The following is a 103,202-nucleotide window of genomic DNA, read 5'->3' as shown; positions in this document are numbered from 1 at the left end:
TTTCCTCATCTGTAAAGTAGGGAGAAGTACACCTCTAGTATTGCCAGCTGCTAATGGGTTTTCCCAAAGCTCAACAGAGTTAGTTTATGTGAGGAAAGGGATGGAAACTTGGGATTTCAGTGGTCTAAGAAACTCCCAGATGAGGAAACTCCCTCTGCCCAGCAGATTGGCACCTGATTTGCAATTTATAGCCTAAGAGGCTTCCCTGGGACACTAAGAAATTATGGAATTGTTCCTAGTGAGACATCTGATGTCCCTCCCAGGGCAGAATTCGAATTTGGGTCTTCCTGACTCCAATGTTGGCTCTCTATGGACCAGGGGATAATTCTGCTCAATGGCTTTGCAAATCTGACATCTACATAAGGGTCTGCTACTCCTACCACTCTTGTTATCAGGAAGCATTCATTTATCCACTAGAAATCACAAATATACATATATATATACATACATATATACACACATATGTATATTTAACCTCCTTGAAAGAGTCTTGGGACTTGGGTCAGAAAGGTGGCTCAGTGGGTAGAGAGACAGGAGGTCCTGGATTCAAATCTGAACTCAGAAAACTTCCTAGTTGTGTGATCCTGGGCAAGTCATTTAACCCCCTTACTGTTCTTCTGCCTTGGAATCAATACAAAGTAATGAGAGACAGTAAGGGTATAAGAAAAAATAAATCCACAAACAGGAAAGATAAAGATAAAGATAGCCTCTGTTCCTCCAGTCATAGGATTTATAGCTGGAGGATAGGATGTGCTGGTCCATGTTTAACAATTAGCTTGATTTTTTTTTTAGCTCCAAATTCACTGAACAGCCCTAACACATTTTTTTTAAACTCATACCTTCCATCTTAGTATCAATATAGTGTATTGGTTTCAAGGCAGAAGAAGAATAAGGTCTCGCAGTGGGGGTTAAATGACTTGCCCAGGGTCACACAGCTAGAAATATCTGAGTCCAGATTTGAACCCAGACCTCTTGTCTCTAGGTCTTGCTCTCAATCTCCCAAGCCACCCAGCTACCCTCCATGTTGCACTTTTAAGTTTAATCTACATCATAAACATCTTTTTCCATCTCTTTCTTAATTCCAGTTAATAAACAGAGCAATAAATCATATTATTTGTAGCACATGCCAATTTCCAAGGTGCAAAGGCTCACAATGAAATGTTAACAATGGGCTCTAGCCCAGCCAAACTTGCTCCAAGACCCTCTTGGCTGAGAGGGACCTTAAAAGGCATCAGGGGGATGAAGTGGAGTCTGGAGTCAGGAAACCAGCTCCAGTCCTACCTCAGACCTTATTAGCTGTGTAATCCCAGACCCATCATTTAACCTGTCTGCTTCATCTGGGTTTTTTCCTCACCTGTAAAATGGGGAAAATAACAGCATCTATCTCCCAGAGTTGTTGCAAAGATCAAATGAAATATTAGTAAAGTACTTATCCCAGAGTTCCATGGTACAGAGTAAGTGCTTAATAAATGCTCTGTGGTATATACTAGGTGCTTCATAAATGCTTATTTTCTATTTGCCTTCAAAGTCTTGTAGGGTACTAGCTATTCTTAGCAATACAGCGATCCAAGACAATCCTCAAGAACTCAGGATGAAAAATGCATCCGCCTCCAGAGAAAGAACTGATGGAGCCTGAATACAGCCTGAAATGCACTCTATTTCCCTTTCTTTCCTCATTTTTTTTGGTTTGTCTCTTCCAGAAAATGACTAATATGGAAAAATGTTTTACATTATTGCACACGTAAAACCCAGATCAGATTGCTCGCTGCCTTGGGAAGGGAGGGATGAGAGAATTTGGTTCCAAATTTCAAATGAAGGTGAAAAATTGTTTTTCCATGTAATTGAGGGAAAAATAGTCTATAAAAAAAGTCACGTAGTATATATAGTGGTGTCCAAACTTTAGGACTTGGCATTCTGGGGGAAGAGGCCCTGAGGGATGCAGATGGAAATCTACAAATAAGCAAACATGTTTAGAATTAATAACAATCTAATAAATCTTTTAATATATTTATAATTAATAATTTCTAATTGAACATGTAGGAAATACAGTGCCTTCATCGTTCAGTCTCCTATTTATACCAAGTCTGTTTTGTAGGAATATAGTTGTTTACATGTTATCTCCTCCATTATAATTTGAGCTCCTTGAGGACAAGGAATGGGTATTTTAAGGGAAAATGGGTTGCCTTTCTTTAAATCCCCAGCCCCTTAATCTGGCATATAAGAAATGCTAGTTGATTGCCTGATTGATTGACTTGCACTTTTTTTAAACCCTTACCTTCCATCTTGGAATTAATACTATGTATTGATTCCAAGGCAGAAGAGTAGTAGTAGTAGTAGTAGTAGTAGTAGTAGTAGTAGTAGTAGTAGTAGTAATATTAGTAATAGTAGTAGTAGTAACTAACTAAGTAGTTAAGGGCTAGGCAATGGGGGTTAAGTGACTTGTCCAGGGTCATACAGTTAGAATGTCAAATTTGAACTCAGGACATCCCATCTCCAGACCTGGCTTTCTATTCATTGAGCCAACTAGCTTCCCTGACTGACTGACTTCTGAAGACTGATCCGGGAAATCTGTAACCAGAAGAAGAAATGGCCAATCACATAGCAAGAGTCAGGAAGGACAACTAGGTGACTCAGTGGAGACCGGATATCCTGGGTTCCCAAATGTGACCTCAGACACTTCCTAGCTGTGCATGACCCTGGGCAAGTCACTTAACTTCCATTGCCTAGCCCTTATCATTCTGCCTTGGAACCATACACAGTATTGATTCTAAGATGGAAGGTAAGTTTTAAAAAAAAGAGTCGGGAAGTCAGATGGACAGTTCAAGAACCCAGAAGACATTTAGGGACCAGGAAAATCCCCAGACCAGGGTGAGAAAGGCTAGGATTTTCTAGTGTTGGGAGCAGGATGGCCATGATAAGATGAATACAATACAAATTCATTTAAAAGTGTCACTGAATTCATTCTGGTATTTTGTTGGCATCAATCAATGGATATTAAGAGTACTGTTATAGAATAGTCGACATTTTTCTTTTTTGATCATTTTAAAAAGAATTCTTGCCACAGTTAGGTAGCACAGTGGATAGTGTGCCAGGTCTGGAGTTGGGAAGTCCTGGGTTCAAATCTGACCTCAGACACTTCCTAGCTGTGTGACCTTGGGCAAGTCACTTAACCCCCATTGTCTAGCCCTTACCATTCTTCTGCCTTGGAATTAACGTATAGCACTGATTCCAAGACAGAAGAAGTGAGGTTTGCTTATTTTAGGTTTTTAGAAGAAAAATGTCAGTTGATTCCAAAAGAAAGTTTATTGAATACTACAACAGACATTCTCCTTTTGTTCCAGACTCCTTTTCACTGAAGAGCAGGACAGACACCTTTTGGCTGACAAGGTCCAGGCTTGCCCAGAACCAGAGGGATGGTCTAAATAATTTCTAGTAAACCCTCTTAGTTCTGGAATTCCATGTCTCTTAGAACACACACACACACAGAGACACACATCTGACAATCTCTTTTAAAAGGTCCAAACATGGATTATTGCCTCCCACCTCCCCCATCCACACAGAGCTGTGGAAAGTTGTAGACATCATGGGTGGCTTTTCTCTCAAGATGAGTAAAGCAGCCTGTGATGAGCAAACCCTTTTCTCCACCCACAGAAAACCACAGACACCCAGGAGAGAGGCAGAGGCCCGCCAGCTCCAGCCTTGAATAGATCTCAACCACCAAGACTCTCCTGGAGTCTTGAAGCTCATCCCCAGTTTAGGCTCTGAGCCCCCTGAGCTGGTCTGCTCTGCTAATTAGGGACTTGGGGATCTCGGTACCCGAGAGCTCATCAGATACTGATGGAAGACCAGAGCGAGAAATGGTGAGCCATCACTGGCATAATTGGGGGAAAAACAACACTCAGACCCTGCTATTTGAAATGCTTCTTGTGCTTAGCCCGAGACCCTGGCTCTATTGTCTTCCAACTCTCCAAAGCAGGCTTTTTATGTTAGGAAAATCGTTTATCTGCCATCGGATTTGCCAGCCAACTATTTATGTGGCTTTTCTAGCCACTTATTTATTCACTGAATACATTTAAACTTCTGTACTGGTAATACATCGGAGTTATCTTCCCTCTCCCTCACTTCTGTATGATCAATCAGCAGATCTTGTTGATTTCTATTCCACAATCCAAATCTCTAATTCCATTGTTACTATCTTATTAATAGACTGCAACAGCCACCCACTAGAGCCAATTCAGTAGTCAGACTGGAATAGTGGCAAGAATGTTATTTTTCTTCTGTGTTTCCACTCCCCCAGTTCTTCCTCTGGATGTGGAGAGCATCTTTCTCATAAATCCCTCAGAATTGTCCTGGATCATTGCATTGCTGCTAGTAGCAGAGTCCATTACATTGGATAGTTTCACAATGTCTTACTTTCTGTGTACAATGGTCTCCTGGTTCTGTTCATTTCACTCTGCATCAGTTCATTGAGGTTCTTCCAGTTCATATAGAAATCTTCCAGTTCATCATTCCTTACAGCACAATTGCATTCCACTGAGATAATTTTTAAACTCTTATCTTCCATCTTATAATCAATACTCTGTATTGGTTTCCAAGGCAGAAGAGCAGTAAGGACTAGGTAATGATGGGTAAGTGACTTGTCCAGGGTCATTCAGCTAGGAAATGTCTGAAGTCAAATTCAAACTCAAGACCTCCCATTTTGAGACCTGTCTCTCAATCCACTGAGTCGCCTACCTGCCCCCTGAGAGATATTTTTTAAACCCTTACATTCTTGGTATCAATTCTGAGAAAGATCAGCAAGAACTAGATAATAGGGTTAAATGACATGCCCAGGATCACACTGCTAGAAAGTATCTGAGGTCACTTTTGAACTCAGGTCCTCCTGACTCCAGACTTAGGACTCTATCCACTATTCTACCTACCTGCCCTGCCCCACCCCCTCCCCCCCCGATAATATTTGTAAAGAACTTAGCACAGTGCCTGGCATACAGTAGCACTTACTAAAAGCCTATTCTCTCCTCCCTACTCCCTTCTAAATCCATCACTCTTAGGCTGCCAGACTTTATAAGACCATAAGACTTAGACCCCCAAAAGGCCCCCTTCCTCATTTTATGAATAAGGCTTGCCCAGGGCTACATAGTTAGTGAGGCTAGGAGGTAAGATTTGAATCTAATTTTTTCTGACTTTAAGTGCAGTATCTATTTAAATCATCAGGTGGCACAGTTGGTTGACCCTGTTCAGTGTTGAGGGTCAGAGACTGGCAGAACCAAGTCCCATTCATAGTTAGTTATATTCTATACAATGCTAGAGAGTATTCAGGGAAAGACCCCAGGACAACTGCTCTCTATCTCTCTATGGCTCTCAGAGAGCTGACTACCTCTACCTGAACCTTTTGTACCCTTGAAGCCTCTGCCTCTATTGGTTAGTTCTTCCCAGAACCTCCATTTTCAGACAGACTCCCAGACCAGTCATGTTTTTATTCCTTTCTGAGCTACACTTCTGACTCTCCTGCTGGATTTTTCTATCATGTCCCCACATTGAGGACCTTTATTCCCATATACCCCCATCCCCTTCACTTTTATGTATCATCTTTCCTAGTTGGGGAGGATTGTCAAACAGGTGTTAGAATTCAGTCTTGGCACTTGGTGAGTCCAAAACTACTAGTCTATCCTCTATACTTCTTAGCCTTCTTGGTTTCAAGATCCCTTTGTACTCTTAAAAATTATTGAGGATCTCCTCCCCAAAGAACTTTTGTTTTGTGCAATAAATCGATATGCACAATATTAGAAATGAAAACATCTTAGAATTACTATGTACATATTTAAGGGGCTACTAGGTGGTTCAGTAGATTGAGAGCCAGACCTAAAGATGGGAGGTTCAAATCTGGCCTCAGACACTTCCTAGCTGTGTGGTCCTGGGCAAGTCACGTAACCCCATTACCTAGCCCTTATTCATCTTCTGCATTGAAACCAATACATAATATTGATCATAGAAGGAAGGTAAAAGTTAAAAAAAAAGTATATGGTCAATTTTCAAATTTCTGCCACTCCTACTGTAAAATCCACTCTTGTCACAATAGAGAGTGCCATGCCAAACAAATTAGCACATTAGTCTCTTCTAAAAACATAAGCCTCATTCTGACTCTGTACTCTGGCATGTGCTGGTAAATGTTTAACAATCAGATCTCGGGGTGGAAATCTAGGTGAGATACACTTTTAAGTTCAATCTGCATCATTAATAATTTTCTGTTGCTTTAAAAATCTAGGCAATCAACCAAACATTCACTCAAGCTCTGATTTGTTGATTCTGAGCTATAAAGGCTCAGGATATAATTATGAACAATCAGCTCTTCCTAATCTATAAGTGACATGTCTCAAAAACCACAACAGGACGCTGAGGTCCTCCATGTCTCTCAGTAGTTCTCAGGGCTCTGGACATTGCCCCAGGTGTCATCCTTTTCATTTCCCATTGGGCTTCCCTTCTCCGCACTTACCCACCAAGCCCCAGAAATCTTTTCATTCTGCCAAATCACATCAGCCCTCTATCCTCAGCACCTTCTACTGGGAGGGCAAAGACCTTTCCAGCCCATGTTTGCCACCCAGCTGAGTTCCTCTGGTTTTCCCCATCATGCCTCTCCTTTCGTATGTCATCTTCCCCTATTAGATTGGAAGCTTCCTGAGGGCAGACACTATTTTCCCTTTCTTGGTGTTTCAGTACTTCGCACAGCACCTGGTACATGGCAGACTTTTAAATATTGACTTTGGCTAACCTAGGCTCCATGTCTTTTGCCTGCTAACCCGTCAGCTATTCCAGGAGCCCATGGGAGAGAAAACCAAGGAATAGCAGATGCTATCCAAGTCTGGGTCTCCCACTCCATACACTCATACTTTGAATCACCTTCTACTATTAATTGGGAGAAAGAACTCATTAAAAAAGTCTGAGTATGCAATTAGCACATTCTTCCATTAGGACCCTGTTTATACTTCTTGGCACCTCTAATTGTTTGTTTATTTGAAACTAGCTCCAAGCCTTTAGTTTATTTAGAAAGGAGCTGAATTTCCACAATGGTACAATAAAAGAAAGACTAGGTTTTGAGGCTGAGTTCTAATACTGCTTATTTTTTAATTAAAAAGAAAAAACCTTACATTCCATTTTAGAATCAATACTGTGTATTGGTTCCAAGACAGAAGAGCAGTAAGGGGTCACGGTGGGGGTCAAGTGACTTGCCCAGGGTCACACAGCTAGGAAGTGTCTAAGACCACCTTTGAACTGAGGAGCTCCTGCCTCTAGGCATGGTTTTCAATCCACTGAACCACTTGGCTATCCCTTCTAATTCTGTTTATTTCTTACATGACTTTAGATAAGTCACTTCTCTCTGGGGCCGGATTGTGCTTCTCCTCTACCAAATAAAGGTGAGTTATTAGTATGATGACTTCTAAGGTCATTTCCAACTACAAATTTATGAATTTATGTGATACCCAGTGGAATCACTCATCGGCTACTGGGGGTGGGGGGGGTGGGAAAAGAAAATGATCTTTGTCTTTAATGAATAATGCTTGGAAATGATCAAATAAAATATTATAAAATTAAAAAAATATGCAAACGAGAAAAAATTTATGAATTGATTATTAACTTATTTAATTGATAGATGTCAGGAACAGGATTCGAACCCATTTCCCCTTGGTTCCCAAGGCTAGAGCTTGAACTGAGTGATTTCCCTGGGTATGCTGGAACCAGCTTAAAGGGGAACCCATTGTTAAATGACATCTCAGAAATCAGCAATCACTATAAATCAGGGTTTGAGTTATTGTTTAGTTTATTATTGAGTCTTAAGAAAGCGATGGAGAAAATGTAAACTAAACAAATTAAACTTAAGCATGTAGGTTATTTGGGTTTTTTTGGATACCCTCAAATGGGACCAGTTACCTCTTCAGAATATCTAATCCTATAAAATCCTCTAAGCTGACTGCAGCACAAGCACACTGAAGACTATAATATTAGCACACTGAAACATCCATTACCTAGCTCAGTGAAATTGAATATTTTGGACTCCATTTTGGACTGCACCCAACTGGGAAGTTGAGGAGGAAGAGGGAAAGACCATTAATGACTAAGAGGATAGGAGAAGGTTCCTTGTAAGATATGACACATGATCTGAGCCTTGAAGGGGACTGGGGCTTCCAAGAGGCAGAGGGAAGGGGAGAATGCATTCTGGGCATCTGCAAAGGCACACAGATGAGGAAACAGGCTGAAAAGAAGAAATGATCTGTCCAGGGCACACAACTATTCAGTGGCAGAGCCCAAAACTGACTTCAAATCCAGTGAGTTGTCATGATCTTTTGCCTGACATTGGCATCTTGGAGTAGCTCCAGTACTTTGGAGCTGACAATGAGATGATCTGAGTTCAATGTTGATTAAAAAATATACCTTCTGTTTTATAATGGAAACTAAGTATTGATTGGTTCCAAGGCAGAAGAGTAATAGGGATTAAGCACTTGGGACTATGTGGGCTAGGCAGTTGGAGTTAAGTGACTTGCCCAGGGCCACACAGCTAGGAAGTCTCTGAGACTAGATTTGAACCCAGGACCTCCTGTGTCCAGGCCTAGCACTTTATCCACTGAGCCATCCAGCTGCCCCCAGAGAGACTGACCATCTGAAGCTGGATGTTCTCTGAACCTTGGGTGACTGTCTACACCTCATAGAACAATTTGCCATCTGCCTGTGGTCTTTGAAAACTCTGGGAAACAATCTTGCAATAAGATTTGTAACTTCTGCATTCCCTCCTTCCCCTCTTGTCCTATGGTTTCTGAAAGTTTAAACTGAGTAAAAGATTTGGGTCTTTTTGAGGGAATGCAAACTTAGCATTTCTCATGCTTCCCTGGCATAAAAACAGGACATTGACACACAGGTGGATAGCAGGGGGTTCACAGAAAGATTCTGTCATACATACTATAAATTAGACTTCATGTGTTATTTATATACATGTTTCCTGCAACTCAATTGTAAACCATTTTCCATTTTGACTTTTTCTCCTGATACTCATGTCAGTTCTTGGCACATAGTAAGCATTTAAATAGTTGTTGAATGATTGAGGAACATCAGGGATGGCAGTCCGTACCTGAATAAGATATTCCTCCACAGCCTATTTAATCAATGGTTATTCAGCCTCTTCTTGGAGACCTCAAGTGATATGGAACTCACTATCTCCTTTCTGGAGCGAATACTTAGGAATAGTTTTAACCATTGAAAATATCTAGGAATATTTTTAGCCCTGAAAAAATAGTTGAGTAAGGGCAAAGGTATACTGGAGTGCCTATCAGTCTGAGAATTTACATGTCAGAAATCAGTAAAAATTAGGGTTTGACATTGTTTGTTCATTATTTAGATTTAAAGAAAGTGATAGAGGGAAAATGCTAATAATGCAGAATAAACTTAAAAATACAGTATGGAAGTATTGTGTGTATATATACAGATATATGTATATGTACATATATGCACACATCTACACCTACATGTGTGTGCATTAAAAAAATTTTTGGCCAGTTGCTAAACATTTACTAGTACATCCCTGGGTGAGGGGTTGGTAGGGTTTGGTGTGAGTAGTGTCATAAAAGACAATCAAATCCTGGAGACAGTGGGGATAGGAGAGAGGTCTGACTCTCAATGCTTGGAGAGATTGGGGGAGTAAGAGAGGGATGATAGGTCTTCAGGGAGTATCATACAGCTGGCAATGGTGTCACATAGCAGTGCCCTAGGAAGTTAGTCATTATAGGGATAGTGGTTGCCCTGGGGAAGAGTCCTTCTTGGGAGAAAGCCCACAAATTCCAAGAAACATAACCTTCCATGGAAGCACCCTGGATCAGAGTTTGTCTTTTTTTAAAAATTTAAAACCCTCATCCTCTATCTTAGGATCAGTTGGGGGGGGGTATAGTTAGGCAACTAGGTGACTCAATAGATTGAGAGGCAGGCCTAGAGATAGGGGTTCTTGGGTTCAAATCTGATCTCAAACACTTCCTAGCTGTGTGGCCCTGGGCAAGTCACTTAATCCCCATTGCTGCCCTTACCACTCTTCTGCCTTGGAACCATTACATATTATTGATCCTAAAATCGAAGGCTATGTTTGTTTGTTTTTAAAAGCAATATTAAGTATTGATTCCAAGGCAGAAGAGTGTTAAGGGCTAGGCAATGGGGATTAAGTGATTTGCCCAAGGTCACATAGCTAGGAAATGTCTAAGGCCAGATTTGAATTCAGGATTTCTCATTTCCAGGCTTGACTCTCTATCTACTGAGCTACCTACCTACGTCAACAGAGTCCCTCTTGACCCATTCAAGTTACCATTCTGAATCCTAAGGTTGCCCAATCCACTCTGGAACAGCTCTAATAGGAAGTTTTTGCCTTTAATCAAATCTCAAAGATCTTCTACAATTTTTGCTCATTGCTTGGCTAAGACAACATCTTGTTCCTCATGTCTCTGATTGGAGTGCAACTTATTCTGTGAAAGCATAGAAGTAAGAGCTGAGGGGCAAGAAAAGCCCAGAAAGAATGAGGTAGTGGAGTGAGGTGGGGGTGGGGGGGATTGACATCTGCTCTGGAATCCATGAAATCTCAAAGCCTGGCATTCTTGCCATGAATCAATATTTAGCCCGTACAATAAATTCTCAAGAAATCTAGTTTAGCAAGGACTCGAGAACCTCAACCACAGGTATTATTGCTTAGACTTTTACCACTCTAGTACTGGGTTCAAGGGAAGAATACAAAGCCATTTCTTTATTCTAAGCCTCAGTTTTATCACCTGTACAATGAAGAGCCCAGTGCTTGCATGAGTATGTACAGAGGAGGCGACTGTGTTGTATGAGGCTCTCTTGAAAGAATCAGAGCTATTCAGCTGAAGTAGGCATGGGGAAAACACAATATCTTTCTTCAAATGTTTCCAGAGCTGTGATGTGAAAGATGAATTAGCCTTGTTCTGTGTGACCCTAGAAGGCAGAACCAGGAGCGATAGATGGAAGTTACAAAAAGGTGTATGCAATGAAAGAAACATTTATTATGTGAGGAGCACTGGGCTAAGCTCCTTATTTATGTTGCCTTTTTTAATATATATTTGATTTATTTATTCTATTATATTTGATCCTCACAACAACCCTGGGAGATAGGTACTCTTATTATCCCCACTTTTTATAATTGGAGAAACTAAGGCTGAGAGAGGTTAAGCCACTCGTTTATCCAGGGTCACACAGTTAGTGTTTGTTTCAGAATTTAAACTTGGGTCTTCTTGATTCCAGTGCCATTTACTTGCCTCAAGTACTTCAGCTCAGTGCATAGAGTGCTAGAACTGTAGATAGGAGGTCCTGACTTCAAATTGGCCTCAGACACTTCCCAGCTGTGTGACCCTGGGCAAGTCACTTAACCCCATTGCCTAGCCCTTACCTCTCTTCTTTGTTGGAACAAATATTGATTCTAAGACAACAGGTGAGATTTTTTTAAATTGTTTTTTATTTGAGCATTTCCAAACATTATTCACTGGAGATGAGAGTTTTTTATAAAAATTATTTTAAAAAGTATTTCAGATTAATTAATAATTATAGCCATCCCAATGTGTAACGGGTATTTTCTGAGGCAATACAATGTAATTTTCTATTTTTGTGCCTTGCACAAAAATGCATATCCATTTTGTAACAATTTTTGTGCAAGCAGCACAAAACCTATGCTGTGTGTGGGGGAAAAGAATTGGATGCAACTGAAGAAAGAGCCTACTTCAGCCATGGCCTGTCCTATAGCTTCTTATTTTAATGAATTATTCCTGCCAACTGGATGATAAGGTCAGTTATTTCCACACTACTGAAAGTTCTATCAGCACCCTCTAAATTTCAGCACCCTGGAGAAAAGTCCTGGTTGCTATACCTTAGTTGTAGCTCTGGAGGTAGAAGGTTTTCCATCATTGGACCTCTTTAAGCAAAGACTTCTTTGTGATTCACAAGCAGAAGTGATGAAGTTTCTTTCTGGTCCTAAATTGTTTTCTTTGACCCTATAAAGGGTCAAGATGGGTTTGGGGACACCAGTATACAATGAAAGAAAAGAAGGGTCGGGATGGGTCAAAGAGCACCCCTGTCCAATTTTGAGATTGGAGGATGGTCAGAGATCAAACTATAAACCCACAATGCAGGGTCTAGGTTCTAGGTAGACTAGATGGCCCTTGAACTTGGAGAATTTGCTCATGTGTTTATCATTATAGCTTTGCAGAGAGGACATAAGACAGATGATCAAGGCAGAACAAAACCAGAATTAATGTAATAATCTACTAGATGCCAACTCTGGGGGAGCTTTCTTAACTTTCTTAACCCTGACTATAAAGAATTCTAGCTTTAGTGCTATGAGCAATCCCTTAATCTAACTTGCTCATTTTACAGATGAGAAAACTGAGGCCCAGAATGGCAAAAGGACCTAGTAGTAGGCTCAAGGTTCAATTCCAGGTCTTATGACTCTATATCATATCATTTGCAAAGAGGGCTGAACTTGGAGTACAGGATTTGGTATCCTAGGACCAGAATTGAAATTCTGACTTTGCCACTCACTATCTGTGCCATCTTGGGCAAATCACTTAAACATCCCTCTCTGGGTCTCAGTTTTGTCATCTGTAAAATGAAGGAGGTTGGGCTAGATGACCTACAAGGGTCCTTCCAGTTCTAGATCTAGGATCATGTATAACAAACGAGAGATTATTTTTTTTCATTTTTATTTTAAAATATTTTTCCATATTTCCATGATTCATTTTCTTCCCCTCCCCTCTCCCAAGAGATTATTTTAATTATAAATGAATTCATAATTTTATAAAAGGAATCACTATTGAATTGTTTCCCTCTCTTAACTAATGAAAATGAAAAAAAAAGTGAAGGATAGTGGCCTAGAAGTATCAGGTCTTAAATCATCAAAATCGTCTGGTTCTATCTAAGAAATAGAAGGGTAGCTCAATGGAATAGATTAGGGGTGAGTGACCTCAGCAACCTGGTGTTTGATAAACCCAAAGATCTCATCTTTTGGGATAATAACTCACTATTTAACAAAAACTGCTAGGGAAATTGGAAAACAATATGGCAAAGATTATGGTTAGATTAGTATCTCACACCCTATACCTAGGACAAAATGCAAGTGTGATTTAAATATAAAGAGTGATATATATATATACATATATATATTTTTTTTTAAACCCTTGGAGTCAATTCTGTGTATTGGCTCCAAGGCAGATGAGTGGTAAGGGCTAGGCAATGGGGGGTCAAGTGACTTGCCCAGGGTCACACAGCTAGGAAGTGGCTGAGGTCAGCTTTGAACCTAGGACCTCCCATCTCTAGACCTGGCTCTCAATCCACTGAGCCACCCAGCTGCCCCCTAAAGAGTGATATTTTAAGTAAATTAGGGGAATATAGAATAGTTTACCTGTTAGATCTATGGAGAAGGGAATAATTTATGACCAAATGAGATAGAGAACATTACAAGATAGAAAATGAATCATTTTGATTATATTAAATTTAAAAGGTTTTGTACTAAATCCAATGCAACTAAGATTAGAAGAGAAACAACAAACTGGGGGAAAATTTATAACCAATTTATCTAATAAAGATCTAATTTCTTAAACATATAATGAACTATGTCAAATGTATAAGAATCCAAGTCATTCCCCAATTGATAAATGATCAAAGGATATGAATAGGCAATTTTTAGATGAAGAAATCAAAGCTATCAATAATCATATGAATATTCTAAATCCCTCTTGATTAGAGAAATGCAAATTAAAACAACTCTGAGGTGCCACCTCACATCTATCAGACTGACTGTAAATGACAGTAAAGGAAAATGATAAATGTTAGAGAGGATGTGACAAAATCAGGATACTCATGCATTGCTGGTGGAGTGGTGAACTGATTCAGTCATTCTGGAGGACAATTTGGGATTATATCCAAAGGGCTACAAAACAATGCATACCCTTTGATCCAGTAATACCACTGCTAGGTCTGTATTCAAAAGAAATAAAAAAATGGGAAAGGACCTGCTTGTACAAAAATATTTATAACTGCTCTTTTTCTGGTGGCAAAGAATTGGAAACTAATGGCATGTCCCTCTACTGGGGAATGGCTGAACAAATTGCAATATATGATGATGAAGGAATACTATTATGTTATAAAGAATGATGAATAGGATGATCTCAGGAAGAGTTGGAAAGACTTACGTAAACTGATGCAGAGTGAAATAAGCAGAACCAGGCAGGAGAGCTTTATATACAGTAACAGCAATATTGTGATAGGCTTTGCTGGTAACAACAATACAATTATCCAGAACAATTCTTTGTCTAACTCCAGAGAAAGAGCTGTTGGAGTAGGAATGCAGATGAAAACATGATTTATCACTTGTTTATTTGGGTATATATTTTGGGTTTGGGGTTTTATAAGATTGTTTACTTATAAAAATAAATAATATAGAAATATGTTTTTTGTGTGATAATGCATGAATAAGCCAATTTAAATTGCTTGCCAGTTCCAGGAGTGGGGAGAGAAGAAGGGAGGGAGACAATCTGGATCATATAATTTTGGAAAACTTATGTGGAAATTCTTTATTAAAATTTTTTTAAAATTAAGTATTGTTTTCCTCTCCATTCTATCCTTTGGTCAGCTACCTGAATATTTTTCCTAGGGTGTGGCTCTGGGAAATCCTTTTCTAGCTTTAATTGCTTCCCATTCCTTGTAAGATCAGGTACAGTCTCCTTGCCCTAGCATTTAAAACCTCCCATAGACTGATTCCAACCTACCTTTGCAGCATTATTGTCCATTGCTGCCCTTTATATATGCTACCTTCTACCCATGTTGTTCTACTATTTTTTTTTCTAAACTAGATACAATCTACCACCTCCATGCATTTGCAAAGGTATATATAGCCCTACAAGTCTGGAATGGACTCTTAAAAATTTTTCGAACTTTTAATTGCCTTCTGATCCCCCTCCACAACTCTCACCTCTGGTTCCAAGAAACTGTCCCATCCACTGCATTGTGGGCCATCACTAGTCATCTTGGCTTTGACCACTGGACTTCAATAACTGGGAGAGAGAATGAGGTTGATGACTTTGTGCAACTCTGCCTCACTAGAATCCAATTCACGTGCAAACCAAGACATCAGCCCATGACGTCACTGGTCCTCTGAAATGAAGGACGCACCACCACCAACGAGGGACAGGAAAGCTTTTTAGGCAGAGGAGATGGCTAGGGAAAGGCTTCTCGTGTGTAAGGATGAGGAAGTGCCTCTGTGGCTAAATTGTAGAATTTGTGGAGGGGACCAATATGGAGGACTAGCGAGGGAGGAAGAGGCTGAGTTATGAAGAGTTTCCAATATCCAACAGAGACGTTTCTCTCAGATCCTAGACGTAATAGAAAGCCCCTGGAGTTTTTAGCATATGGATCATGGTCAGACCTGCATTTTAGGGAAATCCCCTTGGCAGCATTGGAGAGGAAGGATTGGAGAGACTCAAGGAGGGAGACCATCTGGGAGGCTATTGCAATATACTAGACAAGAATCAAGGAGAGCCCGAACTAGGCCCACATGGCCAATCAGAAATTAGGAAAAGACACTTCTCCAAACATTATGTAACTCATCGGGAAGTACAGGATTTTTATTACGCTAATGAGTTTATGATAACGATTACCAGAAAACTGGTGTTTCGGGAGCCCTACTCAGAAATACATCTAGTTTGGAGAGCAAGGAGTGGCAATAACACCCTCGTGATCACTTCCCCAAGCAGGCACCTACATTCACAAGTTTGGATCTCTAGAGAATGGACTATTACTCTCAGGAGCATTCTAGAGGCACCTTTGAAGGACTGTGCTTTTTGTATTGTTGCTAATAAGCCCCCACTGGTGTGTTCTCCATCGACAATTAACCTGTGGTCCTCAGTAGCTTTTAGAAAAGAGATTTATTGGCAAATATGGAGATATTTTGCATGACACCACATGTATAATCTGTATCAAAGAGCGGGGAGGGGAAGAAAGGAGGGAGAAAATATGGATCTCAGAATAAAAAAGAAAGTGAAATTTTTGGCTTACATGTAGTTGAGAAAATAATAAAATAATAATTAAATGTAAAAAGTGATCATAACTTTTTTTTTGAAAGACAAAGGATTTACTGAGAATCTATAGCAAGAACAGTTGTTACACAACATTTCCCCCAAACCTGGGGTGCATGCGCTCCTTGTACACACATGTGCAGTCCCCGGGGAGAATGGACTCAAGCTTAAAGTACAAAGATAGTGACTTACACAGGTAGAACACATGGACAGAGGGTTACCTTGCAACTCCTGGCACTGGGAATTCTATTCTTCTTCCATAGAATCTTTACCAAGTCCCCCTTTGGGGTGCATAGCCCCAATGAACTCTGAGAATCGTTGCCCAAGTTGAGTCCCTGGCCAGTTATTCTCAAAGGATCACAAGATGTCCCTGAAGCCGTCTCTGTCCCAGTGTCTTTCTCCAACTGTCTGCAGACATTTCTATCTCTGTAGCTACTACTATTCGGATGGTTATGGCTCCTATCACCATTTAGCTCTGTTTGCCTGTGGGATCTGGGACCTCAGGGATTCTGAGAGGACCATTGACCCATCTGACCCAACAAGGTCAACTGGATCCTTTCATGTTATGATGCCCTAATATTAGGGGAAAATAAACACAAGGACACGCACACAGCCGTGTGCCCCCAGTCATTGGGGTCAGGTAGGAGAGAGGCAGGCAGGTACCTTTCCCCCCGCCCTGGTCTCAGGGGGCACCTCAAAGTAATCCTGCCTCCTGGAAACTGCAAAGGAACCGAGGAAAGACAAAGGACAGGTCTTCCTATTTGCATGCCTACTCAGCAATCTCTGAGTCATCATTTTTCTGGCGTGGAGGCCAATTAGAAGACTTTTCTTTTTATTCCATAGTACCAACTCCTGAGTCATCCATTTGGTTGTTTGGCCCGAAACCAGACAGGGGAATATTTGTGCATACTGCAAGGACTGGCCTTCAGAGGCTATTCAACCCACGGAACGTATTACAAATGAACTTTTGACAGCGCCATGTTTCTTCTGATCTCCCCAGTAGAGTACAACTTCTTTAAGGGCAGAGACTGAATCTGATTTGCTTTCTCATCCCTTACCTACATACCTATCATAAATACCTTGGAGAGTGCCAAATTGGTGCAAACAGAGAAAAGATTCCCCCAATCAGATTTAGAATCGGAGGCCCAATTCCCTAGCCATGGTTATTTCTTCACTACTACAGAGCAAGGAAGGCTCCATCATCCCCTCTGGGATCTAGAGGGACCCCTGGGGGCTAAAGGAGTCCCATCACTGACTAAGCCTCAATTCAATTGAACCAGTGAATATCAAGAAGCTTTTCCAAAGGGATGATCTGCTTCTGAGATAGAGCAAGCAGAAAAGGGCACCGATATTCTCACCCAACACCAGGCAGGGGGGACCCATTCTTTTCTAGACCACCTCAGGCTCTGAGGAGAAAGTGATCAAGGTTGATGTAGTTTCTACAATAGCTTTGGTCCTACATAAAGAAAAAGAAACGGAGACCCACAGGGTCAATCATTTCCAACTTCTTTGGCTATTCTGGCTATGCTCAGCTTGGAATCCTTCAGCTTTCCCATCATGCCTCCACTCAATTCATTTCTGGGAAATCCCCATCTTGTAGGAGCCAATAAGGCTTGGTGCTCACCTTTCCTGAGTATCTTCTGCCCCTCTGATTGGAGGATGGAGCGTGAACTGTTCAACTCCATTCAAGGAGGGGAAATGGGAGAAACATCTCATCTCCCACCCTTATGTTCTTATCTTGGGCTTGCTTTGACTTCGTGACCACATCCCCTGGCTGGCACTTTGACCCCTCTCCCTCTCTGCCTCCAACTGCCCTTTTCAGTCTGATCTTTTTTTCCCCATGTATTTTCTCCCATTAGATTGTAAGCTCCCTGAGGGCAAGGATTGTCTTTCCTTTTCACATTTGTATCCCAGTTCTTGGCACAATGCTTGGCATAGGACCTACTCAAAGTTACTCTAGGTGGTGCAGTGGATAGAATGTTGGACCTGGCAGCAGGAAGACTTAAATTCAAATCCACTAGTTGTGTGACCCTGGGCAAGTCACTTCCACCTGTTTGCCTTAGTTTCTTCATCTGTCAAATGAGCTAGAGAAAAAAGTGGCAAACCACTCTGATTTCTTTGCCAAGAAAATCCTAAATGGGGTCACAAGAGTCAGACAGGACTGAAGTGACTGAATAACAACATCAATAAGGTCCGACAGACATGTATTAGACATGGCATTCGAACCCAAGGCCGTGACCCTAAATTCTGCAGTCATTCTACTGATTTGACATGGCATGAACAAGGGGGCACCCTCTCTGTATTTCCAACACTGGAAACCCAGAGAGGAAAGGTGGGAAAAGGTAAAGGAGGTGATGGATTCCACCTAGCTCTGCTCTTCCAGCCTGGGGGATGATGCCAGCCTGAGAGAGGCCCCTTGCTCTAAGGTCTTGGCTCCTCACCAGGACACTGCAGTTCTAGTGTTCAGAAGAGTTGGATGGAGTTTGGGGGTGGGGATGGGAGGATGGAGAATGCCCCCCATCAGAAGCCTTCAGTGGAGAGCAGAGGGGTAGGAAGACAAGGCTAGGCCAGGCTCCCTTCCCCCAAATGCCCTCTCCTTGCTTCAGACTCCTTCTCATCTGCCCTGGGTTCTTTGAGGCCAGTTCTCTCTCACCCAGGCTGTGTGTGTCTCCTCCATTTGGCCTAAAGGAGAGAATGCGGCTTTTTCTTTTGCCAGTGCAGGGATTTCTGGGGTGACTGCCAATACTTTTATCTGTTCATTTCATCTGCAAGCCAATAGCTTTTGCTAGTTCCTTCATCTTGAAGCTTAAGGCAAGAGATGTAGGGTACAGGTGCATCAGCCTGGGGAACGTGCTGGTCCCATCTCCTGGTTCAGCTCCCAGGTCACTTGGTGATAATCTTCCTTCTTCTCCCCCACCCATATTCCTCAAGTAGCCTAAAGCACATTTCTTGTGACTCCCTCTGAGCAGTACTTCCTCTAATATCCCCGAGGCCTTTGCCCCTTTCCTTGGAGGATGCCAAAGTACCTCCCACTGCACCCCCTCAAAACCTAGGGAGATGCTATGACTGCTTCACCTAACATAGGACCTCTCTGTTCGGAGCCACCCACAGAGTGAGTAGTACAACCCAAGGAGGCTCCTCACAGGCCCCCTATTTATTTTATTGTTGAGCAATAAAATCATTTTTCAGTCCTGTTGGTCTCTTCATGACCCTATCTGGGGTTTTCTTGGCAAAGATACTGGAGTGGTTTGCCATTTCCTTCTCCAGCTCATTTTACAGATAAGGAAACTGAGGCAAATAGGATTATGTGACTTGCCCAAGGCCACAAAGCTGTTATATGTCTGAGGCTGGATTTGAACTTGTTAAAATGAGTCTTCCTGACTCCAGGTACCATCTAGCTGCCCCACTCCATTTATTTCAGAACACAAACTCCTTAGCCTAGCATTTAAAGCTTTTCATGGCCTGATGTCAGCTCACCTTTGAAGTTTGTTTTTTTTTTTTCACTATCCTTCCTTTTATGCACTCTGTATGCTAGCAGGTCTACTCGTTGGCCCTCAAACTCAATATTCCATTTCCTTAAGGCTTAAAGCATTATATGAATGCTAAGAGTGATTGATGATGATGGTGAGTGAGAAGAAGGACATTCACATATGGGGGTTCAGGAAAGGCTTGATCAAAAAAGGTTCCTGGGCTGCATCTTAGAGAAGGAAAGGGACTTTGGGAGATAAGATAAGAAGGGAGGGATTCCAGGCATGGGGGACAGCCCAGTGCAAAGGCATGGAGATGGGAACTGTCAGGTTATGCTAGGAATAAGAATAAGGTCAATTTTGCTAGATTGAAAAGTTTGGGAGGGAGAGTAATGTCCAAAGAGGCTGAGAAGAGAGGTGGGCCCTGTCTGGAAGGGCTTTCGGGGCTAAACAGGGTTTATATTTAAGTCTACAGGTGGAGTCATTTGACCAGATTTGTGTTGAATGAAAATCACTTTGGCAATGTAGGATGGACTAGAATGGGGAGAGATATGAGGGAGAGGAAGCCAGTCTGGAGGTTGTTAGAATAATGGAGGGGAGAAATGAAAAGAGCCTGTGTGAGTTGACTGAATAGAGGGAAGAAGTAGGATGAGAGAAGTGTCATGAAGGTAAAAAGGCAAGATTTGGTGACTGATTAGATGGGTGGGGTGAGGGAAAGGGAAGAGACCAAGATAACATCAGGATTAGGAACTTGAGACACTGGAAGGATGCTAGTGCCCTAGACTGAAACAGAAGTTTGGAAGAAGGGAAGATTGAGGGGGAAAGATAGTGAAATCAATTTTGGGGATGTTGAATTAAATTATTTCTGGGCCATCCAGTTTGAAGTGTCTGATGGGCAATTAGTGATTCAAAGTTGAAACGTGGGGCAGAGAATGAGGCTGTCTATCTGTCTATCTATCTACCTCTTTATGTATATTTACCCCATCCATCCATCCATCCATCCATCCATCTATCCATTCATCAATTTATCTACCCATCTATCTAGATATATATATCCATCCATCTCTCTCTCCATTCATCTATTTCTCTATCCATCCATCCATCCATCCATCCATCTATTCTTCTATCTATCTATCCATCCATCTATCTACCTCTTTATGTATATTTACCCATCCATCCATCTATCCATTCATCAATTTATCTACCTATCTATCTAGATATATGTATATCCATCCATCTCTCTCTCCATCCATCTATTTATCTATCCATCCATCCATCCATCTATTCTTCTATCTATCCATCCATCTATCTACCTCTTTATGTATATTTACCCATCCATCCATCTATCCATTCATCAATTTATCCACCCATCTATCTAGATATATGTATATCCATCCATCTCTCTCTCCATCCATCTATCTCTCTATCCTTCCATCCATCCATCTATCTATCTATCTATCTATCTATCTATCTATCTATCTATCTATCTATCTATCTATCCATCCTTCTTTCTGTCCACCCATCTATCTATCTATCTATCTATCTATCTATCTATCTATCTATCTATCTATCTATGAGTCATCTTCACAGAGATGATGGTTAAACTCATGGAAGCTCATGAAGTAAGAGACAGAAGAGAGAAAGACAGACAGACAGACAGACAGATAATAAAGGGAAAGGAGAAGATGGCCTCCATTAGGACCTTAAGGAACACCGGCAGTTAGGAGACATGGTGCCAAGTTGGTTAAAGTGAATTGCCCAGGATGATACAGGTATTACATGGCAGAGCCGGAATCTGAATTGATATCCCATGTCTCCAAGCTCAATCTTGTGTCTGCCGTACCTCATGCCATCCGACCTTGGCTACAGTGTCTCAATCATTGTTGATACACACAGGAATCAAAAACTAGGGAAGTGAGCTTTCTTTATTTCCTCACACAGCTGATCTCAGAACAGTATGGCCGCTGGTTCATCGGTGGCAGTTCTTCTACCTGGGCTATATTTCAAACATTTAAATTTCCCTTACAGGAAGAGGAAAGGAAAAGAAAGTTGGCCCAGGAGCCAGATTGAGATGAACATGAAGATATGGGGAAGTGCTTGTCGAACAGGAGGAAGAAAGAAATGCTGAGAGAAATCAAACCACTAGCCAAACTACCAAATTTGGAGAGTAGAGAAACTAGGCCTACATTGGAACTGTGGGGACATTGAAACAGTGGGGTCACAGAATCTATACATCTAGAGCTGAAAGGAACCTTAGAGTTCATTTAGTCTAATTCCCTCATTTTTACAGATGAGGGAATTGAGATCCAAGTTGTTTCAAGATTTGCACACAAATGGTGCCAAAGGCAAGATTTGAACTCAGGTCTTTTGACTCTATAACCAATACTATTTCTATTGCCTCTGAGTTATTTTAGGTACTGTGAAGAGTTTTTTAGAAAAAGGACCTGGTTTCATTTCATGTTATTTCCCATATCCTTTTGCTCTTTCACTGATTAGTAATTTCATCAATGTGGGTGGGTTCTTCCTGAATGAATGCAAATGATGACCCCTCCAGAAGTGAGGAGAGGGTCCTTTTGAATTGCCATGGATGAATATTTCATTGCACTGTGCCAATCTGACAATGTGGTTTTTCAGACCAGAACTAGGGTGGTGCAACTGGGGCTCTGTCCCAGGTTTCCAAAATTAGGGGGGGCACTTTTGTGGGGGGCACTTTTCCTTCCCTAAGAGGTTTCCAGCTTGCCATTCCCATATTTCATGATCCTCTTCCAACCCCACAGTATGATCTGTCATATTCAAAAGGCACTTGGCCTAATGCCCACCCCTACCTCCCACCGAGGACCCAGCTGCATCATGACTTCTTCACAGAATAGGTAGAAGGAACCTCAGTTGATTGATTCTAACCCGTGCTAGAAAAGGGAACCTCCTTGTAACATACTCTATGAATGTGAATGGACACCCAGCCTGCATTAGAAGACCTTCAATAAGGGGGAAGCTATTGCCTCTGGAGGCAGCCCCTTCCAGTTTGGGAGGTGTCATTTGGAAGATTTTCCTGGCATCAAACCTAAATTTGTTTCTGTAGTTTCCTCTATTGCTTGTGTTTCTAGCCTTTGGGGCCAAATGAAAAAAGGCTGACCCCTCTTCTGCATGACAGCCCTTCAATTGCCTCAGGATGGCTCTCATGTCCCTTAAGTCTTCTGTTCTCTAGGCAGAACATTCCCAGTTCTTTCAACTGATCCCCTTCCCCGTAGGGACCCAGTCTGCATACCTAGCAGTACTGATGTGGACAAATAGTCCTTGGAAGAGGCTGTGGTCAGAAAGGGTCAGGATGTGAAGAGATCGTAATGCCAGATGGAGAAGTTTAGGTCTCTTTGGTAGAACCCCCAGAACTCAGAGGTCATCATCCTTCCACAGTAATACTCTGGAGCACATTCGTGAGGGTGATCTTTGGGTGGGGAGAATTTCCTTTATTTCTTTTTAATCATAGCCAATTAAAACCAACACGATTTTGAGGCAGCCCCGGGTTTTGGTGGGCCCTGCAGAGAGAAGGAGGGATAGGAGAGGGATTATGACCTCTGCCAGCTAGGCCTTTGAGGATCTGACATTCAGGCTGGCATCCAGGAACACACAGCCTGGCCTGGCATAGCCACCTGACCCCTGCTATGGGCCCTCCCTTGGCTAGGGCTCCAGTGTCTGTGTTTGGACAGAATGGCCCCCTGTGAGGGGGTGTGAGGAAATCTGAGAAGTTTCCCAGAGTCCAGAGCGCTTTGCTGGCTGTAGCCTGACTCCCTGACGTCCCCCCAACCCCCCTTTACATTCTCCTCCCAGTTTTCCTGCTCTGATCTGGGAGTATGGCTGGGAAATGATCCACCAGGCTTTGAACCTCCTGGTCCTATGACATATTTGTCAAGCTACAGGACACCTGCTCAACATGGTCCTGAGTTATTTCTCAGAAGGGAACATCTCATGCCGGTGGCCTCCAAGATGGTCCCATTGCCTTGGGAACTGGGGTGTGTGGAGGAGGGGAGCTCTCAACTTGGCACCAATTGCTCCAGAGATCACAGCCTTCCTGGAAACCCCTTGCTTAATCCCCTGTGTGGTAACAACCCCTGGGGAGGGAAGCGGGCAGGGGGGTAGACACTGGGAGGGGAGCAGCTCTGGGGGAGTTGACTTCATCCACCTCTTTTGGCTCTGACGGATGATTTTTCTTGGCTGATTCTTAAATCCTGGGTCTTTTACCCCCACCCTCTTCTCTCCTTCAATAAGTGGGGAGTGGAGGAAAGCTGGCTTCCTGTAACAGAGAAGTCATAGGTCCAGTCCTTGTCCTACCTCCATCAGGAACACTGAGGTTTTAGAATTGAGGACAAGTGGGAAGGCAATGGGAGAATTTTAATAATTTAATAATAATAAAGATAATTTTAAACCAAGGGTAGATTCTCACTAGGGCAGTGGATTGATCACTAGACTTGCAATCAGGAAGACTCATTTTCCTGAGTTCAAATCTGGCCTCAGACATTTACTAGCTGTGCAAGTTACTTAACCCTGTTTGCCTCAATTTCCTTTTCTGTCAAATAATCTGGAGGAGAAAATGCCAAACCACTGCAGCATCTTGGCCATGGAAACCCCCAATGGGGTCACAACTACAGATTCTCCCTGGCTTCAAGTAATAGTCTCAGAGCTGGAAAGAACTGGTTCATTATCCCCAACAAGTGGTTAGTCTAACTTCTGCTTGTATATCTCTGGGTGATGGGGAGCTCACTACTGTCTCTTGAAACAGCCCATTATTTTTAAATTTTGGCAAATTCAAAAGTTAGAGAATTTTCCCCTCCATGGAACACATAAGGGCATAACGGTACCATGGAGAGAGCCCTTGATCTGGAATTAGATGACCTGGGTTCAGATCCTAACAAAACCACTCTAGGTCTCAGTTTCCTTGGAAGTTAGACTCAAAGACCTCTAAGATCTTAAATACAAAAAAGTCCAGCCTCAGGATAGTGCTTGGCACTGCCACCCTTCAAAGTCTTCAATAGCTCCCTGATGTATCTAGGAGCAGAACATAAATTCTTTAATCTGATACGGAGAGCTCTCTGCATACTCTGACCACCCTGTCCTTGCTTTATTTCATATTATTCCAAGTTCAGAATGCTATGTTCCAGCCAAATCAGATTGTTCCTCACGTTATGGCATTTTCATGCCTTTGCTTTTCAGCTGTGCTCAGTTCAAGATATCATTTCTTTGGCAAAACCTTCCCAGAACACACCCTCCCCACTTACCCCTTTCCCCTGCTCTCTTGGGTTTTCCCTTTCTCAAATTGTCTTGCATATATTCTTGGGGTAGAATATAATCTCTTGGAAGTCAGGTAGGGTATTGTTCCCAACACTCAACAAAGTGCCTGATACATATTCATCATTTAAAATGTGTATGGGGGCAGCTGGGTGTCTCAGTGGTTTAAGAGTCAGGCCCAAAGATGGGAGGTCTTGGGTTCAAATTTAACCACAGACACTTCCCAGCTGTGTGACCCTGGACAAGTCACTTCACCCCCATTGCCTAGCCCTGACTACTCTTCTGCTTTGGAACCAATGCACAGGATTGATTCTAAGATGAAATGTAGGTTTTTTAAAAAATGTGTGAAGAAACTGAAGCTTACCAAATTAGAAAGCCCAAGCACAGGAGGAGAGTTCAAAGAAAGCACTGAGCCAGTCCTGGTTTATGCCTCTAATCCCTACTCTTGAAATGAAGGAAGGGTGAGGCTGGTGGGTCTGAAGCATGGGAGTTTCTTAGCTTGCCCTGGACAAATCACTAAACCTGTCAAATAAGCTCGAAAAGGAAACCTGCAAACCATTCCAGAATCTTTGCCAAGGAGACCCCATAGACAATATTGGCATGAGATGGTCCACAGAGTTACAAAGAATCAGGCACAACTGAACAACAAAGAATCAAAGGAGGGTCTCTTGGGGAAGGGAGGAATAGGGGCATCGAGGTGATAAAGTGGTTTGAATACCAGGACTGGAATCAGGAAGACTCTCTTCTTGAGTTCAAATCTGGCCTTTGACACTTAGAGGCTGTGTGACCTTGGGCAAGTCACTTAACCCTGTTTGTTCTGGTTTCCTTTCTATAAAATGAGCTGGAGAAAAAAAATAGCAAACTATTGCAGTATCTCCACCAAGAAAATCCCAAAAAGGAGTCAAGAAGAATTGAATACAACTTAATAGCAATATATTTAAATATATACATACATATATAAATATATACAGATATCTATATTTCTAAATATATTTACAAGGGATGAGTTGCTGGACAGGGGAGGAAAAAGAATATATTCAGAAAGGTAGGTAGTATAAAAACAAAAATATAATATTTAACCTGTCTGGACCTCAGTTTCCTTATCTGTCAAATGAGGCTATTAGACTGGATAACCTCTAAGATCCTTTTTAGTTCTAAAGCTCTGAACTTTCCTCATGATATGCCCCTCTTCCATCTAAAATGACTTTGTTTATATTCTAAATCTATGGGATATATACATGTATTTGTAAGTGTTATTTCTACCTCTCCCTCCCTATCCTCAATCCCACAGCTCCTTAGAAGCCGTTAGATGGTGCAGTGGATAGGGTACTAGGCATGGAGTCAGGTCGACCTATGTTCAAATCCAGTGTTAGGTATGTACTAGCTGTGTGACTCTGGACAAGTCACTAAACCCTTATCTGCCTCAGTTTCCTCAATTGAAAAATGGAGATTATAACAGCCCCTCCTCCTAGAGTTGTTGTGGGGGTCTGCTGAGATAATATTTTTATGGTCTGGCATATAGTATGGCCAACACTTGGTAGGCTCTCTATAAATGCTCCTTCCTCTCTTCCAGAGCAAGGTTTTTCACTTTTCTCTTACTGTCCTCACTACCTGGCACAGTGTTTAGCACTTAGCACTCAATGGGTGTTTAATAAATACTTTCTTATTGGTTGATAAAATGATATTTTAAAAGTGTGTCAGGCAGCTAGGTAGGTCATTGACTAGAGAGCCAGGATGAGAGATGGGAGGTCCCGAGTTCAAATTTGGCCTCAGACATTTCCTAGCTGTGTGACCCTGGGCAAGTCACCTAATCCCAGTTGCCTTACTGCTCTTCTGCCTTGGAACCAATACTTAGTATCGATTCTAAGATAGAAGGTAAGGGTTTAAAAAAAAGTATGTAGAGAGATCAGAGGGGAACAGACTTTTATACTTCGGAGACTTTGCACACGGAGCCTTTATCTAATTGTTTTTCTTCTTCTGGAGGGTGGGAGAGGGGTGCAATGATTTTGATTATTTCAAAAGGCATCAACAATGCACGTAGTTTTGTTTTATTTTTGAAAGTTTTGAACTGAGCCACACCAAGCCACTCTAGAGATCAGTGCACGAAGGAAGCCCAGTTCCAGAAACCCAAATCAACAACTTGTCCAGAAAAAAGATGGGAGCGGGTGCAAAGAGGGGCATGAGCTTATAAGAGAAACTCCTCCCAGTGAGGGGAGAGGAAACACATAGAGGAACACTCAATCCTGCACAGGCTCATACAGCCAATCAGCAATCAATCTGCAATAATTAGGCGACGGATGTGTCTGAGGCAGAACTCTAACCCACGTTTCTCGGGCTCGGAGGCTATAACCCATCTCAGCCCTCGGCGGCAGGCTCTGGAAGGGGGAATAGTGGATGGGAGAGTTCTTAGCTTTCTCTGGTTCTTTCCCACCCGCCCGCTCGGACAAAAAGGGAGTAAGGGAGCCCCTAACCAAAGACTTTACCAGCAAGGCCCGCCCTCTTCTCTGGGGCCACCCGTGAGTGGGCGGGGACAGCCCTACCGGCTGCTGCCGCTGCCTCCACCCCGGGGCCCCAGTGCGCGCCTTGGCCCGGGCTCCCTTGCGCTTCCGCACCCCCAGGGTGAGTACCGCCCCGGGCTGAGCGCATGTACCCTCCCAGAGCTGCGGAGCCCCGAAGATGAGCGCATCCTTAGTGGGGGGAGAGCCGCAAAGGACAGGCTTGGGGAGGACGGCGGGGACGGGTTGGGGGAGCCCTTTATTCCATTCCGGTCCTTCTTGATTTCTCCACACACCCACGCATTGGCAAAATGAAACTGTGCTTGGAGATCTCAGCACCTGCTGGCACCCGCGAGCCCAGGTGCATTGCACCAGGGGCTTGCTTGGCATTTTTGGACTAACCTAGCCCCTGGGCTAGTTCAAAGCTGGCCTGGTGCTGGGGGTAGGCGGTAGCCCCCAGAAGGCAGGCCTGGATTGTCATTTCCAGGGTTGCTGGCCTGGGCCCAGCCTCAGCTCCCAGCAAGTTTCCGCTATCCTTGAACCCAAATGCCCTCCCTGTGACACTGACTGTCCGCAAAATTCCCGGGCTGAGGATCTGTGCGCCCATCTAGGGACTGGAGACCCCCGCGAGAGGCTTTCGGCTCTAGAGCTGAACTGGGAATGAGCGTGTGCGTGCGCGCGTGCGTGTGGATGTGCGGGTGTCCAAGTGTATCGGGAAGGCAGGAACAGTCACGTGGAGAGGGATGGCCACTGGTGCCCGGTTTCCCCTAGGGTTCTGGACTGGAAAAGCCTCTCCGCACCCCACCCCCACCCTCTGCACTGAATCAGCAGAATTTTTGCCTTAACCCTTCAATATTTCCCAAAATCCACCGGCCTTGGCGCGGGTCTGGCTCTGACAGTCTAGCCGCAGTAGGCTGCAGTTTGCCCCGAGGCCCTGCCGTCCCCTTCCCGGGGCTCCTCCCGCCAAAGGTTTTATTTATAAGCTGACTGCATGGGCGTGCTGGAGTGGGGCCGGAGTGGTTGCGCCTCCCAATGATACATGAGCCCATCCACTCCCTGTGATTAAAATGGTCCCTTGGCCGAGTGGAGGAGAGCCTTCCTGTCACATTCCCGGGCCGATGAGCGAATTCTGCAGACTTTAATAAACTGCAACGCCTCCCCCGCCCCCGCACCATTCCCCTCCCCTCACCCTCACCCCGCCACCTCCCGGGCACGTCCCCTTTGGGCTTCCTGTGGCGCAAACTTCGGGCCACCCCAGAAGGAGCAGCATTTTGGTAGAATGTGAAAGCCGTTGGGACTGAGGGGCCTCCCCAAAGCCTAGGGTTCGCCGAGGCCGATCCCAACCCAACAATCCTCTTCCCCGGGGCTACCGATACACCGAAAACCGAAACCGTGTAGAGTTAGAGGAACTTACATTCTGCTTTTGAAAAGAGCCCTCGGAATCCTCGCCTTGACATTGGCTGCCTATGCGACCTTGGGAGCCCCGCAATCTCTAAGGATCTGTTTACTCATCTGTGAAATGGAGAGGTGGGACCAGATGACCTCCAAAGGTTCTTTCTGTTCTTGAGAGCAGGTCCTATGAGGGCTCTGGGGGCTTTGGAGGATCAGGGAAATTGGGTGACTTTCCCAAGGTTGTAGAGGGAAGATTCCTACTCAGATCCTCTGCCTCCAAAGAGTAGAAAGAGCCGACATTGCATGGGTTATTGGATTTTAGTGTTAAGAGATCGTAGAAGTCATAAAATCCAACCCTTTCATTATATAGAAAGCAGCTCAAAGGTCAAGTAATTTGATTGGAATTGCATAACTGGTGTCTGATTGTGGCAGTTTTTGAACTCAGATCCTGACTTGAATGCCACTGCATTTTTTTAACCCTTACCTTCCATCTTAGAAGCAATACTGTGTATTGGTTCCAAGGCAGAAGAGCAGGAAAGGGCTAGGCAATGGGAGTTAAGTGACTTGTCCAAGGTTACACAGCTAGGAAATGTCTGGGGTCAAATTTGAACCCAGGACCTCCTGTCTCTAGATCTGGTTCTCAGTTCTCCTGAGCCACCTATCTTCCCCCACCGATGCACTTTCCATTGTAGGACTTTGACTTTAGATAGCAGGGTTTGGATGTGAACCTGGGGCTCCTGATTCTGAATCCAGGACCCTTTTCCACTGATGGTTAGCATCTTCCTTGTGTCTCTCTTTGGAACCCTGGCACCCAGCTTGGTTAGTGTTTTATATTTTTGTCTTTTTTGGTCTTTGATCACCAGTACAGATCATTGGATCATTAATCCCAGAGACCTCAGAGGTCATCTTACATTTTATGGATGGGGAAACTGAAACCCAGGAAGTGCCTTTCCCAAGGCCACATGGATGTCAAAGGTGGACTTTGAACCCAAGTCTTCTAACTCAAGTCCTTCCTTTTCAAACACACAAGTGGCCTCTATTAACAGCTGTTATAGTTTTTTAATTTAAAAAAGAATTCCTTTTTAACATTTATTTTAAAAATTTGAGTTTCAAATTCTCTTCCACCCATGGGGAAGGCAAGCAATATGATACCCAGTACATAGGTATTAGCAACTGTTGTGCAACTTAATATCATCTTAGGAGCTGTCTGTAGTCCTGAGATGTCACAGAACCAAAATGCTATATGTCAGAGGCAGAGGTAAGACTTGAACTCAGAGCTTCCTAGAAAATGTCTATCCACTATGACATATTGCCTCACATCTTAATATCCATTGATTTAATTGAATTGAATGCCTGGCAGAGCAGATATAATTTTCTGCTTCAAGCACTGGCAGCAGATGCTCGATTTTCCACCATTTTAAGTGCCCCCTTGGCAGGCAGCCGGTTACGAAGTGTCCTCTCCGAGGTTAAAGGCTGATGCAGCTTCCAGAGCCCCATCAGTTACTGCATTGGTGCCCAGATGCCTCTGCGGAGTGGGGAGACCTGCAGTGTTAGCACATGGAGTGATGCCACCTTGTGGCTCCTGTCCTGCTCAGGCCCTGGAACAAGTCAGGGCTTAGGCTTCTTTTTGAGCCTGGGGGGGGGGGGGGAGGTATCCAGATTGTGGGTCTGGTGAGTGCTCCCAGTGTGAAAACTCCCATCTCGATCCCCAAAATGTATTCCCGAAATATTGTCTTATCAGAAACTTGACCGCCAGTAGACCGTAAGCTCCTCGGGGACAGGGGCTTGCTCTTTTTCTCTTTCCATCCCCAGTGCCTCAACTGTGCTCCTTAAATTGAATTGCTAGTCTTAAGGAGTAGATGGGGACCCTGTGAGGTTAAGGGAATCATCTGTGGTCACTTATTTTAATTTATATGTCCAGGCTGAGGCAGGAGTTGAACCCGGGTCTTCTTGATTCCATTGACTATGCCAGTGTCTCCTTTTGGTTCCTCAAACCCCTTTCAGCATCAATGACAAAAATATGTTGTAATCCTCCTGCTCTCCACATTAACCACATTAACTGAATATACTATTCATCCAGTCATTTTTTGTTCATCCATTTTTTTAGACCTATCCAGTTCTCTGTGACCCCATTTGAGGTTTCCTTGGCAAAGATCCTGGAGTGATTTGCCATTTCTTTTTCCAGCTCATTTTACAGATAAGGAAACTGAGGCAAACAGGGTTAAGTAACTTGCTCAGAGTCACACAGCTAATAAATGCCTGAAGCTGGATTTGAACTCGGGTCTTCCTGATACCAGCCCCCTTGCTCTATTCTCTCCCTAGCTGCTCCATTATTTGTGATATTCTGTAATTATTTACTGCTTAAAGTGCCATTGAAGAATTTTTAGCAGGAGTTTGGGAGCCACTAAATGGGCACCACCATATTGTTTCTTATTTGGATCTCTTAGTGGTTTTCCATCAGAAAGGGGTTTTTGAGCTCATCTAGTCCTGCCCTCAGTGAACAGATGAGGAAATCTAGACCTCGAGTGAGAGCAGGGACTCATCCCTAAGGTCACATCAGTATCAAGAAGCAGAGGCAGGATTTGATCTCAGGTCTTCGAAGTCTAAATCAGAATTTGTTACATACTTCATACAGGATGTTTGTTATTTATTAGTGTAGCAGCTGTTGGATCTATGCTAAGAGAGATGCATCAAAACAAGACCTAGGTTGCTGCAGAAAGTCCCTCTCGAGGCTTGCCTCTGCCACCTATTGGATGTGAGACCCAAGGGCATCCTTGGGCTTATCTATGCCCCAGGTCACTCCCTAGAAGCCCCAGAGGGCTATTCTGCTTTAGAAGAGGGAGTTACTGATACCAAGGAAACCACAGGTCCTGTCCAAAGGTCCAAGGCACTACAAGGTTCTGGGGATGTGAAGGCAAAAAGGAAATCATCCTTGCCCTCGGGTGTCTACTAGGGGCATTCAGCATTCATACAAGTACAAAGTATTTTCTGGAGACTAATGGAGCACCTCTAAGTGCTTTAAGACCCGAGTTTAAATCCAGCCTCAGACACTTAGTCACTTAGCCTTGTTTGCCTCAGTTTCCTCATCTGTAAAGTGATAAGTGAGAGGAATAACTGAGAGTTCTGATAACTGAGGGGCTTGGAAAGGGCCCCTTGACTGAGCTTTGAAAAAGAAAGCTGGGGATTCTAAGAGGCTGAGGTGAGGAGGGAGTGCATTCCAGGCGTGGGGAAACCACATCTGCAAAGGCCTGAAGGTAGGAGATAGGTTCCTGTGTTTGGTGGATAAACAGGACTTTATGGTGGCTTAGGCTTTTGGTCTTATCTTTGTGTTGATTGCTCTTTTTATGTTTATTTATATTCTTGTTAAAAGTCAGGTTCACTTCCCAAAGATCTCCTTCCCTCCCCACCCTCACTGATAGGACCTTCCCTTGTCCCAAGCGAGGACAGTTAGACAGAATAAGTCAATGCCCTGTCCACAGCATATGTGTCTTTCTGCGCCCACAGTCCGCCCTCCATCTGCAGGAGGCAGGCCGGTTGGACTGGAATGGGGAACATGGGAGAGAAATGGGAGAGACATCTGGAAAGATAGATGGGAGCCAGGAGATCGAGGGCTTTAAATGCCAGTTTGAGGACTCTGCATGTCATTCCCAGGACAATAGGGAGCTTCTGAAGATACATGAGCTTAGGCAGACCTCAGTTTGAGGGATATCACTTTGGCAGCTGTGGAGAGGATGGATTTGAGACTGAAAGGGTAGAAACTGGAAATGATAAAAACCAGTAAGACGGGAGGGGCAGCTAGGGGGCTCAACGCATAGAAAGCCAGGCCAGGAGACAAGAGGTCCTGGGTTCAAATGGGACTTCCGACAGTTCCTAGCTTTGTGAAGCTGGGCAAATCACTTAATTCCAATTGTCTAGCCCTTTCAGCTCTTCTGCCTTGGAACTGATAGTATTAATTTTAAGGTTATGATTCAGGCCACATTCAGAACATTTGCTCTTATATACACATTTTTAAATTAAGTACAACCTGAAGTGTGTTGTGTTGTTATATACATACAAAAGATAAAGGTTTAAAAAAATTAGTATGATGGTCCAGGCAAGAGATAAAGAGGGTCTAAACCAGGATGCTGTATGTATGTCTGTGTGTGTTTGGAGAGAGAGAGAGAGAGAGAGAGACAGACAGACAGACAGACAGACAGACAGACAGACAGACAGACAGACAGACAGAAGAGAGAGACAGAGACTGAGAAAGACAGAGAGATAGAGGGAGGGGGAAGGAGGAGAGGGAGAGATAGAGGGACAAAGAGAGAGGGAGGGAGGGAAGGGACACAGAGATGGAGAGAAAGAGAGACAAAGATGGTGAGAGAGAGAGAGACTGAGAAAGACAGAGAGATAGAGGGAGGGGGAAGGAAGAGAGGGAGAGATAGAGGGACAAAGAGAGAGAGAGGGAGGGAGGGAAGGGACACAGAGATGGAGAGAAAGAGAGACAAAGATGGTGAGAGAGAGAGAGACTGAGAAAGACAGAGAGATAGAGGGAGGGGGAAGGAAGAGAGGGAGAGATAGAGGGACAAAGAGAGAGGGAGGGAGGGAAGGGACACAGAGATGGAGAGAAAGAGAGACAAAGATGGTGAGAGAGAAAGAGAGACTGAGAAAGACAGAGAGATAGAGGGAGGGGGAAGGAAGAGAGGGAGAGATAGAGGGACAAAGAGAGAGGGAGGGAGGGAGGGAAGGGACACAGAGATGGAAAGAAAGAGAGACAAAGATGGAGAGAGACAGATAGACAGAGAGAGGGAGAGAGAGAAGGGAGAGAGAGAGACAGAGAGAGAGAGGAAGTGCAAGAGATGAAAGGAGGAAAAGAGGAGGACAGACAGAAGGGGGAAAACAGAAGGGGGAGGGACAGAGAGAAAAGGGGTAGGAAGGAAAGGGGGAGAGAGAGTATAATAAAGAGAGAGAGAGAGAGAGAGAGAGAGAGAGAGAGAGAGAGAGAGAGAGAGAGAGAGAGAGAGAGGGAAGGGACTGGGTGCAAAAAAGTTTATAGAGTTGGATTTGACCAAATCAATGAACATTTAGTGCCTACTACCAGGAACTGCGCTATGCAGAAGGGATGCAAAAAGAGATAAAAGACGGTCCCTGTCTTCAAGGAGTTTACAATCTAAAGTAGGAAACATCATGCAAACAAATACAGTATATACAAAGCAAATACTCAACCAGATGATCGGAGGTGATTAACGGAAAGAAGGCACTGAAGTTCCCAGGGTTGGGGAAGGCTTCCTGGAGAGGGTAGGATTTTAGTTGGGACCCAAAGGAAGCCGGGGAGGTCAGTCAGTGAAGAGGAGGTGCCAAGAATGGGGGCTGGCTAGAGAAAATGAGCTCACCTTTGTGTTTGGGCGATGAGAGAAGGGAAGGAGGCAAAGATGACTCCCTGGGTGGCTGGAAGGATGGGGATATCGGGAGGGGAAGGGAAGGCTTCATACTCTGTACAGAACATGCTTAGACTATACCCTCTGCAGCTGTGCTTTGTAGGCACCTTCACTGGTTGGCTTCTAGGGTCTGACTTCAGTTGTGGCCTGAGCAGAGAGGACCCACTGGGGAGGCAGAAGAAGAGCCGAGATGAGCCAGGAGCGAGGCAGTCAGGCAGGTGGTGTTGAGGACATTCTGTACCAGGGAGGGGTGACCTTCCATGCTCTGACTTGGGAATAGATGAGTTACGATGAACATCCACAAGTTTCCGTGGCTGTGGCAGAGAAGTGTTTCTCTGGGGGTAAACTGAGACCTGCGTGTTTCAGGGAGGACTCGGAGCCTCTCCGGGCACACATGGCGATCTCATTTTTGAACAGAAAGGAGCTGTCTGTGATCTGGGCTGGTGCCCAGCGCCTCTGGGCAAATGACCCTTTGGACAAAGCATCTCACATGGACGGGCACGTCCTGTTCAAGGCTGCTTGTCCAAGGTCCGCAGTCATCACTACTCAAATAGACGTGTTTGGCAATTCTCCTCCCCCCAATACCTCTGTCTGTAGGTCATCATGGAGGGAAGCTGGGACATGCCTGCAACTTCTGGGGGCCGATCCTTTCCAGCTCCCTAATGGGGACCTACTAGTGTGGCCCTTCCTAGTTGACTTCTGGCCAAACCCTAAGCCTGGGGACCTTGGCCTCTTATGGCGATATCTGACTCTTTGTGACTCCATTTGGGGTTTTCTTGGCAGAGATACTGGAGCCGTTTGCCATTTTCTTCTCCGGCTCATTTTACAAAGGAGGAAACTGAGGCCAACAGGGTTAAGTGACTTGCCCAGGGTCCTCCAGCTAGCAAGTGTCTGAGGCTTTGAATTTATGGCTTCTTGACTCTAGGTCTGGTGCTCTATCCACTTCACCCCCTAACTGTCCAGGGGTCCCGTGGTTATGTGTATACTGTCAAAGGCCAGGAAAATGGGAGGGAGCCATATTGGGAAAGATTTTAAATGGCAGGAAAAGATTTGATCCTAGAGGCACTGTTTTTGAGTAGGGGAACGACATGGTCAGACCAGTTTGGAGGATGGATCACAGAGGTGTAAAGCTAATCCTGTTTAGGAGCTGTGCGAGCTTGGACAAATCTCTTTCCCTCTGGGAGCCTCTGTTTCCCCATCTGTAAAACGAGAAGAATAACACTCGTCCTCACTCCCTTGTAGAGCTAGTTTGAGGAAAGCAAATCCATGAGTCATTATTAAGCACCTGTTGTGTGGCAAGCACTGGGTTAAGGACCCTGGATGCAAAGATAAAAAATAAACAACAAATTTGAAAATGCTGAAGAAATCCAAATGAATACCATTTTCTTTTTTTAACCCCTTACCTTCTGTTTTAGAATCAATGCTAATTAGTGGTTCCAAGGCAGAAGAATGGGAAGGTCTAGTCAATTGGAGGTTCAGTGACTTGTCCAGGGTCACATCATTAGGAAGTGTTTGAGGTCAAATTCGAACCCAGATCCTCCTGACTCCAGTCTTCTCTATCTATTGAGCTTCCCAGCTGTCCCACTGACTATACCTCCAGGGGAGTTATTATCTATAGGGCATGTCCTTGGGTGTTTTAAGGAGCTGTGGTCTGGTCCACATGGACCTCTTTCTCTGTTGACGCAGATTGGACATTTTCTCTGCTTTATTAGAGTTTTTGCAGCCAAAAAATCCATCACCCCAATCCAATCTTCTGGTGGCCAGTCTCTCCAGACAGAGGTCTGCTGCTCCTTGCCAGGCCTGTCCCCAAAGCCTTTCCAGCCCTGTGGGACTTGGCTAGAGTTGGGCTCAATTGGCAAAGCCTTGGAGAGCCCAGGGTCACCTCCACTGTGGGGGGACATCTGATAGGAGGACTCTCTGAACAACCTGCTCCCTCCTTTACAGGATTTTGAGAAATGAGTTTGGGACAAGAAAGATTTGGGTAGCTCAGTGGATGGAGAGCCAGGCTGGGTTCAAATCTGGCCTCAGACACTTCCCAGCTGGGTGACCCTGGGCAAGTCACTTGACCCCCATTGCCTAGCCCTTCCCACTTTTCTGCCTTGGAACTAATACACAGTATTGACTCCAAGACAGAAGGTAAGGGGTTAAAAAAATAAAAAAGAAAGGTTTGGAGTTAAAGGTCTGGGTTCTAATCCAGTCTCAGCCATTTAGCAGACATGATACCTTGGCCAGTCAATGGATGAACATTTATCAAGCACCTACTGGCACACAGTAAGTGCTTAACAGTGTTGATTGACTAGTTGATGGCTAAGTGCTGTTTTGTCCCTTGGGCTCAGTTTCCTCATCTATAAAATGGGGACACCTGAGGCCTCTTTATGATCAAAATCTATGATTCCCTGATAATCTAAATGCAGTAATGAATTGAGAAATGCACTGATTCCTTAGACTGTGAGCTCTTGGAAGTCTTTGTTTTCCCAGCACATAGCTTAGTCTGTGGCACATAGTAGGCACTTTAAGAAATGCATATTGGCATATTGGGGGCAATAGGTGGCCCAATGGATAGAGGGCCAGGCTCAGAGTCAGGAAGACTCTTCTTCTTGGGTTCAAATCTGGCTTCAGATACTTATTAGCTGTGTGGCCCTAGGTAAGTCACTTCACCCTGTTTGCCTCAGTTTCTCCATCTGTAAAATGAGTCAGAGAAGGAAATGGCAATTTACTCCCATCTCTTTGCCAAGAAACCCCAGATGGGCTCACAAAGAGTTGGACACGACTGAAAACAACAAATGTTTCTTGACTGCTTTGCCTAACACCTCCATTTAAGTTCGGGTTGGGGCAGGACAGCCATCCTTCATTTCTCAGGGGGTTGTACTTATTTTAGACTCCTTTGATTCCTCCATCATGCCCCAGTCCCAACTGGGTAACACAACCCCCAACTCCCTCCCCTTCAGCTTTTTTGGGCATATTAGATTGTAAACTCCCTCTTTTCCATTCTTTTACCCCTAGCACTTAGCACAGTGCCTGGTACACAGTAGGTGCATAGTAAATGCTTATTAACTATTTCCCAGTGCTCCAGACAGTCATCTAAGACTGTAAATTGCAGAGAGGAGACCAATTTGCATTTTTGGGGAGAGCTTCATTATGTGGGAGCACCTTAAATGAACACATCTCTCCTATTTTTATAGATGAAGAAACTGAGGTTCGCATGACTACCATGAGAAGCAGGACTTGAACTCAGGTCTTTCTGAATCTGACCCTCACTCTCCTATCTCCCATATTTGTGTGGCTGTCTCTCAAAAAAGAAAATTTCTAAAAGAAAGCAAATGTTTGCTATTTCACTTCTGTTCACTCTTTGAAAAATGCCAGGTGCAAGTGAGGGATCCAACAGAAAACTTCCCGTCTTGACTAGCCCCTTCTCCTTCCTGCTTTGGCAGAGTAAATAAAGGGGGAGTGAGAGAGGGAGGTGGGATGTGGAGGCTGAGTCTAGCCGGAGCCTCGCCTCGCCTCTTAGTCCCTCCCTTGCTCGGAATGGAGATAGGATCCAGTTCTTCAACCCGTTTACTGGAAACCTCTCTGTTGGCTGGGCTCTCTCTATCTCCCACATTTGTTTGGTTTGTAATCATTGGCTCAGACAGAGTTTCTGTTCTGTTGACCCATTGCCATCTGCTTCTCTCTACAGGGAGAGCAAAGGGGAGAACCAAGAGGCGAAGCCCATCGGGAGCCTCTAGCGGGGCTGGCTCTCCCACAGACCCTTTGGGAGCCTGGTAGATTCCTGAACTTGCAAAGGTGAGTCTGTTCCCCACAAACCTGGCAGGGATTTCTCAAGTCCAAGGTAGAGGGGCTAAGAAACTTCCCAGGATCCTCTAGGGCAGGGTTGGTGAACCTTTTCCCAGTTTGAGTGCCCAGAGGGCAAATTCAAGCTCTCTGTGAGCCCTCCCTCCCTTCTCCCTCCACTACTGGAGATATTTGAGGGAGAAAGTGCTTGCTTTGGGTGACTGGACAGAGGAGTGGAGTATGCAGAAAAATGCCCTCAGGCAACGGGAAGAGGGGAAATGGAGCAGTGCCCTGCGTGCCGGCTGTGCACAGGTGCCACAGCTTCACCAGCAAGGCTCTAGGGAACCAAGAATCAATCGAGATCACTATGTTTTAGAGATCAGGACACTGGCTCTGGAGGCAGGTCCTAGGTTCAAATCCCACCTGTGTAAACTTGGGAAAGCACTTAACCTCCATGGACCTTAGTGTTCTTAGATGGAAAGTTGGGGAAAGATGGAAAAAGGAGAGAGTGTTGGACCAGGTGCCTTCAGGTCTGTTCCAAGTCTAAACTGATGATTTTATGACTTAGTGCTTAGATATCCTCTTCTACAGTTGGGAGACTTATAATGACTTGTCCAAGGTCACACAGTAAGGAACAAAATTAGAACCCTCACCCAGTCCAGTCTCCACCTATGATCTTTCTTGTGTGGCTTTGGGCAAGCCCCTTAATAATATAATAGCTAACATTTACATAGTGTTGGCTATATGCCTGGCATTGTACTAAGTGCTTTTAAATGTTATCTCAATTAGTCCCTTTGAGGGAGGTGCTGCTTGTGGTCATTGTTCAGTGGTGTCTGACTCTCTGTGGCCCTCGTTAGGAGTTTTCTTGGCAAAGATCCTGAAGTGGTTTGTCATTTCCACCAAAAATGAAGTTCGTATCATGTTAGTATAAAAATGTTTATTATGTTTATTCTTTTTAATTTTTTAGTCAATAAACATTTATTAGTAGTAGTGTAAAGAAAACTGTAAAGATTAAAATTTAGGGAATATATGGGGAGATTGAGGCAGGTAGAAATTAGTTTCTCTCTATGCTAGGAGTATTATATTTTTTAGAGGTTTATTAAGGATTAAAGAAAATACAGGATAAGAAAACACGTGTCCAGGCCACAGAGAGGCCTAGACACAACCTCACTTACATTATGGAAAGAGCCACATCTGCCCCAAATGGAAGTCCAAGAGCGAGCCTCTAAAGCCTTTGAATCAGCTTAAATACCTTCTTGATCTTGGCCCAAGTGAGATTACAAGGCATTCTGGGGAAGTGGAGCAAAGGCTCGTGGGGATTGTAGTCCTGTATTCGAGTCTATTTTTTACATTCCTCCGTTTTATCGTTTGAAAAAAATTAATTTTTTTCCAAAGGATCATGAAAACATAATCAATTTAAAGATTACAATAATTTGAGGATAAGAGAAACAAAAGAATAAAACCAATAATTGCTGAATGCATTGACAAAGAGCCAGTTAGGGGGCAGTCCCCTTTGGCATGAAAGTACAGATACAAATAAATGTTCAATCAACCACACCCAAAGTTCAATTTTGTGCAACTTGTGGTCTGGAGGCTTCTTCATGGTGGCCTCTCCAACAGTTCAGTTCTGGATTCAGAGATGTAGCATCTTCTTTACCTAAAATTCTTCTCAAAAGGAATTTAAACTTTGCAATTTAAATAATGATATTTTTTACATTCCCCCCGTTAAGAGGGTGATTTAAAAAAAAAAGGATCACTTAGGGATGCATGGCTGAGGTATGAGGTATATGAATCAATTGGTAAGAGATATTAAAAGACATCAGAAAAATCGAAATAAAAAGAAAAAATTCAAAAATATAGCTTTTAATCATTGACACTCTGTGTCAGCTAAGAAAATATAAAATGCAAGGCTTTCTCACCAAAAATGAGATCCATTTCCTCTTAATATCTGGCCATGATCACTGTGAGTAGAAGGCAAATGAATTGAACAAGGTTAACAATTTTTCATTTTTTAAAAAATACAGTAGTACAAATATGTAGATATCAAAATCCCCCAAATTCTCAATAGCCGAATTAATTACAATAGCAAACAAACACACTTTCATATTTCACATAAGTTGCTGTATGACATTTTTAAAACCTATGAATTGATGGACATTTGTCACAATTTTTACAAACATAGCAATCTTTCAACCTTGGTAATAAACATATTTTTCACATTAAAATTTTCCAAGGTTGTTAATACAATTATAACCAGTTCTGAAGAAGTCCATCTATCTCTATGACAATTTTACAAAGGCAAAATAGAAAAACTGTTTTTTCATATATGGGCTTATTCACAATATTTGTTCAATAGTTATAGGGGAAAAACAACAGAATTTCAAAACTCAGTACATTCAAAATAAATTCAATCAACCTTCAGTTCAAGCAGAATAATATTGAATCCAGTAATATATGAACTTAAAATCACAAAGTTAAACCATAACAAAAAAATGCAATAGAATACAGAGATTTTTATAAACCATTGGAGTCTGAAATGCCTTAGAATATAGCCTTTAGTCTCTTCAAAGTTCCTTGGGTTCTTATCCATTTAAATGTCTATTGTCCGAATGCAGAGTAGTAAGAGCTAGGCAATGGGTTTCAAGGGCCCGTCCAGGGCCCCATAGTGGGGAAGTATCTGAGGCCAGATTTTAACCCAGAACCATGCTCTCAGTGCCCTGAGCCACCCATTTGCAGAATCTTTGGGCTGAATCTTTCTTCTGGCACGCAGGTGAAATCAATGAAATTACCAGAACAGTCAAAAGGTATCCTTTTAAACAGCCCATTGCTATTAAGTTTCTGTTTGAAAAATCTGTTTCTTCTCCTCTCCCTTTTCTCTCTCCCCTGATATGATCCCCCTGTGGTCAATACCCCCATCCATGTGGAGGCTTAGCCTAAGGGAAAATTACCCGTTCTACTTTCCCTCTCGTCTCTCCCCTCTGCCCATGTGGCCAATACTGTTACCAGCTGGTCGCAATGAGTCCTCAGCAATCTGCTCCAAGGATCTGGGTGATGATCCGGCTGGGGTCACACTTGTGGGTCTGGGGCTGGGGTGATGAGCCGTCTGGGTCGGAGGCCAGATGGGCGAGAGACAGACCACTGGGGTGGGTCAGGCCGGGAGCCGGAGTGCAGCTCGGGCACCAGATGAGAGGCCAGGAGCAGAAGCAGGAGAATTTAGGGAATATATGGGGAGACTGAGGCAGGTAGAAATTAGTTTCTCTCTATGCTAGGAGTATTATACTTTTTAGAGGTTTATTAAGGATTAAAGAAAATACAGGATAAGAAAACACGTGTCCAGGCCACAGAGAGGCCTAGACACAACCTCACCTACATTATGGAAAGAGCCACATCTGCCCCAAACGGAAGTCCAAGAGCGAGCCTCTAAAGCCTTTGAATCAGCTTAAATACCTTCTCGATCTTGGCCCAAGTGAGATTACAAGGCATTCTGGGGAAGTGGAGCAAAGGCTCGTGGGGATTGTAGTCCTGTATTTGAGTCTATTTTTTACAGTAGTGGTAGTCTCTCGGTGATCGAGAATGACTATTGTCTTTGTGCAGTTTCATCTACGGTGTACCCTCATGTGGCTTTGTAGTCCAAAGGCTGAGGCACACAGTTTGTGGCACATGGGGCATGGGACTCCAGTTGTTACGGGAGGTGCGGTTGTGGCCTGGTTTCGGCGTTCACGTGCAGTGGCAAGACATCGACGTCGCTCATCTTCAAAGGTGGTGGCAGCATGGTTAATGTGGGTTCGCCAGCTGCTTCTGTCAGAGGCAGCGAGTTCTAGTTGCTTTGGTGTGATGCCAGCCCACTTCAAGTTGGACTTTAGCTGATCCTTGAATCTTTTCTTTGGTCGGCCTTGTTTCCTGAGTCCAGCTGACAGTTCACCATAGAATGCCTGTCTTGGTATTCGCTGTGGATCCATGCGGATGACGTGTCCAGACCATCATAGCTGGGTTTTGAGGACCATGACTTCGATGCTGGTGGAGTTGGCTCTGTCGAGGACTTCCTGGTTGGTGATTCGGTCCTGCCATCGGATCCTCATGATTGACCGGAGGGAGCGTTGGTGGAATTGCTCCAGCTGTTTCATGTGCTTCCTGTACAGTGTCCATGTTTCACAACCATACAGGAGCGAGCTGAGGACCACTGCGTTATACACTTTGAGCTTCATCGCAGTGCTTACCCTCTATGTTGGAGGACTTTGCAGCGCAGCCGCCCAAGTGCCTGTATGGCCTTTTGGATCCTGGCATTAATCTCGTGGTCTAGGGACCCGTCGTTGGAGATGGTGCTGCCCAGGTACTTGAAAGTGTTGACGTTAGAAAGCTGCGTGCAGTCGATTGTAATGCACGGCTGGTTAGTTGGCCTCCCTGGTGCAGGTTGGAACAACACCTCTGTTTTGCTGAGGCTGATATTCAGGCCATACAGTTTTGTTGCAGTGGAGAACCTGTCCACAATGGTTTGGAGATGATTTTCTTGGTGGGCCATGAGAGGACAGTCATCTGCAAAGAGAGCTTCCAGGATGAGTCTCTCTGTTGTCTTTGTTTTTGCAGTCAGGTGGCAAAGGTCGAATAGTGAGCCATCCAGTCGGTATTTGATGTAGACGCCCAGGTCTAGATCCATCACAGCATGTCATAATACTTGGGTGAAGTATAGGTTGAATAGTACTGGAGTGAGGACACAGCCTTGTTTCACGCCATTGGAGATGTTGAAGAGATCAGAAGTCTTTCCACCAGATAGGACTTCCCCTGTCATGTCGACATGAAAGAGCTGGATCCTTTTGACGAATTTTGCTGGGCAACTGAGCTTGCTGAGGATCACCCACAATGCATCCCTGTTCACTGTGTTGAACGCCTTTGTCAGGTCTATGAAGACAATGTAGAGATTCAGGTTCTGTTCAAGGCATTTTTCCTGCATTTGCCTCACCGTGAAGACCATGTCGATGGTGCTGCAATCTGGTCGGAAGCCACATTGTGAGTCAGGCAGGTTCTGCTCTGAAACAGATGACAGGAGTCTGTTGAGTATAACACGGGCGAGGATCTTTCCAGCAGTGGAGAGTAGTGAGATGCCTCTGTAGTTGTCACAGGCTGCTCATGAGCCTTTGTTCTTGTATAGGGCTACGATGGAGGCGTCTCTGAGTTCTGGGGGCATGTCTTCCTCTTCCCATATGCTGGTCAGTACTATGTGGAATGCCTGGAGCACCTTTCCATTTAAGGCCTTGTACACCTCAGTTGGGATCCCATCTTTACTGGGTGCCTTGTCTGTACTCATTTGTTTAAAGGCTTTTTGGACTTCCTCTATTGAAGGAAGGACATCAAGTTGTTCAATGGAGTGGTTTTGGGGGATCTGGTCAAGGGCGCTTTGGTTGACTGAAGAGGATCGGTTGAGAAGCTGACTGAAGCATTCTTTCCACCTGTTGCTGATGCCTTTTTTATCTTTTATGAGAGTGTCACTGTCAGAGGATAGCAAGGGAGTGGTGGTAGGTTTTGATGGCCCATAGACAGTCTTGAGGGCACTGAAAAATTGTTTGTAGTTTTTCATATCAGCAAACCACTGGATTTCTTCTGCCTTTTTTCCCCACCATCGGTCTTGCATCTTCCTGATCTCACGCTGCGCTGTGGCTTGGAGAGACTTGAATCTGTCCTTTTTAGGAGCAGAGTTTGGGTTATTTTTCCATTCCATAAAGGCTTTGTTCTTCTTGCTCAATAGGTCTTCAATAGCAGTGTTGTTCTCGTTGAACCAGTCCTGGTGGTTGTGTTGTTTGGGGCCTAGGACTGCCTTTGATGTTTCCTTCACTGCGTCTCTGAACTGGTTCCATTTCTAGGTTGAGCTTCCAGTGAGTGGTCCCTTGGCAGACAGCTTGTTGTCCAGGCAGGACTGGAATTTTTGCAAATAAGATGGATCTCTAAGACGACTCATGTTGTAAAATGCGCGAACTGTCTGGGCGCGTTTTGGATGGCGAGGCGCAATGCACATTTGAAGAGTCTCTCTAACCAATTGGTGGTCTGTCCAGCATTCAGCTCCTCTCATGGCTCTGGTGATCTTTACATCCTGGATGTCTTGCTGGCGTACAATGATGTAGTCAATGAGATGCCACTGTTTTGATCGTGGGTGCATCCACGTTGTTTTATATTTGTTCGCCATTCTGAACACAGTGTTCGTGATGGTGAGTTCAAACTCTGAGCATTTGCTGAGTAGCAGTAGGCCGCTGTTGTTCATTTTGCCCACGCTGTGTTTGCCGAGCACTCCTTTCCACCTTTCATGGTCCTGGCCAACGCGGGCCTTGAAGTCTCCCAGTAGTATCAGCTTGTCATTTGTGGGCACTGAGTGCAAGATGGCACTCAGGTCAGAGTAGAACTGCTCAATGGTCTCCTCTGTGCTGGTCAGTGTAGGGGCATATGCGCTGATGATTGTGGCATACCAGTCTTTGCTGAGAGGCAAACGGATCTTCATGAGCCTCTTGCTGATGCCCACAGGCAAGTCTGGCAGCTGTTTGAGCAAACTGGTCTTGATGGCCAGGCCAACACCGTGGATTCTGTCTTCATTTGAGGCTCTACCTTTCTGGAAGAAGGTGTATCCAGTGGTGGGTTCGCTGAGTGATCCCTCTTCTGGTAAGCGTGTTTCACTTAAGGCTGCGATGTCGATGTTATATCGCGCCAGTTCTTTACCGATTAGAGCTGTTCTTCTCTCAGGTCTTGGGGTATTCTCTCTATCAAGTAATGTTCTGATGTTCCATGCTCCTAGTAGAAGTTTCTTTGTATTTTTTCTTTGATTTCGACTGCTTAAAGGGATGACCCGCCAGCCGCAGTGTGCTGACCGGGTGTTTGTAGGGCAGGCAATGTTTGGGACACTTTTTCTAGTCCCCTCCCTTGATTAGGGTGAGCACTGCTGTCCTAGAGAGGGCTGCTCAGTCGCCCAGGATGCTGCCGAACTTCCCTGCTGCCCACAGGGCCGAGCGACCACTGGTCCGTCGGCCACCTACGTGCAGGGTCGTGACTATAACTGCCAGTGGTCACCTCCACCTGTTGCGTCGCCACTCCCCCATCACCGCAGGTCTTGAAGAGGGTGGACAGGGTCAGGATAGATGAGTGTGCACAAAGATACTTGTGCGTGAAGGAGATTTAAGTGGAAAAGCCGATGCACAGAGACAGTCCCACTCTCTCGGCATTGGAAGCCTGGGTCCAGTAGCACGAAAAAAATTGTTATATCTGGAGACTTTCTCAGCTGCATTGGATGGCCGTGTTGTCCTTTGTGCTCCAACAAGCCCTAAGCACTCCACAGTGCTTTGCTGAGTCGCCATCTCAGCCGTTGAACCTTCTTATTGGTTTCTTCCGTCTGTTCAGCCAAAGCAGTCTTCACATGCTGGGTGAGCAAAGCCCTGATTCACCATGGGTCGATGACCCGATGGCTACCCTCACAAGGTTTGGCCAGCCTGTTGGAGCCGTTTCCTGGGGTGTGGCTGCTGCCACATGCTAGCAGCTACTGGGAGCCACAAGGGAGAACTGGGTGTCAGGTGGGGGTCAGAGGCTGGAGAGCTGCCCTAGGAGGGCACGACAAGCCCTCCACACCAGAGATATTACTCCTCCCTGAGCACCCCATACACCCCAAACATTTATTAAGTACCAAGAAAAACCTCATTTTTACAGATGAGGAAACTGAGTCAAGCAATGGTTAAGTGACTTGCTCATGGTCACATAGCTAGTAAGTATCTGAGACCAGATTTGAACTCATGAAGATGAGTCTTCCAGACTCTAGACCTGGCTCTCTATCTACTATGTATGCTACCAATGTGCTATCATCTCTATTTTATAAATGATGAAACTGAGGCAAGCATGGTAAAGGACTTGTCCAGGGTTATGAAGCTAGCAAATATCTGAGGCCAGATTTGAACTCAGCTTCTCTTGATTCCATGCCTGGCTCTCTACTATACCCCTATGTGCTATCATCCCAATTTTACATTTGAGGAAACTGAGGCAGCAGCAAAGTGACTTGTCTAGGGTCATGTAGCTAGTGACACACTGTATTGGAGGCTGGACTTGAACTCAAGTCTTCAAGATGCTAGGCTTGGAGCCCTATCCACTATACCACCTGACTACCCCTCACTAAACCTCGGTTTCCTCATCTGTAAAATGAGGGGCAACGGCTATTTTCTATGCCTACAATGAACTCCCTCTTCACCTCAACCTCTAGAATTAGTTGAAAATTCAGCTTAAATTTCAACCTCTCCCAGAATTCCTTCTTGATTCCCTCCCTTCCACCCCAAGTTGTTGGTGCTACAATTTCCCCTCATAAATTTTGTTTCTCTTTCCTGCACTTCTCTGAGGTGGTGCCATTTTCTCTGTGGAATGGCAGCTCTTAGGGGACAGACGCCCTGTCATTTCTGCCTTTGGATCCTGCGAGCAGGCTTCTTCCCCTTTTTGGGTCCTGGGTTCCTTAGAGGCCCCTTCTCCAAATGGCTGAAGTAAAAAAGATAGAGTTACAGAGAAACCAATTCTGTGGAAATAATGGTGGAACCTCAAGTCCTTGGACCCTCTGAGCTCTATCCTTGGCTCTTTCCATTAGACTGGGAGGGCTTTTCCTTTCCTTCCCCCCCCTTTCCTTTTTTAAACCCTTTCCTTCAGTATTAGAATTGATACTAAGTATTGGTTCCAAGGCAGAAGAGTGGTCAGGGCTAGGCAATGGGGGTCAAGTGACTTGCCCAGGGTCTCACAGCTGGGAAGTATCTGAGGCCAGGTCTGAACCCAGGACCTCCCAGGGGTCTGCTTTTCTTGGTATCTTCAGCACTTAGCATCTTGCCAGGCAGTGGATCAGTCTTAACAAATAGTAGGTGTTGTTAATTGCTGCTCTCCCCACTAAGGTCCCTCCTAACCTCAAATCTGTGTTTTCTGTTGCTCCTTGAAAGTCAACATTCAGAAATGTAAAGTGACTTGTCCAGGGTCACATAGTTTGTTGTTAGCAGAACTAGATGCCTGAATAAATTCTATGGCAAAGATGAGGCCAGTGATAGCTTTTTCCAAGGACATGTTCTCCCTGAGCAGTGGTCAGTCTAAGTAGAGCACTTTGTGTAGATGAAGCCACACATATATCATGGTTTCGGATTTGCTGCATCATCCCTTTGGAATGAGCTTTGGTTAGTGGGCTTATTTCCCAGGCCTTTATTTGGATTTTTTTTGGCCCCATTGGGTAGGTAATGAGTGGGATTAAGCACTTACTTCATGAGGGGAATTCCCAAGGGGATTTTGGGAAAAGGAGAAGTCCTTTTGTCATATGAATAGTTCCAGCCTTTCTATAGAGATCTGCAGGATGCCAGAGCTGGAAGGACCCCTAGGACAGAGAACGCCAGAGCTGGGAGGAACCTTAGAATAGAAAATGTCAGAGGGGAGAAGGGCTTTAGAACATAGAACATCAGAGCTAGGGGAGTCTTTAGAAGAGAGAATGTCAGAGCTGAGAGGAACCTTAGAACCCCAAACAGGCTAGAAAATGTCAGAGGGGAGAAGGGCTTTAGAACACAGAACATCAGAGCTAGGGGAGTCTTTAGAAGAGAGAATGTCAGAGCTGAGAGGAACCTTACAACCCCAAACAGGCTAGAAAATGTCAGAGGGGAGAAGGGCTTTAGAACACAGAACATCAGAGCTAGGGGAGTCTTTAGAAGAGAGAATGTCAGAGCTGAGAGGAACCTTAGAACCCCAAACAGGCTAGAAAATGTCAGAGGGGAGAAGGGCTTTAGAACATAGAACATCAGAGCTAGGGGAGCCTTTAGAAGAGAGAATGTCAGAGCTGAGAGGAACCTTAGAACCCCAAACAGGCTAGAAAATGTCAGAGGGGAGAAGGGCTTTAGAACATAGAACATCAGAGCTAGGGGAGTCTTTAGAAGAGAGAATGTCAGAGCTGAGAGGAACCTTAGAACCCCAAACAGGCTAGAAAATGTCAGAGGGGAGAAGGGCTTTAGAACATAGAACATCAGAGCTAGGGGAGTCTTTAGAAGAGAGAATGTCAGAGCTGAGAGGAACCTTAGAACCACAAACAGGCTAGAAAATGTCAGAGGGGAGAAGGACTTTAGAACATAGAACATCAGAGCTAGGGGAGTCTTTAGAAGGGAGAATGTCAGAGCTGAGAGGAACCTTAGAACCCCAAACAGGCTAGAAAATGTCAGAGGGGAGAAGGGCTTTAGAACATAGAATATCAGAGCTAGGGGAGTCTTTAGAAGAGAGAATGTCAGAGCTGAGAGGAACCTTAGAACCCCAAACAGGCTAGAAAATGTCAGAGGGGAGAAGGGCTTTAGAACATAGAACATCAGAGCTGGGAGAGTCTTTAGAAGAGAGAATGTCAGAGCTGAGAGGAACCTTAGAACCCCAAACAGGCTAGAAAATGTCAGAGGGGAGAAGGGCTTTAGAACATAGAACATCAGAGCTGGGGGAGTCTTTAGAAGAGAGAATGTCAGAGCTGAGAGGAACCTTAGAACCCCAAACAGGCTAGAAAATGTCAGAGGGGAGAAGGGCTTTAGAACATAGAACATCAGAGCTGGGAGAGTCTTTAGAAGAGAGAATGTCAGAGCTGAGAGGAACCTTAGAACCCCAAACAGGCTAGAAAATGTCAGAGGGGAGAAGGGCTTTAGAACATAGAACATCAGAGCTGGGGGAGTCTTTAGAAGAGAGAATGTCAGAGCTGAGAGGAACCTTAGAACCCCAAACAGGCTAGAAAATGTCAGAGGGGAGAAGGGCTTTAGAACACAATATCAGAGCTTGGAGAATTTTTAGAAGCGAGAATGTCCTTAGAACCCAAAACAGAATAGAAAATGTCAGAGAGGAGAATGGCTTTAGAACACAGAATATCAGAGCCAGGAGGTCCTTTAGAAGAGAGAATGTCAGAACTGAAGGGTCCTTAGAACAGAGAATGCCACAGCTGAGAGGAACCTTAGAACATACAATGTCGGAACTGGGAGGACCTTGCCAAAGAGGTCATCATCCAGGCCAGCCCTTTCATTTTAGAAAGCAGGATACCAAGGTCCAAAGCAGGGCAGTGGCTTTGCCCCTGGTCCCTCATCTGGTCAGTGGTGGAGCTTGACCTGGAGCCTGGATCTCCTGATTCCCAGACACTAGTTTGTTCCATTGCTCTTGCATCTTGGCAACATTTGGACTGTTTTGCTTTTTTATTGGGGTTCTATGGTCATCCCAGTTTCCAGAGTGATGGCTTCTCTTTTAGAGGGAGAGAAGGGGCCTAGGAGTCCAAAGATTTAGCTGTAGCCAGCAGCATGACTCTCCCTTCCCATCCTCCCCCCACCAGTAGCAGCCAGGACGGGGACACGGGTGAGAAAGATGGTGCTTCAGGAAGGGCTTCACATGGAACCTGTGAGCTTACAAATGTCAGGGCACTAGGTAGAGGACTTCAACTGAAATAACTGAGTGATGGAGATAATGTCTGGGTCTTGCCCGTTAGCTTCCTCTTTTTCTGGGTCCCTTGCTCATTGCTGACCCTGGAGGTCAGTTATCTGGCTTCTTCTTCTGATTCTGCCTCAGTCTTGCTACATGATCTTGGGCAAGTCTTTTTTCCTCCATGCCTCAGTTTACTTCCCCTGTTCTTAATAGATATAAGGTAATTTGGGGTGGGGGAGGAGGCATCGGCGGCTGGTGTGGACTGGGAAAGACTTCATGTAGAAGATAGCACTTGAGGTGAACGCTGGAGGATTTTAAGAAGTACAAAGGGGGAGCATTCTAGGTATGGGGGACGCCCAGTCCAAAAGCAGAGAAAGAAGTGCAGAAATCCTATATGAGGCCAGTATGGTTAGACTATAGACTAATTGTCACCCCTATTAGCACATGGGCTACAGAAGACAGAAATGGTGGTTTGTACTTTCTTTTTATCTCTGGCACTTAGCATAGTACCAGACACATAGTAAGAACTTCATAAAGGCCACTAGGTAACTCATTGGCTAGAACTCCAGGCCTAGAAACAGGAGGTCCTGGGTTCAAATCTGGCCTCAGACATTTCCCAGCCGTGTGACCCTGGGCAAGTCACTTGACCCCCATTGCCTAGTCCTTACCGCTCTTCTGCCTTGGAACCAGTGCACAGTATCAATTCTAAGACAGAAGGTCAGGGTTTAAAATATTTTAAATTCATTATTATTTTAATAATAACTATAAATTATTATCTTATTAGTTGGTCAATTTATTGTAGGTGAAGGACCTCATGGGAAAGTATCTGCTTGGTTTTGCTCTTTTCTTTTGAAAACACACTTATTTCTGTATTTGTTCTTTTATCATCCATACGTACTGATGTATCTCTCTCCCACCCTTCCACCTCCTCAGCCTCCATCATCTCTTACAAGAAACTAAAAAAATGGGGGGAGACAGTTCAGCAAAACTAACTAACATTTGAGAAATTCCAATGTTATAGGCAATGATCTGTATCCAGGGCTGTGAGGTGGGCAGGTGGCAGGAAGGGAAATGCTTGGCTCTGCCTTTATATCACTCTTTGGGGCCATCAGCCACCCTCTTCAGAGATCAGGAGACCTTCTCCCATTGTATGAGAATTTATTGGTCAAAGAGAAAGAATGACATTTAGATGTAGAAGACACTTTATTTTATTTTTTTAAACTCTTACCTTCTGTCTTAGAATCGATACTGTGCACTGGTTCCAAGGCAGAAGAGTGGTAAGGACTAGGCAATGGGGGTCAAGTGACTTGCCCAGGGTCACATGGCTGGGAAGTGTCTGAGGCCAGATTTGAACTTAGGACCTCCCATCTCTGGGCCAGGCTCTCCATCCACTGAGCCATCCAGTTGCCCCCTCCTTTTATTATTTTTTTAAACCCTTACTTTCCGTCTTAGAGCCAATGGCTCCAAGGCAGAAGAGTGGTAAGGGCTAGGCAATGGGGGTCAAGTGACTTGCCCAGGGTCTCACAGCTGGGAAGTATCTGAGGCCAGGTCTGAACCCAGGACCTCCCAGGGGTCTGCTTTTCTTGGTATCTTCAGCACTTAGCATCTTGCCAGGCAGTGGATCAGTCTTAACAAATAGTAGGTGTTGTTAATTGCTGCTCTCCCCACTAAGGTCCCTCCTAACCTCAAATCTGTGTTTTCTGTTGCTCCTTGAAAGTCAACATTCAGAAATGTAAAGTGACTTGTCCAGGGTCACATAGTTTGTTGTTAGCAGAACTAGATGCCTGAATAAATTCTATGGCAAAGATGAGGCCAGTGATAGCTTTTTCCAAGGACATGTTCTCCCTGAGCAGTGGTCAGTCTAAGTAGAGCACTTTGTGTAGATGAAGCCACACATATATCATGGTTTCGGATTTGCTGCATCATCCCTTTGGAATGAGCTTTGGTTAGTGGGCTTATTTCCCAGGCCTTTATTTGGATTTTTTTTGGCCCCATTGGGTAGGTAATGAGTGGGATTAAGCACTTACTTCATGAGGGGAATTCCCAAGGGGATTTTGGGAAAAGGAGAAGTCCTTTTGTCATATGAATAGTTCCAGCCTTTCTATAGAGATCTGCAGGATGCCAGAGCTGGAAGGACTACTAGGACAGAGAACGCCAGAGCTGGGAGGAACCTTAGAATAGAAAATGTCAGAGGGGAGAAGGGCTTTAGAACATAGAACATCAGAGCTAGGGGAGTCTTTAGAAGAGAGAATGTCAGAGCTGAGAGGAACCTTAGAACCCCAAACAGGCTAGAAAATGTCAGAGGGGAGAAGGGCTTTAGAACACAGAACATCAGAGCTAGGGGAGTCTTTAGAAGAGAGAATGTCAGAGCTGAGAGGAACCTTACAACCCCAAACAGGCTAGAAAATGTCAGAGGGGAGAAGGGCTTTAGAACACAGAACATCAGAGCTAGGGGAGTCTTTAGAAGAGAGAATGTCAGAGCTGAGAGGAACCTTAGAACCCCAAACAGGCTAGAAAATGTCAGAGGGGAGAAGGGCTTTAGAACATAGAACATCAGAGCTAGGGGAGCCTTTAGAAGAGAGAATGTCAGAGCTGAGAGGAACCTTAGAACCCCAAACAGGCTAGAAAATGTCAGAGGGGAGAAGGGCTTTAGAACATAGAACATCAGAGCTAGGGGAGTCTTTAGAAGAGAGAATGTCAGAGCTGAGAGGAACCTTAGAACCCCAAACAGGCTAGAAAATGTCAGAGGGGAGAAGGGCTTTAGAACATAGAACATCAGAGCTAGGGGAGTCTTTAGAAGAGAGAATGTCAGAGCTGAGAGGAACCTTAGAACCACAAACAGGCTAGAAAATGTCAGAGGGGAGAAGGACTTTAGAACATAGAACATCAGAGCTAGGGGAGTCTTTAGAAGGGAGAATGTCAGAGCTGAGAGGAACCTTAGAACCCCAAACAGGCTAGAAAATGTCAGAGGGGAGAAGGGCTTTAGAACATAGAATATCAGAGCTAGGGGAGTCTTTAGAAGAGAGAATGTCAGAGCTGAGAGGAACCTTAGAACCCCAAACAGGCTAGAAAATGTCAGAGGGGAGAAGGGCTTTAGAACATAGAACATCAGAGCTGGGAGAGTCTTTAGAAGAGAGAATGTCAGAGCTGAGAGGAACCTTAGAACCCCAAACAGGCTAGAAAATGTCAGAGGGGAGAAGGGCTTTAGAACATAGAACATCAGAGCTGGGGGAGTCTTTAGAAGAGAGAATGTCAGAGCTGAGAGGAACCTTAGAACCCCAAACAGGCTAGAAAATGTCAGAGGGGAGAAGGGCTTTAGAACATAGAACATCAGAGCTGGGAGAGTCTTTAGAAGAGAGAATGTCAGAGCTGAGAGGAACCTTAGAACCCCAAACAGGCTAGAAAATGTCAGAGGGGAGAAGGGCTTTAGAACATAGAACATCAGAGCTGGGGGAGTCTTTAGAAGAGAGAATGTCAGAGCTGAGAGGAACCTTAGAACCCCAAACAGGCTAGAAAATGTCAGAGGGGAGAAGGGCTTTAGAACACAATATCAGAGCTTGGAGAATTTTTAGAAGCGAGAATGTCCTTAGAACCCAAAACAGAATAGAAAATGTCAGAGAGGAGAATGGCTTTAGAACACAGAATATCAGAGCCAGGAGGTCCTTTAGAAGAGAGAATGTCAGAACTGAAGGGTCCTTAGAACAGAGAATGCCACAGCTGAGAGGAACCTTAGAACATACAATGTCGGAACTGGGAGGACCTTGCCAAAGAGGTCATCATCCAGGCCAGCCCTTTCATTTTAGAAAGCAGGATACCAAGGTCCAAAGCAGGGCAGTGGCTTTGCCCCTGGTCCCTCATCTGGTCAGTGGTGGAGCTTGACCTGGAGCCTGGATCTCCTGATTCCCAGACACTAGTTTGTTCCGTTGCTCTTGCATCTTGGCAACATTTGGACTGTTTTGCTTTTTTATTGGGGTTCTATGGTCATCCCAGTTTCCAGAGTGATGGCTTCTCTTTTAGAGGGAGAGAAGGGGCCTAGGAGTCCAAAGATTTAGCTGTAGCCAGCAGCATGACTCTCCCTTCCCATCCTCCCCCCACCAGTAGCAGCCAGGACGGGGACACGGGTGAGAAAGATGGTGCTTCAGGAAGGGCTTCACATGGAACCTGTGAGCTTACAAATGTCAGGGCACTAGGTAGAGGACTTCAACTGAAATAACTGAGTGATGGAGATAATGTCTGGGTCTTGCCCGTTAGCTTCCTCTTTTTCTGGGTCCCTTGCTCATTGCTGACCCTGGAGGTCAGTTATCTGGCTTCTTCTTCTGATTCTGCCTCAGTCTTGCTACATGATCTTGGGCAAGTCTTTTTTCCTCCATGCCTCAGTTTACTTCCCCTGTTCTTAATAGATATAAGGTAATTTGGGGTGGGGGAGGAGGCATCGGCGGCTGGTGTGGACTGGGAAAGACTTCATGTAGAAGATAGCACTTGAGGTGAACGCTGGAGGATTTTAAGAAGTACAAAGGGGGAGCATTCTAGGTATGGGGGACGCCCAGTCCAAAAGCAGAGAAAGAAGTGCAGAAATCCTATATGAGGCCAGTATGGTTAGACTATAGACTAATTGTCACCCCTATTAGCACATGGGCTACAGAAGACAGAAATGGTGGTTTGTACTTTCTTTTTATCTCTGGCACTTAGCATAGTACCAGACACATAGTAAGAACTTCATAAAGGCCACTAGGTAACTCATTGGCTAGAACTCCAGGCCTAGAAACAGGAGGTCCTGGGTTCAAATCTGGCCTCAGACATTTCCCAGCCGTGTGACCCTGGGCAAGTCACTTGACCCCCATTGCCTAGTCCTTACCGCTCTTCTGCCTTGGAACCAGTGCACAGTATCAATTCTAAGACAGAAGGTCAGGGTTTAAAATATTTTAAATTCATTATTATTTTAATAATAACTATAAATTATTATCTTATTAGTTGGTCAATTTATTGTAGGTGAAGGACCTCATGGGAAAGTATCTGCTTGGTTTTGCTCTTTTCTTTTGAAAACACACTTATTTCTGTATTTGTTCTTTTATCATCCATACGTACTGATGTATCTCTCTCCCACCCTTCCACCTCCTCAGCCTCCATCATCTCTTACAAGAAACTAAAAAAATGGGGGGAGACAGTTCAGCAAAACTAACTAACATTTGAGAAATTCCAATGTTATAGGCAATGATCTGTATCCAGGGCTGTGGGGTGGGCAGGTGGCAGGAAGGGAAATGCTTGGCTCTGCCTTTATATCACTCTTTGGGGCCATCAGCCACCCTCTTCAGAGATCAGGAGACCTTCTCCCATTGTATGAGAATTTATTGGTCAAAGAGAAAGAATGACATTTAGATGTAGAAGACACTTTATTTTATTTTTTTAAACTCTTACCTTCTGTCTTAGAATCGATACTGTGCACTGGTTCCAAGGCAGAAGAGTGGTAAGGACTAGGCAATGGGGGTCAAGTGACTTGCCCAGGGTCACATGGCTGGGAAGTGTCTGAGGCCAGATTTGAACTTAGGACCTCCCATCTCTGGGCCAGGCTCTCCATCCACTGAGCCATCCAGTTGCCCCCTCCTTTTATTATTTTTTTAAACCCTTACTTTCCGTCTTAGAGCCAATGGCTCCAAGGCAGAAGAGTGGTAAGGGCTAGGCAATGGGGGTCAAGTGACTTGCCCAGGGTCACACAACTCCTTCTATTATTTTTAAATATCATTCGGAGAGGTCCACACTGTAGGGTTCACCAGATTGCCAAAGGGTCCATGACACAAAGAAGGTTGAGAACTCTGGCTTTAGAGGTCACCAAGTTAATTTAATTCAATGCAACGTGCACTTATTAAGCCCCTACTATGTGTGGGCTAGGCACCACACTCTTTAAGTACTAAGAGTGGGATTGAGTTCCTCTCTGTATATCAGAAGGCTCCGTCCCTCTCGTTGCTTCTCTCCCCATCTTCCTCTTGGTCAGTGCTTAAGAAAGGGACGGCTGAGAGCAGCAGAAGCAGGAGAACACGGTACACTGTAGCAGCAGTGGGCAGAGATGATCAGCTTCGCTACTCTCCACGATGCGACGATCCAGGACAGTCCTGAGGCACTTGTGCCAGAGAAGGCTCTCCACCTCCGGGGAAAGAACTGTGGGAGTCAGCGTGCAGATGAAAGCAGACGGTTTTTCAGTTGTTTATTTGGGGTTATATTTGGCGGTTTGGGTTTTATAAGATCACTGGCTTACAAAAATGACTAATATAGAAATATGTTTTGTGTGATAAGGCATGTACAACCCAGATCAAATCACCTGCCAGAGGCAGAAGGGGGAAGGGAAGGAAAGGGAAGGAGGGAGATAATTTGGATCATATAACTTCAGAAAACATGTGGAAATCTGTTACTACATGTAATTGGTAAAAAAAAAAGTGTTAAAAGACAAAGGGACAGTGGGCAGCTGGGTGGCTCAGTGGTTTGAGAATCAGGCCTGAAGACAGGAAGTCCTGGATTCAAATCTGGCCTCAGATACTTCTTAACTGTGTGACCCTGGGCAAGTCACTTACCGCATTGCCTAGCCCTTACTACCACTCCTCTGCCTTAGAACTAATACCCAGTATTGATTCTAGGACAGAAGGTAAGGGTTTAAAAAGAAAAGAGAAAGGGACAGGGGAAAGAGGGGCTAGGATGGGGCATCAAGGTATTGCCCCCCCAATCTCATCATCCTTCCCCCCATCTCTCTTTATCTCCACCTCTGTAGATGAGTGGAGTTGCCATGTCTGCCCACACTCCCATCCCTTGGTTTTCTGCAGATTTCCCCTCTAGAGATGCCTCTGCCTTGAAGGAAAAGAAAAACCTGCAAGGTCAGTGAGGAGAGAAGCAGAGAGGAGAAAGGGAAAAAAACCCCCATCAGGCCCAGAATAGCCAAGAGAAACAACATAGCAGCTGCCAGATGGCAAACGCAGGGTACAGACTCAGTACATATTCCTTAGGCTGCCCAGGCACTGGGGGTAGGGGGACCTCCTCCCAGATCCAGCACCTTGGAGAGAGGAAGTTGGGTGAGCTGTTGATGGCAGCAGGGTCCCCAGAGACTCATTCAGAGTGGAGCTGGCTGGCTCTAGCTGGTCCTGCTTGCTTTTTATTGATATTTTTGGTTTTTACGATCACCTGCATTTTCTCATTTAGACTCCACCTCCCTCCCTGCCCATCTCTTGTAGTCCAGGGACCGATGTGTTATTTCATTAATAGAGGGGGCTCCTGAATGAAAATAATCCTTCTACTGGTGCTGATTGGCATCTTCTAGGACAATTTATAATCTTAGAGAATTGCCTCAAGGATTCAGAAGATAAACGACTTGCCCAGTATTATTTCGCTGCAGAACTTGAACTCAAGTCATCTTGGCTTAAAGACTGGGTCACATCTCTTATATTAACAAATATCTCAGGGCAGTTAGTGGATAGATACAGCACCAGACCTGGAGTCAGGAGGACCTGGGTTCAACTGACCTCTGTGTGATCCTGGGCAAGTCACTTAACCCTGTTTGCCTATCTCTTGCCCTTCTGACTGAGAGTTGTTACTAGGGCAGAAAATAAGGGTTAAAAAAAAAAGAATAACTCAGCAGAGTCAACACATCCCCAAGTACTCTCCAATCCAGTGTAAAAATTAAATTTATATCTCTAATAATAAAAATGTTATATTTTATGAGGTTTATTAAGGATCATTAGAAATTAAGGAATAAAGAGGATACAAAATAAAAACTACGTGCCCAGGGCTGGTTAGCCATTTTCAAAATTTCCCCACCTTACCACCATCACTGCTGATGCTACATCATGCAAAAAAAAAAAGAGGACGGGAGGCGTTACTGCCAGTTAAATACCAATAACGTGATCTTGCCAACGTGGAGATGCAGGAGAGATTGTAGGGAATTCTGGGAAATACCAAGGACTTCTGGGGAATGAAGTCAAAGATTCAAAGTCTCCATTTATACACCAGTGATACTGGTCTCCTTGTCGTTCTCTGGACAAAACACTCCATCACCAACTCCAGGTATTTTCCCATACCTGGAATGCTCTCCCTTCTCCTCTCCACCTCTTGGCTTCCTTCAGATTCCAGCTAAAACCCCACCTTCCACAGGAAGCCTTTCCAAATTCCCCTTTTTGGTAATGCCTTCTCCACTGATTGTCTTCCATTGATCTTGTCTATATTGTGTTTATACATACTTGTTTGCGTGTTGTCTCCATTAGCTGTGAGCTCTTTGAGCGTAGGGTCTGTCTTTTGTCTTTCTTTGTATCCCTAGCTCTTAGCATAGTACACATAGTAGGTACCTAATAGATGTTTATTGACCACACCGACCAAAGTGAGCCTGTATATGCAATATTCCATACCCATAGTCCTCCACTTCTGGAAAGAGAAGACGGTTCTAGCCAGTATTTCTAGCTCTCTTCCTTTAATTCCTCTCTGGTGGCTTCTCAAGGATATTGTAGGAGGACTCTTTGCTCAGGGGATATCGGGGTACAGTGGAGGGAATTTGGAGTCAACAGACCTGGGTTTGAATTATTACCTGTGTGACCCTGGGTTGGCCCCAGTTACCTCCTTGGTAAAGTGAGAGGGTTGGATTAGCTGACTTTTAAGATCTCTACTATCTCCAAAGATCTGTGAGACTATGAAATAGGGAGCTATCTCAGCCTTGAGGAGCTGTGACTTCCTTCCTTATCTAATATATCCCTGAACCCATCTGGTTTCCATTCCTGAACTTGGCCCCCCTCTCAGCTCATTTTAAACTCCTCCCCCTACCTTGCTTCCCCTCTCTGCAACACCCCTGCCTCCAACACACACTTTAAGATGAATATGGAATGGGGCAAACTAAGTGGTTTAGTGGATAGAGTGCCAGCCTAGAGATGGGAGGACCTGGGTTTGGCCTCAGACACTTCCCAGCTAGGTGACCCTGATCAAGTCACTTGACCCCTATTGCCTAGCCCTTACTGCTCTTCTGCGTTGGAACTGATTCTTAGTATTGATTTTAAGATAGAAAGTAAGGATTTGAAAACAATGAATATAGAATAAAAATGAGACACTTGGAACTTGAGAAGAGTAAAGGTGTCATGGGGCCACTAAAGATGAGATATGCTCTGAGAAGCTTAAAATTTGGAGCCAAAGGAGAAGCATTTATTAAGCACCCACTAGATGCCAGGCACTTTGCTTAGAGTTGGGGATACTTTTCATGCATTCCTTGACAAATATTCATTAAGCATATACTCTATGCTAAGGGCTAGGGATATTTTTATTCCTTCCTTCAAACATTTATTAAACACCTACTATATATTGTTATCATATGAGGCTCTAGACCAGTGGTGGTGGCCTTTTGGTGGGACAGGTGATGTGAGAAATGTCCTCAGTCGCTCATGGAGAGGGGACAGGGAGCAGCCCAGTTTCACGTCCCTCTGGCTCTCTAGTAATGAACTCTGGTGAACTCTGTGCTGGGGTGATGGTGTGCATGCCCACAGAGAGAACTCTGAAGGGCCCCCCTCTGGCACACATGCCATAAGGTTCACCACCATAGCTCTAGGAAATACAAAGACAAATTTGAAATAGTCTTTCCCCCTAAGGAATTTATATTCTAATGGGGGGGGGGGATTCTCATGGATAGGGATGACAAAATACACATGAAGCAGTTAGAAGGTAACCTTGGAGAAGGGAAGACTAGTAGTTGGAGGATGCAGGAAGGACCTCTTGTAGAAGGTGGCCTTTGAGCTAAATCTGGAAAGAAAACAAGAGGTTTTAAGGGTTGGAGGGAGGAAGTGCATGGAATGGGGGACAGTTAGGGCAAAGGTATAGAGATGGGAGATTGGAAGGTCACATGCGAAGAACAATAAGAAAGTCAGTTTAGTTGGACTATAAAGTGTGTGGAGTGGAAGAATATGTGATGTCTAAAAAGGTAGGATAGGTCCAACAGAGAAATTTATATTTGATCTTGGAGGTAATAGGGAGCCCTGGGGTTTATTGAGTAGGGGAATGAGGAGATCAAACCTTTGCTTTAGGAAAGTCACTGGTAGTTATGTGGAATATAGATGGGAGAAGAGAGGGACTTGAAGCAGGAAGACCAATCAAAAGGCTGGTATAATTATCTAGGTAAAAGGTGATGAAAACCTATAACTAATATGGTGGTCCAGTGAGGGGAGAGGAGGCCAACTAAAGGAGAGAAAGAAAAAAAACAAGATTTGCCAACTCAATGGATTTAGAAGGGTTTGTATCCCAGTACTACTTCCTTGTGTGACCCTGGGTGAATCAATTTAACCTCTTAAAGACTCAGTTTCCTCATCTGTAAAATTAAAGACTTGGAGTAGATGGCCACTAAGGTCCCTTTTAGTTCTAGATCTAGATCTAGATCTAGATCTAGATCTAGAAGCCTCTCCCTGGGCTTCTCTTTTCCCATGTATGGAGGAATGGGGTTAAACCTCACAGGCTTCATTCCATTGGGGTTACTCCCCCTCCTGCCCTTTGCTACAGCCATACTAGTCTACTGTCCAATAATTGTACATTTCATCCATCTCTCACCTCTGGGTTGCTCAGGCAGTCCTCCATGCCTGGAATGCCCTCCCTATTCATGTTCTCTCCCTCCCCCTTTCCCTCCCCCCTCCCAGAGCCAACAAACAATTCCACTGGGTTATACATGTACGATCACTCAATTATTTCCATATTATTCATTTTTGTAATCGAGTGATCTTTTACAACCAAAACCCCAAATCTTATACCCATATAAATGAGTGATAAATGCAGTGTTTTCCTTCTTCCAATCTACTCCCCCAGTTCTTTCTCTGGATGTGGATAGCTTCTTTCTCATAATTCCCTCAGGATTGTCCTGGATCATTGAATTACTATTAGTAGCAAAGCCGATTACGTATGATCATCCCATAGTGTATCAGTCTCTGTGTACAATGTTCTCCTGGTTCTGCTCCTCTTGCTCTGCATCACTTCCTGGAGGTCCTTCCAGTTCACATGGAATCCCTCCAGTTCATTATTCCTTTGAGTACAATAGTATTTCATCACCAACATATACCACAATTAGTCCAGCAATTCCCCAATCAAAGGGCATCCCTTCATTTTCCAATTTTTTGCCACCACAAAGAGCGCAGCTATGAATATTCTTGTACAAGTCTCTTTCCTTATTATCTCTTTGGGGTACAAACCTAGGAGCAGTGGTATGGCTGGATCAGCAGGCAGGCAGCCCTCTGGGCATAATTCCAAATGGCTTTCCAGGCTGGTTGGGTCAATTCACAAGTCTACCAGCAGTGTATTAGTGTCTCAATTTTGCCCCATCCTCTGGGGGACTTTAGAATAGAGAATGTGAGACCTGGAGGGACCCTTAGAATGCAAAACGTCTGAGCTGAAGCATCCTTTGCTTTGTCTCAGGTGCCCCTTGGTCCCTATGTCTTTTTGCCCTGGCATCTGGCTTGGTGTGCCTTAAATTACCCCAGGCTGCCATGTTGCTGGCAGAGCCCTGGCTTTGGAATCAGGATGTGGGTGAATTCCGTCTCTACTCTTGACTCCCGGTGAGATCCTCCCATCTCTGGGTCTCTGTCTCCTCCTCTGTTGCTACTGTTGCTGTGTGGTAGGCTCCTGCTCATCCCTGTCACAGACTTGGCTGGGTGGCAGCACCCAGAATGTGGCCCCAGCCGTGGCACTCCTTGCCGCCTTTTGTAAACATGAGCTTTGCCCCAGGCTGAGCTGGAGCCTGGCTCACTGCTAAAGGTAACCCTGGGACAGGAGGGGATTTCCCAGATGACAAGGCGGTTATAAATAAGCCCTAGAACAGGAAATGCTTGGTGCTGCCCTCTATTAGAAGCACCTGCTTGTGCCTGGCCTTTGATCTTCTCTCCTTTCTGTCTCCTCATGTCCTCGTGCTCCAGGTCTGAAGATGCTGAGGATTGCCATCTGCGCCATCTCTATCCTGGGGTCTGTCCTGGCTCATGCCCCCCAGGGCCACGTCTCCATCATCCTCCTGGGAGCCACGGGGGACCTGGCCAAAAAGTACCTGTGGCAGGGCCTTTTCCAGCTCTACCTGGATGAGGCGTCCAACGGCCACAGCTTTCGCTTCCACGGGGCAGCCCTGAATCCCCCCGAGCAGGGGTGGCAGCTCATGACCCAGGCCCTGGACAAGCTCTCCTGCCCCTTGGATGTGCTGCCCGAGTCCTGTGCAGAGCTCAAGGGGCAGTTTCTGAAATTGAGCCAATACTGGCAGCTGCAGACAGCTGAGGACTACTCGACCCTAAGCCAGGACATTGAGACCCGGCTCCAGCAGGAGGGCCTTCGGGAGGCTGGGAGGATCTTCTACTTTTCTGTTCCTGCCTTCGCCTATGCAGGAATCGCCCAGCACATTAACAGCAGCTGTCGGCCAGGGCCGGGAGCCTGGCTGCGGGTGGTCCTCGAGAAGCCCTTTGGCCATGACCGCCGCTCCGCCCAGGAGCTCTCCAAGGAACTTGGGACCTTCTTCCGAGAGGAGGAGATGTATCGCGTGGACCACTACCTTGGCAAGCAGGTAAGACACCCAGCAACGACCTGCAGGCATTAGCTCTTTCCTGATCAGGCTGCTTGGCCACTCTCTCTGTGCCTAGTCAGAGCTTCCCCTTTAAGTCCTCCAGCCTTTAAAATCTTAGGATAATCTTGCTTGCCTTCTCAATGGATAGGGGAGGGACTGGAGGCACAGAGGGAGAGAATTTGGAACTCAAAGTTTTAAAAAAGAATTTTAAAGACAAAAATGGAGATATTTGTATTTAAATATCTAATTAATTATTTAATCAAAATAGCTAATCTAATCTAAATATTTAAATTAAAATTTAAATAATGTATATAGATATATATTATATGTGTTGTCTATATCTTATATGATACACATATAATATATGCAATCTAATAGCTATAAGTATTATGATATATACTATATAATATATATTTTGAATATATGTAATGAATAGATATATTATACACATACCCTATATGTGTATAATACACACATAAGATATATGTAATAGAATAGACATATTTTAAGTATTTTATACTACCATATATTATATGATATATTGTATAAGTAATATATATACATATGTATGTATATCTATATGTGTCTGTCTGTCTAACTATCCATTTATCCATCTACACCTTCACTCATCTCTATCCATCTTAATTACCCATCCATCCATCCATCCATCCATCTGTTTCTCTATCTATGTCTATATCTATTTCTATCTTCTGAGACATCCCTAAAAACAGGGACTTTCTCCCCCTTTGTATCCTCAGGTCAGAGCACAATGCCTGATAGAACGGATCATAGACCTAGAGAGGGAAGAGACCTTCCAGGCTTCTGATTCAGGCACCTCACCTCAATGAGGAGGTTCTCTACAGCAGAGATTGGGAGCTGGCTTTGGAACTAGGAAGATCTCTATTCAATTACTGTTTCTGGCACATACTGTCTCTGTGAACCTGGATAATGAAGATGGCAGGGCTTAGAATCAGGAAGATCTGAGTTCAAATCTAGCTCCAGACCTTATTGGACCTGGGCAAATCATTTAATCTCTGTCTGCCCCAGTTTAATCAACTGTAAAATGGGGATGATAACAGATCCTACTTCCCAGGGTTTTTGTAAGGATTGAATGAGATAATAATTTCAAAGTGCATATATTGCCTGGCACATAGTAGGTGATTTAAAAAGACTTTTTTTTTCCCTTTCCCCATCCTCTTTAACTTCGCAATGTGCTAGGTAACTCTCTCAAACAGTAAGTTACAGAGAGTACTTGTGGTCTCCCTGTCAGGAGAAGAAGGTTCCTCTTCCTAGAGAACTGCTGAAATGACAGGTCTGGACCCCCTCAAAAATAAAGGAAAATTAAAAAGGGGAGGTAATAAAGGAGAAGGAAGGGCTGGCCATGGGAATAACCAGGGAAAGAGACCTGACTAGAGACTGAAGTCCTGGGTTCAAATTCCATCTCTGCCATTTGTGACCTGGATGATCTCTTGGAGTTTCATCTTTCTCAGTTGTAAAACCAGAGATCAGATTGGTTGGACTCTGGGTTTTTTCTAATGCTGAGATCTTGGTACAGTAGAAAGAGCATTTGCTTTAGAGTCTGAGGGCTTGGATTCAAATTCTTTGTGACTTTGGATAAGTCCCTTCTCCTCTTTGGTCAGCCTATCTTCTATAAGATGGAGGAGTCAGACAAATGGCCTCTGGGGTGTCTTTGCCCTTGAGATCTGGGATCCCTGTTCCTAAGAAGCAGGAAGAGCTGGGTTGAAGTCCTACCTTTTAATCTGCCACTGGCTGTGAGAGTCCTTAATTTCTCAATGCCCTTAAGGTTTTAGTAATAACAAACAAACAGTCTGCATTGGCTAATTGACCAGGTGGATAATTAAACTAACGGAAATCATATGATTATTTCAATAGATGCAGAAAAAGCTTTTGACAAAATACAACACCCATTTGCGTTGAAAACACTATAGAGAATAGAAATAAAAGGACCTTTCCTCAAAATAATTAGTATTTATTTAAAACCATCAGCAAGCATCATCTTCAGTGGGAATAAATTAGAAGCCTTCCTAGTAACATCAGGAGTAAAACAAGGATGCCCATTATCACCTCGATTATTTAACATGGTACTAGAAACACTAGCAGTAGCAATTAGAGAAGAAAAGAAATTGAAGGGATTAAAGTAGGCAATAAGGAAACTAAACTATCATTCTTTGAGGATGATATGATGGTAGAATTAGAGAATCCTAGAAATGGGAGTGGCAAGCCTAGCCCTACTTCAGCCCCTCTTCTTTCCTGACAGGCAGTGGCCCAGATCTTGCCCTTCCGAGACCAGAACCGTAATGCACTGGACCGGCTTTGGAACCGGCACCATGTGGACAGGGTGGAGATTGTCATGAAGGAGACAGTGGATGCAGAGGGTGAGTGAGGGAGGGATGGAAAGACAGAGGGAGGGAATGGGGTGAGTAACATTCCTTGGCTCTCCACCATTCTGGGCTCTCCTGCTCCTTTAACCCAAGTCTCTCCCTGATGGCATGTGGAGGACCAAGAGCCTCGATGAGTGACTTTGCCAAGAACACTACAGGCTGAGCAGGTGCTTTGGGTCTTTTCTTGGCCAGTTTCTTGTCATTTCAGTCTGTCAGCGATCAGAAGTTTCTGAAGGGCAGGACTGGCCAGTCACCTCATGCTCAATGACTTTCAGGACTCCTTGTCATGTCTAGGATTAAATGCATAATTTAAAACCCTCTAGAATCCGGCTTTTGTATTTTTCCAGATTTCTTCCACCTTCCTCCCCTCCACATAGTATATATAATCCAGTTATGCCAACTGGTCATCTTGCACTTCCCAACATGACCCTCCATTTTGCCTTTCCATGTCTTTGCACCACCAACTTCCTCCGTTCCTGAAATAATTTGCCATCCCCAACTTGATACTCACCTCTTGGTTTCCCTTGCTTTCCTTCAAGGTTCAGCTCTAATCCCACCTTCTATTTACTGTTGTGGTTCCATTGTTTCAACTGTGTCTGTCTCTTTGTGGCCGCTTTGGGCATTTTCTTGGCAAAGATACTGGAGTGGTTTGCCATTTTTTTCTCCAGCTTATTTGACAGATAAGACCAATAGAGTTAAGTGACTTGCCCAGGGTCTCACAGTCACTAAATATCTGAGGCTGGATTTGAACTCATGAAGATGAGTCTTCCTGATTCTAAGCTCAGTGTTCTATCTACTGCACTGCCTTCTATAGGAAGTCTTTTCTGTGCTCTGCCCTGTGCCCACAAATCCCCAGGGGCTAATCTCCTTTCAGATGACCTCCATCTACTCTCTTTCTGGTTCCCTAGTCATTTATTTGCTGTCTCACATTCCTTCAAAGCAGGAATTCTTTTTTTTACCTTCCTAGGTATCCCTGATGCTTAGCACAGTGTCTGGCACATTTGTTGTTTAGCCATTTCCGATTCTTTGTGACCTCAGGGACCATATTTCCCATGAGGTTTTCTTGGCAAAGATACTAGAATGGTTGGCCATTTTCTCCTCCAGTAGATTAAGGTAAAGGGAGGTAAAGTGACTTGCTTGGAGTCACACAGCTAGTAAGTGTCTGAGGAGAGATTTAAACTCAGGTCTTCCTGATTCCAGTCCCAACATCTAGCTGCCTCCACCTGGCATAAAAAAAATGCTGAATAAATTTTCATTGACTGACTGACTAGTTTCTACCTAACTAGGATTCTCCCATCCTGCCCTTGGGAAGTTGCTTTTTTTAAAACTCAGATGTTAGACTTTATCTCTACCTCTGTCTCTCTGTCTCTGTCTCTCTGGATCCCTGTCTCTGTCTCTCTTTCTCTAACCCTTACCTTCTCTCTTGGAATGGATACTAAGTGTTAGCTCCAGGGCAGAAGAGTGGTGAGGGTGAAGCAATGGGGGTTAAGTGACTTGCTCAGGGTCACACAGCTGGGAAGTGTCTGAAGCCAGATTTGAACCCAGGTCCTCCCAAACCAGGCCTGGCATTCTCTTTGCTGAGCCACCCAACTGCCCCATTTATCTCTCGAGATAAGAGGGGGCCAGGGAGACCCAGTTTGGGGACTCAGGTTTCATAATTCATTCATCTTAGTAGACTCATCTCAGCGCCCTAGAAACTGCCCAGCTTTGAACAGAGAGGTCTCCAAGCTGCATCAGGCCCTTAGTCAGTCAGCCCTCAATGGACCTGCCCTTATTTCTTGGTTTCTTGAAAATTCCTCCTGGCCCAGCTTTTAATCCTGCCCCCTGCTGCCCTGCCCAAGTTGGTCCTGTTCCCATTCTCTTGGTTTCCAGAGTCCAGCTGCCCATGACAGGCTCATGTTTGGGAACTGATGACTCCCATCCCCTCCCTTCATTATGCCAGGCATGTGGGCACTGCCACCACTGCTGCTGCTCAAGGACAGGCATGGCTGCCTCCTCCCCCTGCAATGATGCTGCAGAGTTTGTCTGCAGCGTTCAGCAGACAGTGGGATGTTTCTGGTCCAGCTGCTGCCCTGCTGTTTGCTCAGCCTCTTCTCCCTGAGCAGCCCCTCCTTGCTTGGGTCTCTGCAAAGGGGAGGAGCAGGGGTCTGGGTGCTGCCCCCCATGCCGGAGTCGGCTCTGCATTCTCCTTCTCTGTCTGGGCTTGACCCTCTGTCTTCCTCCATTCTCTTCTCTTCCCTTGCTTTCCTCCTTCCTCCTTTGAGTAATCTTTCCCGTAAGGGCTCCAGAAGCCCACGTCTGCAGAGACTGTTTGTCAATGTGCTTTGGGATCACAGAGGAAGGGAGAGAGGGGGCTGGGGAGACCCAGTTTGGGGACTCGGGCTTCAGAGTAACACTTCACCTTTTTCATAGTCCTTGAAGGCTTTATAACAATATTTTATATTTTATTACATTTCCAATTTTATAACCATTACATAACTTTTGAGTGTTTTCAGCTTACATAAAAGGGCTTTTTTTTCTCCTAATAACCTCTAGCAGGCAGGCACTGCAAGGAGGGCCACAGATCAGAGTGGAAATTCTTGGATTTGGGGTAAGAGTCCCCCCGTTCTAATTCTACCACTGCCACTTTCTAGCTGAATGGTCTTAAATAAATGACAAGCTCTTTGGGTCCCTCTTTGAGGGGATTGGACTTGGCCTCTAACTTCTTTTCCTACTTTTTAGGGCTCTGATCTTCATTATGTAAATGAGGAGACATGTTTAGAGTAGTTAAGGGACTCACCTAAGGTCACACAGCTAGTAAATAACAGAGATGCTCCTGCAACCCTTGACCTTGAAATCCAATATCCTCCCTCCGACCCCTCACTGCCACTATACTCTGTGATCAGTGTTACAAGGCTGGAGCTCTGTCTTGAGGCCTTTGGTTTGAACCCAAACCAGGACCTTCCCTTCCTTTGTGGCCTGGATCTGGGGAACCTTTGTGTCCTCTGTGGGCACAGTGGGAAGAAGGTCACACCTGGCCCTCCCATTTCTAGGTCTTGTTCTCTATCCTCTGAGCCAGCTGGCGGCCCTCAGAAAATAATTTTTAACATTTGCTTTTTTTTTAAGTTTGAGCTCCAAATTTTCTCCCTCCCACCCCTGCCTCTCCGTGAGAAGGCAACAATTTGATATCAATTATCCATGTGCAGTTGTTGCGTGGATGTTTTTACTGATGGTTCTCAAAAAATAGATTCCTCCCCTAGGGGCAGCTGGGTGACTCAGTGGAAAGAAAGCCACATCTGGAGATGGGAGGTCCTAGGCCCAAATCTGGCCACAGACACATCTTAGCTGTGTGACCCTGGGCAAGTCATTTAACCCTCGTTGTCTAGCCCTTCCCACTCTTCTGCCTTAAATCCGATACATAGTATTGATTCTAAGAAGGAAAACATTCAAAAAATATCTATGTATCTATCAACATATCTATGTATCTGTCTACCTATTTATGTATCTATGTGTCTATGTATTGATCTACCTATCTATGCATCTACATCTATCTGTTGATCTATCCATCTATCTACCTATCTCTCTATCCTTCTATCCCTCTATCCAACTAAATATCTATCTATCTATCTATCCATCTATCTATCTATCTATCCATCTATCTATCTCTTTATCTATCAATTCATTTATCTATCCATTCGTCTGTCTGTCTGTCTGTCTATCTATCTATCTATCTATCTATACATCTATCTATCTCTTTATCTATCAATTCATCTATCTATCCATTCATCTGTCTGTCTGTCTGTCTATCTATCTATCTATCTATCTATCCATCTATCTATCTCTTTATCTATCAATTCATCTATCTATCCATTCGTCTATCTGTCTGTCTATCTATCTATCTATCTATCTATCTATCTATCTATCTATCTATCTATCCATCTATCTATCTATCTATCTATCTATCTATCTATCTATCTATCTATCTATCTATCTATCTATCTATCTATCCTTTTATACATCCTTCCATCTATCTATCTATCTATCTATCTATCTATCTATCTATCTATCCATCTATCTATCTCTTTATCTATCAATTCATCTATCTATCCATCTGTCTATCTATCTATCCATCTATATCTCTCTATCTATCTATCTATCTATCTCTTTATCTATCAATGCATCTATCTATCCATCCATCTATCTATCTATCTATCTATCTATCTATCTATCTATCTATCTATCCATCTATCCATCTATCTATCTATCTCTTTATCAATTCATCTATCTATCCATCCATCTATGTCTGTCTGTCTATCTATCTATCTATCTATCTATCTATCTATCTATCCATCCATCCATCCATCCATCCATCCATCTATCCATCTCTCTCTCTTTATCTATCCATTCATCAATCCATTTTTCTATCTCCCTCTCTCTATCTACATATCCATGTAGCTATCTACCTACACACACACACACACACACACACACTCCTTCCTCCTCTTTCCCTGCTGAATTAGATCATATATTGCAGATTCTAAGCTGGAAGTAACCCTAGGGGTCATCTAGTCCTTCCACTTCCTTTAAGAAGGAGGGAAACTAAGGCCTAGAATGGGAGAAGTTATTTATTCAAGTTAATTCATCACAGAAAGAATAAGTGATTGAGGCAGAACTTGAATTCAATCCTATAATTCCAAGACTAGTAGTCTTTCCCTTGCTCCAGATTTATAATACCTCCTTCCCCCCATTCTTTAAAATATAACACAAATGTCACCTCCTACAGGAAGCCCTCCCTGATTGTCTCTGGTCAAAGCCTTCCTTCTTTGGATCTCAGAGAGCCCTTTGCTTACCTCCCTCCCTTTATTCCATGTTTTAATAAGGGTTATTGAGTATTTAGCCAATTCCTGATGGTTGCTTCCCCCCATTTTTTAGATGGGGAGGGGGTGCGGGCCACATTCCATCCTTCTACAGGCCCTGAAGGATGGCTATGAGACAAGAGATCAGCTGTTTGGATGTACATCTGAACCCCAAGAGGGCAGGCTCTGTGAGGGGGCAGAACTAGTTCTTCCTCCTCCTCCACCCCTCCCCAACTCAATGTTCTGTATTCAGAAGACCCTTTGGGCTCCTCACAGGGTATATTTTTAGACCCTCACCTTCTGTCTTAGAATCAATACCGTGTATTGGTTCCAAGTCAGAAGAGCGGTAAGGGCTAGGCAATGGGGGTCAAGTGACTTGCTCAGGGTCACACAGCTGGAAAGTGTCTGAGGCCAGATGAGATGACGTCTAAGAGTTCCTTCTAGCTCTTAACTTGGACCTTGTGGGTTTTGGAATCACTCAGTGAGTGAGTCATCGTTGTTATTTTGGTCCTTCTGCATAATTGTGTCTGTTGGCTTCTCTGCACCCCCAACAAAGTCCCAAGCACTGGGGAGAGGAGCTGGGCTACCCTGACACCTGGTGTCTCCCTTGGGCATGGTGGCTTCCCGTAGGCTTGCTGGAAGGGTATGTAGGGAATGGGGTAGAGGCGCTGCGGAATTGTTCAGTCGTTTTTCAGCAATGTTGAACTCTTTGTAACCCCGTTTGGGGTTTTCTTGGTAGAGATGCTGGAGTGGTTTGCCATTCCCTTACCTAGCTCACTTTGCAGATGAGGAAACAGAGGCAAGGTGAGTAAAGTGACTAGCCCAGGGTCACACAGCTACTAAATATCTGAGGCTATGTTTGAGTTCAGTCTTTTTGACTCCAGACGCAGCTGTCTTTCTACTGTACCACCTAGCCAGGGAGTTATGGTTCTGCTATTCAGGAGCTCTTGCAGAAAATCCTCCAGAAAAGGCATTTAAAAAAATTTTTAAACCCTCACCTTCCATCTTAGAATCAATACTTTGTATTGGCTCCAAGGCAGGAGAGTGGTAAGGACTAGGCAATAGGGGTCAAGTGACTTGCCCAGGGTCACACAGCTGGGAAGTGTCTGAGACCAGATTTGAACCTAGAATCTCCCATCTCTAGGCCTGGCTCTCAATCCACTGAGCTACCCAGGTGCCCCCTAGGAAAGGCAATTCTTAAAGACAAAGCCAGCCTTCCAACCCTTAAAGCTTGCTTACTCCTCTCCTCATTCCTCTCATTTTACATATGAAGAAACTGAGCCCCATGGAAGTGGCTTATCCAAGATCACAGCGGAGGATGCAGAGTTTGCACCTAGGTCTTCAGATTCTCCAATCCATCACGCGAATGTCATATATTCTGAAATTCTCTTAGCTTATAGGATCATAGATTTAGAGCATTGGCAAGTAGAAGATTTCTTTATTTGAACCCAGAAGACCTGGGTTCAATTCCAAACTTTGCTGCTCAGAACCATGTGCTAGTGGGCCATAGGTACTTCTTTCTAGCCTCTAGAATGCGGAATTCTACTTGATGACCCCTGAAGAGTCCCTTTCAGCTCTCTAGCTATGATTCCATAATCTAAATCCTGTGCTTTCATTTCACAGATAGGATGTGGTTAACCTTAACCAGAAAAGTTAAGTGACTTGCCTAGAGTCTCATAGATAGTTAGTAGCAGATCTGGGATTTGAACTCGGGTCATCCTTTGACTCAAATCCAGCAAGACATCAGGTATGGTGTATTAATGGATGTTTACGTAGCCCGTTAAAATTTGCGAAGCTTTTTTCTAGTGTAAGATTAAAATGAATATCCAATAGCTCCAAGTATTATATTTTGTAAGATTTATTAATAATCCCTTGAAGTAGAGGAAAGAAAAGGCAAAAGTGAAGCCTGATTAAAGAGAAGTCCCCCCCCCCACCCCAAAGAGAGCGAGGGTGGGGTTACAGAAACTTTATCTCCAAAACGTAAGGACAAAAGGGGGATTCTGGGAAATGGAGTCCTGGGGTACAAAATTCTAATTACACACTAGATATAGTATATCATTTGAGCCTCGTGCTAGCCATGTTGGATAAGTACTCCAGGAATCACTTCCTCCATTGTACAAATGAGGAGGAGAACCCATAGTAGCTCCCAGGACTCTTCTAATAAGTGTCAGAAATGGGACTTAAACCAAGGTCCTAACAGCATGTCTGGTGCCCTGTCTTCATTGCCACGCTTCCTCTTAGATGGAAGGAATGTAATAGATAGAGCCCTGAATTCGAAGGTTCAAATCTCAACTCTACTACTTATTGCCTACGTGACCTTGGGCAAGTCAGCTTCCCCTCAGTGGGCCTCAGTTTCTTCCTATGTAAAATGGGAAGATTGGACTAGATGACCCCTGATCTAGGACTATTAGGGAAAAGAACTAGATCCATGATTTTCCCTTGTAGGAGGAACTCCCAGATTAGAAAACTCCCTCTACCAATTTCTGGTTGGCATTTCCCCTGTAACATATGGTGTTAGTGGGAATCTAATGTTTAGAATATAGTATATGTGTACATATATTTGCACATGTATGTATGTATGTATGTATTTCTGTGTGAAAGTGAGCTAGAGTGTTAGACTTGGCATCAGAAGACCTGAATTTGAATCCTGCCTCAGTAACTTCCTAGCCATAAAATCTCATATAATCCCAGACAAGTCATTTAACCTTTATTTGCCTCAGTTTTCTTATCTGTAAAATGGGGATTATAATAGTACCCACTTATAGGGCCAAATGAGACAAAGCTTGAGCTGGAGGAGACCCTTGATGTCATATTTTTGAACTCCCAAGTCTCTCTCTTGGGTCCTGATGCCAAATCCCCACTACTGATGCAGGCTGGTACCTTTTTTGACATGGAAAAATTGGGCAGCTAGGTGGTGCAGTGGATAGAGTACTGGCCAAGGAGACAAAAGGTCCTGTGTAGAAATCTGGTCTCAGGCACTTCCTAACTGTGTGTGTGACCCTGGGCAAGTCATTTCCCTTTGCCTTTGTTTCATCATCTATAAGAGGAGCTGGAAAAGGAAATGGCCAACTCTTTGCCAAGAAAACTCCAAATGGGATCATGAAGAGTTGGACAGGACTGAAATGACTGAACAACAACAATAAAAAGAAATTTAAGAATCTCGGTGACTATCGTATAGCCAAGAGCATAGTGAAAGGTTGCAGGAGTTGCCCAGAATCACATACCCAGTGTGTGTCAAAGGTAGACTTGAACGCAGAACTTCCTTGCTTTGAATCTGACTTGCAGATTTTCTCTCCACCATCCTATATGTTGTCTGTGATTATTGTTATTTTTTTTCTTGAGCCATTAAGCTTCTGAGGGATGGATTATGCTTTGATGGCCTCACGTGGGCTCCATCCAGGCTACTATGTTTGCTGACAATCGTAGAGCTGGCAGCTCCCTGGTATAGTCCCCTGGATCACATATTCCTACCTAGTGCCTTCTTCTGGACATCCTCCCTTTAGGAGTTCATCCCTTCTACCAATGCAAGTCTGCATTTTCTTTCAAATTGAAGAGTCTGGCAACTAGGTGGTGCAGTGGATAGAGCCCTGAGCCTGGAGTTAGGAATACCTGAGTTCAAATCTGGCCTCAGACATTTCCTAACTGTGTGACCCTGGGCAAGTCACTTCATGTTGTTTACCTCCATTTCATCATCTATAAAATCAGCTGACTTATAGCCAGCCTAAAAGTTAGGAGATCCAAATTAGTGTTTTTATTTAAAAGTTTTACTGGGGCAGCTAGGTATCTTGGTGGATAGAGCCAGCCCTAGAGACTGGAGATCTTGGGTTCAAATCTGGCCTCAGACACTTCCTAGCTGTGTTCTCTAGGCAAGTCACTTAACCTCCATTGCTTAGCCCTTACTACTCTTCAGCTTTGGAACCCATACTTGGTATTGATTCTAACCCAAAAGGTAAGGGTTTAGGGAGCAGCTGGGTGGCTCAGTGGATTGAGAGCCAGGCCTAGAGATGGGAGGTCCTGGGTTCAAATCTGACCTCTGTTAAGATTAAAAATTAGTTTCTCTGCTAAAAGTATTATAGTTTATGAGGTTTATTAAAGATTATTAGAATTAAGAAATAAAGAAAATACAAAATAAGAAAGCATGTGCCTAGGAGGGCAGAAAGGCCCATTCAATTTCACTTACTACATCTTGAGAGACGCATGTGCTTGGAAGGAGAAGCATGGAGACAGCGAGCCATGTGTACAATCAGTTTAAATACCTCTTTTTTTTTCTCTGCCCAGGTGAGGACTTGGGGAGATTAGAGGGAATTCTGGGAGCTAGCAAGGACTACTGGGGATTGAAGCATGGGGTTAAAATCTCCATTTTTACATTTTTCCATTTGATCCTATTGGGAAAGATTTTCCCCAAAAGGATCATGAAAACAATCAACTTAAAGATTACAATAATTTGAGAATAAGAGGAAAAAAACAAAACCAATAATTGCTAGATGCATTGACAAAAAGCCAGTTAGGGGGCAGTTCCCTTTGGCATGAAAGTATACATACAAATAAATGTTCAAATAACCATACCCAAAGTTCATTCTTGATCTTCTCGTGCAGCTTGTGGTCTGGAGGCATCTTCATGGTGTCTTCTCCAAACAGTTCAGTTTCTGGATTCGGAGAGGTAGCATCTTTCTTAACCTAAAATACTTCTCAAAAGGAATTTAAACTTTGCAATTTAAAATAATAATATTTTTACATTTCCCTGTGAAGAGGGTGATTGAAAAACACAGGATCACTTAGGGATGTATGGCTGAGTTATGAGGTATATGAATCAATTGGCAAGAGAAATTTAAAAGACATTAGAAAAATCCAAATAAAAAAAGATAATTTCTGAATGAAAATATAGACTATCAACGTCTTATAAATATATACTTATAAATATATAAATATATAAAATATAGACTACCAACATAAAAATTCCAAGTAAAGGAAAAGTAAATCTACAACAGGTCCTTGAATCAGGGCCCAATTAAAATGAACGAAGCAATGATGCATTTACCCAGTCAGTAGCCAGGAATACAGAAAGTTTGCCACATTATGAAAGATAGAAAAGGGACTAGATTATAGGAGCCAGGTTAGGAGCCAAGTTTGGGATACTTGTCTGTCAGTATTTTCAGAGTGAGTGTGGATACAAGGAAGGCCTACATCTTAACGTATGTTAAGCGTCGCAACCTTGAGTCTTCACACTAGGTTCAAGACCTTTGTATTGGCTTAGAAGTGTATCAATCCTTCCTGGATTGATTTATCTTTGGCCCTGTGTAATGACTCTTTTGTATATCTTGTCCTGGAATCAGACAGAATCATTAAGTAAAGTCTCATAATTTTTTTAAACAATTAGTGGCATCATTTTTATAGTCTCAAGCTTTTGGGGCATGCATTAGCAAATGTATTTTAAACTTATATTGCTGCGAAATAAAAAAAGTTAAAGAAAATCTTAATACTGGTGACATGTGCTTCAAATATAAACAAGAGAGAAAAATACTGAAATAGTATATTGCACATGCAAGAAAAATAAAAGAGTTTTAAAAATAAAAATGTAGCTTATAATCATTGACACACTCTGTCAGCTAAGAAAATATAGAATACAAGGCTTTCTCATCAAAAATGAGATCCATTTCCTCTTCATATCTGGCCATGATCCACTGTAAATACAAGCAAATGAATTTCACAAGGTAACATTTTTTATAAAGAACAGTATTACAAATATGTGGTATCAACATCCTCAAAATTCTCAATAGCCCAATTAATTACAATAACAAACACACTACCATTTTTACATAAGTTGCTATATGGCATTTTTAAAAGCCTATGAACTGATGGATATTTGTCACAATTTTTACAAATGTAGCAAATCTTTCAACCTTGGTAAACATATTTAAAAACAAAGTGAAACTTATTTTGGGTCTAGAACATCATCAAGAAATCTAGATATCATTGTGTGGCAGAGGAGTCTAAAACTCAAACCTCTGTAAAGTGAGCTGAAGAGTATAAATGAGAGATGTTCCCCCTTTTATTGGGGTGCGGCTTCTAGGGGTACTATATGCCCTGGGGTTAACTTCCCAGCTTCCATTCACATTTTTATAAATGCAGGAGTTGGGATTTATAATTGTATTTCCCTTCAGCTACTAAAATGGGCCTTACCTCGTGTTAGGGGCAGGCAAAATGACCAGAGATTGTTAAGAAAAAAATTCTAAAAATCATGTCTAAAGAACCCTTAAAATCAATTTGAGATATTTAGCTCATTAATTTTTCCAAAGGTTGTTATAGCAATTTTCTGATGGAGTCCATCTATCCTCTATGTGACAATTTACAAAGTCAAAAATAGAAAAGCTGTTTTTATATGGGCTTACTCAATAATGTTTGTTCAGCATAGTTATAGGAGAAAAGCAACAGAATTTAACAGTAGTTAAAGCCCAGTACATTAAAATGATTCAGTGTAACAGAATAGTATTGAATGCAGTAATATATGAACATAAAATATGAAATTAAATCACAAAGTTAAATCTTAAATAAAACAATCAGCAAAATGCAATAGAATACAGAGATTTTCATAACACATTGGAGTCTGAAATGCCTTAAAAATATAACCTCCAGTCTCTTTTAAAGTTCCTTGTGTTTTTTTTTCATTTAGATGCCTATTATCAGAAGGCAGAAGATTGGTGAGGGGTAGTAGGCAATGGGGGTTAAATGACCTGCCCAGGGCCACACCACTAGGAAGTGTCTGAGGCCAGATTTAAACCCAGGACTTCCCATCTCTAGGCCTGGCTCTCAGTTCACTGAGCCACTGAGTTGCCTCCCCGTAGTGAGGAATATCAAATTTGGCTAAAGAGTTTCAGGGAGCTGAATTTTTCCCCTGGCACTCAGGTGAGATAAATGAAAGAATCAATACAGTCAAAAGATATCCTTTTAAAGTAGCCATGCTTTAAGTTTCTGTTTGGAAAGGTCTCTTCCTTCTTTCCTTTCTTTTTCTTCCCCCCCCCCACCCCGTGATCTCCTGTCCCCAGTCCACATGGAGGCTCATTGTAGTCTAAAGAAAAAAAATCCCCATTTTTTACCAGCTGGTGGAAGTGAGTCCTGGGCCTGGGGTGATGAGCAATCTGCTCCGAGGCTAGAGTCTGCTGGGGCTGGGTGGGCAGGTCGTGACCAGGTGAGCAAGATTTGGGTCAAACAGGTCCAGAGCGCAGAAACCAGGTGAGCAAGAGAGAGACCAGGATCGGCAGCTGGAGCAGGAGCGATTTGAATCAAACAGGTACAGATTGCAGGCAGGAGCGAGATAAGTCAAGAGGCTTGCTAAAAAGCCTTGGAGAAACATGGCTTAGAAATCATTATCTAGGCCAACCTTTTTTTTTTTTAATTGAGAGGTTTTTTTTCCCATTAGGTCACCATACTGTTAAGATTAAAAATTAGTTTCTCTGCTAAAAGTATCATAATTTATGAGGTTTATTAAAGATTATTAGAATTAAGAAATAAAGAAAATACAAAATAAGAAAGCATGTGCCTAGGAGGGCAGAAAGGCCCATTCAATTTCACTTACTACATCTTGAGAGATGCATGTGCTTGGAAGTGGAAGCAGGGAGACAGTGAGCCACGTGTACAGTCAGTTTAAATATCCCTTTTTTTTCCGCCCAGGTGAGGACTTGGGGAGATTAGAGGGAATTCTGGGAGCTAGCAAGGACTTCTGGGGATTGAAGTCTGGGGTTCAAATATCCATTTTTATACCTCAGACACCTCCCAGCTGGGTGACCCTGGGCAAGTCATTTAACCCCCATTGCCTAGCCCTTACCGCTCGTCTGCCTTGGAACCAATACACAGTATTGACTCCAAGATGGAAGGTAAGGGTTAAAAAAAAAGTAAGGGTTAAAAAAAGTTTTATGGATGAACTTTATTCTTAGAGCATAGTGGTCTCCAACTAAATACATGGCCAAATGCTGTCCTTGCCCCTGACCAAATTAATTCTCCCTTGTAACAAAGAGAATCAAACAAAATTGACACAAGAATATTCCAACATTCTACATCTAATTCCCTACTTCCCTATGGAAAGGAGGGAGATGCCTGTTCCTTCCTTCTTGGGAACCAAACCTGATCTCCACAATCACTCTGCATTTGGCTTCACCTTTCAGTTTTCTTCATTGCATATAAGCAATTGTTTGCCAGGCTCCACTCTCTTCCTTCTTCATCAGTTCATACTGGTCTTCTCATACTTCCCTGAATTCCTCATATTTGTTATCTCATAGGATCACACAACTGATCAATATTCCTCATTTTACAATGGCTGGATGGAAAGAATGGAGGGAGGGAGGGAAAAGAGGTAGCAAGAAGGGAAGGGTTGAGAAATGAAGGAAGGAAAAGAGGGAGAAAGGAAGAGAGGAAAAGGAGGGATGAAAGAAAGAAGGATTGAAGGAGGAAAGATGGAAGGGAGAAAGCAAGGGAAAGAAAAAAGGGAAGAAAGGAAAGGAGAGAGAGAAGGAAAGAAAGGAGAGAGGGAAAAAGGAAGGAGGGAAGGATTGAGGAAGGAAGGAAAAGAGGAAAGAAACAGGGAAAGGAGAGAGGAAGGAAGAAAGAAAAAATTAAGCTCTACTGTGCTAAGCACCATGCACTTTACAAATATTATCTTGATTGATCACAACAATTCAGGGAACTGAGGAAGACAAAAGCGAAGTGTCTTGCTTAGTGTCATACAGCTAGTTAAGTATCTGAATGATTAGGAAATGGAAGCCTACAAAGGTGGAGTGATTTGTCCTAGGTTCCATAAGTAGTAAGTAACAGGGCTGGGAATTGACCGCAGGCCCTTTGATTCCAAACTCCCTACTCTTTCCACCGTTCCAGCCTTCCTACCAGACAATAATATTCCATTATATTCACGTATCACAATTTGTTCAGCTGTTGTTCCATCAATACACTCCCACTTTAGCTCCAGAAGCTTAGTTAGCACAAAAAGTGCTGCCATGAGTATTTTGGCAAATATAAGACCTTCCTTTGAGCTTTTTGGGCATATGCCCAGCGGCGGAATGTCAGGGTATCAATTCGTCTTTTTTCCCCTGCTGCTCTGTGACTTCTGGTGCCTATTTTCCTTGTTTGAAAAGAACACAGCTCCACTGAAGTAGGGAAGTATTCCGCCATCTTGGCTGGCAAAGGGAAGGACTAACTATTGCCTTTCCTTCCAATGATCTGGCCTGAAACCCAGTCATGCCTTCTCAAGCTGGCTTAGCTTTATATAGGTGCTCCCATAAGTCCTTCCCAAGGTTCTCATGTCCTTATATGGGTACGCAATAATTACTCCATCATTCTTTTTCCGCATTCTTACTATGGAATTGGCCCACTTTCTCTTCTGATGTTTTGTCTTCTAGTTTTATTTATAGCCCTCCTTCCCCCCGCCAAAATATCTTAACACACCAGAACTAATAGGATTGAGTTCAGAGGACTCTGCAGCTGGAAGAGCTTGATCTTGGAGGCAACCATTTCAATTTACAATTGAGGGAAACTGAAGCAAACAGGGTTAAGTGACTTGCCTAGGGTCACATAGTTAATAAGTGTCTGAGATTAGATTTGAACTCAGGTCTTCCTGACTCCAGGCTCAGTACTCCTGAGCTACCCAGCTGCCCAAGTATTTAATATAGTCTAGTAAACAGTAAGCACTTACTACTTTCTCCTTCATTCGCCATACTATGCCACTTCTCTTGTCACCATGTTGATCAGGAGTCAAGAATCTCACATTAAGATAGTTAAGTGCATGCTTACAGTTATTCTAAAAGTTGCATGGTTCTTTGCATCTACCCTCAGTCCCTTGTAAGTTGGCCATGATCACCACTGCAGGAACGGAATGGAAGGAAGAGGGCCATTTTGTATTTTTCCTTTCCTTCATGGGTTGCCATGGCCAAAGATTTCATAACTAAATGGCTAGTCTGTTGGGTTGTACATCTCCATACACAGTTAGGTTTGTCCTTAGGAAGTAATCACGTCCTTGAAGGAGATGCATCACGATGCAGTGGAAAGAGCCCTAGATCTGATGTCAGCTCCTGAGTTCAAATCCTAGCTTTAGTACTCAATGACTGACTTTGGAAAAGTCGCCTATCCTCCTTGCCTATCAAGTGAGTGTGTTAGACTTTTCAGAGGTGTCAAACTCCTCCTTACTGCTTTAGAGCTACAAATAAATAAAAATACTATACAATATAGATAATGTTCATTTGTGGTTTTCTAAGTCAACTTACTCCCTATCAGGGATCCCTTTTGATTTGACTTTGGCAGCCCTGGACCCAATGACCTCTAAGGTCTTTTCCAGTTCTAGATCAGTGACCATATTTGTCATCCCAAAAGTCTTTGTGTGGTCTTATCAGCTTAAAGATTTTGGGGTACGTGGTACAGAGAGAAAGGGCCTCCATCGAGATGAATCTTACTTGTACAGCCTCACCAGTGTGGGAAGGTGATTCTGGGGCTCTCAGCAGAGCCACCAGTGGATCAGCCCAAACCTAAGTTTTTCCTGCCAAGTTAAACTTTGAATTGGTGCCCAAGGATGCCCTGAGTGTCTGGGGTCCAGCCCCACTATGTTCCTAGAGGCTTATTCTTCCATTCTTCCAGGGTCGATCAGACAGTCACCACATCTCAGTGAAGAACTTGCCCTTCGAGTTTATCTTATGGAACTGATAACTATATCCAGCCCTAACCTCTCTCTTAAGTTCCAGGCCCATGTCTCCATTGCTTGCTAGGCTTTTCAAACTCAGCATGTCCCAAACCAAGCACATTGTCTTTCTCCTGAAAGTGCACACTGGGGAGGGCACTATCAGCCTGCTAGTGACCCAGGGATATAACCTCTGTGTTATCCTTTACTCCAGTTATATTCTGGGGCACAATTTTTAAAATTTTTGGTTTTTGGAGTAAGAGGATGTGAATTCAAATCCCACTTCTGCAGTTTACTACTTGTGTTACAGATTCATGGAACCTCCCCAGGCCTCAGTTTCCTCATCTGTAAAATAAGAGGCAGGGTGTGGACTCAGTAGCCTCTGAGGCCCTTTCTACTTCTAGAGAAATGATCCTATGACTATACCCCACATAATAATAGCTAGTATTTATAGAGTGCTTTAAAATTTGTAAAGAGCTTTACAGATATTTTCTCATTTAAGCTTAACAACCCTGGGGGGTAAGTGCTATTATGGTCCCCATTTTACAGTTGTGGAAATAGAGGCAAATAGAAGTTAAGGGACTTGTCCAGGATCATACATCTAAGAAGTGTCTGAGGCTGGATTTGAACTTGGGTCTTCCTAACTCTAGGCTCCATATTCTACCCAAAGCGTCATCTGGCTGCCTCTAGCTAATTGCTTGTTTTATCTTGTCTTCTACAGCTTCTCTTGACATCATCCACTTCTCCTCCCAGCCACCATATTGGTTCGGGTCCTCATCACCCTCTTCTGAACTATTTCACTATATTGGTACCTCTCTGCAACTGTCTTTCCTGTATGAAGTCTCTCCTCTCTTCCCTCTCCAGTCTGCCCTCCATGCAGCCCTCTAATGGATTTCCTAAATGCATGTGTCACTTCACTCCCTCAACAAACCCCAGTGGCTCCCTTTTCTACCTAGGATCCATTATGAACGCCACTATTTGGCATTTAAAACTTCCTGGGGAAGGGGGGCAGCTGAGTGGTTGAGTGGATTGAGAGTCAGACTTAGAGATGGGCGGTCCTGGGTTCAAATCTTGCCTTAGACACTTCCCATCTGTGTGACCCTGGGCAAGTCACTTGACCCCCATTGCCTAGCCCTTACCACTCTTCTGCCTTGGAGCCAATACACAGTTTTTATTCCAAGACAGAAGGTAAGGGTTTAAAAATAAAATAAAAATAAAAATAAAACTTCCCTGGCTTCCTTTAAGCCCCAACCTTCTGCAGAAGGTTTCCCCTGACCCCTCTTAATCCAGAAACCTTCCCTCTGGCAATGACTTCTTCTTTCCTCCATATCTAGCTTACTTCTACATAGTCGGCTGTTTATTTTCTTCTCCATGAGATTTTGAGCTCCACAAGGGCAGGGATCGTCTTTTGCCTCTTTCGACGTCCCTAGAGCTTAGCATAGTGGCACATAGTAGGCACTTAATGTTTATCGACTGCCTGACTGATTGACATCCTACCTTTCTAGTCTGATTGTTCTTCATTGTCTTCCATATTCTTTATGGTCCAGCCTAATCAGCCATCTTAAAATACTTCATCTCCCACCTCCCTGCCTTTGTACTGGCTCTCCTGTATGCCTGGAATGCTCTCCCTCGTCACCTCTTGGAATCACCAGTTGCCTTCAAGTGCCTTCCTCTTGTCTCTCCCCCTTTCTTCCTCTTCTTATATGCTTTATGAAATACTCCAGCTGTCATCAGACCAGGTTAGAGGACAGAGGGCCCATCACCTCCTTAGTCCTGGAAATGATGCCTCTCTGTTCAAATCCTAGGCAACTAGGTGGTGCAGTAGATGGAGAGCCTAACTAGAGTCAGGAAGACCTGAGTTCAAATCTGGCCTCAAAGTGTTCGACCTTGGGCAAGTCCTTTAAACCTATTTGCCTCAGTTTCCTCATCTGTAAAATGAGCTGGTGAAGCAAATGGCAAACCCACTCCAGTATCTTTGCTGAGAAAACTCCAAATGGGATCAAAAGAATTGGACACAACTGAAAAATGACCTAACAACAGTAACCTCATTTTGTAGATAAGAACGATCGATCTTGAGTTCAAATCTGGCCTCAGACTATAGGATAGGAAGGGAATGAAAAAGCAAGGGAAGACTGGTTAGAGTTTAGGTTATCTGAACTTTTGTAGATTCACTGAGAAGTACAGCTCAGAGATACCAATAAGCTGACTCTTTGGGGGGGTTATTTCCAATGGCTAATTTTAAATCCTGTTATGGCTTAAAGTCAAAAGACCCAAAATGGGGCCAAAGGAGGGTCCCAGCTTAAACCATCTCTTACAAAGGCTAATGGCGTTTTTTGAGTCTCCCCTGGCTCTATTGGCAGTAGCTGGAGTTCCCAGGAGATGAGCAGCCTTTGTAATGGAGGTCCTCTTGGGACCGTGTTCTTACTTTCTGCGATGATTAAAATTCTTTGGAGACCTTATCGTAATTTATAATTATTTATTCAATAATAAAAGGCAGGCCAGAGACCGAGAAGGTGTTCGGCTCCCTTAGCCGCCTCCCCCAGGCATTCTGGGATTCCAAGGAAAGAGACTGGCTGTGACATCCCTTTCCCTCCGATTGGAACGCTCCAACCTCGCTCTGGACAGGAGAGGGTCTTCCAGACACCAGTCACTAGACATTTAGAGTGGCTGCACAGCACATGCATGTCCATTTTCCTCCGCAACCCCCGTCTTAGGAGGCTTGTTTACAGAGAAACAATAAGCTCCTTTCCACCTTTATTCAGCAAGGGAGATGGAGGGAGAAGCGCATCGTAGCTTCAGTCTTCAGAGTCAACTTTTTTCCCTTTTAACTCCAAAGTGGTCTTGAGGTGCCAAAAAAGCATTCAGTTTCCACAAGACATTTACTAGCAGTGACCCTGGACAAGTCACTGAACCCTATTTGCCTCAGTTTCCTCATACATAAGATGAGCTCCAGTATCTTTGCCAAGAAAACCCCAAGCGGGGTCACAGGGAATCAGATGTGACTAAAAAGCGACTGGGCTGTTCAAATCCTGACTCTGTTGATTACTTCTTTGATCATAGACAAGTCAGTTAACCTCACTGGGCCTCAGTTTCTTCATCCATGAAGCAGAGGTAACAGATACCCCTGGGGATAACGGATACTTCCCAGGGTTGCTGTGAGGCTCAATTCAGGGAGTTTATGTACAGCACTTTACAGAGCCTGGTACAGGGAATAGGATGCCACAACTAGAGTCCACTCATCAGCTTCGAGAGCTCAGGCAGATCACTGAGACCCCTTCAAGCCAGTGTCCTCATCTGTTAAAATAAGGAGGTTGGTTCTGTGATCTCACCTCCATGGGCCTTAGTTTCTTCCTCTGAAAAATGAGGATATTTGGTATGATGATAATATGTAGTAATATATAGACATGACACATGATAATATATGACAATAATAAATGATCATTTATATTCAGATCATGAAATTTCAGATCCTAATTCATTGTGTTGTGGGAGGAGTCTATGACCTCACCTCTGTGGCCTCAGTTTCTTCATCTGTAAAATGAGGATAATGGTATTTCAGATAATATAGGTTCAGATAATGAAATTTCAGATCCTAATTCATTGTATTGTGGAAGGACCATTTATGACTTTACCTCTGTGGCCTCAGTTTCTTCATCTGTAAAATGAGGATAATGGTATTACAGATGATATAGATTCAGATCATGAAATTTCAGATCCTAATTCGTTGTGTTGTGGAAGGACCATCTGTGACTTCACCTCTGGTGGCCTCAGTTTCTTCATCTGTAAAATGAGGATAATAGTATTTCAGATAATACATATTCAGATCATGAAATTTCAGATCCTAATTCATTGGGTTGTGGGAGGAGTCTATGACCCCACCTCTGGTGGCCTCAGTTTCTTCATCTGTAAAATGAGGATAATGGTATTTCAGATAATATAGGTTCAGATAATGAAATTTCAGATCCTAATTCTTTGGGTTGTGGGAGGAGTCTATGACCTCACCTCTGTGGCCTCAGTTTCTTCATCTGTAAAATGAGGATAATGGTATTTCAGATAATATAGGTTCAGATAATGAAATTTCAGATCCTAATTCATTGGGTTGTGGGAGGACCATCTGTGACTTCACCTCTGGTGGCCTCAGTTTCTTCATCTGTAAAATGAGGATAATAGTATTTCAGATAATACATATTCAGATCATGAAATTTCAGATCCTAATTCATTGTGTTGTGGGAGGACTTTCCTTACCTGGTTCAGGAGAGTGCTCACCTAAGGAATTACCAGGCTAGAATAGATCCTAGAAAATAAAGAAATCTATTCAGAGAATGGCCAGGAGGCAGGGGGAAGGTGGAAGCTGCCTTGGTGAGGGACAGGGGGTTCAGGATTTCCATATGTTTGATAAAAAGAGACCATGGGACCAGAAAGAAGGGGGGTGGTGATGGGGACAAGCAAGGAGGATTCAGTGACATTACTCTGCTAGGTGCTATAGAGTCTGGGGTTCAAGTAAAGGGATACACTGTTTCTAACATATTTATGAAGGTTCATATCCATGCTCAAGCCCTCATCACAGAAGTAGGCAAAAGGCACTTTTAGAAGAATCTGGTGTTTAAGCAGTTATCTCTTTAATTGCACTAAGGTCCACTTTCTACTGCCACTTGCATTCCTGGGGTCAGAAGCCAGGCTGTTTATCACATGTCCTTTAGGGCTTAGGGGGTCTTCAGGGTCCCGCATCCCCCACAATGGGAATTTCCTTTAAACTCTTACTTTCCATCTTAGAATTGCTATTGGGTACTGGTTCCAAGTCAGAAGAGCAGTGAGGGCTAGACAATAGGGTTAAGTGACTTGTCCAGGGTCTCACAACTAGTAACTGTCTGAGGCTGGACTTGAACTCAGGGATACTAAAATAACTCCCCAGAATCGATACTAAAAGTGGCAAAAACAGACAAGAGTCTGGAGTGAAACTGAACAGCAAGGGACAACTAAGGATGAGGGTTTCTGACTTCTCTGGCATCAGTCCCAGCCACCATAGGCCCTGGGGACAGGAACAGAGGAAAAAGAGAATCAACAGGGCAGCCCCCTGGGAGCAGGAGGTAACCTCACCTTGTTTGCTGAGCTCTGGAGCTTGTATCTCTGAGGGTACTACTTGAATGCATGGCAGAGTGCCCTGAGAGCAGCTATGTCAGCTACCCTGTTGCCCCCTGAGCCCCCCTGCTGGCTCACAGCTAGGGAACGAAGGAGTAGACAACACAGAGTTTATGAGTGCCAGGTCCTAAGGGCAGGAACTCAAAAGCTGCTAACAAATGGGGGATTTGGGAGGATTAAGGAATTTGGAAAGGAGTGATGAAGGAGCACATTTTGGCAAGGAATTAGGGCTCAGCAGGTGTAGTCAGCAGGAGAGTAGAGTCCCTGACTGCTGCCTTAGATGGAGGTAGACTCTCAGCTTGCAGTTTCAGTGGTGGAACTGCCCTCAGGCTCTGGCTGGAATACCTGAACTCAATCACAGACTAGGAGAACTGGGAGCACATCAGACTCTGGGATGTAAAACCTGAAATAACTAAATAGGACCTGGGAAAAAAACGAACACAAAAAATCCTGAAACCTGAGGTAGCATATCCCAATATAATAGGAACCCTTGGACTCTAGCAAAAAGCCAGTAATTTAAGCTTATTGGCCTGGGTGCTAAAATTTATTTTTTTGAAATTTTTATTTAATTAGTTAATTTAGAATATTTTTCCATAGTTACAAGAATCATGTTCTTTCCCTCTCTTCCCCCCACTCCCCTCCCATAATGGCTGCTAAAATTTAAAAGAATAAATAAGTAAAAATGAGCAAGCAAAAGAGAAAGAACTCAACTAGTGATAGCTATTATGAGGACAGAGAAGACCTTGGTTCAAACTCAGAGGACAGTGAAATAAAAGCATCTACTTCAAAAACAGAAAAATATAATAAATAGCCACAAGCTTAAAAAGAACTTTTGGAAGACCTTTAAAAAGACCTCAAAAAAACAAGTGAGAGAGGTTGAGGAAAAATTAGAAAAAATAAGAGCAATGCAAGAAAATCCAGAAAATTGTGAAAGAAAGATCATCCAAGTGGAAAAAGAGATTCAGAAACTCATGGAAGAAAATAATGTATTAAATACTAGACGTGGACAAGGATAAGCTAACGAATTCTCTGCTCCAGTCAGGCCTGTCTCCTCATATTTCCCTTAGCTTTGGCATGCTTACCTGTACCCCTGGGCCTCTGCTTGAGGTCTTCTCCCATTGGCAATAATAGAAATAATGGTCACAGTTCATGTTTCTATATTGTTTCATAGTTTTCAATGCACTTTTGTCTGTATTATTTCATTTGAGCCTCACAACAACCCTGTGAGGGTCGGTGCTATTATCATTCCCAATTTACAGATGAAGAACCTGAGGCTCCAAGGTCTAAATGACTTACCCAGGATCACATGGCTAGTAAGTGCTGGAAGAGGGATTCAAGTCGGGTCACTCCTGATTCCAGATCTTACCCATTTTACAGTGTTATATATATAATATATTAAGAATATGTAATATAACATATGATATACTTATATATAATATATAATAGACTATATTATATACCTGTATACAGTACATTATTAATATATTTATATAGAATGATATATAATATATTTCATTATATTTATATAAATAATATATGATATATTAATTAATGGTTGATTAATTGATTAATAAAATAATAATTGATAATAGCTATCAATTTTTATTATTGCTGTATACAATGTACTTTGTTGGGCTCTGGAGAAGATACAAAGTTTACTTGGCACTTAGGAGCTTGCTGTTTGTTGGGCATAAAACAAATACAAGTAGCTGTAACATGGGCCAGAGAGATAAGAAACAATGTAAAATTGAGGCAACTAAGTAGAATGATGGATAGAATGCCAGGCCTGGAGTTGGGAGAATCTGGATTCATATCTGGCTTGACACTTCCTAGCAGTGTGATGCTGGGCAAGCCATTAACCTTAATTGCCTCTCCCTTACCACTCTTCTGTTTTAGAATTAATACTGAGGTAGAATTCCGGCATGGATTAAAAAAAAAGATTCAAGGTAGGTCATCATCATTTCTGGGGGGGGGGGTGGCCGTGAGTTCAGGGTAGCTTCCTGGAGGGGTTAGCTTTTAAGCTGGACCTCTGAGTGACAAAAGGAAGAAATAAAGGAGATGAAAGAGGGACCATTTTAAGCTTAGATATCAGAGTGGTCAAAAGCTCAGAGGTGGGAAACCATGAGTTTAAGGTTTAGATTTCAATTTGATTGGAGCTTAGAATAATAGAAGTGGAATCTGGGCAGGGATGGGAGATAAATGCTAAAAAAAATAATAATTTGGTATTATATTGGGGAGTCTTGCATATCAGATTCAGGTGTTTGAATTTGACTCAAGAGCCATTGGAGGGCCTTGGCCAGGTCCCTCCCCTTTTTCATCTAGCCTAATCCCTCCCGCCATCTTGCCACACCATGCCAATTCACTTTCCACTCCTTTCTTTCCTCAGGTCGCATCAGCTTTTATGAAGAATATGGAGTCATTCGAGATGTCATCCAGAACCACCTGACTGAAATCCTCATGTATGTAGCCATGGAGCTTCCCCGAAACCTCAGCAACCCAGAGGAGCTGCTTCGGTGCAAGTTGCAGACCTTTCGGGCTCTTCGGAGTCTGGAGAAAGGAAATGCTGTCCTTGGGCAGTACCAGGCTTACCAAGGACAGGTCCAGAAGGAGCTGCAGAAGCCTAGCGGGTATATGAGCCTGACACCAACCTTTGCAGGTAGGCTCCTTGGTTGTGCTAGAACCAGAGGGTCCTGGGAAGAAATCAGGGGTGCTTTGGACCAGGAACCAAGGAACCTTGGGTCGAGTGTTGTCTCTCTGTGAATCACTGAACAAATCAAAGCATCCTAGCCATTAAGCTAAAAGGGACCCTATTGGCCATCTCATTTTACAGATGAGGAAACTGAGGCCCAGAGATGTCCTAGGATAATAGATGTCATGATAGTAGGGACTTTGTGATCCTTCTCATTTTACAGATGATGAAATCGAGGCCCAGAGATGTCCTAGGATATCCTAGATATTAAGATGGAAGGGACCTTAAGCGACCTTTTCATTTTACAAATAGGAAAACTGAGGCCCAGGGAGGTTAAATGATTTTCTCAAGGCCACATAGGTAAGAATGATGAGGATTTGAACCCAGGTCCTCTGACTCTAAAACTTTTTTATTGTACTCTGATGCCTCTCACTTGACTCCTTGGGGCCCCATCTGAAATATACAGAGATTTCATTGGATGGTCCTAGAAGTATTTTCTGTCCCCTCCCCTTTTTTCTTTAAAGCATGGTAAGGTTTATTTCTTTAATATTTTTATCAATTAATAAGCATTTATTTTCTCTCTCTCCTATGTATCACCTAGTTGGTAAAAAAAAAGAAAAACCAAACCCTTGTAACACAAATACAGATTCAAGCAAAACACTTTCCTGCTCTGATCATCAAAAAACATATGTCTCCTTCTGCGTCTTGAATCCATCATTCTCTGTCAGAATGTGGGTAGCAGGCCTCCTCCTCCGTGGTCTTCTGCAATTGTGATTGGTCATAGTATCGATCAGAATTCTTAGTCAGTTTTCTTAGCTGTGAAATGGATGAAGAATAGCGCCTCACTCATGGCATTGTTGTAAGGGCCAAATGAAAGCCTTTGCAAAGCATTTTGTAAACCTAAACTACTATATTAATTTTTACCTTGTTGGCATTGTGATCATTAAGTCTTTTAACATTACTTGTCTTTGCAATGCTTTGTTATTGATAAATTGTCCTGGTTCTTCTCCCTCCACTTTGCATCAGTTCACACAAGTCTTCTCATGTTTCTCTGAATCCACCTTTTTCATGGGAAGGCATTTCTGGTTCTGTAGAGCTGGCTCCTCAATCCAGAGGCCATTCAGATATGGCTGCTAGTGACGGTCCAGGGGGGGTTTTCATGAGCATTCAATGGGACGTGTGAAATTCCTCTGGGAGACCTAGAGAGCCATGTTACTAGTTGGCTTTATTCTGGGCAGAGAACGTCCTTGGTGGCAGTCTTCCCAGACCGACCTGATGAGGATGGCCTGAGACCAGCTGCATATCCCTCTGGATCCTTAGTCTGGTGGCCAGGAACTTCCTCACTTCCCAGGGGTTAGGGGGCTGGGGTGGCTGGCATTCCTTTGGTTGGAACCTCCTTAGCCCTACCTGGTCACACTATGTCTGGTTGCTGGGTATGAGTTTCCCAGCCAGGCCAGGCAGTTCTCCTAGTGTCTAGTGATCAGCACACTGAACAAGGGCAGCTGTTATAGTCCAGAAAGCCAGTGGCCAGCTATCCCATGTGCAGGCCACTTCCCTCCTCCTAGCCCATAGCCCTTCTTACCTACCTCAGGTAAGTACTAATGATCCATCATAGTGCAGTAGGAAAAAGATCCATGATCTCCCACTGTATGACCTTGGGCAAGTCATTTTTCTGGGCATTCATTTCTTCAGAAAGGGGATACAATAAATGGTAAGCCCTTTTAGCTCTGATCTATAAGTCTACAATCCAAGATGGGGCTCTGGGTTTGGTGTCAAGAGGGACCTGGGTTCAGATCTTACCTCTGACACTAACTCTATAGCCTTGAGCAAATCTCCCTCCCCGAGTGCCAGTTTAAAGATGATGATGAGAATGAGGATGCTAATGACAGCTAGCATTTATATAGTGCTTTAAGGTTTGCAGAACATGTTTTATACCTGTTAGCTCACTTTTCTTTATAATATCGGGTAGATAGAAACAGTTTATTAAGCACCTACTATGTGCCAGGCACTGTGCTGGGGATATAAATATAAGTCAGCAAGACAGCCTGGACCTTCTAGGAACCTAATAGGAGAAACAACAATTCTGTCTATAAAAATAGAATGAACAAAAATAAAGAAAAATAAGTAGGAATGTATACAAAGTCATTAAATACAAGGTCCTTTGAGAGGGAGAAGGTGAGCAGTTAGGAGGACCAAGAAAGGAAATCTTCATGCAGAAGGTGGTGCTTGAACTGTGTCTTAATACCAACTGACTGTGTGAGTCTGGCTATGTGAGAGAGAGAAAGGAAGGAAGGAAGAAAGAGAGAAAGAAAGGGAGAGAGAGAGAAAGAAAGGAAGGAAGGAAAGAAATGACACCTAACATTTACATATTACTATGTGCCAGGCACTGTGCTTTATAAATGTTATCTCATTTGGTCCCCACAACACCCCTGGGAGGCAGATATTATTATGTACCCATTTTACAGATAATAATAATAATGGCTACCATTTATATCGTACTTACTATGTACCAGGCTAAGCACTTTACAATTATTCTCTCATTTCATCCTCTCTTGAAGTCTTACCCTGAGAGGAAGAACAGCCACCCATACTCCTCCTCACAACACATGGACTCCATTTTGCATTGTCTGACTTGGGGCAGTGGCTTGACTTCCAGTAATTCTCTCCCAGGCAGTGTCTAGGTAGCTGAAGAGATCATAAATAGTGGACTGGTGAGGGAGCAGGCTCCTCGAGGGCTGGGATGGAGTTTTGTCTCATAGCTTTCTTTGTATCTTTGATCTTTAGGCCTCAGTACTGTGCCTGTCTGGCAATTGGGAAATGCTTTATAAAGGATTTCTGATTGAGTGACACAAAGAGGGAGTTATGAACCTTCTTCCCTTACCTGCAGAGGTGGGGGTCTACATGTGTGGAACATCATGTATCCTGTCAGAATCAGTTGATGTGTTGGCTGGTTTCATCAAACTGTTCCCCTCCCTCCCTCCTTCTTTTTCACAAGGGAGTCTTGGATAAGGCAGAAGGGAGGGATATATTTGAAAATGATGATGATATCAATCCAGAAGATAAGAATAAAACATTTTAAGTTATTTACACAGGAAGCATGGAGAGAGAAGTGGAGCTGACTTGCAGGAAGGTGGGGAAAGGGAAACTTGGGTAGGACATAAGGATTTGCCCCTAATATAAGTTTTGTGGTTATTGGGGCAGCCAGAGAGAACAGTGAATACCAAACCTGGAGTCAGGAAGTCCTGGATTCAAATCTGGTCTCAGATACTTCTTAGTGGTGTGACCCTGAGCAAGTCACTTAACTCTGATTGCCTAGCCCTGCCCACTCTTTCATCTTAGAACTGATACTAAGAGAGAAGTGAGGTTTTTAAATAAAATACAATGAGATGAACCTTGTATTCCCTGCCTGGCCCAAAAGGACAGAATTAGAGGTGATGGATAGGACTCAGAGTTTAGGGCCAGTATAGGCCCAATGATAGAAAGAACTTCTCAATTCTTAGTTTTACTAAAGGGAAATGGGCTTTCTTGGGAGGTCAGTCAATGAGCACTTTTTATTTTTTTCTTTTCTTTTTTAAACCCTTATCTTCTGACTTAAATTTGATACTAAGTATTAGTTCCAAGGTAGAAGATCAATAAGGTCTAAGCAATTAGGGTTGTAAAAATGATAGGTGAAAAATAAAATATTTATTGAGAATATAAGGATAAAAAAAGGATTTCTAACTCGGGGTGATTCCACACAAATAAAATTCCTTGGTTCCACAAGGAACTGCTTCTCCTGTTTCTACAGGCTACACCAATACTTCCTGATCTGACTAACCCAAATTTTCCCTATTTCTACAATAAACTAAACACTATTATCCTTATACAAAGTATATAATTCTTAACGTTGCCTCAAAGCTGTCGCAATAAAGACTAGCTGGCTGAGCCTCAGCAAGAACCAAGTTAGGACTCTGAACCTTAGCAGACTCAGAGTCCAAACCAAAGACCAGGTCTTTCTTTGATCTTCTCAGATATAAAACAATTTATGAAACAACAATAGATAGTCACTAGTGCTTTCCGAGTTAGAAAAGGAAAATCACTTAGCTCCTTCAGGTTTTTCCCTCCTTTCCTTCTACCTGAGACAGTGAGGAGAGAGAGAAAAGATGTCACCTGCTCCCAGGACTCTGAGAGAGAGCCCAACTGCCACTCTCTCAGAGAAATGGCCACACCCAGAGAATAATTGCCACAGAAAAACTGTTACCCCTCCCACACACACTGTCAACATTTGAAACTGACACTCTGTCTCAAATCTGCTTCAAACTCCAGTTTTCTCAAGCCAGCTTCTCTACTTCTTATCTCTAAACCAATATAACAAGACTTAATTTCTAATATCATCCTTATAGGGTTAAATGACCTGCCCAGGATCACACAGCCAGGAAATATCTCAGACTGGATTTGAACCTAGAACTTTCCATCTCCAGGCCTACATCCCTATTCTCTGAGCCACCTAGATGCCCCTTAAATGATCAATGATTAAAAATGACAACAACAATAATACTTTCTGTTTTAGAAACAACTCTAAGACAGAAGGTCAAGGGCTAGGCAAAGAGAGTTAAGTGACTTGTCTAGGATCACATCCAGATTTGAACCCAGGACCTCCTGACTTCAGCCTTCCAATGAGACCTCTGGCTATACTGGAAGGTAAGACTTTAGGTGAGACTTGAAGGAAGCCAGAAAGCAAGAGGTGAGGACAGAAACTTTCCCAGTCATTGGAGACTTTGACCTGAGTCCCGATGACCATTTGTTGTGTATGTTGTCAAGGGCATCTCTTCCCATTCACATGTGGGTTGGACTAGCTGGCCACCAAGACAATTCTAAAATGATTCTGTCCCCGTGTAAGAGGACCCTTCTCAATTCTCTCTCCTCCCCTTTCTCCATTCAGGTGTCCTCCTTCAGATTGACAACCTGCGCTGGGAGGGCGTCCCCTTCATCCTGATGTCTGGTAAAGCCCTGGATGAAAGGGTGGGCTATGTCCGGATCATATTCAAAAACCGGGCATACTGTGCCCAGAGTGAGAGCCATCGAGATTCGGGGAAGAGCCAGTGTCAGCCAAGACAGATCATCTTCTATATTGGGCATGGAACTCTGGGCAGCCCTGCAGTGCTGGTCAGCAGGAACCTGTTTAAACCCTCACCGCCCCTTGGAAGCTGGCAGGAGATCCAGGAAATGCCTGAGCTCCACCTCTTCGGTCAGCGACTGGCTGATTATTATGCCTACCGCCCCAGGCAGGAGAGAGATGCCTACTCTGTTCTGATTTCCCACATCTTCCACCAACAGAAGAATTCTTTCATCACAACAGAGAACCTGCTGGCCTCTTGGGATGTGTGGACCCCACTGCTGGACAGCATCACCCAGGAGGTACCCCGGCTGTACCCCGGGGGGAATGGCAATGAGCATCTGCTGGATTTTGAGCAGGAGGGCAACCAGGTCGTCTTTGTGCAGCGGGAGGTGGAACAGCTGGTGTCCAACCCCGGCTCTGGGCCAATGCCTAGCGACTTCCGCGTCCTCAAGGCCAAGTACCGACAGAGCCCACTGGTCTCGGCTTGGCCTGAGGAGCTGATCGCCCGGTTGGCGTCTGACATCGAGGTGGCAGCCGAGCGGGCCGTGAGACGCTCTGGGGAATTCCACCTGGCCCTTTCAGGGGGTGCCAGCCCTGTGGCCCTCTTTCAGAGACTGGCCAAGTGGCACTACAACTTCCCTTGGGACCACACTCACCTGTGGCTGGTAGATGAGCGGTGTGTCCCGCTGACCGACCCTGAATCCAACTTCCAGGGCCTGCACGTCCACCTTCTCCAGCACATCCGAGTGCCTTATTGCAACATCCACCCCATGCCTGTCCACTTGCACCGGAGGTTGTGCGTGGAAGAGGATCAAGGAGCTGAGCTCTATGCCAAGGAAATCTCAGCCCTTGTGACCAACAGCAGCTTTGACCTGGTGCTCCTGGGCCTTGGAACTGACGGGCACACAGCTTCCCTCTTTCCTCACTCACCCAGTGGCTTAGAAGGAGAGAAGCTGGTGGTCCTCACTGAGAGCCCGGCCAAGCCCCACCAGCGCATGAGCCTCAGCCTCTCCCTCATCAACCGGGCCAAGAAGGTAGCTGTCCTGGTGATGGGCAAAAGGAAGAAGGACATCGCCCTCCAGGTGAGCCGAGTGGGCCACGAGCCCAAGAAGTGGCCCATTTCTGGGGTCCTCCCTACTTCTGGCCAACTCGTCTGGTACATGGATTATGATGCTTTTCTGGGCTGATGGTGCCCATTGGCTCACCTGCCCTCTCCTGTCCTCCTTGCTTTCTAAAGAAATTGGTGCCCTAAGGCCACACATTCCGACAGTGCCCAGAAGGGTGGGGAGAGGAGCAGGCAATAGCTATGAACTGAATGAGTCCAAAAAGAGGCTGGATTTGAGATCAGAGGATCCGAGTTCAAATTTTGACTCTGATGTGCTAAATGTGTGACCTTGGGAAAATCACCAAACTTCCATGAACCTCAGTTTCCTCCTCTATAAAATGAGGTGGTTATAGATGATGATATCTAAGGTCCTTTCCAGCTCGGAGTCTATGATCTATGAGCTTCCTGGGTCTCAGTTTTCCTCATCTGTAAAATGACAAGGTTGGACTAAATGATCTCTAAGGTAAATCTGTAATATGTAACTACTGCGGTCCCTTCCAACTGTGAGATTCTGTGATACTGTGATTCAAAGTGTTCATTCAATGACTACTATGAACAGGAAACCACTCAGCACATCCAGGGACTCAAGATGGAAGAAACAAACCATTTCCGTCTATGCCTTAAAGACACTTTTCATCTGCTGGGAGAGAGAAGATTCCTTCAGTGAAAAGGACAAACTGCCATGTCCAGAAATGCCATGATAATAGAATGCCAACTGAGCCAACAGGACGCAGAGAAAAATGGTGGCTAGAGTGGGATGGGGCTAATCAGGGATGGCTTCCCAGGAGGTGAGTTGTTTAAATTGGTCTTGGGAAAAACAGGAAGCCTCGGTCTGACAGAGGAGAGTAAGGGGAGGGCATTAGAACAGAGACATGGTATAGGTTAAGCTTTGGAAGCCAGAAAAGGGCACTTTGTTGCTAGGAAGGGGTCAGTTCATTCAACTGCCTCAGGTGGAACAGAATTCTTGTTGTCAAATGCTGAAATGGAGATGGAGAAAGATGGGAGGCCACTGGGAGTCAGCCTAACGATATCTCATGTTTCCATAGACTTTTAGGGTCTGCAGAGTACTTTACAGACATGTAAAGTATTTGATTCTCACAGAAACTGTGAAGTAGGTGCTATTATTATCCCCATTTTACAGACAAGGAAACTGAGGCCCGATGGACTTGCCCAGGGCCACTCAGCTAGTAAGTGTCTCAAGCTGGTTTTGAGCCTAAGCCATCCTGACTCTCCAGTTCCAAGCAGATCAGGCTCTACGTCATGGCCAAGAGAACGCAACCCCGAGTGGGGATGGATGCCACAAGCCACACTTTCCCAGCAGCTCTCTTCTAGCAGCCAAGGGCTCTTGACCTGTGTGGCCTCTCTTCTGTGGAAGGGACAGCCACGTCCCTTTCTGCCCTTTCTGCCGGATCACCCAGACCGGGGAAAGGCTGTGAGACCAGCAGCCGAGCCGCCTTCTATCACTCAGCCTTGCAGCGCCAGCCTCAACATGTCTTTCTCCTCTTCCAGGATACTTACACCTGCCCTGTGATGCTGGGCCATGGATAAAATCTCAGGGTTGTCTCTGATCATCCCCAAGGGGGTCTGAACATTGTAATGCAAAGTAATTTTGTAATCCTCTTTCCTTCACCTAGAGGCAATAGGATACTGTAGATGGAACATCAGGTAACAAGTATCGACATACATATGTGTGCGAGCACGTGTGTATGTGTGTACATATATGTATGTATGTTAGTATGTGTGCAGATACACAGAGAGGAATCCTAATTTTTGGATGTGAATCATGACTATAAAACAAGGACATGCCATCTTTTCTTTTCTAGAAATACATACGTGTGTCTTTATACATATGTGTCTATATTCCTGTATTCACACATATGTATAGATAGTGATATCTATGTGTGAGACACACACCTTCCCTTCTGAGCATTGCAACATCCAAGAAGCTTTGAAATACCTGGAGTAGCGAATTCAGGCATGCACGTATGTAAATAGCATGTCTGTCCAGTGTGTAGTATGTTGTAGGTAGTGTGTGTGCGCGCGTGTGCGTGTGCGTGTGTGTGTGTGTGTGTGTGTGTGTGTGTGTGTGTGTAGCACTTTCAGGGAGGAGGATTGGGAGGGGAGCTCTGGGGATGGTCCCAGCCAAATTCCTCCATCGATCCTGTTTCCACTGGCCCCAATCAGAGCCGCCTCAGATTCGATTTCAAGCCGACAGACAAACGATCAGCCTGGACCTTGATCTCTGTCTAAGCCGGCCGATGTTCTTCCCCAATTCCTTCCTGGCTTTCCAGTTTGGGCTAGGATGTGGAAGCGGACCCCATAATCCAGTTCCTTCCAGTCCCGACCCGCGAGGATGCTGGGACTGCAGGCATGGCCCCTCCAATCTGGAAGTCCATCTGGCCCAGCCCTATCGCTCTGTAGCGGTCCTGCCCAGCGGGGACCCATCCTTGGCCCACAGCGACCCAGGGATGCTCCTCTCCCACTGCCATCCATTCCACTTTGAGAGCCTCCAAGTAAGATTCCCCCCCCCCCAAGGGCAAGTCCTTCTAGTGGCCACAAGATGGCACTCGCACACCACAACTTATTTCCGTACTTCTTAGCTGGGATGAGGGACTCCAGGGAGCCACTCACATTCTCCCAGACAGCAGAGGTACCAGCCCACCAATTTAGGATGAAGAGACCTCAGAGGCCATGATCCCGTCCCCTCATTTTTCAGTCCAGGAAATGGAGGTCCGAGAAGGTAAAGTCACTTGGCCAAAGTTGCCCAGGAAATAAGGAGTCGAGCTGAGTTTTGGTTTGTGTCTTACTATGAATTAAGACAGAAGAGCGCCAAGGGCTAGCCAATGGGGGTTAAGTGACTCACCCAAGGTCACATAGCTAGGAACTGTCTGAGGCCAGATTTGAATTCAGAACATAAGTCTTCTTTTTAAAAACAAAACCCAAAAAAACTATCTTACATCTGCTCTGTTTTCATTCACTGAACAGAATTTCTTGTCTCTAGACATTGAACTACCGTATACGAGGTTATCTATTGCCTGCACTTGGGAAAATAAAATAAAATAAACCTCTACATCCCTTTTTGCTGAAGCTGAGCAGCTTTCGAAATCTAGGGAGAGACTTCTTTGTTTCTTTTCCCTGTGCCCTAGACATATCATTTCCCTTTGATGGCCTCAGACTCGAAACCAATCCCAAATGGAAATCAATGGAGGCCCATGTGGTGAGATGACTCTGGAACTAGATGGAGGGATCTGTGGTAAGCCTCTTCCAAACTCAGCTGTTTTTTTTGGTCTTTGAATTCCCTATACCAAGCACATAAGAGGTGATTAATAAATGCTTGCTGGGGATAGGATTGAGAACCATGCCTGGAGTTGGGAGGTCCTGGGTTCAAATGTGGCCTCAGATGCTTCCTAGCTGTGTGACCTTGGGCAAGTCACTTAACCCCATATGCCTAGCTCTTACTGCTCTTCTGCCTTGGAACCAACATAGTATTAATTTGAAGAGAGAAAGTAAGTTTCAAAAAACATTTTTTTATATGCTTGCTGATTGACTCGTAGTGTCTGGGTCAGTTAGGGAGGGAGTCAGCAACTATTAAGAGCCTACTGTATGCCAGGCACTGTGATAAGTGCTGGATTTCTAAGGAAAGGGAAAAACAATCCCTGCCTTTGAGGGGTCCCCAATCTAGTGGAGGCGACAACAAGCAAACAAACTATAGACAGGATAGATTGGAAATAATCAACAGATAGGAGACAGCTAGATGGTGCCATGCTGGCGCCATAGTGGATCGAGTGCTGGCCCTGGAGTCAGGGAGACTTGTCCTCCAGAGATCAGATCTGGCTTCACATAATTAGTAGCTGTGTGACCCTGGGCAAATCACTTAACCCTGCTTGCCTCTGTTTCCTCATCAAATGAGTTGGAGGAGGAAATGGCAAACCACTCCTGTATCTCTGCCAAGAAGAGCCCAGATGAGGTCACCAAGAGGCAGACACGAGTGAAAAAATGACCAAACACAAAGCAGTAGAATTTGCAGGGATTGGGAAAAGCTTCCTCTAGAAGGTGAGATTTTAGCTCATAGATGACCTTTAACATCCCTTTTGGCTCTGAATTTGTGATCTTATGTAAGCTGAAATCAACCAGTAAGCAAATAGAAGAGATGGGAAACGATTGCATATGGCATCCCTACCTTGGGCAATAACCTCATTCTCTTGGAATGGGGTTAGCGATGTACATTATGGACGTTTTTCCTTAATGCTTTTCCCAGCACACTGCCTGGCACATGATTAAATGCTTAATAAATGCGTGTCAACTGGAATTCATGGGCATCTTTTCACAGGGTCCCTGGTCTCGAGTTAGAAGGGCATTGCTCTTCCATTAAAATATTTGGTCCAAGATTCACCTTTGAGAATGGATGTCTCCAAACCCTGGCACGTCCTTGAGCTGACCCAAGTAGGTGCTCATCCTTTTCTAAATAAACACATCCATTGTGCCCTCCATCCTCAGGGACAATGCCTGGCCCCTAATGGATGCAGGCACTGCAGTGTGTTATCCTCTTTGGGGGCTCTTTATAAATGACTAATTCTTCATTTAGGTGACATCTCTGTGGCCCGAAGGTAATTTCTTCCTGCCTTTTCAGGACTTGGCAAAGATTTTGAAGGCTAATCAGAACCTGATTGAGCCTTTTGCCTTAACTGGTAGATCTAATAAAACATTCCAGGAAATGCAGGTGGGCCTAGGGAGGACCCAAAAATATCCATGGCAAGAGATCTCTGGAAAAAAAAGATTGGTTCCTAGAAACATAAGCTATTCCATACCCTCTCCCCAAAATAACCAGTCCCTGAATCTCAGGTCCCTTCAAGGCCAATGCATACACTAAAGAATCCTTAGTATTAGCCCACGAGGAATATTCAGCGTCAGCTTGGAGACCTTCAAAGCAGGGAGGAGGAATCTGTCCCCTTCCTCCCAAAGGAACCCCCATTCTACAGGGGAGCTCTCATCATCAGGCAGTTCTTCCTCACATTAAGCCGAAATCTCCATATTGTCCTTGCTCATCCTACCTTCTGGTCCAATTGGGACAAGTTTCTGTCTTTAGTTTTGTCTTCTTTTTTTTTTTTAATAGAAAACTGGGAATGCCTGTTCTGTACATGCTGCTTTTCTTCTTAAGTATATAATAAATCCAACATGTTCCTCTCAAAGCTCTCCTGCCAAGCAGGACAAGTTTACTCCCTGTGATGTGTGTGTCAATAGATGGGTAGTTTGACTGTTCCCACCTGTGCCTCACCATCCTGATTGAGTCCCAGCTTCCCATAAGCTCCTCAACAGGGAATGAGGCAGCAGCCACCCAAGGTGTTAGAGGCCATCCTCTCTGTCTCTGGATGCTTCAATGGAGGATGGGGAGAGCATTATACTCCTCCTGGTTTCCCATCATCCCTTACCCTCACCATGTGACCGACCCATGTCTTTGTACCCTACGTGTCCCTGATGACATCCTTTCTCCCTGTTCTTGGGATTTCCTCATTGGTTCTGTGTTGCTGCCTGTTCCTGGACCCTTGTGGTGCTGGTGCTGGTGAGGGGGCAGCGCCAAAAGCTGAAGTGGACCCTGGAGCATCCTTTACTAGTGGTGTGTGTGTGTGTGTGTGTGTGTGTGTGTGTGTGTGTGTGTGTTTGTATGTGGTTGTTATCTGAAATGGTGGCATTCAGGGACTTTGGGTTCGAGCACTTTCTCTTTCACTAATTAGCTTTATGATCTCAAGCAATCCACTTGGCCTCTGTCGTTGGCCTTGACCACTTGACCTCCAAATGTAAGATTCTGAAATTCTCTAACAGTCTTTGAACCCTTCCTACTTCCATTTTCTGCTTCCCTGAACACTTGCCTCTGTAGATGGGTGTCCCTTTTTTTTTTAAACCCTTACCTTCCATCTTGGAGTCAATACTGTGTATTGGTTCAAGGCAGAAGAGTGGTAAGGGCTAGGCAATGAGGGTCAAGTGACTGGCCCAGGGTCATACAGCTGGGATGTGTCTGAGGTTGGATTTGAACCCAAGACCTCCCATCTCTAGGCCTGGCTCTCCATCCACAGCTGCCCCCAGTGTCCCTATTTTTATAGCAACCCACACTATGAAAGTATGCCACGCTGAAATTAGAAACACAAGGGACAGATTTACTGCAGGCTTTAGAAGAAATTGGCTTTATAGATATACAATCTATCTATGTATGTGTGTATATGTACATGTGTGTATATATTTCTTTTTTCTATACTTCTGCATAGATATATGCATAGGCATGCATCTAAACATGCATGTCATGTGTATATTTGCATACCCACACACATATGTGCCCATACACCCTCACACAAATTTCCTTCATCGATGACATCTCTTGCTGCTAGAGCGGGGCTAGTGGCCGTAGAAGCAAGTAGCACTGTCAGCAAGGGGAAGTGCTTCTCTTATTACAATTATAGCGAATTATCACTGGATCCAGTGGGAAAAGGGTGACTCCCCTGAAATGATCAGCCACACATGTTTTCTAAAGCGAGGCTCATCCGTGTCTATATGTCCATGTGTGGGTGTGACTCCCCTAAGCAGAAGCAGAAAAGGATAACTAATTAATTCTCTATTTGGGCTCCTTTTTACACGTCTGTTTCCAAGGATGACTATTTAATTAAGACCTTCTGTGTGGATCACCACATTGGCACATGAAAGCGGATGGATTTCCGCGTCTGACTTGTGGGCAGGAGATAGAGGAGCTTTCTAAAGTGAGCTCCTCCATTCATGCAGTACTGGCTGTGTCAGGTGTATGTAAATTACCCATTAGCTTTGCGAACTGAAGTGTAAATAGAAGAATTGGTGAATTTGCAGCTCTTTGGTTTTTAACCATCTCCACGTGGGTCTAGAAGACTGTCAGCCGATACCCTTAGAAGCAAGTTATCTCGTGTATAAATTCTCCAAACTATGTCGTTCTGTAACCAAGGAACCCGTCAAAAATAACATTTCCATTGCACGAGGAACTAGAGAGTCCATCCGGTCCAATTCTCTGCAAGACTTAAAAACAGGAAGGTGCTGGGATAGGCCTGAGGGGCTTCTCGGACTGGTATGAAGCTCATTGACCTTTTCAGTTGGGGAGGAAGAAGCCACACTGGTGATCCAAGAAGACTTGAGGGTGGTGGGGGAAGAGAGAAACCATTCCTCAGCGTCATAAGGCTATGGTTGAATACAAAGATCTGAAGAAGAAAACAATATGAAGCCAAGCAAGACCTGCTGTTCTGTAGTTCCTGTAATGAATTCTGTTTTACAAGATCCTGTCCACCAGGTGCCCAGTTACCCAAGATGTAGGTTTGACCAGGTTGCGGGGTGAGAGACGGTAGATGATAGGAGCTAGAGCAACGTCTTCCCAAGTCTAGAGTAGGAGTAGTGGACACACTTTCCCCAATGGGCCAAGCTATCCAAGAGATCCCAGAAAGTCCCCTAGCACTTTTCTGTTAAAGCTTAGGAGCTGAAATCTGTACATAGACTTTTGGGACACCCTGATTAGCTCTCCGGCCCCTAGCATATAGCCTGCTTCTTTGGGGTTGGTCCCATGCAATCTGTTCACAATCAAGGCAGCCTGAGTTAGCTTTGGTGGTGGTGGTGGTGGGTATTTCTAGAGAGGTACCAATGGACCTTCTATTGGGGTTTTGTTAGGTCTGGGAAAACACTGGAAATTCAAAGATCTTAAATCTTGTGAGACATTTCTAAACAAAAAAAAATGAACTTGAATTTTCATATGTTCACTGTAAAAATGTATATTTTTAAAGTAATAAAGATGTTTTGCCAAGAAATTTTGTGCTTCTATGAAAAATGTTTGCTAGTAATAGCATAAACTCTTCATTTCTGCTGTGGGTATTCTGGATGAAGAAAGGGCAGGGTAGCCTATCATCTCAGTTTCTCTATGGTCCAAGAGAAATTTAAACTTGGTTCTTGCTTGCCTTATCAATGGGTAGGGGAGGATCTAAGTTCAAATGTGACCTCAGATACTTCCTAGCTGTGTGACCCTGAGCAAGTCACAACCCTGAGTGCCTTCCCCTTAACATTCTGCTTTGGAACCAATACTTAGTATCGAGTCTAAAACATAAGGAAAGAGTTGAAAAAGAGAGAGAGGGAGAGAGAGAAACAGAGTGATAGAGACTGAAAGGGAGAGAGACAGAGAGAGAGAGAGAGGGAGACAGACGGAAAGAGCAAGAATGAGAGAGAGAGCATGAGAGAGAGAAAAAGAGAGAGAGAAGGAAAGGGAGAGAAGGAGACAGACAGAGAGAAGGAGAGAGAGAGACAGAGAGAAGGAGGGGGGGGAAGAGAGAGAAGGAGAAAGACAGAGACAGAGGGAGAGAGACAGAGAGGAGAGAGAGAGAGGGAGAGGGAGAGAGAGCCAGAGAGAGAGAGAGCCAGAGAGAGAGAGAGAGAGAGATTTAAATTGAAACGGTTACGGACAGGAAACCTTCCAAAATGGATCTTTAAAGCCTGATACTATTGAGAGTAGCATATCACACAAAGGGAAAAAATAGTAGAAGATAGAGGAAGAAATTCAAAGGAGATAATATCCCCGAAAGCCAATGATTAGGACCATGGTTTCAGAAGCCTTGATACAAGCACAAAAAGCATCAGTAATGTAAATTTTAAAAATTAATATCCAATACTCCAAGTATTATATTTATAAGATTTATTAATAATAAACGTGAAGCAAAGGAAAATAAAAGGCTAGAGAAACAGAGAGCTCACCAGGTCTCGCATGTGAAAAGAGAGCGAGGGAGGCATTACCCACAGCTTAAAAACCACAACGTAAAGGATGAACAAACACAAACAGAAAGGGAAAAGGATTCTTGGGATGAGGGAAGAATTCTGGGAGGTAAAGTCCAAGGATACAAAATTTCCACTTATATAGTAATCTAATAGAGAGTACAAGGTCTACATCCAACAGAAGGGGCAAATGAATTTATTGGTAGTCCTGAGATTTGGTATATATGACTTATGAATAGAATATGATGATAAAATACATACTATGTTAAAATTTAAATATATTCAAATTAAATAGAATAATCCCAAAGAATGATACAGTATCACTGGATATTAATAAGATATATTCATGTAGGGCGCTTCTAGGTGGCTCAGTGGGTTGAGAGTTAGACCTTGGGTTCAAATCTGGCCTCAGACATTTCCTAGCAATGTGATTCTAGGCAAGTCACTTAAGACACTGAACCCCCATGCCTATCCCTTATCACTCTTCTGCCTTGAAACCAATATATAGCATTGATTCTAAGATAGAAGGTAAGGGTTTAAAAAAAAAGATATCATGTATAGCTGGGGAGCGACTGTAACATGGAGAAGAACATTTGAGTAATGATGACCAACAGAGAGAGAAAGAGAGGGAATATGGTCATCATGGTATTCTACAGACCA

The 103,202-nt window shown here is 44.0% G+C and overlaps 1 protein-coding gene across 3 annotated transcripts; it reads left to right on the top strand.

The window, feature by feature from the left end:
• The first annotated feature begins 27,132 nt into the window (after window positions 1–27,132).
• Window positions 27,133–101,590, top strand: H6PD (hexose-6-phosphate dehydrogenase/glucose 1-dehydrogenase). 3 transcript variants are annotated; one of them, XM_007493024.2, is made up of 6 exons: window positions 27,355–27,469; window positions 37,831–37,937; window positions 61,232–61,860; window positions 64,139–64,256; window positions 87,277–87,546; window positions 92,501–101,590. In XM_007493024.2, exons 3-6 carry the CDS (start codon window positions 61,240–61,242, stop codon window positions 93,862–93,864), a joined length of 2,373 nt encoding a protein of 790 aa, XP_007493086.1. In that variant the 5' UTR covers window positions 27,355–27,469; window positions 37,831–37,937; window positions 61,232–61,239; the 3' UTR covers window positions 93,865–101,590. The 3 variants fall into 3 exon arrangements, with proteins under 3 accessions (XP_007493088.2, XP_007493086.1, XP_007493087.1); XM_007493025.3 differs by lacking the exon at window positions 27,355–27,469 and adding an exon at window positions 28,544–28,872; XM_007493026.3 differs by lacking the exon at window positions 37,831–37,937 and having other exon boundaries at window positions 27,133–27,469.
• Window positions 101,591–103,202: the final 1,612 nt, after the last annotated feature.

This window comes from Monodelphis domestica, chromosome 4 (genome assembly GCF_027887165.1).
Source record: "Monodelphis domestica isolate mMonDom1 chromosome 4, mMonDom1.pri, whole genome shotgun sequence".
Classification (NCBI taxonomy): domain Eukaryota; kingdom Metazoa; phylum Chordata; class Mammalia; order Didelphimorphia; family Didelphidae; genus Monodelphis; species Monodelphis domestica.
Note: the sequence above shows the minus strand (reverse complement) of the source record. Positions and strands in the feature narration are given on the sequence as shown.

What these genes read in the sequence shown, in the direction of transcription:
- H6PD (XM_007493026.3), top strand. Translation starts at nt 27,148, where the DNA reads ATGTGTCTGAGGCAGAACTCTAACCCACGTTTCTCGGGCTCGGAGGCT. An exon ending in TGCGCTTCCGCACCCCCAGG is followed by an intron (nt 27,470 to 61,231) that starts GTGAGTACCGCC and finishes CTCGTGCTCCAG; the next exon opens with GTCTGAAGATGCTGAGGATT. An exon ending in GGAGACAGTGGATGCAGAGG is followed by an intron (nt 64,257 to 87,276) that starts GTGAGTGAGGGA and finishes TTCTTTCCTCAG; the next exon opens with GTCGCATCAGCTTTTATGAA.